This window comes from Anopheles ziemanni, chromosome X (assembly GCF_943734765.1).
Source record: "Anopheles ziemanni chromosome X, idAnoZiCoDA_A2_x.2, whole genome shotgun sequence".
NCBI lineage: Eukaryota > Metazoa > Arthropoda > Insecta > Diptera > Culicidae > Anopheles > Anopheles ziemanni.
This window is the reverse complement of record NC_080707.1, coordinates 7,668,785-7,805,144: the sequence shown is the minus strand read 5'-3', so window position 1 is coordinate 7,805,144 and position 136,360 is coordinate 7,668,785. Positions and strand designations below refer to the sequence as shown.

The window sequence follows — 136,360 nt, the reverse complement described above, 5'->3', positions numbered from 1 at the left end:
GAGAGGGAGTGCCGTTATTGGTCGCACGCTGATCGGAGCATCACACTCTCGTTTCTTCTCGCACACACACACACGCACACACACATGCGCGCGCGCGCTCTTAAACCGATCGATAATATGTTGCAGGACCGGACGGATGCGAACGATGATGATGATGATGACGATGGTGATGGTGAAACACACACGAGAGGAACATTTACCTTTTAACGACCTGCGCACAACGGAGGACTTTTGCAGGCAGAACAAAAAATGGAAGCAAACTCGTCTCGTCCCGCCCTCCCTACCCCGAATGTAGCCTCCCTTCAGGGGGAGGATTACCCTCCGGTAACGAGTGTGTGAGACAGAGAGAGATAGGGCGAGACACACACACACAAAGGACGTCCAGGGAACAGAAGCTCCATGGGAGCGAAACATAACCTCGCATTTTGTCTCGCGTTTGTCATCTCTCGGGAAAGCGAAGGGAAAAAGGGCGGTTGACGCAACCACCGGCCTTTTTCGTATCTTCTTCCTCCCATTGACATCCGACGATTGTCCCTCCTCCCCTCCCCTCCCCTCTCACCACCCGCTCACATACCAGGGGGTTATGTTTTCCCTATTTCCCGGCGAGGAGAAGAGGACGAGGCCTATGCCATCTCCCCTCGCCCTTCCATCGATTCTCTCTGTGCGTTCCCTTTGCTGATTTTTGCACACACACACGCACACACACACACTCCCACTCGCACCATCCGCCATTATTCGATTAGTGTGATTCACCGTCGTTTCCAGCCTTTGGAGATCAGGGGAGAGAGGGTGGTGTAGGGTCCTCGTGCCCTTCGAAACACGTGTGTGTGTGTGTGGAACAGTCCGCCAGTATTTGCTCTGGTCCCGTGGGGGGGGGGGGGGGGGGGAGGGGGTAGGGTTGGTGGCCATTTTGTTTGTTTAGCCAATCTCGTTTTTGCAACGAGCGCAGGACTCTTCCCGGATAATTTTGTTGTTTTCCCTGCAGTTTCCCCCTGGGGTTGCGGTTGGCAAGGGCTGTTTCGATGTCCTTTCTGAAATTTGCTTGCCCCCCTCCCCCCCCCTCTCCCTGTCAATAAAACGGCATTACCAAGGAGCGTTGTGTATCCACGAAGAAAATGTTTTGCACGGGGATAGCAAACTAAAGGAAGGAGAGGGGGAGGGAGAAAGAGAGAGAGAGAGAGAGAGGGTGTGGGTGGAAGTTTTCCATCTTGCACCAGTCATTATTTATTCCAATCTGAGTCTACTCCGACTCGAGAAAAACAAGCGGAAGAGTGTGCGCGAGAGAGAGAGAGAGAGAGCGAGAAAATCCTGCTGGCTGTTCATTTTTTGTTGTTGTTGAAGCACATAGATCATTGTGTGTGTGTGTGTGTGTGTGTGTGGGTGTATGTCTGTCCGCTGAGGAATCGATTTCTTCTTTTCCATTCCAGGGATGGTTTGTTTTCGATGTGTTGGTGGGTTGGTGGTTATCAAACCAGCGGAGATAGCGGGATGAACTCAATCTCTCCTTTCATCTACGCCACCATTTGTGGCATGAAGCTTTTCGTAAGAGGACATTGGATTGCTTGGTTGACTCCTTTAGGAAAAACAAAATCAAATTAAAAATGCTTTAAACAATCCTAATACCAATGCTCTTGGATTCATTTCAATTGTTCCCAAAAGAATTATTTCTTATTTCAATTGAGTGTCTGGCCTTCGTAAAGATGGTGGAAAGGCTCTATAGTTGGCAGGTAGCAGTAGGAGACAGCGTATGTTGTTGGGACATTTGGTGAACAAGGATGTTGCTAGCAAAGTGGTAAAGATCGGTGTCGGAAGAGTGCTTCTCCTTTTCCCAAAGAGTTGAGAACGAGATGGACGGAAATGCTGGATGACAATTGGACCGAAACAGGCTCTCTCGCGTACTCTAGATAGCGGGAGTTGCATAACCACCAACCCAGTGTTTCCTCCAAGCTCTCCGCAAGGGGAAAACAGGATACGTAGGTTTCCTGCCACGAGGATATCTTACACACACACGGGCCTACACAGATAAATAGATCGTCCCCTTCGAGGTCCCTCCTCCCCCGCTCTCTCTCTCTCTCTCTCTCAGCCCCATTCTCCATCTAACCTTTGTCAAATCATTATTTCTCTTCCGGCAGCGCTGGTTATTTACTCCACAGCAAAACTGCGGCTGCTGCTGCTGCTTCGCCATCTTGTTTTATTTAAAGTCTGCCTACCCTTCACTACAGGCGGAGGGATGTGTACAAATAACTCAATACGTTTTAAGAATCCCATGATGGAGTTTCTGCTTTGGAATTGGGTAATTCCAACTTGGAAGATTAGTTTTGCAACGAAAATCGGCGAAGTTGATACGTACGGAGTAGAGTTCTGTAATTCCGAGTCAGATTCATGAATCTGAATGATTGTTTGCATCGTTTTCGCGATTCATGAATCTTCTTTTAATAAGAGATTCATGGATCTCAACGATTCATTGATGTTATCTTCTTTTTGGTTTTGGTTGCTTTGGATTCGTAAAAGATCGATGAACGATTCATGAAGCCAAATTAAGGTTTTGAAATATTCGTCAAAGTCCCAAAATATGAATGAATCAATCCGAATGAATCTTAGGTGAAAGATTAATATAAATGAATCTCGCCTAGAGATTCATAAGGCACTAAACTAGCACTGACTGAGGTCGTGAACCAATTACTCCGTTGATCCGAGACGCGAGACGACTCTGGTTTGGTTATTTACTATCCATCTCTATCGTTTGTTACCCCAAATGTAGTCAAGGGGGACACTGTGGTTACCCAGGCAACGTACGCACGTACCAGCGCATTCAAATACATCCACACACACACACACACACACACACAAACACACACAAACAGGGAGGAAAAGGAATAATCTTTCCCCATGAATATCCTACAAACACAAAATGGCCGGCTGTTACGAAACTTGTGCGACTTCCTCCTTTCTGTTCGAGCTTGCTGGAGGATAATATCAGTTGCATCCCCCCCCGGAGTGAGAGGGAGGGAGGGAGGGCGCTCGTCCTTTGTTTGTTGTGTTCACTTTTTAACTCCGGCTCTGAACGAGGGACGTATCTTTTCTTTTTCCATTTCAAAAGCAATCTAGGGTTTTCCTCCACAGCCGTCACTAAGAAGCATACAGACACACACACACAAACACAGAGGCATTGGCGCAGCATAGAATAGAAGAAATGAAAATTCCTTTTCGTCTTTCCACTCGTCGCCCTCTCTTCTCTCCCCCCTCGGAGGAGCGGTTTCGGATCGTGGGCCGCATTTGTTTCTTCTAATTTCATTTATGCTCTTCTGCTCTCGTGGTTTCCTTTTTTGTTCCACTGTGTCTTTCGTCTGCTGCCCATCCCCTCTCGCCACACCACCACCCTTACCGCTTCCTTGTACAACCCACCCACCCGTTCCCTTCTTCTGGAAGGATAACATTTCACGTGAAGCAAAGGCGGACGCCGCCACGTTGTGTTGGGATACGGAAATCAATAAAGAGATGGTGGGTTGGGGTGTGTGTGTGTGAGGGGGGAGGGAGGGTGGAGCCAGAGGTCCTCCGCGTGTGGACGAGAAGAAAAGCCGGGACGAAACGGAACTAATCACATAATTTGATTAGAAGAGGCCCCCCCATCATGGACGGAGAGGAGAAGCAGAGTGGACGGAAAACCAAATGTAGAGACGATTCCCGGTTCCCGGTGGGGCTTTCCCGATGCGAGGATGGCCGCCCAAACATACTCACACACACACACTAAGCAAAAAATAATATTGTATTATATATAGGTTGAGCCGAGTCAAGACAAAGAGTGGCAAGATTCCTCTCGGTTTTTTTTCCTCAGAAGTACATTTTGGTTTTGCTTACTTGGAACGAACACTGAGAGCGATAGCTCTTTAATTTTACTCTAATTATTTCATTCAGAAAGCTCTCAGCTCTTGCTAATCCTAGTTCTTTATTTTAAAACAGGTTTAACAACTACTACTTTTGTTTAATTTAGAATAAGAGTTGTCAAATTCAGATTCAGATGGATGAACCTGTAAATAATTGAATCAGTGAAGCTGAATCTTTAAATGAGGGATTCATGAACCTATTCATGAAAGTACCTGATTGTTCTTTGTATGTTTTAGTCGTCAGATTCATCCATGCCTTGAGAGATTCATGAATCTTTGGTGAATTGTTAAACATTTTGAAAATTCATTAGCGTCTAAAGATTTGCAACTCCAAAGAGTTGATTCGAATGAATCTTCGGTGAATGTGAGATTTGAATAAATCTCGTTATGGGATTTATACGTTCGAGTCGACAGGATTTTTTCGGTTCAAACCAACAAATAAAAAACTCTGAAGATCCGGAGAATATGAAAAAGCTTTTTAAATGCGCAATGTGTGTGTGTGTCACCTTGAACATGATAGAAGAGAGGAGGGCGAGGGGACTTTATTATTTATGTGATCTGCAGCATATGGGGTTGGCTTCTCCGTTATCCTCCATTGCCACCGCGTTGTTGTGCGCCTTTCAATCGCATACATTACCATCTCGCGTATATAAATCTATATATATATAAACATCTTTACCGAATCATTGGGCTCATCATCCTGCTTCGCGAGCTTACCTCTCGTCTTGGTGTGGCCTCGGCCGGCTTTAATGTCAAATTCCGCCTTTCGGACGGATTTCAATGGCGAAAGGAAGTGCTCATCGTATTCGGATGGAGGCGGGCGAGAGCCTCCCCCCCCCCCCCCTCTCCGGCGAGCGAACGGATGATCCGTATACATATAAATACATATATACACACACTCTCGTCTATATGGCGGACGACGCGCACGTAGCGCGCTGTTGGCGAAATAAGAAAACCGAGTGAATCGCAATGAAAAACGCTACTCAGAGGTCGTCTCTGCAGATGACTCAGCCCTCTGCACAATCTCCATCAGCCCACCAAGGACCCGCAGCTCAGGGGAAGGTTGATGGGAGTGGGTGTTCGACGGAGAGATAGTTTTTCGTTCCATTTTGTTTTGTTTTTCTTATTCTTGTATGGGTCCGCTTTTCTTAAACTTCCAGAGAATCGGTCGTTTAAAGAGGGTGTACACCGAAGGGTGAAGGAGGGGAGTTTGAAGGGAAAAGGACGAAAACTAGCAGCTGTGGGAAGGTTTGCAGAAATTTACATACCATTCAGCTAGGGAGGGAGCTCCCCTCTCACATAATACACACACACACAGTCGCGCAAACCGAGGGGAGAAGATTTAGCCAAGAGCTGGCGAGAAGGGGTGGAGGGGGTGAGATGCGGGGCAAAGGAGGGAAAATGGAGACTTTCTGTGGTGGTCCCGACCCGTTTCCATGGCGTCCAATCAATAAGATTTTCCTCCCTCGTCCGGAATATATCGAGAAAACGAGAGAGAAAGAGAAGCAAACCTTGCAAGAAAGCACGGGGAATGGGGAGAGGGGGAGCCAAATATATGTATGTAGTTTGGGTGTGCATGTGTGTGGAGCAGAGGGGGGGGAGGAACGTGCGGGGAACCAGGTTCGTTATAGTCCAAAAAGAAAGGAAGTTTGTTAAATGGCGGAAAAATATAAAACTCCATGTGCATATGAGGGAGAAGAAGGGAACACATAGGATTGGACCTCCTACAACAACGAATCTGATCCAAGCCCTGACGCTATCCTTCACCTTTTTGCCAGAGGTATCCCATCTCCATCTGTTGTTCTTTCAGTCGTTTTTTTGCGTTTTACAACCTCTCCGCCAGGGGTTTTCCTTCCTTGTTCGGGTTCCTGCTCTCGCCGAGCCAGAGCGTGTCTTTGTGTTGGTGTCACTGGAATCGGTTGTTTCCGTTCCGGTCCGACAGGCTCCTCTCCACGCTTCGGACGCGCGAGTCCTCATCTCTTGCGGGAGATACATTTGAGGGGGAATAATAAAAACACCACGTCACTAAAACGGTATCCTGTATGTGGATGTCGGGTCGTTGTGTGGTTGGTTGTGCATGCGAACAACACCCCGTTCGCGCAGGAGACACTAGAGCCTGATACTACTTCCTGGCTGCAGAGGGGGGGGGGCAGACAGATGTGTTGCTGTGGCGTGTCTGTTTAAAAGGCACCAACAACTGTGGTCGCCGGCGTCGCCATCTTGTGTCGGCAGGTGTGCTCTCCTAGCCAGGGAGGGCTTTCGTACATATATCCTGCGAAATCAGTTAGGGTGGGTGCTGCTGTACCCTGGCAGGATGTGTGTACGGCAGCTGCGGCAGCAACAGTATAGACAGAGCTTCTCCTGGAGCCAAAGGAGCAAGGTGGAGGAGATCGATTGGGGGGGAGGGGGATAGCAACGAACGTCGTACGGTGTAGCCAATCGTGTGTGACCGTACTATCCACACACACCACCGCCAAGTCCTCCGCACTTTCCATTTTTCCTCGACGACCGAAGAGGTGTACATAGGCGGTGTGCGGTACGTGCATGTGATGAAAGAGATAAAACAGAGATGAACCGTGGTTGACGACTCTCCTTGTAAAACCTAGCCAGCAACGCGCCCGAACCACTATGAAGCCACAGCAACCAACCAACCAACAACGCAACTTGCGTTTACTTGCTTCGGAAAGGGTGCTGAAGGCTCATCGGTACACACCAGAGAGAGAGAGAGAGAGAGACTGAGACCAAGGGGTGCTGGGGCAGCAGCCCCTTTGCTTTTTTTTTTTTTGTGTAGCGAGAGGGCGAAGGACACACCGCTGTTCGGTTGTTGTAGTTGCGCGAACCTCCTCCATAACGGCGTACGGCGCGAGAGTTCATCTCGCTGTGACGCGCCGACTCTCAGCTGCTGTTGCTGCTGCTTCTAGATCATATCTCGTTTGTTCGCTTTCTCTCCCTATCGGTCTCTCTTTTTGCTCCCCCTCTCTCTCTCTCTCCTTCGCTTCGCAAGCAGCAAAGAGAGAAAGACGCGAGAGGGTGGCTCCAAGCAACCAGCCAATAATACACAGCAGCAGCAGCAGCAGCAGAGCCTGCGGACGCCGGGTTCGTTGGTTCGTTCATCCGGCAGCCTCGGTCAGTCTGCAACTTCGTGCGCTTCACGCGAGACGTGTGTGCCGGGCGCATCCACAACATCCACAGTCCCTCCCCGATCCAAGCCGAGGCATCCCACAGTATATCTCCCGCCGAGGAGGTCCCAAGGATACTCTTCAGGCGTGTGTGCGCGCGCGCACCTACTATCTGAGGATGAAGTGCTGAGGAGATTCGCATTCGCGGAGCGACGAGAAGAGATTGGTCGATGAAAAAGAAGAACGCAGCGCGAGTTGTGCCATTTTGATGTCGGTTAGTATCACCTTCCCTGCAAGCGTGCCTATCTTGTCTTCAGTGCGATTTTCTCCTTTTGCTTGGCAAGGCTTTGGCGCTGGAGAGGTTGATGAGTGTGTTAGTGATGTGATATGGTGCTGGGCTAACAGCGTGTGCGCGCGCGCGCATTTTTGGTAAATCAGTGTCAGTGATGCAAACATCTTAACATTACGGGACGGGAGATCCTTGCTCTAGGCCAAACTGAAGAACTAGTTCCTCGGTTGTGATGAAGCCGTCGTCTATCTCTTAACCTTCACGCTTCAAGCGAGGTCCTTGAAGATCCATCTGTCAATTGAATTAATCCCAGTACGAATGTGCGTTTGTATCCATGTTCTTTACGGTCCTGAGTTTTCCCCGTGTGTGTGTGTGTGTTTGTGTGAGAATCTGCACGTGTTTGGGCGTAACACAGATATGAAGAGTCAAGGTGGAGCTCTGCTGGTATGTCCTCCAAACACCGGATCTTCCAAACTACATTCAGCAAAGCCGTCCATGGGAAGAGCTTCTTCGGAAGGCGGAGATACCATCAATCAATTCAGCCTGAGGTTGGCATTTTGTCCTGACTTCCGGAATCGTTAGCTCAACTATCAAAAAAGGAGTTCACCAACTCCCAAAACACCTGCGGCGGGGTCCTATCAGTGCTTAAGATTATTTCCTTCGCCTACTGCATTGTACTGTTCCCAATCCCAGCAGACCACATCCGGGGGTCTCTCTTTCTCTCTCTTTCACTCACTATATCTCACTCGGGACTTTCCCAGGATTTTCCAGGAGACTCAAAAAGAAGGGAGCTGGGTAGGGCCTCTCGGATCTCGGCCTGTTTCCTTGCGTGTTTGTATTATGTACCTCTTGAGTTCAGGCTGTCAGTTCCCTTGCGACCGGAAGTTCGCTCTGCTTCCGTTGCCGCGGAGAGAGAGAGCGAGCGAGAGGGAGGAAGAGAAGGAGAGAAAGAGATATATGGTTCATTGCGTGACGATGATTCATTTCAATTCTAAATCCCCCCCCGCTACCCTCCGTTCCAATCCTCTGCTTCGTGGTGATCCGTGCTCAATGATATTTACCTGCGTGTTCCGGCCCGCTGTTATCTGTACTCTCGCTGCGGACAGAGACACACACACACGCACACATACGAGCGGCAGAGTTGGCCTCTTGACGTGCACATATTGGAGATTGGTTTGGCTTTTCCTTTCGAACTCAATCGACCGTGCACACAACGATAATGATGAAGGTAACGGCGGCGGTCACGGCGATGATGATGACGATGATGATGATGACAGAGACGTTTCAACGGTGTCCGTCCGTCGTCTCCCCTTCCAACGGTTTTCCAGCGTGTTTCGTGCCGGAACTCTGGTACAAACCGACGATGATGATGATGATGATGATGGTGTGCTTTTTGGATGTTTTAAGGCTTCTCTCTAGAAGACACACGAATGGAGCACGGAGGAGGGGGCGGGGAAGAGTCGAGTGGGAGGAGAAGAAGACGATGACGAGGCGGAGCTCTAGCTGTGGAGGAGGATTTAATTTTCTTAATGCGCCCCCCTCCGTACTCTCCAAGTGAGAGAAGGACAAGAGCGCCGCCATCTTGTTTCGCAAGGATGTGCAAAGGCGGGATGAAGGGACGCGCTAGGGAGAGAGAGAGAGAGAGAGGAGAGTGGTTTCGAGTAGTAGAAGCAAGAAGAGGTCGTTATCGGTTGATCGATTGCAGCAGATGAAATACCACATCATCCGTAGGGGAGAGACCCCTAGGGAGGGATGGGGGGAAGGAACACACACGCACCGGGACGGAATCACAGTCAAACATCGGGAACCAAATTATCGCCATTATCTATCATCTGAATATATCTACGTGTCCCGGTAGCTGCGGAGACGACGCCCCATTCCATATACCCATCAATTTATCATTACCTTACCATTACCCTCACCTTACGGCGGATAATTTGTATGTTTCCCCCCCTGCTCCTACCCTCCGCTAGCACATTTTCTATCTGAGGTACGTTCTCCTCCACACTCAGATCACGATGACTGATTACCATCTAAACGAAGTTCAAATTTGTATGCGCTTATCGTTATCGACTCCCGTCGTCGTCGTCATCGTCGTCGACGTCGATACTTACTGATTCGCCATGTTCTGTGGTACGTACGTAAGGCTTTTCATTTTGGTCCGCCCCAGTTCGAGTGGTGTACGATTGTCATCAGCAGCACCCGCGCGCCATCATCCTACCGGCGAAGAGATGCCGGAGACAACACCACCACCGGAGCTGAGATTCAACGCCCCCTCGGTGTTGGATGCTTGTCGTGTCTCTCGATGGCAATCGATAGGTGACCTCGTCATGTCTTTTTTTCTTACCAGAGCGTGCCTCTTCTTCTTAATCGCGCATTTTATCAGTTTCTCAAAGTAGAGCAGCAAACACAAAGGCCGATAGAGAGTAACGGCCAGCTCTCAGCGAACTCCACTCACACGTACGGGTACATCGCGTCGGAGTTCAAATCCTTTCGCCAATGATAGTACTCCAAGTCCAGAAAAGATCTGGGTGGAGAAGCGAACTCTCGAGCATGGATTTGGAAGTCTCCCCAGAAAGAGGATAGCTCTAGATCGGTCACACACGAAAGTGCTACACAGGGTGTAGAGAGTTGGCCTTGTACAGGGCCTTCGTGCGCCAATTTCATTGAACGACCAGCCTGAACCACCTCCCCTGTACTCGCTACTGTTTGCGCTTTACCGATTGTAATCTCTGTACCATTGATACAACGTACTAATCCCTGATAAGTTGTCCAGGATGTGTGGAGAGGGGATAGCGAAGCCGCGGGTGTACAGCCGAAGCCATCTACTAGGGCGTGACGAAATAGGTTCTTCTTCTTCTTCTTCTTCACTTCGGCGAGGATTTACTCCAGTACGGCTATTGAATCCAGCTTCCTGGGCCTTCGCAAGCTAACCTGGAGACATAGACCTCTAATGTTTAAGGACTGGCTACTAAAGGGACGAAATAGGTTCTTTTCGATGGTTTCAGCAATCTGAATAATTAAAGTTTTCTAAAACGCTCCTGCATGATTAGTAGAATGTAGTTCTAAATGATATTGATTTCCCCTTTCCTCCCTACTCTCCCATTCCAGCCATATCGGGTTCAAATTGTCATAGCTCCTAAGATCACGAAAACGGGAGTCAACGCAGTGGTAAACCATTAGAAGTTATCAGTGTCCGCCACTCCCGCACTGACAGCCATGGACAGCGGCAGCGGGGGCACAGTGGGGGCATCATCTGCTGTCGTCACGCCCGTCGTTGTCGTCCCGCCATCCGAACCGGAAGCGTTTGGGCTGCACCACACGATGAAGTCGGAGATGCCGGGCGGCGGGGAGTCACACAGCGAAACCGAGGAGGAGGAGGAGAACTGCTCTCAACAGCAAGAAGATGAAGAGGACGAGGAGGAGGAGGAGGTGGAAGAAGAGCGCCACAGGAAGGAGAAGCGGGGATCGTCGGAGGTATCGCAAACGGCGGACCTTTCCCCCGCTAGCGGCAACAGTGGCGGTGTAGGAGGAGGAGGAGGTGGTAGTCGTAGCAGTGTTGGTGTAGGAGGAGGAGGAGCGACAAGCAAGCAGCAGCGCGGGGACCATCTCCACCAGCTGGTGGACGACGTACTACGCCGGAAGACGCTGAACAACAACAACAACAACAACAACAACAACAACAACAATACTCTAGCCAACAATAACAATACTAGCAGTAGTAGCAACAGCAGCAAATACCAAACCAACCAAAGTCTTCAACAGCAGCGTGGTGGCGGCCGGAAGCGCTCGCTGGAGTCGATGGTGACGATACTGCAACGGCAGCAGCGGGGGGAAGCTGGTTCTGCCGCAACAATGGCGGTGGTTCCGGGGGAGCAGGAAGTGGAAGCGGCTCATCGCTATCGGGAGCAGCAAAAGAACGAGCCTGAAGAGGACGCGGAGGGGGATGACGAGGAGCATGAGCAGGAGGAGGACGACGAGGAGGCACAGAGGACGACTCCTCCGCAGCATCAGCAGCAGCAGCACTATCGGTGTCCGATCTGCGAGACAGTCTCACAGACGCAGCACGCCTTCACGGAGCACATCCGGTCGCACAACGCCGAGACATCGGAGGGTACGACCTCCAGCCAGATGACGGCTGCGGCGGCGGCGGCGACGGCGGGGGCTGCAGGAGGAGCAGCGTGCTTCAGCTGCAAGATCTGCTCGAAGGTCCTGTCGTCCGCCTCGTCGCTCGATCGCCACGTCCTGGTGCACACGGGTGAGCGGCCATTCAACTGCAAGTACTGCACGCTCACGTTCACCACCAACGGGAACATGCACCGGCATATGCGCACCCACAAGCACCCGGCGTCGAGCGGACGGGACAGCTTCGAGAGTGATGGTGGCGGCGGCGGCGGCGCCGGTGGCGGTGTCGGATCGTCGTCCGATGGCAGCGGCTCCACGCCAGCAGCAACAGGAGGAGGAGGAGGAACAGTGGCAGCCGCCAGCAACCGCCATAGCAGGAAGCGAAAGGAAAGGGAACGGGACCACCACCACCACCTGGAGCGACGGGCGGAGGAGAAGGTGGACGATGAGAACCACCACCAGGAAAGGGAGGACGCTGTGGATGAGTCGAAGGACGACTACTACTCGGCAGCAGCGGAAGGCAAGCGAAAGGCGGTGTCGGCCGCCGTCGGAGGACGGCAGCATCAACCGCGGAAGGTGCGCACGATCAACAACAACACGCTGGTGGAGGGCGAGAGCGGCGAGGGCGGCGGCCAGCGGTTCTGCTGCCCGGTGTGCGACCGGAACGACTTCCCCGGCATGCTGCAGCTCGAGCAGCACCTCGACCAGGAGCACCCGAGCATCCCGGCCAAGTGCCGGCACTGCGACTACGTGTTCGCCAGCCACAAGGCGCTGAACGCGCACCGCTGCAGCAACAACAACTACCAGAACATCACGCCCGGCTTCCGCGATCTCACCTTCGTCGACTTCTCCAGCGAGAAGTTCCCGCTGATCGCGAAGAACCTGTGCGAGCGCAGCATCCGGACGCCGGTGACGACGCCCAAGTACGAGTGCCCGCACTGCTACTTCGCCTTCCCGTGCTCCAAGACGCTGCTGATGCACTCGGCCGGGTGCCGGGCGGGGGGTGCCAAGCGCCGCAAGCGCTCCCTCAGCGACTCGGAGGCGTCGTCCGAGGTGTCGGAGGACGCGGGCCAACCCGCTGGCGACGACCGCCCGACCACGGTCCTGGCCGCCGCCGCCGACCAGCAACAGCGACGGCAGCCCGAGCAGGAGCACCAGCTTCCGGAGCTGCGGGCTACCGCCGGCGCACCGTTGCGGCGGGAGGACTTCTTCGCCAACCTGGACCTGCAGAACCGCTCGGTGGGGACGCTGTCGGAGGCACCGACCACGCCCTCGTCGCTGGACAAGTCCTTCCCGTCGCCGGTGACGCCCCTGCAGGGAGTGAAGCAGGAGCCGCTCGGGTCTCCCACTTATGGTGGCGGCGGCGGCGGCTCTCTGTACTACACACCGACCGGCGGCGGTGGTGGCATGCTAGGCACGACCACCTCGTCATCGCTGTATAGCAATCATCATCACCACCACTACAACGCGCAGCAGCACCATCAAGATGGCGGCAAAGATCTGGCCGACATTCAGTCGATCATCAATGTGGCGTCGTCGGGCGGGCTGTTCGGGCGGCAACCCCTGGACGGCGGTGGCAGCAACAGCGGGGGCGGCAGCCAGACGCCCCTCTCCGGCATGATGCTCGTCGACGCGAAGGAGCTGGACATGTACGCGCACTCGACCGGTTCGCGCGACGAGCCGGAGGAAGCGCAGGACGCGTTCACCGTCGAGTTCCGGCGCATGAAGCTGCGCGGCCAGTTCCCGTGCCGCATCTGCACGGCCGTCTTCCCGAACCTGCGCGCGCTCAAGGGCCACAACCGGACGCACGTGACGGCGGCCGGGCCGGGGCCGTACCAGTGCAACATGTGCACATACGTCGTCAGCGACAAGGCGACGCTGATCCGCCATATGCGCACGCACAACGGCGACCGGCCGTACGAGTGTGCGCTCTGCAACTACGCCTTCACCACCAAGGCCAACTGCGAGCGGCACCTGCGCAACCGGCACGGGCGCGTGACGCGCGACGAGGTGAAGCGCGCCATCATCTACCACCCGTCGGAGGACTCGTCCTGCGACGATCCGATGAAGAAGCTGCAGCTGTTCAACACCCCACCGGCCGACGGCCACTACGGGCTGGTCGTACCGTCGTCGGGCTTCGACGATTCGCGGCAGCAGCGCAGCAGCACACCGCTCAAGGACCTGCTCCTGCCATCGCTTCCCCTCGGCTACACGACGGCGGCGGCCGGCACCGGCAACAGCAACACCCTGCTCGACAACGCCGCCCTGTTCCTGCAGACACCGCCCCGGGGCGGTGGGGCGTACGATGCGACGGCGGCGGCCGCTTCCGCAGCGGTGGCGGCTAAGATACAGGTCAAGAGTTTGGAGAAGCTCAACCAGCTGACCCCGCCACAGGAGGAGGACCACGACGACGAGGACGATGAGGACCATGCTAGAGGACAGGGGGCGTTAGCACCACAACAGCATCATCAACATCATCATCATCATCATCATCGCCGCCTCATGCACCAGCGCCCCCCCACCACGTTCAATCGGCCGCCGACGAAGCGGGGTGACGTCCCGGCGGTGAAGAAAGCGCCGCTGGAGGATGACGACCTCGACGGTGGTGAGCAAGTGGAGCAGGAGCGGGAGGATGAGGAGGCGAAGGAGGAAGCGGTGGCACTCGTTGTCAATCGGCCGATCGATCTGAGCATGGACGCGCTGGATCTCAGCAAGAAGTCCTCTCGGCCGCCGCAGTCGTTGACTGCTGCTCCCAAGCCGCCAATGTCGACGGACGGCGACGAAGAGGACTACGGTGTCAATGACGATGAGGACGTGCAGGACGACGATGACGACGACGGTGAGGCGGCCGCCGGCGACGAGAACGATGGTGGTGGGATGGCGGTACGACGTCAGTTCGAACATCGTCGCGGTAGTGGCGGTGTCAACAATAAACCGTCTGCAAATGGCGACCTGCAGCGGCAGCGTCAAAGTGCCACCAATAGTCAGGACGACGAAGGGGGGAGACGGGCAATGGTGGACAGCGGCATCGGTACAGAGCAGAAACCGCTAGCCGCCGCCGCACCACCACCATCGGCACCGTCGTCTTCAGCCGCCGACCTGTCGCAGTTTCCGCTTCTGAGCGACGAAGCATTCGGTGGTGGCGCGGGCGCCAGCAAGAACTCGGCCAACCTCTTCCAGCTGCAGCTGTACCACCAGCTCTACAACCAGCTGCACTCGGCGCTTCCACCGATGCCACCGGGAGCGCCCTACCCGCTGCAGCTGGTAGCCCCCTTCCTGCAGAACTCGATGCTGGCCGGATCGGCCGCGGCCGTGTTTGGTGACCTGCTCGGCAAGGACTTCGGGCTGGGAGCGCTCGGACCGAATCTAGCCGCCGCGGCCGCTGTCGCCGCTGCCGCCTCGGCCTCCAATGCTGCCGGTGGACGCAACACCAGCCTCAACCAGCAGCAGCAACACCAGCAACAGCAGCAACAGCAGCAGCAGCAGCAACAACAAGGCCAGCATCCACTCCTGCTGAATCCGTTCTTCGCATCCCCGGAGTCGGTGGTGAATGGCGGAAAGCACCATATGGGCGGCGAACACGGTGCATCGGCAACAATGGCCACCCCACCCAAGACTCTGACCCCGTCCTCGCTATCCCCCATGTCGACACCGGTCGGAAGCGGTGGAGGAGCCGGCGGTAACGGCAGCAGCAATGGGAAGGAGACGCAACAGCAGCAACAGATCCACCGGCAACAGGCCGTGGCGGCTGCGGCGGCGGCTGCTGCTGCGGCGGCGGCGGCTGCAGCTAACTTCGGTGGCGGGGGAGGAGGCGGAGGTGGCGGTGGTGGTCCGGTGAAGATGATCATCAAGAACGGAGTGCTGATGCCGAAGCAGAAGCAGCGCCGCTACCGCACCGAGCGCCCGTTCGCCTGCGAACACTGTTCGGCCCGGTTTACCCTCCGCTCGAACATGGAGCGCCACATCAAGCAGCAGCACCCCCAGTTCTGGTCCCAGCGCCAGCGCGGTGGCCATCATCTGATGCGTCGTGGAGGCTCTAGTGGAGGAGGCAGTGGAACATCGTCGGCGGGTGGGGGCATGGTTTCGTTGGCCAACAGCACGTCGCTCGCGGCCGCGCTGCAGGGAGCCTTCGGGGGTGGTGTTGCCGGTGCTCCATCGCCACTGCAGCACCTCCCGAACGGCAACAGCGGCAGCAGCAGCCAAGCGGCGGCCGCCATCTCCGAGCAGGTGAAGTACGCGATCCTGGCTCAGCAGTCCGGCAAAGGAGGAGGGGCTGCGGGGGCCGTTTCCAGCCAGATGAACCCGTTGCTGCACAACATGATCGTCGGGGGAGGTGGTGCTGGTGCCGGCGCTGCTCAGTGGGGAGGTCATCACCACCATCCGCAGCAGCAGCGCAGCAGCGCGTCGCTGGAAGCTTCCCATAATCAGTACGGGCGTCCACCGAGCATTCCGGCCGGTCCATCACAGGGTGATGGTAGACGCCGGCCGATTCACGAGGTAACCACCACCGAGGACGAGGATGGTGCCGAGCTGGACGGCAGCGAGAATCGGCATCTGCACCACTACGGCGCCGGTACGCCTCTCATCGGTCAACGCCATCGTCGGCGTCGGCGTCGGCTGCAGCAGGACTTTCACGACGAGCAGGAGACGGCACACCAGTACCTTCGCCACCATCCGTCGTACGACTACGACGAGGAGGCAACCGAGCTGGTGAAGAACCATCTCGCTGACGCGCCCGACGATCAACACGAGCAGGAGCAGCAGCGCCACCACCACCGCCACGATGATGATGAGGAGGAGGAGGAGGAGGAGCAGGGTGGCTTGGAGCAGAAGCACCAGCTCAAGGGCGAGGGTGCGATGAGCAGCAACTACGACGACGACGAGGAGGAGGAAGAGGACGCCCAGCTCGTAATCGACGAGGAAGGCTGTGACTCGACACAACACACACCGAACGGAACCGGCTCCACCGAACCTGCCGCCGTCGACCATAGCCCCAACCGCATTCTGAAGCAACAGCTCGAGCAGAAGCAGCAGCACCACCACCATCAGCATCGTGGCGCGGACAGCAGCGAGAAGCAGCGGCAGGAGAAAACACACGAGCATCCGACGCCGGCATCCATGAGCAAGCCCAAGCGGCTCCACAACAGTGGTGGCCATGGTGGGTCCTCGAGGAAAAGCTCCTCCGGCAGCGGCAGGCACAACGAAAGCGGCGCTACTGACGAGAGTGGAAGCAACAACGATCTCGTGTCGGTGGCGAAGCTGGTCGACAACGCGACCAACAACCCGGCGCTCGAAAGCTACTTTAGGTAAGTGGATCGACTCCCGTGAGGGGAGGGGGGGAGGAGTGAAATGCGGGAGGTATATTAATCGAAGGTTCTTCTTTACACAGCAGGCCGGAGGTGCAGGTGGTTCCGCTGGCGCAGGACCACAGTGACGAGGAGGGTCTGGTCGCGTCCGGGTCCGCCTCGGAGAGCAACAACTCCGGCACGGACGACCCGAACCCGTCGGCGGTGGCGGGCGAGCAGCAGGAGAAGAAGAAGTCCGCCTACAGCCTGGCCCCGAACCGCGTCAGCTGCCCGTACTGCCAGCGCATGTTCCCGTGGTCGAGCTCGCTGCGGCGCCACATTCTCACGCACACCGGCCAGAAGCCGTTCAAGTGCTCCCAGTGCACGCTGCTCTTCACCACCAAGTCGAACTGCGACCGGCATCTGCTGCGCAAGCACGGCGACGTCCAGACGGCCACCTCGATCCCGGTGCCGATCGACGACCTGCTCGATCCGAAGCCGGAACCGATTCCGGTCGCGGTCGCGGAGGCGATGAGCAAGAAGATTGCCGACAAGGGCGTCGGCAGGCGACAATCGGTGGCGTCCACTGGACGGTCCCCACCGTCGGCCAACAAGCAGTCGGCCGACGCTGCTCCCCAGTCCGACTACACCGGCGGGTCGACCATCAAGCATGCCAAAGCCAAAGACGAGCCGACGGAGGAGCAAGCCGTCGGCAAGGAAGAGTTTCGTGACGATGCTTCCGATGGCCAAGTGGGAGCTGGTGGTGGTGGTGAGCCGGACGGAGGAGATCAGAAGCCGTCACACCACAACAGCGGTGTGCCGCAGCAGTGGAGTGTCACTGGGGACGTTACGGCGGCCAACCTTGCCGACGAGTCGGACGGAGAAGAGGAACGTTCCAAGGGAAAGGAAGGCGCCGAAGACGGCAACGATGACGCTGACGAGAATGAGGAAGAAGGTGGTGACGGTCGGCTAGGCGGACAAGTAAGCCGACAGGGGCACGATGTGAACAACGACGTGGATGCAGAAGACCACGAGATGGAAGCGGATGCGGACGATGACGACGACGACGACGAGGAGGAGGAGGAGGAGGAAGAGGAGCATGCGGCGAACCATCCCGATCTGCCGTACAAGTGCCATCTGTGCGATGTGTCCGCCGCCGACCGGATGAGCTGCCTGGAGCACATGAAGCAGGTGCACGCGCACGAGTTCGCCACGCTCGTCACGAAGGTGTCGCTCGATGCGATCATTTCGACGGAAAGCGAGGCGCAGACCGCGTCCCCGGACGACGACGAGAGCTGCAACAACGAGCCGCCGGCGGCCCCGGCGCCGCCCAAGCAGCACAACAACAACAATCCCAGCATCAGTAACAATAATGATAACAACAATGGTGGCAAGTATCCCGACTATGCCAATCGGAAGGTAGGTCTAAGGTTAGTCCTTACTACTTGCAGCGGGAGTAGCGCAGGCGGCGGGGTCCGGTGTCCATCGAAGTAGTGGACAATCCTCCGCTTCTGTGTGTGTGTGTGCGCGTGCAGTGACGGAAACTAACGGCAGCAACTTTCTTTCTGCTCTTTCTCCCCTCTCCCCCCCACCCCTCCATCCGTAGGTTATCTGCGCATTCTGTTTGCGTCGCTTCTGGTCGACGGAAGACCTGAGACGCCATATGCGCACGCACTCCGGCGAGCGGCCGTTCCAGTGCGATGTCTGCAGCCGCCGGTTCACGCTCAAGCACAGCATGCTCCGTCACCGTAAGAAGCATACCGGTGGAGGCGGCCACCTGCAGCCGCAGCAGCAGCAGCGTCGAGCGGGCAGCAATGGCACCGGAACCGGCGCTCACAAGTACGTGCACAGCAGCGCCAGCAGCAACAACAACAACAACAACAACAACAGCGGCTCCGATCTCAGCGAGGACGACGAGTACTACGAGTACTGCCAGCACCGCATCGCAACCGAGTATCGGCGGTCGTCCAGCAGTCCAGCGGTTGCTTCTACGCCTCCGGCCCAACCCTTCCGTCACCGGCACCACTTCACCGGCAAAGTTAACAACAACCACAAAACCACCAAAGGCGACGACGACAGCGAAAACGATCCCGCCAACAGCGTTGCGGAGATCCCAGCGGCGGCCCTCCGCCATGCCGGGAATCGCTACTATCACCTCTACAGCCACATCAAGGGCCAGTCGGCAGGCGGCGGTGGCGGCGTCGGTGGTGATGGCCCCAACGTTGGCCAGCAGCATCAATCGGAGCTGATCGGTGAGCTGCTCGGCATCAGCGACCAGGGTATCCTCAGCCGGGTGCTCCTGTCATCCGCCATCGAGGCAGCCAAACTGCTCGGCGTCGACAAGTGATTATTGAGGAGCAGCTAATACACACCCACACTCAGTCGCAAACTATCGCAACACAACCGACGGAGGAGGGATTAGTGCAGAGCTAACACTACCTCGTGCTGTAGCAGCAGGTCGCCGTTGGGCAGAAGGAGCGGAGGAGGAGGGAGTATCTATCGAATGTGTGCGCTACGACACTTCCGATTGCTGCCGGAGATAATAGGGTGTTTCAGAGACATTCAGCGATCCAGCGCGCAAACGCTTATATTGAATGTACCATAGTTTTTATCTACACTTACTCTACCGAAGTCGCAACGCAGGCCAAAAAGCAACCGAACCAGAAGAGGACACACAACAGGATTAAGCAATATCCTAAGTACGTCGCGTGTGTGTGTGTGTTGTAGTGTAAAATTTTTCTATTACCTATTTAACTTTTAATTTATCCTAAGCCTAAGCCAACAGGGGAGGTGGGAATGTGTGCGCCAAGTACTACGCCCCCCCTCCAAAAAAAAGTATAATCAAAACTATTTCTAGTAGACCGCGTAGACCTAAGGACTTAATAATAGCTATACAAGCACTACACTTTGTATAGCCTATTTTACTACTTGACTATTTCGGTTCGGTGTGAAGGCTACGCGATATATTGTTCCTTGCATACCTTTATTTTTTTTTCTTACTGCGTAAGCGACTGATGAGTTGGTGTAAAATTGCCTAGTTTTATCAATCGACAAACTGATTACAAACTTCTTAGACATTGTTGTAAGTTGCGGAATTTTAAGACGACCTCTCCCAAGGGCATATTTGGCTTTTTTTTTAATGTGATTCAGCGATGCAAGAAGTAAGCCATATAGAAGAATTCAACAACACTGCATGTGTGTGTTTCTGTGTGTAAGCAGCACTGTTTTTAGTTCAGTTTTTTTTTGTTTTTTCGTTAATGCACAACTACTTTATACTTTTCCTAATATTTATTTTACCAAAACACACGCGAACTCGCATCTCGCTTGGAGTATTTGGTATTTTAATTTGAATTTTTAAATTAGTTTTTAACGTCGCGTCAAGAAATGAAAAATGGATGGCATGCCTCATCGTAGGAAGGATTTGATTCGTGTAAAAAAGCTTATTAATTTTGATTTTATATTGGATTACGATGACTGAGAAGTGAACTGTCAGGTTATGCACCAGCAAAACAATTTAAAACAAGAAACATTACGCTCTAAGTGCCTACACTATACCGAATATCGTAAGTTCTCTGGAGCTAACGCTCCAACAAACGTGTGCTGCGTATAACAATATATAAATATATTTGAACTTGGTAACGGTTAAGCATATTCTAACTTTTAGCGGTGGGAAGGAAGGAAGGAGTGTAGGAGAAGAACGTCTCGGAATAGGCACTTTGACAAATTGTGCTGGCAAAGGAATTCAATTTTAAGCTCAGTAGAAAGTCTGGCCCGACAGTGCCTGCCTGGCTGGCGTGTTGGGGGTATATCTAGGAAAGCAATAGCGTAGTTACATGCGGAGGGTGGGGATGTATGGGGAAGAGAGAGGGGAGTGTACCAGAAGCAAACCGATAGCTAATCGAATACTTAACGGGAAGGATAGTGGTTTTAGATTCGAATTATTATATTATAAAATATTTCTTTTAATTACCGCCTTTTTAATCGATGGTTTTCGCAAAAATCGAATGAAGATTAGATTGTGAAGAGAAGAAGCAGCTATTAGTATCCGAAAAGGAGGAGTCGAATATATATATGAGCGAGTACTAGAGATCAGAACGAAAACGGCCAAATAGGAAAACAAAAGAGGAAGACAAGGGCAGATGGACCGGGAGTAGGAAAAGCGCATGGCAAGCGCGAGGATATGAATCTTTTCGTTGGAATTGTGGAGTGCAGTAGCGCAACGTACAGCATTCGACCAAAGTTTTTTACAGGAACCAATAGAGTAACGTATTTAGAACGTCGTCCCACGCGGGCTTGGCTGTTTTTTTTTCACATAGAGCTATAGCCGGTCACATGTCGGCGGCCTGACAACGGTGTACAGCATTTCACTGTACATGGTTTTACGTTTATCATTACGATCATAATAATTGCAATGCACTGTTCTAGGCGTAAGTCAGTCATTACACTACTTTAGCGAACGATATGAATCAAAACAGAAGAAAATGGCACGTGGGCGCTGAAGTTACATGCAGAAGAAATGGATGGAAAGAGTCAAACATAGGAGCTAGTACTTAACAATCTCAATATTCCGAGTGGAGGTTATTCTTATCTTCTGTACCCCTGATTCCAAAAGCTCAACGTTGTTGGATATTATCTTCTTCTTATTCTTGGCGAAACGACCATCTTGGTCAGCCTGCCCGTTTAGGGGTTACTAGACTTTCCCCTGGATAGTTCTCTCTACGGGGGAGGGTTCGGTCTCGATTAGGATTCGAACATGGGCCGAATTTCTAACCAGCGCTTTTTTTTGTACATGCTATATTATATATCGAAAGATATTTATAACCTCCAATGGAGGGGCTTCGGTTACCGGATTTTGTTCTGTGTTGTATTACGAGAGAAATTCAAAGATTTGTTTAAACTCTGCTTTTGTATATCTTTCTTATTTCAATCAACAATATATAACATTGCCCAAAGATGATGAGAAATGGTCGTAGATATTAACCCAGAGAGCGTAGGGCACGGGACAATTAATTCACTGTAAGTGCCATTAAAATTACGAGAAAAGAGTAAACCGATAATAAAGAAAAGAAGCATATAAGATTCAAATGAAAATTTGGGGGACCGCAGCAAAGGAATGTTGCAATAGATAGTACCCGGAAGAGGGAGAATCTGGTGAAGATAATTGCAAAGATGAAGTGTGGCCACATCACTTTGTTGAGCGTACGATGAACGGACATTTTCTTTTTCTTTTGTTCTTACCGGGCCAGGGCGCAATCGAACGATTTCTCCTTTGATTAAAATGTTACTGTCTACATCGTGAAGACAATATTGCATTGCATACAAAACGATAAAGCGGACGACAAGTGGATTGAAACGAGCAGGCAAACTAATGGAGCATGGATGTGTGTAACCTTATGACTTATGACGACGACAACGATTTATGTATTCTACTTTTTATGCCTTACTTATTGTGTTCAAAGCGATCAAATGCGTATAAAAATAAATAGGTTGATGCAATGGAGAGTGTGAGTGCAGCAAAGAAGAAAAAAGTTTGTAAGAAAAATTCGGAGCCGCCTAAAAGCATCTCAATGATGGTGATGTGTCTTAAATACATTAAAACAGAGAATACGAACACAGTCGTTTAGGAGAGAAACAGAAGTAGATCAGCAGATGTTTCAAAATAGTAAATACACTATAATTATAATATGCATGAAACTATTTATGACCCAAAACAAAAACAATAAAAATAGTCAACAGCGAAAAATGATTGTGCGTTTTCCATGATGTCCAAGCATCAATATTGAACGGGTTTTATTTGTTTTCAAAACTACTTCTTGCAATTTTTTCTTCTCCCCAAATGGCAATTTTTTAAAAAAATAACTCGCTCAAAAATCTCGTGAGAGTTCAAAAGGATATTTATAGTCCACATAATTGGTCTTTTCCTAAGAAGGCTTCGTGCTAGTTAGATAAAGTAGGTGTATCGGTGTGAACCAGTTGCATTGGATCACCGTCCTGCTCGGAAACATTAATAGTAACGTCGCTAAAACCTTGCAACAGGTCTGACAGAATGCCTTTGAACACTGGCAAGAAGCCACGCTCGGAATTGCAATGGCCCAACAGGATGAGGTTGGTGTCCTGATGCTTTGCTTCCAGATACTCGTGATGTGACATCTCGCCCGTCACGTAGAGATCTGCCTTGACGCCTTTCAGTACACTCGCTCCAGAGCCGGCGCAAACGGCAAAGGTTTGAATACGACCACTCGCGCCGGGTGCAACTCCGACCATCACATGCTCCAGCTTGGTGTGCTGTTTGATGCGTTGCACTGCTTCTTGCAGCGTGAGCTCACCCTTTACCACGCATATTCGCCCGCCACCGTAAGATGGGTTAGAGAGGTTCTCCAGGATGGGCTGAGAGCTTGCCAAAGGCAGTGCGTTCGCCAGCCAGTCGTTCACACCGTTTGTAACACTATCCCAGCTGGTGTGCGGTGAATAGACGGCGATTCCGTTCCGCAAGCAGTGATTGATGATGCGTTCCTTCCACGACTTCTGCGTGATGCGCTTCAGCGGAGCAAATATCGGTGGATGGTAGGAAATGATCAAATCAGTCGACTTTTCCATCGCTTCCTGCATGACGCGCTCCGTTAAATCGATGGTGAGCAAAATGTTGCGAATAGGACTGGAAAAGAGGCAAACGAAAAAGAAGCACAGTTAACATTGTAGCCGCATCCCGTATGCTATCAGGCACAACGCTGAAAACCAAGTTTACCGCTCTGGAAACGGTTCCACCAGCAAGCCAACGTTGTCCCATTTTTCTGCCAGACTTTCCGGTGCAAATTCGTTCAACTTGGCAACCACTGCCTGCAGGCTGGCTTGTGTGGAGGGCATTGCGCGAGACGTTAAACAACGACGGCCACTTTGAGCGATGCTACGGCCTAGACACTTCAGTGCCGGGACTTTGTGAAACATAAACCACCCGGTGTCGGAGCAAGATTTTGCCCCGGCAAATAAAGAAACGACGTTCGATGGCACTGAAAACAAAACTTTGACAGATCAACTTCCATTTGTCATAGCACGCTCGACACAGCCCTGCTTTTATGACATTTTATATATTGCAGGATATAAAACTAATAAAACATAATTAATATGTGTGTTGGTAATGAGTGTTTTACTAAAGAACAAAACTTAAAACAATTTAGTTTATGTGGAAAAAGATTTGTTGCTTGCTGAAAATGTAGTTTTCGAACGCATCTATACCAGTGAAAGGAAAACACAGCTGTTATATCCGGACCAGGTTCAGCGGAGACACGCTGTCACTTTTTTGACAGCCTTCATGGGCAGGTCTTTTCTTACACAGGGAGTAAAAAATATATTTTGTCAACGCGATTAGTCATTCATTCATTCAACGCCTCGTAGTACGTAAGGGTCAGCAAGTGATTGTGTACGGTGTCGTAGATGTTTTGTACTCTGTAAACTAGAAGCAAAAAGTGTTTGCACAGAGGCATTACCGCGACTGCATTTGAAACCAAAACTAGTTTATACGCCATGGACAGCAAGGGTCGACATGTAATCGTTTGCGACAATGGCACCGGGGTAAGTCTGCTCCCGGGGGGCCATGTTCTGCTCTGGCAACCCCCCAGTGGTTATCAGTTAACATAGATAATGTACAGTACACTCCCTTGCATTGAATGTTGGATTTGGATATATATTTTTACCATCGCACCTAATTGCAGTTCGTCAAATGCGGTTATGCCGGCAGCAACTTTCCTGCACACATTTTCCCGTCGATGGTCGGCCGGCCCATCATCCGTGCCGTGAACAAAATCGGAGACATCGAAGTGAAGGTAAATATATAGCTTATCGTGTGCTCTCTGTACGGATGACGAAGTCATAAAAGGAAACCTCTTGGGGTTGGACTTGTTCCTGTTGCCTCCCTCCCCAGCCTTGCGTTGAAGGGTGTCCTCCCGGGCGAGTTGTTCATGCAACCCATGCCCACATTGCTCTGGTGGTTGTAGCTGGGTGAGCGGAAGTTGGGATACTCATTAACGCTGTTATCTATTTCAATTTTTCCAGGATTTACACGTTGATGTAAGTCACGTTGATTGCTCATAAGTATAATTAGTCCGGACATCCAGTACGGGTTTGTCCGGAGTGCCGGGTATTTTTTGCCGTGTGTTACTGTTCCTTTACTTCCGTTTTGTGATATGTTTCATGCTCTTTTTGAACTAACACTGCGCCTAGCGACGATAACTTTTTTGCCATTTGTTTAATTTTTTCTTTAGTTGTTGTTCACTGTTTGAAAGAATTACTCACTCCTCCTACACCAAAGTACTGGATCAACTAATGCCAGAGTAAAATATCGATTAGATATGTTGCTATGTACGAACTGGCCTTCCGTAAACGAAGAACGTTTTCGAATAGTCGCACCCAATTTTAACATGTTCAGGATGATGCAGAAATGCATTGCTTATTCATTGCTCGTTCGTTCAAACACGCGCACTCACCCTCGTACCATTCCCCCGTCTCTCTTTCTCTCTCTCTACCACCGTATCCCTTCCTTTCTGTCGATTTCTTACTCATTCATATAATCATTTTACTTTTCTTCGTTCAATATTTGCGCTAAAAACCTTACACTATTCGGCATACCGTGATCGATTGCATCCCACTTACGCATCCAATATCTGATAACAAAAATTAAACCTGGCTTCATTGCGGTCACCGTGCGCTGCGGAGTTTGCACTTGCACCACCACATCACCGTCTCATCATCGCCGTCATAATTCTAATTCGCTATTGAATGGAAAATAACATCATCATGAATAACTCACTTCACTGCCTTTCCACAAACTGTACTTGTCCCCAAAACCGACCCCAAAACACAACACATTTTACATTTAAAAAAACCTCAAAACGAAACGAACCAGGAGGTCGAAGCAACCAGCACGCTGCCAGTAAGTACGAACGTTCTAGTTATATTAGCCGGACTTAACTTTTCCACCTCGGTTCCGTTATGTTTACATTTCCGAGCATCCTATTTTTTTTACTTACGAGCGATTCATGCTCGCTCAGCACGCATCGTTCATCCACTCGAAACCTCATGCTCATCCTGCCTGCGAACGCCCCGATGTTTGATATTTTCTTTGGTTTAGTTTGCTGTCTTAGATTGTTTCCGCTGTTGCTCGACTCGTAAACAGGCTAGCTCTATCTTCGCGTTTGGTTGTGTTTTCCCTCAGTTTAATCCATAGTTTTTTTTACAGTTGTTAGATGTGCTGCAATTACGCTTGATGTTGCATTATCTTTGGCAGTGATCGAATGCTACGCGAATGCTTATGCTGATGGGTGTTTTGTATGTTGTATCTCGCAGGATCTGATGGTTGGCGATGAAGCGTCGCAGTTGCGTTCGCTGCTGGAGGTGTCGTACCCGATGGAGAACGGTGTGGTGCGCAACTGGGAAGACATGTGCCACGTGTGGGACTACACGTTTGGGCCGAAGAAGATGAACATCGAGCCGACCAACACCAAGATCCTGCTCACGGAGCCGCCGATGAACCCGACAAAGAACCGGGAGAAGATGATCGAGGTGATGTTCGAGAAGTACGGCTTCGACTCGGCGTACATTGCCATCCAAGCGGTGCTGACGCTGTACGCGCAGGGCCTGATTAGTGGCGTCGTCATCGACTCCGGTGACGGTGTGACGCACATCTGCCCGGTGTATGAGGAGTTCGCGCTACCGCATCTAACCCGGCGGCTCGATATTGCCGGGCGGGATATCACGCGCTACCTGATCAAGCTGCTGCTGCTGCGTGGCTACGCGTTCAACCACTCGGCTGACTTCGAGACGGTGCGCATGATGAAGGAGAAGCTGTGCTACATTGGCTACGACATAGAGATGGAGCAGCGGCTCGCGCTCGAGACCACGGTGCTGGTAGAATCGTACACGGTAAGTTGTTGGCAACAGTTAACGTCGATGTTTTAACTGATGTCTTAATTGCGCTCTCCTTCTTCTGGGGCGTAGCTGCCGGACGGGCGCATGATAAAGGTCGGCGGCGAGCGCTTCGAAGCACCGGAGGCTCTCTTCCAGCCGCACCTGATCAATGTGGAAGGCCAGGGCATCGCGGAGCTGGTCTTCTCGACGATCCAGGCTGCCGACATCGACATGCGGTCGGAGCTGTACAAGCACATCGTACTGTCGGGCGGGTCCACCATGTACCCCGGCCTACCGAGCCGTCTCGAGCGCGAAATCAAGCAGCTCTACCTCGAGCGGGTGCTCAAGAACGACATCGACAAGCTGTCCAAGTTCAAGATCCGCATCGAGGATCCACCCCGGAGAAAAGATATGGTTTTCATCGGTAAGGGCAACCAGTTTCAAAGGAGATACTTTTCTAACACGGGCGTATCGCTCACACTCATCTCTTTCGGAATCGTGCAGGAGGCGCCGTCCTAGCTGAGGTGACCAAGGATCGCGATGCGTTCTGGATGTCCAAGGCCGAGTACCAGGAGCAGGGCCTGAACGTGCTGAAAAAGCTGAGCACACGCACTAGCAACTAAACGTGCGCATAAAATTCATCGAATGCGCAATGGGACAATATTCTTGCTGCATTTATTTTGTATCGCATTTTAGTGTTAAAGAAGTGAGCAGCACTACGCATAACGACGGTGTTCGGTGCGAAAAAATGGCCTACCCATTTCTCACTGAGAGTGTGCGAGGTTCGATTAAGTTCCATTAGGTTAACATATTCGTGTACATGTTCTAACTTTCGTGTAATTGCCGATTTAATAGTGAGGTTAAAAGTTATATTGTAAAAATGAACCATTTAGCACCTGCATAATTCCGGCACACTGGAAACTTCTACGTGCGCTAATGTTGCTTGATTTTTTTTTTGTTTCTTTCCAACCCGTATTGTACACAAGCCAAACACATTACCCACGCGGCATGTTAAATGTGTTGTTTTATTCAAAGTATTCGTTGATAATATGAGATATGTGTTTCGCATACTTTTTTTGTGTTTGCAAGTAATTTTTTTAATTAATCCCATTCGTTCGTCTTCCTGCTCATCGTTCGCATTTGGAAAGAAAGGAAGAGTATGTTATTTCTGTAAGATGTGTAGCACCTGAGTGCGCGAGACTGGAGTAGGCGAGTAGTGGAACTGATGCAAAGGTTCCCGGGGGGTTTTTTTTTGCTGGAAGCAAAACCTACGGCAACAGTAGTATAATTTCTCTATATATGTCCAAGTAAACAACCAATAAAGCTTTCGGGGACAGGAGACGAGCGAGAGAACGAGGTTGAGAGTGCGCGCAGTGTTATCCAAAGTGTTTACATTCGATTCGAAAGAGGTGGCAGCGAAGAATAATGATAAAGGAGTATTTGCCAAAAACGATAGAGAGCAACTTGATTCTTTTTTTTTTATATAAACGGGAGATGAGTTTATAAACTACTGCATGGTATGATGATGGCATGACTGCCGGTGAGGATTGTTTCAAATTGAAGAGGATACAAACGATTTCGACCGACATTGTCGTACGTCGCGGAGTTTGAGTATTAGTGTTTAGCAAAACTGTAACGAATGACATTAGAGAAACCATTTAAAAAAAAAACATTTATAAACAGAACAAATAAAATAAATCTACAACATTTCAAACCTATAATCAAACAAAACGGTGTAGTACGGGGTGGTCTGTGACATGAAGGTGGTATGTTTTCTGTGGCACTGTGGCCTGAAGCCAAAGTTTCTGGGAGGAGAGGAAGGCTAAGATGGACGGGCTGGAAGGAGGTGGGCTCCTAATGACGGCAGGCGTGCGGGACATCCTCGGGGTTCTCGCAGGTGAGCGACTCCTCGTTGAACACCTTGCCCTCGCCGCACGTAATGAGACGCGGATGGCCGTCGACGCAGGTGATCAGCCGGTGGCAATCGTTCGGGACGGCGAAGCGCGGGTACGGCCAGAAGCGGGCCGCGACCGTGCCGGACGGCACCGACTGCGGGCACTTGAAGCCGACGACGGCCTCCGGGTTGCACTGGTCGAGCAGCTGGTCGGGCCAGTTGCAGCCGTGGATGCGGTGGTCGTACACCAGCCCCGGCTCGCACAGCTCCTGGTGCACCTCGCCGAACGCGCACTTGTGGTAGCTGGTGGAGCACTCGGCCGCGTCCGGGTAGATGCCGAACAGGTACTCGCAGCCGGGCGTCGACAGCGGCGTCTGGTCGGTGGCGAACTTGCGCGCCCCGCACTCGACCGCCCAGTTGTAGTTGCAGTGGTTGTGCACCGCTGCCTTGCCGTCGAACAGCAGCCCGTTCTCGCACGTCTCCAGCGTCAGCGTGCCGTTCGTGCAGAGGAAGAACTGGTCGCAATGGTCCGGGTGCAGGTACGCCTGCTCACCGTACGGCTCCGGGCAGCTCGGGGCGGCCGCTCCGGACACTGGCCAACCGGGTTGAAGGACAAGAGAAGGGCAAAAGAAACTATTAGATAAAGCTGCATTTCAATTGGTTCAACCACCGACATGTATCTCAGACAACCTCAAACTATCTAATATCTATCCGGAATTGGAAGATTTGTTTACCGTCGAGAACACGCAAAAACAAACAAACAAAACGTTTCCAGCTGTTTTTGTTTTTCGTGTTTGCACAAATCCCCTGACGCAAACGTTGTGTGTGTGTGTTTAGCCAAATAGTAAATAGGCTTCAACGAAAATGGAGCAGAAATGAGTGTAAATTGAAAAATTGTTCAAAGTCCGTTCAAAAGCAGAGGTTGCTTGGACAAACATCACCGCGAATTTGTCGCGTCTTCATTTTTCGGCGAAAGTATTAATAAAAATCATCGTTTGCACCAAACCTTGCATGAGTTTACGCTACGTGGCGATCCCTCTATTGATTTTTTGTTTTTGTTTTTAAGCTTCTGGTTACGTTGGCATCAGCATGATTTAGAATCGCTTGCAATATTTGAAAATTTATCGTAGCCAGTGCATTTGTCAACACTAACACTAGAATCCAAACAGCGTTGATTTGAGCTTTCTTATCCGTTGAAGGTTTTTTCAGTGGTAGGCATTCCCCTCGGCGTTTCGAAAGTGTGTGGCACGTTCACAAGGATAGCCGGGATCCAGAAGCTGGCGACGAATTAGCTGGGTGAAAGGAAACTCCGATTTTGGGTTTCCTTATTTCCTCGCAGGCCGCAGCTGAACTACCCCGAAAAACTTTCGTTTATCCTTTCGCCGAAGACAAAAAATTAAAGAAAAGAAATATTTAAACAGCAAAAAAAAACGATGTGGTGCGGTTTGCCACGAAAAACGTGTTCGAAACATGTTTTTAACGGGCTAGTCGGTGACTGGTTAGCGTGTTGCCATGTGAATGTTTCTTATTCTTTTTGCAAACCTCCGTTCTGGCTCGTCAAGGCCCCCTTTTGCCGTTCTGATTAATTGCTCCCCGGGTGGTAACCAACGGAAAGCTGCTACCCGATTGTTTGGTTTTACGCTTTCCTTGTGCCAAAACTGTCTTCTCGACATCATTGCATCAGGTAAGGATAACGTTATGTAACTGGCAAGGAGTGGAATATCTTGCTGGGTCGCGGGAAAGCTAAGCCCTCCACTCCGGGGTCCGACAATTCTTAGCTTGCCGACTTTTTTGGCACCTCGATCTAGAGCTAGATACGAATACGAAGCGCAAACTCATTAAACGAAAAAAAAATAGATGAAAACAGTACGATTTTGGGCTTACAAAACGTCAACGAAACAATTAAGTAACAGAAGAAAATTAAGAAGTAATAGCTCCTTTCCTTCCTTTCGGTCGTAAAGGATTGGTTGCTGACCGTTTACATTTCGCCGCCAGCGTGCTTCCGACTTCCGAGCGAGTGGTGAGATACACGCACAACATCCGATTGGCACTCGCGACCGGATTTGATTCACCGGGGTGGCCGAAAAACGAAATCGAAAGTTTCCAATCACATTGACAAAAAGGAGGGACGTGGCGGGGCGCAAAAGAAAGGGGAGCGACAAGGGAGAAGGAGCAGGAAAGGAAAGCGTATGATGCAGCGAGGGGGGGAGAAAACAAATTCGAAGCGGATGCAAACGGCCAAATGCACATTTGTTGCCATTTCCTTCGCATGGGGTGCGAGCTGAATTGCTGCCCATTTCCACCGCCTCGCACATACACACACACGCTCACACATAGCCCGGGGAGCAACGGCCAACGGTCAGCGGCCATTTCACCCGATGCCCAATGGTGGCGAAAAAGGTGGTTTGGCAACAAGGGAACCTCATTGGGCAGCCCGTTTCCTTTGCGAACTTTGCACCGAACGAATGCACAGTAATCACAATAATGGCCCCGAGGCGGATGGCGGACGAGGAGGCGAATGGGAGGCAGGTAAAAAAGGCTCCAGCGTCGCAGCGACATTGTATTGGGCGACGGGCGAACAGGTTGCGCGAGCTCGAGCTCAAGACATAATGAAATCGAGAGCAAAGTGGAAAAATCAATCGCGGCGAAGCGTGAAAGAGATGGCAGGGCGTGCACGGGGTACACCGGGGTTGGCGATTGGTGGTGGGTGTTTCGATTTCACAACTTTTTAATTGTACAGCACTAACAACAAAGCTCTATGCCCGTCCGACCCGACACGCCGACGAGACAAACATTCGCGAAGCCGGCACGACGGAGCAGAACGGGTGGAGAAGAGAGGACGGGAGGGGTGTTTGGGGGGTTGTTCTACATCACACAACCAAGATACAACCTTTCGGAGGTCGTCCCGCCCGGTCGGCGTTGCAAAGAACAAAAAAAAACAAAAAGACTGAGAAAAAAGGGAAAGTAAATAGTGATCGCGTGAACGTGTTCGCGCTTTTTGCTTTAGTTTTGTTGATCGACTAGAGCTTTTAGTCACTTGCTGAACGTTCCATTACCCAGGCTAGGAATGGCGTCACGATCGCAATAGCAAAACCACCAAAACAACAGCTCCTGGCGACAGCTGTCAAACACGGCGCGCGAACGCGTGACACAAAACAGGAGACTACAACAGCCGGGCAGGCGACGAACCGCGCGGTTAAATAAAGCGGGTAATCCTTGAATTATTTGTTGTGCTTTGGTTTTAAAATTCCGTTTGTAGCATAATTAATTTGATGAATGAGGGGAAAAAAAATTACACTTTGTTTCCACACAATTTGTCATCGTCTGTTTCGGGGGTTTTTTTGGTTTTCTTTTCTTCTTCTGTTTTGCTGTTAACTTACCGTGTGCCACCAGCGCCAGGCCGACGATGGTCGTCGCAAACAACGCACCGAACTGCTTCATATTGCGCGCACGTTAACACCGCTTAGGACCACGACCTCGAACGATTCTTCGGTGCGAAAGCCCGCGTTTTTCTTCTTCGGTTTCGGGTTCTCTCGATTGATTGATGCAAACTCGACGCGACGTCACCGCGGTTGTGGGTGGGAAGGGACGGGACGCAAAGTAGATTTAGGCAAACAAAAACCAAACAGAAACCGGGGCCGTTTGATCGAGGAAGTCTCGTCGGTGCTGGAGCTGGGGAGACAGCGACACGATCCACTCTGTTTGCGTTGATGTGTGTGTGTGCGTGTTTGGGGGGAGGTGGTGGAAGAGAAGAGAGAAGGGAGAGAAGAAAACGTCAGCACACAGCCTGCACCAGCGGGGTTCGGAAAACTGTAACGAAAATGGGCCTCGGCTTTGGGCAGCAGCGCGCGCCCCAAAAAGTCGTACCGGTGTGGCTCGAATCCGATTAACGAATGGCAGTCGGTTGGTGCGCCGTGCCGCGGCTAAGCTCTCGCCGTGCTGCCAGCGGACAGTTGTGCCCACTCCCGGTCCACGTCCATCGCCCGACCCTCCTCCCACCTCCAGTGGCCCGCGTACGCAAACGAGGAACAAGACGAGGGACGAAGGCAGCGTGCGAAACAAAAACCAGCCACAACTGGTCCGAGCAACCGATGTCTGGACGGGCGGGCCGAAGGGGTGGTTTTCGGTTTCGTTGGCCAAAGGTTGCTGGTCCAGGGAAGGGGACGGGGGTAGTGATGCCTTGAGAGGGGTCGACACGAACGGTGAACGGGTTATCGCGGGTTTTGCGGGTGTCCAGCGAGCGAAAGAGAAGGCCATGCCGCTGGGGGGAGGCGAGAGAGAGAGAGAGAGATGGTGTAAGGGTGGATGAATGCACCCCAAACCCCTTCTACTCTCTCTCTCTCTCTCTCTCTCTCTCTCTCTCTCTCTCTCCTCTCACCCTTTCTAGCCGAAGTTTTCAATCAAACCCCATTCGCGCGACACATTAACATTTGCCTGGAGACTGTCGTTTTTCGCTTCCCATCGTGTCTGTGTGTGTTTTTTTTTGCGCACCTGGGGTGTCGTTTTTCTTCTTCAATAGTTCTAACGCCAGTAACGCTAATGCCAAGAGCAAACGCGGGCTCGCTCGATCAGGGAATAAATTAAGATTCGTTATCGCTCAGTTGGCGTTGGCCTTTTCTGGCGGTTGCTTTGCTTCCACGCTGCTCCCCTTTGCTTTGCTGGCCCGTAGAACTAGGATGCGTGGGCGGGTGCTGTCTTCCATTACGCGTTACCCGTTACAGCACGAGCCCTCACTCGGTGAGTCACGGGGTCCGCATTAGGCCAAAGGGTTTGGCGTGCGCAAAAAGGCAATGGGAGCAGGTCCTCGCCCAGCACAAAAAAAAAACACAGCTCACCGACGGGTGGGGTAGCGGCGCGAAGGGCAGAACAATTGCCACCACACTTTTACGCGGGGCCACGTAACGCTCGTAACACGGCGTGAGTGAACGGAAATCGAAAGTGAAATAATGCGTTCTCGTTCGCCTCGGCGTAATGGTGCTTACTAACGCACGCTGGAGCTACGGGTGGAGTATACGTGTGTGTGTGTATGTGTGTCTACATACGCGTGTCTTGCGTGGCCACCCTTGTGCACGTTAGCTAATCAAGCGCAGCACTACGTACATCTATTCCGGCATCTAACACTCGGTATGACACTACGATGGGAAAAAGGTCTGCTGCTGCCCTTTTCCCACTACTGGGCGGGGGGTGAAAGGGGGCTGTGATGGCCACAACGGAGTGTGTCTTGCCAAAAGTTATACATAAAGATTGCACCGGAAGGATAACGAGCACTTCTCCTGGGATGAAGTGGGCCTTTTTCTCGATCCTTTTTAGTTTTTTTATTCTTTAAATCAAGCAACGTGTTGGAAAACCCAAAATATAGAATTCAAACAATGGAGGCAAGTAGAGACCTTGATTTTTGTGAGTGTTACTCAAATTCTTTCTCATGTTAATAAATCAATATATATGTTTTTTAAATAAAGTTCACTCTCATTAGCTGTTCTAGTTGTAAACGAATCAAATCTACAGAATGCTTCTATTTGTAGCGTTAAAAATACTTGTAATAATTGTCCAATTACAATAAGACTCATAGTGAAGTTTCTACAATTAAAGGTTGCTAGTGATTTAATCATATGCATGGGGAAGGAGAGCTAGAGGAAGCTTGGATTGAATTATTGAGCACCAAAAATAACAAAAAAATTTAAACTTTACATTCGAAAGGACCAAACTTTCATTAATGGACGTTTTTAGTAAGACGATTCATTAAGTATTAGTCGGGTGTCCTTACATCAAGATGGAAAAATGGAGAAAGGCGCAGATACAGATCCACGCATCCACACATACGAATGATTCTGAACATTGTAGATAACAATTTTACCATCGACGAAAATTGCTACCGAACAATATGTAAACGGCTGCTTTTTAGTTTATTTGTTGACTATCTATTGGCATTTTTTGGTGTTTTGATGTATTTTTGATGATATTTACTAAATGTATAATATAAATCAAAAACAAAAGTGAGCGCTATAATACATTAGGCAACATTTAAAAAAATAATTCATATGTTTTGCAATAACAAATGACCCAATAAAATGACCACAAAGGTCGAAAGTAACGCAAATTTCCGTAGTAATGCATCCCGCATAACGCTCGCGTACAGCTTTAAGGTTAATTCGTGGTGTCATTATTGATTTTAAGAATAAGAAAATATTCTTCATAAATATTTATTCAGAAATAAATTCACGTTTTAAATTTTGATAAAATAAAAGTTGAGTGGGGTATAAACTCCCTTACAATTTGATCTTTTTCTATTTTACACAAAGCAAGCGGAATGAAATATAAATTAAAAACACCAAAAGATAGCCAACAGATAAACTAAAAAATCTTCAGAAATAGAAATACTTATTATATAACTATTATATAACTTATTAAAAAAAAGCGGTCAAAATTACCGCTACAAAGAATTGTCACAAGATTCCAAAGCAATGTACTTGGTTTCTAGTGTTGATGATGTTAGGAGGATTGCTCAAAATCGCGTGTTTGTTGGATGGGCCAATTATGGTCCAGTTTTGTAAATTGGTTAAGGTAAAAATAATAAAAGTAACATGTCTACCGCGCCATCCAATTATATCTAGACATATTAAATAATGTTGAATCTTCGTTGATAACATTTTTTGGTAACATCATTAAGTAACTGTAACAATATTTATGTACCATATTACTATATCTTTTATATATAGATAGGATATGTATAGCGCAAAATGGTTAGAGCTATTCCAGCGTAGCTCGTTTGATTCGACTGAGTGGGAAGGGGAACTGCTGCGGAGACAGGCGACGCAGGGCGGAGTTCGCTAGGTTTATGGGTCCTCGTAACAACTGGAGAAGTAGCACACCAACCGCACGCAAGCAAAATGCAGACCTCCCTCCAGCCTTCCCTCGCTCTGGTGAATGGTAAGCTCTTTCCACTCCATTGCCCCCTTTCCCCTCCCCCCTCGATTGTGTTTGCTTTTTTGACATTGTAGTCTTTTTTCTTTTTTTGTTGGTTCGAGCGCAGGATACGCAGCAGGAGAATGTTTCGCAACGGGACGGAGAACGACGTAATAAGGAATACCGAAGGCAAACGTGATTGAGAAAACACCCAAAAATTATCCAACAAAAAAAAAAAAAAAGCACGAGTGATGAAGGAAAGGGGGTGGGATCAAATCAGCTAGCTCGAAGAAACGCGCCTTTCGCCTTTCAACCCAACCAGAAGGACAATGTTGCTAAGTGGATCGAAGTACCATAACGCCTTTGATGTGTACTCAAAACACCTGCAAATTATCGCCCGGTTGACACGACACTGGAGTAGAGTTCAATTCAGTCTAACATAGGACCAGAAGCCTCCCTGAGGTATCCATTCTCCATGCCTTTGCTTTCCTGTACCTTCCCAACAATGGTAACGCTTTTGTTTCGGTTTTGGTTTTGTACAAAGAACTAACATTTATTGCGTATCATCCAGGTGCACACCTGCCGCTAGTTTCGATCAGCTTCTCGATCCGTCTCTGGCTGGCTGTACCAGTCCTCACTGGGGGAAAAAGAGGAAGAGAAGAACAAAGACACAACAAATCGTAGTCAGGTGGCGATTAGGAAGCGGACATTGACCGCATTGCTCACCATCCGGGCACGTTCTCCGGGTCGTCGCAGCGCTGCAGGTCCTCGTTGTAGACCGTGCCATCATCGCAGGTGCCTTGCCGCGGCTCGATGCCGTTCAGGCAGATGTAGAACCGCTGGCAGTCCTCCGGGTGCGGGTAGTTCGGGTGCGTTATGGCCTGCCCGTTCCTGTCCATCTTGGTCGCGTCCTTCGGGCACTGGAAGCCGTCGTTCAGTTTTTCTACCGAGAGAGAGAGCGTCCTGACCATGACCATGACCGCTTCAGGAGTGCAAGCGGAGTGCTTAGTTGCGGTACTTACTGTTGGCGTTGCTGCCGCAGCCCTGCCGGTTGGCCATGTCCGGCCAGACGCAGGTGCCGGTCGGCTGGTTGAAGTGTAGCCCGGCCACACACGTCATCTCCAGCTCGCGCCCGTTCACGCAGTTGAAGAAGATGTTGCAGATCGACGGATCGGGGTGCGGGAAGAACCCGTTCTGCCGGGGACACACTCCGACCGGTTTCGGTGGCTCTGCAGAAGACACAGACACAGGCACAGGTAAGTCGGAGTGCCCAGTGCACAGGGTCAAGTGCGCCGCCACTTACGTAGCTCCTTCCGGTCGCCGCAGTTGACGTTGAACACCTGGTCGCACTTGTTGACCAGCTTGCTGTCCGGGTTGAAGACGAGCCCGTCCGGGCAGAGCTTCTCCGCGACGCGCCCATCGTTGCACTCGTAGTACCGATCGCACTGGTACGGATCCTCGAACTGGCCGTCCGGTTTCGGGCAGGTGAACTCGAAGTAGTCGTCCGACTCCTCGGTGGCCGCGGCTGCAACAGGGGGTTGAGAAATGTAGCCAAGCTGTTTGCGGGGCGGTTCAGGTGGCACACTTACAGCAGAGCAACGCCACGGTCAGCACCAGGGGGAGAATCACGACCAGCGCTCGGTTGCTCATCTTGAACGTGGGCTTCCTTCTGCTGGAGGATGTTGGAGTTCTTTGGAAAATCGTCCGGAAGGCTAGACCTAACCTCTGCCTCGCTTCAGGAGTAACACGCCTCGAGATCGCTCTCCTCAGCCAGCAGCCAGACCCGGGCCCGATCCGAACGTTAGCAGCGCAAACGCTTAACTAGGCTGCGCCGATGATGAGACGAGCACTTTTTGTTTCGCTGCGTTGCGTGCCAAAGGTTGTTTACTCTCGCCCAGCCTCAATCCCTCTCGCCTGATGAGCAGCCTTCCCTATCCAACCCGACATCGGCCGAGTCTTCACACGGATCGGCCTATCAATCTGGATGGTTCCAGCAGCGAGTGCCTGCCTTCGCCTGCTTACCCAATCAGCCAGGCCTCAGTCGGACTCTCGGTCTGCGCTGGCGTGGCGACCCGGACAATTATGTAAACACGGACTGCCAACAGGGGGGGCGTTTGTTCGCGCCCCTCGAAAACTGGTTTATCACCTCCTCCGCCCCTGCTGTGCCTCGGCCACACACTGATGTGCGATGTGTTTTGTTTGCATTTGTCCCTTTTTTGCCACTGAGCAGAGTGTGCCTGGTGGGGCGGGTTCCTATCTTCATGCGCTCGCTTGCCACCTACCTTTCACTTTCATCCGAAGCCCGGCTTTCTCCGGCTTGCGTGTGTGGACAACCCATCAACGTTCAGGGACAACGAGAGCGTTATGGGTTTCGGTTTTATGTAATCGCCGCTAGCCTCCGTGGCTGTGCCTCAACTCCTTCCCAACAGCGCCATTAGGCGCTCAGCCCCCGGCTAATAACCCAACCCGATTTATTGCCAATCGAACATGAGCAAGGAGCAGCGCTACAGAGCAAGCGAGACAGCGCCGCCTAAGATCTCTTAGGAGGGCAAACACTGATCTAATGGACTTTCCTAGTCCTGGGAAGTAGGAGTACTAGAGACCAGAGGAACATACGGAGGTGACGAAAAGAGTCGGTCGGTGTTGTACCAAGCTCCAATCCTGAGTGCTGGATAGTGATATACAGTCTGCTGCGCGATCGAACGCGATCTACTTTTCCAAACCACACCAGTTTGGGTCGCTATCAGAGGCCAACCTTTGAAAATGTCATCCAAGACGCAGTAGTCGATTCCCCTTTCTCGTAGTTTCTTTGCTCTTCTCTACTCGCGACTTACAATGTTTAGTTTAATTTGTTTTATTTCCACTCATATAAAATGTTTCTGTCAGACTGCTTCCTACAAGATCAGGAATCCGTGAAGGTTCCTCGGTAATGGAAGCGATTACTTCAGTTATTCATTTACACATTCAGAACAGCTTACGATAGTAGTTATGAAAAGGAGTCAGAAAATGGATTGGAAGAGGGGGGAGGGGGGGGGGGGGTGTTTGGAGAAATCTATTGGGGGAGAAGGCATAGAGGTGGAGGTTAGGAAATTGAAGGCAATTTCAATGTTCAATCAGACAAACGAGAGAAAGGCAGCAGTTGGATGGATTTATGGCAGTTACATCTGAAAGTTCGGAAGCTAACGGAAGTGAACAGTAGCCAACGCAGAAGTGATCAAGAGTGCACGGAAATGGAAAAAAAATTGAACGGTGCACCGAGCAGAATGAACGTTGGCAGAGTACGTTATGCAAAAGCAAACGAATTCAGACAGAAGATGTCGAGAGATGATAATAGAGAAATGTGTTTACACAGGAAAGAAAAGTAAAAAACAGAAAAAAGGTAGCAATTGTGAGAAAATTAGAGAGAAAGAGAGAGGCAGAGACAGAGAAGGATAGAGATAGAGAGAAAGAGAGAAGCAAGAAATGTAAGAGTGTATACGGAAACAACAACGGCAAGGTCAATAGACTCGCTTGATTGATTGATCGCGATTGATTGATTGATGGACTGGTCGGACGTGATCAGCATCAGAGGTCTGTGGCTTTGCTGGTGGGTTGCCCGGTTAAGGCGGGCTAACGGTAACGGGAAAGTGAAGGCACAGTATCACATAGCAAAACGGTAAGGCTACCTCCTAAGAGTACCGGCTTGGGGCCTCAGTTCTTGGCGCCTTCCTCCTCCTTGTACCAGTCTTTGCTGCAAATGGGGCATTGGACAGAGAGACGGAACCATTAGATGCCGGATTTTGGAGAATGGAGTAGGCGTAGTCGGGCAGCTGCTTACCATTCCGGCACGTTCTCCGGGTCGTCGCAACGCTGCAGATCCTCGTTGTAGACCATCTTGGCATCGCACTGGCCGAGACGCGGCTCGACCCCGTTCAGGCAGTAGTAGAAGCGGGAGCAGTCGGTCGGGTGCGGGTAGTTGGGATGCGTGATCACCTGGCCGTTCTTGTCATAGCGCGTCTCCTTCGGGCACTGGAAGCCATCGTTGAGTTTCTCTGCAAAGGGCAAAGCGCATTGGATGTATGAGCGTGACGATGTTACGCTGCGCGCTCAAGCGTTACGTACTGTTGGCGTTGCTACCGCAGCCTTCGCGTGCCGCCACATCCGGCCAGACGCAGGTGCCCGACTTCTCGTCAAAGTGCAGACCACCGCTGCAGCCCATCTCGAGCTCCTCGCCGTTGATGCAGCTGTAGAAGACATTGCAGATCGACGGATCCGGGTGGCTGAAGAACCCGTTCTTGCGCGGGCAGTAGTCGGTCGTACCCTGTGGCGGCTCTGCAGGATGGAGAACGAAACGTTGTCAGCACCCGTGCGCTTAGGGACCCTTACGGGGAACTTACGCAGCTCGAACCGGTCGCCGCAGTCGACGTTGAACGGCTGGTCGCACTTGTTGATGAGCTTGATCGTCTGGTCGAACACCAGCCCGTCCGGACAGAGCTTCTCGGTGGCTACGTCGTCCTCACACACGTAGTACTTATCGCACTGGACAGGATCCTCGAACTGACCGCGGCTCTTCGGACACTTGAACGCACTCTGGGCAGCTAGATAGCGGCAGGACAGGGACATCAGCGACTCGCTACGACACAGGCACACAGCCTACTTACCCACGGAGAGCGCCGCAACCAGCAACAGCACCACCGCCGAGCGTATGCCTTTCGTTGCCGCCATCGTTTTTGGACACGGCCCAGAAAAAAGGGAATTGGGAAGGGAACGGGGCGAGGTTTGTCGATTCCGAATTCGGACTAGAGGGCCTCGACTTCCAGGACCGGACTACTATGCAAGGCTGCTGCCACCAGACGTTCCCGTAGTTACCGATAAACTACGCGATGCCGATGATGCGACTCTCACTTTTGTTACGGCTCCACGGGCGTTGCGCACGACTACCGATCCCTTTCCCACCGCCATATCACGACGCCTCCCACCCGCACCGGGCTCCCTTCCAGGCACCCTCTCCCACCACCTGCTCTCTCGCTCTTGCGCCCGCCTTTGTCACAACGAAGCCGAGGCCTCGGAAGGAAAAAGCGTACCAGTAACGCGCAGCAAGCGAGGACCCGCCGAGAAGGAGGGCAACGGTAGACGGTTTCAACAGGGGCGACGTGGGGAGAGCAACCGGATAGTAGGTAAATGTAAGCCGTGCGCCCCAACGCACAGTAGGTTCGGTCTGTTGCATTACTGGGGTTTTGAGATGAAACGAAATATCAAAACCCTATTTCCGCAATCTCGCAGTTCAAAAGTCTATTTGACAGAGAAAAAGGCGGTTGAGTCGAGTCGAGGTCCTCCAATCCAATTCCACTACAAACCATCAAAGTCTAGTTGAGATATGGTCAACATATGGTATTGCGAATTGTAGAATTCGTTTTTGGCAAACTGGTGAACTTCAGTCGTTCTGGTTTTTCTTATACGGCTTATGATATTTTGGGATTGGTTTAGAATCGCTGAAGCTTCTTTCACAGCCTTATTTATATAAAATTGGTCGGCCATTAGAACAGCAAGTGTGTTTTCAATATTTAGGGGTGATTTTTTGCTTAGCAGTGGAAATAGAGATCATAATCGAATGGAGCATCCGATTGAAGAATTATCGGTATACGTTCAACCATATTTAAACATATCACTCTAACGCTTGAGTTTTTAAGCAGATAATATTGCTCTCAGCTGGAATAGTGCTCGTGTATGTTCGCATGCTACGAAACTTACCGTATTTGGAATATTTCAAAAGTACATTTTTGCCTATTATGCCCAAGAAGTGTTTGAGGTTTATACCCTTATTAGACGAGGATTATTTCTGCCACTCGATTTTGGATAATAGTGTCAAATCGCCATTGACAGAAATATTGCTGTCAGAAAATCGGAACCGGTTCGATCGGTTCCGATTTTCTTTCGACTGGAATTTTTATGTCAAAGTGGGGATTTGTTTACTCTTTGCTCTGTTGTTTGCAACAAATTTTGTTCAATACTCTAGGTTGAACAATACGCCAAATTCAAACATGAAAATGCTCAAATAACTGCCAAACCCATTTTGTGGAACTTTATGAGAGTAAAATTTTGGACAAAGATGACACTAAAAGCCCTCGTCTAATAAGGGTGTCAAGAGGCAATTATGAAACGCAGTTATTTTATAGTTGCTGTATGCAACTTCATTATGCTGTCTAGTAAATATATATATTAAAAAAAAAACAAATAAAAAAAGGCAAAATAGCGTGTTCGTTTGAAATATAATATATTTCTCCGGCGTTTGCACGATGGGACCACTGTGCGACCGCTCCTATAGCTTTCGACCGGCGGCGGGGGTTACCGTTTTTACATTCATCTCCCTCGGGCCGACGCCGTACGCCTCCTCCTTCGCCTGGAGGCCACTCCACGATTTGCCTACGTGGCCACACTGTTGCCAAGCATGAAGCATGGGAGCACTTGGAGCTCTGGGGGGGCGCAGAAGAAGGAGTGCCGGGATATGAGATTCGGTTCCAGTGCACATATTGCGAAATATTCATCTCCGTGGCCACCGATTTTCGACACCACTCCACCTCGGGGCTACCGATACGTGTGTGTGTGTGTGTGTGTGTGTGTGTGTGCGCTAGTACGGGGGTCCCTTTTGGCAGCCTATTTCCCTGCCCAACCCACTTGCAATACCTAGTGGGTGCGACCTAGGCGCAGAAGAATTCAACAACAAGGAACCGGTCTTTCTCTCTCCCTCGCTCTCTCGGTCTGCTAAGCTCGACGTGGAGTAAGTAATCTGAACGGTGGGAGGGGGTTTGGGGGCTATGGTGCAGGAGAAGGAACCAATTTCACACGGAGGACAGTGGCGCGCTCCGAGCATAAATATATTAATTTGTATTTCGGAATGGTCCTACGTCCTGGTCGCCCCCCCCCCCCTCCGGGCGGAAAGAGACGAGGAGACGGGGGCGGGAGGTTTCAAAAACGAAAACCGTTGTGTAAGTAAAAACCCGGGCCGAACCCCGAAATGGCACCCAAGCGAATGGAACGTTGTCCCCTGGTTCACCCTCCAGGGGAGTTTCTCGCTCCTCCAAGGGACTGGAAGGCGGGGGCGAGATGGGGCCGAGGGTGGGAGTGTTCCCGTCGACAATAGGGGAAGAAAGGGCAATGCTCTTTTGTGATATTTTCTTCCTCGATCATGTAAAGTATGTTATTTCTCGCTCGATAAGGATCGCCATTTTAATGTAATTGTTTTTTTTTCAAAAAACAAGCACATCTTTTCAAAAACGTCACACAAAACGGAGGATAGGTGTCTGCAGTATCGGTAATGTTTAAAATGAATGTCATCCTCTCAGAGGATCAAGACCAAGCAAAGGAAATCGACGGTTATGAACACTTGCGCGATATTGTTTCTATGTTTCTATGTTTGTCTCTGAATCTTCCCTCAAATAGAAACACCGTTCAATTTAATCTAATCCATTTAGAACACTTACAACAAGACATCGTATTGCTATTTAATATGTCAATTCTTTTATAGTATAATGTAGCTTTCTACGTATAATGTCAGTGTAGAATATTGTAGAACGGTATTAGTACTCTTAACAATCAAACATGTGAAGAATTTGAGACAGTCGTCACCGTGTTTTATAGATCCAAAGATTTGAATTTCATTGCCTTAAAGCCATGTATCATATATCAGAACAAACAGAATATAGTAAATACAAGACAATAGGCATAAATAATATAGTGAAAAATCATCTCTACTATGATTTAAGACAAACAAGATGCTGAAAGAGAAAATAACAGCGAGCTAGTCAGTCATCAACTACCTGAGTGTGTTAGTAAACAAATATTGAAAATAATTTCAATAAAAAATCTTGCATTCCTATTGTGAAGAGAAAAACTGAAACATTCTTATTTTTTATTACACTTCTTAGAGGGTTTTAGACACTTCTATTACTATCCCGTTTGCTTTCCTCATTGACTTCATACTCTATAATCGCATGTGTAATCTTATCAATACGTAAACAAACGAACCAATAGATCATTAGATCGTGCTTTAAGTGAAAATTTATCGAAATTCTGTGGTTATTTAGTGTAGTTTTAGCATTTTCAACAAGAAACAACAAATAAAAACCTCAGCTTAAACACTTGGTTATTTTGCTGCTGGTAAACATTATAATAATCCGACATTTTCTAGCTGCTTTTCAAACATGTTGGTGTCAATAAATACAGGTCAAGCTCCGTTGTCCCCTACATTGCCTGTTTGGAGGAGTTCGGAGGGCCAGCCCCGCCCGCAGAAGTACCCGAGCAACCGTAACGCCATTGCTACCGCCGTTACGCTGTGTCGTTTTCCTGTTCCACCTTTCGTTTTTTTTTTTGTTTTTTTCGTTTTTCGTGTATTGCATTTTGCTATTGGCTTTGCCACCGCCAATCGCCATATCGGCGTGTCTGCGCCGATTCTGCACCGTGTCGTTCGGTGTTGCTGCGCCAGATAATTAGAAGACAGCGACGACAAAAGGCCACACACACGCACACAAAGGGGGAGGGGGGCAGCCAAAAGCTTCCTGGTCGTTGGAGCCTAGCTAGCCTTGGGAGGAGATGCTTCCGCAAAGAGAGGGAAAACAACGGCGTCATTGTGACGTTGGGTAAGCGACACGCAGCGCCCGATACCTGTACCTTCACCTTGCCGCGGGTGGACAGGGCCCGGCCGAGCACGATAAGCACGCCATAGGGTAGCCATGTTTGCCATTTTGTGACGGTTTTTTTTTTTTCGGCTTCGCTGTTGTTCAAAACTTTCGGGTTCCTGCCTTGCGCCAGCGTTGAAGTCTTTCGTGTTCAACTTCTTGGGCGCGCTCGATAACGATCCGGTTTCGGCTTCATTATTACCGCTGCTTTCCTGTTTCTCCCGATTTCCATCCCACCGTTTCTTCCAACATCCTCCTCCGCCCCCGCTCCATCATCACCCCATCTCACTTTTCCTTTCTTTCGCTTTCTGGTCGAACACTCTCGCTTTCGGGCCGCCTTATAATATTGCGTATCAGGTATCACCAATTTCATAATATCCTTGTCGGAGCAGCTTGTAGGTCAAATTTGCCACACCTCCTTCGTCGGGCCCCTCCCCGCCCCCGTCCCACGGGGGAAGATTGTTATTTCATCTCCCCCTGGACGATAACACACACGATGCCGGGCCCGGGGTTTTTGTTTTGTTTATTTATCGTGTGTTCCTCCGTTTATCACGCTTCGTCACCTTCCCTCCCCGCGTTTCCCCTGCCTAACCACCCTTCGCTTTGTTTAACGTACCCTCGACCGGTGTGTGTCTGTGCGTGTCCTGATCCTGTTTTATTTGTGCTATTTGTTTTCTTTTTTCGTTCGCTCGTGTCAAGGGTGACCACTTTTCGGAGGAAGGAAAAGCTGCTGATCGTAGACCATTTTTCCCGCAAGGTACAGGGAATCGTAATCGAACGCCGCAAAATATCGGATAACCTTTAGATAAGTTATCTTGATGCTCAAAGCAGCAAACGATGCGGAACTTCACCTTGGAAACTAGCCATTCGAAAACGCTTTATTTGTGGAAATAGCATTGGAAAATTAAAGGAAAAATGGAAGCGCGTTTGCGTTTGCTTTGTTTGAAAAAAATAATTCAATAATAGTTCAGCTTAACAGAACTTAACAATGGTGGTGTGAACAAATATGAAACACAGATTATCGTGTGGTTTGCAAGATGTCTGGCTTCGTATGCTTGGTACTTTGTATACTGTGGTTGTGGCTAGTTAATGTTCTTCAGGTTGTTAATTGCGTGTAATTTCACAACTTTACCTTAAAGCAACTACTTAAAAAGGTAACTCGACTACTTAAAAAGGCATTTGTTTGTTCGGAAACATGAAAATTTGCTCGCCAACTGCTTGTTTTTGCGGAACTGCGTATGTTTTTAATATATTTGTATTTTTATTTTGGGCCGGTTCGTCGCCTGGTAGCGTTGAAACGAGTCTCCCATTGCCACGTCACCCGCGTGTGAACCTGAACCGGGCGAAATTGCTTGTGTGGTTGTGTGTGTGTTTCCCTCTCATCAAGTTCGAAATGGGATCAATTCATCGAGCGCTTGCTCCAGTTTTTCCGCCAGACGAAGGTTCTTATCTTGGCGCCGAGCGTTTCGTTTCTCCCTTTCGCTGCCTCCGACGGTCTCAAGGACCGCTGACGCCAGCAGACGGCAGGTATGGCTTGCGTGAGCGCACCACCGTTTTTCCACCCCAAAGTAGAATGTCAAAATAGAGAAGGGAAACCCGATCCTCGTGTGTGCGCGTGTGTGTGTGTGTGTAAAGGGCACGGAACGTGAAGGGTTGGGCGGCTGAGTCTCGTCTTGTGTCTGATTGCACACCCGTGAGCCCCGGCTGGGCCGGGTGACGACGTTGCCTTCTAGCGGGGATGAAAGGGCTGAGTCGATGTCTGCCCCCCCAGACTTCTGCCTTTCACCAGACGGGCTGGCAATTAGTGGGCACGTTTACTGCACCTCGAGCTGGCGAGACCACCTCGTTGAGTGAAGAAAGAGGGGAGGGGGGAGGGGAGCAGGAGAAGCTTCCCCATTTCACCCCTCCGCCGTACGTTACCTGGCTTAAGACAGAACCTGTTCTGAATGTCACCCAGTCGCCACGTGATGGCTGGAATGGTCGTTCTAACCCCCAGCGACAGCGTCACATACACACACACACACACACACACACACACACACACATACACAGGCAAAGGTGTAAATCATTTTTTAACATTATTCATTTTATCATTTTAACAACAGTGGTTTTGTGTTTTTATTGTGTTTTTATTTTTCTATAACTCAATAAAAATTGAGAAAGTAGTCAAGTCGAGCGGAGGTTTCTTCTTTGCTTTTCTGTTTTTTTTCCATTTTGTTTTTCGTTAACGTAATATTTTAAAACAAAAGTACAAAAATAATGAGTCTTTTCATTTGCGTGCACCTCCCTCTCTCAGATGTGGTGCACTTTCTGCTGCCTGTCAGTTCCCCTTTTTGTTTGTTGCGCGCCCCGCGCCTTAGGAGTGTAGGACATGAAGAGATGAAGGGAACGGAGGGGGTTGTGGGATTGACGCGAGGGAAAGGGTGGTCCGATGCAGCTCCAGCTCAGTTCTTCTTCTCGTCGCTTTCCTTGTACCAATCCTCGCTACGAAAGAGGAAGAGACAAAACATTAGTCACGCGAGTCCGACTCCGGGTGCGAGTCCGGATCCGCATCCCTTACCATCCGGGTACGTTCTCGGGCGCATCGCATCGCTCCGTCTCCTCGTTGTAGACCTCGCCGACCTGGCAGCCGAGGTCACGGGGCTCGACGCCGTTCAGGCAGACGTAGAACCGCTGGCAGTCGGTCGGATGGGCGAACTTCGGGTGCGCCACCGCCTGGCCGGCCTCGTCCGTCTTCTGGTCCTTGGGGCAGGTGAATCCGTCCTTTAGTTTTTCTATGGAAAGCGTGCGTGGATGAGAAAGAGAGAGAGAGAGAGAGAGAGCGAGCGGAAGACGTTAAGGTTTTGCGGAATCACGAAGCGAAAGGATTCGGTAACTCACTGTTGGCTCCCGGATTGCATCCCTGGCGGCCGGCATCGTTGGGCCAGACGCAGGTGCCCGTGTACTCGTCGAAGTGCAGCCCGGCCGTGCAGGTGATCTCGGTGGCCTCGCCCTCGATGCAGTTGTAGAACACGTTGCAGACGGCCGGATCCGGATGGGCGAAGAATCCGTTGCGACGCGGGCACAGCGTGTTGCCCCGCGGGGGTTCTATTTCGAACGAGAACGAGCATAGAATAGAACTCAACTAACAATACTCTAGGCAAACTGATAACTTCGATTTATTTTTAAGAAACAAAATCCATTTGTTCTCATCATAAGAATAAGCTGTGCGATTCCGGTGAGTTAAAGGTAACTTTTATCACTCAGTGACATCAATTTAGGAGTGTCACATTTTTCCATGAGAACGCACTTATCACAACAACAAAAAAAAGCATTTTCCTAGCTAAACATAATGTTACATTGTTTTGTTTCTGTATCGCCATTAGAATTAATATTGAATCATGAACCTTCGCTCATATGATGTTAGGTGTGAAAAGGACATTAAAGGGCGACGAAGCTTCGTATGAGCCTTACAAAATATCATATCAAATGACGCATGTGACTCTTTGGAAATAACATGCTTCTATTCCTTTCACCTAAGATTCATTCCGATGGATTCATTAATCTGTTGGGAATCTTTACACTTTTTTGAGGCTTTCTAAACCTTAATGAATCTTTATGAATCTATCATGGATCGCTCCACCAATTTTTGGCTCGCTACTTTCCTTCACTTGATGCATCTTTGGGATTCATGAGTCTCTCATCAAAAGATTCATGAATCTCTAAAACGCAAAGAATCATTCTGGTGTATGAATCCGAATCTGAATTACACAACACTAGCCGTACCTCGTTGATAAGCATTTTTGATTGCAAAAAAAAGGACTACAGAGGAAAAGTGAGTCATGGCTCTTGCGAAATGTCATATTTATCGTTTCGTTTGAAGCTTTCGGCCCAGGAAGCAACTGTTATTCATGATTTGTAGGATGTTAAGACGCATCGTAACAATACTTACGCAGCTCGACGCGATCGCCGCAATCGACGTTGAAGGGCTGATCGCACTTGTTAATCTTCCGGATGGTCGGATCGAAGACGAGGCCGTCCGGGCAGAGGCGCTCCGTGGCCCGGCCGTCCGAGCACTCGTAGAACTTGTCGCACTGGACCGGATCCTCGTACTGGCCGTCCTTCGGCGGACACTTGAAGCTTTGCGCGTCTGCAAGAAGTGAAAGGTGAAAGAGTGAGTGCCAGGTTAAGACAATGGCGAGACGGGGGGAGGGGCAGAGCTGTGCAAATCGCACCCGCCATCGCAATTCGCAATCGATTCGCAAGCCTTGACGTAACCGAAATCGGGGCCTAACGCATGAAACGCATGCGCATATGCATGCGTTACGTCAACCAACCCGCACCTCGGCCCGCAACTGGCGTGGCGCAATCGTCGCCATCAGCGCATCGATCGGCAATTGCAAATGCGCAGCAAATCCATCAATGTCCAAACTCCCGCGCGGCCATTGTTCGGTTCGGCCTCTCGGGTTTCGCCTCCGCCATGGGTTTCGACAACAAACTTCTGCCCGCCTCATCTTCTGGCCGTCGGTGCAGACGAAGGCACGACGCAGCGAAACACCGAAACCCACGCCTCTCAGGGTCACCCGGGCCGGGGAGAACAATTGGCAAACCGCAAGGTTGCTGCCCTCGTGAAGAAACAAGTTTCCAGAACGATGCTGGCGTACGGGATGGCATCGTCTCGAGCGCTGGTGCGGAAAGCGTTCGCTGATGAATTACCAGCCAAGCCAGCCGAGCAAAAACCAAGAGTTATCAACACTTAAAATAGTAAATGACATCAAGCACGAAGACACGACCAAAAACGAATAAACTAAGCTTCCCAAAGCAGCGCAAAGTAAAAAGCAATAGTTATCAACACTTAAACTAGTAAATGACATCAAGCACGAAGACTTATAAACACAAACCAAAAACGAATAAACTAAGCTTCCCAAAGGAGCGCAAAGCAAAAGTTATAAATACCTAAAATAGTAAATGACACAAGCACTAAGACTTGTTAATAAACAAATAACGAATAAACTAAGCCTGTCAAAGGATATTTTTTAAAAGATCGTGGCCACTTAAGAGTTTCATACTTTTTCGTTTCGAGTACATTTAGCACATAAAGACTCAACCATATCAATTAGAAATTCTCGGTTTTTCAATTTGTCTACTTCGATACTGTAAATCAAAATACAAATAATAATAAATATTTGAAAATGGAAGCGCGAACTAGTTAATCAAGGCTTGGAAACGAGTTGCCAACTCAGCGGTGCTTTCTTGTTGTACGTTTTTGCGTTTTCCCTTTATTCCGGGCTAGAAAACCACCGCCTTCAACCTCCCCCCAGTCCCCCTTAATTCCGTTCCGATCGCTGGGATCTTAAAAATCACCTGGGAAAAGCCTCCTAAAAATAATTTTAAAAAACAGGTCCATCGGCGATCGGCACGATTTGTGACACACTGGCTGGGAAAGGGGGAAGGGAAGGGAAACGCAAAAAAAAAGTGCACGTTCCCCGGGAACTGCTGGCCAAGGTAAACCGGATGCAAGAGATCAACGGAGAGCAGACGAAAAGAAAAGGCACAACAACAAGCTACAGTTGCCAGCCAAAATAGAAAAGGATGAGAGAGAAAAAGAAAAACAAAGAAGAAAAGCAGAGCAAATTTGCAATTGCTTCGTTACATAATTGGCGCACAGGTTCGATTACGCAGCGGTGTTGATTCCGGTTTTTGCTTGTTATTTTTTTATTGGTTTCTTGTTTGTTTTCCTCCTCGTTTTCGGTTATATTTGGTGCCTTTTTTTTATCGAGCCGTGTGGGAAAGTTGCGGAGGGGAAAGTTGATGCGTAACGAAAGTGCAAGTGAACCAATTTTTCCGTATCGCGAGCACTCGCAAAAAAAAGAGAGAAAACCCCGAACTCGGTGCCATTGGAGCTGAAGTGGAATTGTAAAGCGGAAAGGACATTCAAATGGATTGTTTGTTAACACGTTGACTGCCAAGTGTTTTTAGTACACTTCTTTAGTACAATCTTTTTTAATCGTTCGTTTATAACATTTGTTAAACCGATGGTTTTCGAAGGCCAAGCAAAGGCCTAGCATCTCGAAGAACTTGTTTTTAATATGACTATAGTTTTTATGTTTCATTTTCATTTATTAATGAGTCAAAAACTTTTGAGAACTTTTGGGTGACATGGAACTCAACGTGTTAAAGCTGATGGCTTTTCTAGTGCCTTTGGTGTATGTTTGATAATTTTTTGAATCGATTTTGTTCCAGGACCAATTTCCCTCGCCTAGCCGGGAAATGGAAAATCTGTCGCCCCCGGGTAGCGTGCAAAACTGTACACACACAAACACACATTCACGTACACACACGCGCAAACAAGAGTCGTACTTACAGATGCACGCGGTCACGGCCGCCAGCACGGTGAGGGTGTAGCGCATCCTGTGGCTGTGCGGGAAACTGCGGAAAACCGACCGACGCTTTCCCCAAAAAAAAACGGAGGTTGAAACGGAGGCAAGTTGATTGACGCTGCGGCGAGCTGCGGGGTTTTCCGGGAGCGTGTGATAAGCCACGGGTCAGATAGCGAGGGTGCACACACAGACACACACACACACACACACGTTTGTTGGCGGAGTTTTCCTCTCGGCGTCGTAGCTCCGGACACCAGACACTTCCGAGCACTTCAATAGATTTGAATGAACTATCCAGCCGCGGTGATAATACTCTTATTTTTGATGAATCCCTCTACCGGTCCGAAACCACCCTCCCGTGGGGTGGTGAGTGTGTGCGTGAGAGGGGAGAGGGGGGAATGGAGTGGGCAGGAGGTTGCTATAGTGTGCAGGATATGATCGCGTTGGTGCTTACTCCCTCCACCGCACGGATCGGCACTTTGTTTCGTTTCGCTTTCTCATGGATCTCTCTCTCTCTCTCTCTCTCTCTCTCGCTTCTCTTTCTCTCTTTATTCTTCTCCTTCGTTCTCTCTCTCTTTCTCTTTCTATCTTTTTATTTCTTTCCCTTTCATTCTTTCTTTCTTACATTTTCTTGTGTCTTTTTACACGAGCCCAAGATCACGTAACGTTAACGTTTCGTCGGCTTTTAGTACATGTGTCTGTGGGTGTGCGTGGAGGTAATGGCCCCCGCGGCGAAGAGTTAACGGGCACGGGTGGGGGTGTTGGGGAGCCAACCCCCCCCGCGCCGGGTGTGCATCCACGCGTTCCGCCTTCATCTTTCCATGTCGGGCGGATGCGGTTCGAAGCGGACACGTCGGCGGAAATCTCCACCGTATGCACACTGTGTGTGTGTGGTTGATCGGTGACAGGCCGATCTTCACCCTCCCCCAAAATTGAACGCCTAATTGGAGCACACGTTGCATATGGCATTTATTTTGCCTTTGTCCAACCTGATCGAATGCGATGCTGCACGTACGCGCTTCCGGACTTCCGTAATCGGCAGCAACCTAACCAAGCACCCCCGCCATGTGGTGAGTGGTGTGTCTGTCTCCACACTCACCTCAACAGGCCAAACCACATCCCAGAGCTTGTGACGGAAATCGCAGGTAGATGCGCTGAAGAGAACGTAGACGCCGTACAGAGGGCCTAACACCTGCAGGAAATAGATTGGAGTACCCTCCAAAACACACACCCAGACAGAAAGGCACATACCTGCAGTCGGTTGCCAAGCCTGTCACTCAGCCCATTTAGAATGTACGAGATGCTTGCGACTGGAAACACGATGAGTCTGCCGACCGTTCACAATTCTTCCGCTCACTTCCTTGCGTCCTTTGGCATTTCAGGTCGTTCCTTTTGCCTTTTTTTTTTTTATTTGCACTTGGTTTTCACCGCTGCTGGCGATGTGCCAACGCCAGTCACCAGATCCCAGTCACCAGCCGCAATTGTTTGCCCAACTCCCGGGCGGAGGATCCATTATCGGTCCGGAGCGCACATTGTCATACGGCGAAACCAGAAACCGGCTCTTCCTCGAGGCGTGGTGGCGTGTTGTTTGCGCCGGGCAAAGATTGCTCGGACCTAAATGGCTTAACACGCGAAAGGTGCCACGCGCACGGTTGCGTCATCTGGCGGCTGGTGTCATAACGAGTGTGTGCGATGGAGCTGGCAGGAAACGGATTCTCGGACCACGGGGTTGCGCCACTTGTCGGCGACGGAAATTCTATTCTCAACAGTGGATGCAATCGCCAACGTCTGCCATGACGCCGGATTGCGGCACTCCTAAGGAGGATTATACCTTGGTATCGAGAACTACTACCTCGCGGCTATATCCGTTTGTGTTCTCCCGAAAAAAAAATACACGGAGTCCAGGGTAGAAGAACTCTTGGTCTTAGTAGCTGAGCTGGTCTTAGTCTTCGTAGCCGCTACTTCCAGAAGATTTGGCGTGAGTCTTCGCCCACCGAAATCTAAGGCTTGAGACAAAAAAAAAATAAAGTCGACTGGAGCGTTCTCGATAGATTTGGAACGAGTCCTTGTTTATTCTACTCCGAACTCACTGACGTGTGCTTTGCGGCTATAGCTAAACTTGTTGGATTAATTGGTTCGTGGTCTGTGTACGTGGAAGAATAGCGACAGCGGTGTACCTTTTGCCCGAAGTTTTCTCCTGCGACCTACATACCGCCGTTGTCGGCGTTCGTTCCTTACGTCATACGGCTCGGACAGCCGAAATAGTCTGGAATTGAGGCGTGCCGCCCATACTGAGTGTCCCGCGGGCGATGTAACGGGACCTGAGTGGTAGCCCCAATCGCCCGATGTGTACCGTTGGTCGGCGTTGATCGATTAGCTCTGCTGCTCCGTGCCAGCCGTCGCCGTCGCCATCGCGGTCGCCTTCTCGCGGCCCACGTCCGGCACGTCGTCGATGAACGTGACCGAGCGCGCCCTCTGCAGGCCGACCGTGGCCCGGGTTCCCGGAACGTCCGGACTGCCGTTAGTAACGGTGCTTTCGGTGTCGTCGCCGGTGGCCGGCCCGAGTCCGTTCACCCGAACGCCGCCGGACCCGCGGGCCGCCTGCTTCGCCAGGTACGCCTGCAGGTGCTCCATGTTGCCGTGGTCGTCGGAGAGGACGAGCTGGCGGCGCGCCCGCCCCTTCGCCACGATGCTCGCGAAGTTGTCGAGGTCGAGCGGCAGCTGGAACACACGCAGCACCTCCTTCGCCTCCCAGCTGACGCGCGGGTAGTCGGCCAGCTCCTCCCGGAAGCGCGCCCGCACCGTCTCCCGCAGCCGCGCCCGCTCCTGCCCCCCGCCGGCACCGTCCTCCACCGTACCGTGTCCTTCGGCGGATCCGGCCTGTCCCGGCGGCCCCAGCGTGCGCTGGACGCGCCGGTAGTCGTCCGGCGCCGCCGCCACGCTCTCGCCGATGGTGGCCCGCTTGCGCACGTCGTACCGGCGCCGCTCCCGCTCCGGGTGCATCTGCTTGGCGAGCAGCTCCGGGCTCAGGTGGCGCCGGGCCATCATCGTGCGGATGAGCGCACGGTAATAGCGCGAGCGCCACCGACACTCGAGCCGCCTGCTTAGGTCCACGCGCTTCTCCGCGTCCCGCAGCGCCTTCTTCTTCGCCTCCTCGAGCGCCTGCCGGCGCAGGAAGTCGTCATGCTCCTGCTTCTCCACCTCGAGCCGCTCGGCCAGCTCGCGAGCCTCCCGCTCGGCGCGCAGCCTCGCCTCGATCTGCTCGCGGTTCTGCTCGTAGTAGCGCTGCACCCAGGCCTGCTGCTCGTGCTTGCGCGCCAGCTCCGCCCGGATCAGCTGCCGGAAGCGCCGCCGTTCGCTCGGGCGCGGCTCACCGAAGGCCGCCGGGATGCTGAGCAGCCGCACGTTGCAGTTTCCGTCCGCGACTGCCAGGTGTCGCTGCACGCTGCCCCGCTGTTGTTGCTGCTGCTGCTGCTGCTGCGTGATGATTGACAGGATATTTGCGCCGAGGTTGAGTGCTACGCAGGCGGTCGACGTGTTTACTGGTTGCGTGTACAGGCGAACGGGGCAGGGGAAAGAAAAAGCAAACAAAGTCCATTATCTCCAAATCCATAGGCTCCTGAAACAAGCATATCATCGTAGCTGGCACACGATTAAACAGATAGCGCTGCATCGGTGGAGAATATATATAGATCCTGGCGATTGCTGTCCAGAAACAATTAAAATGGCGTTTACAAAGTTGACGGGGCAGAACTCCGTTGATTCAGTTCGGCTAGTACTGTTTACTGCAAGCTAAGCGGTACGGTATCCAAGAGTCAATATCTTACTGTTCATCTCCACCTAGCGAACTCTCCTCCGACGAACTGTCGAACTCAGTTCCCGCAACAGCTGGGAAACTCGTAGGAAACTGGTAGGAAACTCTTGACAGCACTAGCAAAGCCCCTCGTTCTGATGTTTAATAACTGACCACTTAGCGAACTCGGGAAACTCGAAACTCCATACAAGTTTGACAGGAGTTTCACCAGAGTTTCCTATGAGTTCGCTATGTGGAGATGAACAGTTAAAGTCACTCTATCCCAATTAATATCTTCTGCTCAATAGTGCTCACAATGCAATCTGTATGAACTAAACTGATGTCTCATAAGGTTAGGTTACACCATCTTCCTCAATAGAGATCGATTTGTAAGTAAGGTGACAGATACTAAACCAGACATATGATACTCATCTGTGACATCCCACACAGTCCTTTAAACGACAGCTCGTGCGGAGTCGTTCGGAGTGTTGAGGTTAATCTGAGGTTAATCTACCCAACTGTCGCGATACTAGCGAAAGCGACCACACGGCCATTAGTTAAATGTCTATGTGCACAAATTGTCGTGAAAATGGCTCATAGTCTGAGCTCAAGACAGTGTAATGTGTTCCCAAGTCCAATCGCTTAAGTACTGAGTACAAAGTAGAATTCGGCGTAGAACAATTATGCCAAATATGTCTAGTTTTTTCTTTTAACACGAGTCAATGTCTACCAGTTCATAGTTGTAGCTGTTGGGAAATAGAATGGACCAGTCAATAACTACTACTAGCTACTACTACAAGCATCAACTTTAGTCCTCGAGAACATCCTCATTCTCTATCTCCCACAGATTGCGAAGGTAATGCGATTCCCTTGTCGCGGTCAGGACTCAGGACATTGAAGGTTTGAAGCCGTACACATGGAGTAATGTCCAAACAGTTCAGATATTGTATTCTGAACCGTCATGGATTTCCTAGGCAAAACCCATGCGAACGTTTGACTAACGAACTCTAGGTATCCGTGGAGATGGCGTCAAGGCCTCCAGAGACCGTTGGGTCCACTCGAGGATAGCGGGAGAAAAGGAGAGTGAGAGCAAACTGATGTGGCGGGCATACTTTGCAGGTCCCAGATCTCGAAGTCGCCGTTGGCCAGCCCGACAAAGAACACGGACGGACGGTCGAGGCTCCAGGCGCAGGCGGTCACGATGGCCGGCTTGCAGCGCCAGAAGACCGGCGACTGGTGGCAGTCGGCCGTCCAGAGGGCGAGCACGGTGCCGCCGGCGGTCAGCAGCACCTCCGGCACGAAGGTGTTGCGCGCGATCGCCACCAGCGGCCCGTCGTGGACCGGCGCGAACGTGTCCAGCTCGCGGACCGGCTCCTCGTTGACGGTCGCACCCTGATCGAACTCGTACCCATCCCACTTGCCCCAGCAGAGGCCGCCCAGCAGCGTGCCGAAGACGAACGCCATGCGACATCCGGTTGCCGGTGGTTCGTCGAGCGCGAGCGCCACGATGGGCGTCTCGCAGCGGACGCGAAACGTTGGCTGCAGCACGTTGTTCAGGCAGGCCATGCCGGTCGCCCGCGTGCCGCCCTCGCCCCGCTCGCGTGCCGCACTCCCCGTGCCGATGGGTTCGCCTTCGGCGTCGCCCTTGTCCTTGTCCTCGTGTGTCTGCGACACCTGCGACACGGACTGGTCCAGGTCCCAGAGGCAGACGCTGCCGTCCAGCGCGCCCGTCAGCAGGACGCGGCCCCGCTTCTCCTCCGGCCCCTTCACGCGCAGCTGGCCTGTCGGGGCGCAGTGGTAGCTCGGCGGCAGCCAGCGGATCACGGTGATCGGTTTGCGTGCCGACCGCTCGAGGGCGCTGATGGCAACCGGGCGCACGTGCCACGGCCCCTCCGGTGTCCCTCCGGTGGCCGGCTGCGGCTGGTGGGCGCCGCCCGGAGCCGCGCGTGCGAGACGCGAGCCGGGCGTCGCATTACCCAGCAGCGCCTTGATCTCACTCCGGTACGACTGGTGTTGATGGTGATGGTGATGATGGTGGTGGTGGTGGTGGTGGTGGTGGTGGTGATTGAGCCCCGCCGCCCTGGCGTCGCGCTCCGGGGCGCGTGGACCCGCGTGCTCCAGCTGGGCGTCCGTCAGCTCCCAGATGGCCAGCTGTCCGCTGGCCAGCCCGCCCACGAGCAGCCGCTCGTCGTACGGGCAGAAGGACAGCGCCGTCACCTCGCGCGGCGAGTCGAACCACAGCTTGGGGACGAGCGACTCGTCGAAGTTCCACGCCAGCACCGGGCACTTCTCGAACACCAGCCGGTTGACGGTGTCCTCGTCGGTGCGCCCACTCGCGGCTCCCGCCGCCAGCACGCTCGGGATGTGGCGCACGTAGGCGGCCACGAACGAGCCGGCCAGCGTCGGGTGCCACTCGATGGCGGACACGTGCCGGTTGGCGCAGGTGGCCCGCTCCATGAAGCACATCGTCTCGCCGACGAGCGGCGTCTCGTACTTGGCGATCGCTTTGCGCCGCGAGATGATCGGATAGTCGTTCCGGTACATGTCGATCTGGTTGAACTCGAGCGTGTCGAGCAGCTGCACCGCGTGGTCACTGGCCTGCGTCCCGGCCCGGCCCTGCTTGTCCTGCTGCGGCGCACCACTCGACGCTGCCGGTCCGGTGCCGAGCTGGGTCGACGCGGTTGCCGTGCGCTGCTCGTGGCCGATCTCGTACAGGTACTGCGACCAGGCGTTGGTCGGGAAGGTGGGATCGGTCTGCTGGAACTTGTGCACCTTCTGCGGGCGCAGCTGCACGCCGAAGTCGATCGACTTGCGCACGATGTTGCGGAACGCGCCCTTCGGCACGAGCGCCACGTAGCCGTCCCGCGCGTCCCCCACCAGCCGCAGCCGGAAGCGGCACGAGCCGGCCCGCTGCGCCGGAAAGATGCTCTGCGACTCGACGTTCACCACGTTGGTGCGCTGCTTGGGGATGAAGTTCTCGACGTCCCGCTCGCTGTCGCGCGACTGCCAGCGGCGGGCCTTCTTCCGCATCGCGGCCGCCGCCCACAGCCGCTCCACCAGCTCGAGCCGGCGGATCAGCTCGCGCGCCTCCCGCGTCTCCCGCTGGTCGGTGAACACGGCGAACACGTTCTCCTCCTCGGTGCTCTGGTCGGCCAGGTAGCCCATCAGCACCAGCCGGCCCGGCTCCAGGTCGCGCAGCCTGTCCTTCAGCACCCGCTGCACCTTCGTCTTGCCCGGCAGGTGCTCCTCCAGCACTTCCTTCTTGATCTCCCGCCACGGGTGCTCCACGCTCACCGCGCTGCCGATCTCCATGCCCAGCTCCGCTTGCAAATCGGGACTAGAGCGGGGTAACGGTAAGCAACTTGAACAGCAACTGCCCACGACGAGCCCATGCCCCCTACCTGATCACAAGGCGCGAGCACTTCGGGAAGCTGTTCAGCTTCTGCCGCGCGTCGTTCTCCTCGAACCCGAATATCATCGACACCTCCTCGTCCTCCGAGCACTCGAACGTTTGTCGGTGTCCATCCTTTGCATCCGGCACATTGTTGCCCTTTGCGTGAGCCATCCTTTCAACCACCGCACTGGTTTTTTTCCCGCCAGCTAGAGATGAATTATTCTACAAACACAACACCACCATTCTTCTCTGGACAATGAAACTAAACATTTGGCGCGCGTAAACAAGTTGCCATGGTAACGGTGGCTTGATTGTTTCAGCCCTGCATTGTTTTCGTCGGTTTAGTTGAATGTTGGATTAAGCTACCACCACCCGATTTTCATTTAATTTCAGCCTTTCTACTTCTTGGTCGCAAAGGTGGAGGTAAAGCAAGACGTAAATCGTAACGGAAAACAAAGCTTGAAAATGCGGTGGTTTTTATTCGTTGAAATATTTCACGCGCAACTGAAACATTGCACATTGGTAGTTTCTGAAGGGCGTTGCTGATCGCAGGACGGATACAACATACGATTCGATCGTTCAGTGCACACGGTTTGCAACTAAAACCAAAATAATGTTTCGTCTGCAAAGGGGATTCCGTATGCAAATGGGATTTAAGGTTATACGGTACTGATACACGTTGCTTTTCAGCTTTAAATCGAACGGGTACACTCTACCGGCAGCATAATGTCCACGGGGAAGCAAACATCCAGGGCACTATAAACGGTGCACAGGAATTTATCGATTTACGTAGACAACCTCGGCGCATCGCAGTTCTTGCGTAGTGACGGTGCAGTGTGGACGTACGTTACGAAGAGAATACAGCCTTTTTCCCATCACAGCTCTGGTACTGAAGAGTATACATTTTAATTGCTAGCACAAGTGCGATCAATACCCGGTTCATCCCCGTAGTGACTAACCATTCGGAGCGTAAATGTTGTGAAACTCCACACCCCCCGGTCGGCCGGTGGCTTGGAAAAATATTGCGTAGAAGTGCAGCGTGGAAAGTAACCTACCCCCATACCCATACCCCTCCCCCGCCGTTACCATCCGAGCTCTTTCTCCGGAGACTGCATATTCGTCGTGCCCGTAAACCCCATCAACATTCACTGCACCTGACCTTCCATCATCCTAACGAATTGTTTCTAACATCGTCGTAGATTTGTGGCGAAATAGCCCGATTAAACAAGCCATCGGAACGATTTCCAGGCTTCTTTTCCTAGCATCGACTGCATTGTCCGTTTTGACAGCTCAGAGCGAACTGTATTTACCGTTCCTTCTGTTATAAACTGTTATACCAATCCAGTTGGATTTGGGCAGTACTATATAACGCAAAATATACTGCGAATTAAAATTTCCTTCTTGTGGTGGAAGAGAAAATGTGAGTTTTTCCTGTTGGGCCTTCACCAGTCGCTTGAAAACTAGGGGTTCTTTTTTTTTTTTTTTTGTTTTCTACACGTTTCAAACTTTTCATCGCACGCTTTCTTATGTAGTAGCTACTGCTAGTTCTATGCTGCCTTGGTAGAAACAATCGAACTGACCAGATGACGTCATGTTTCGGTCAACACCATACGCCATCCACAGTTGTTGCATTCCGTTTTTTATTCCAACGCACAAATATGGATCATACAAGAAACTAACACAGTCCATCTTCTTGCCATGTGCCGAATAGCTGTGAAAGCTGGAGAAATTAGAGCAATTTGCAAAGCTTTCAAAGATGGATCGAAAGGCGGAGTTGGAACGGAAGAAGGCCAAATTGCAGGCCCTCCGTGAGGAAAAGGATCGACGGCGCAAGGAGAAGGAGCAGAAGGATCTGGAAGAGGCAGCCGGAAAGCTGGGTCACTCGGAAACCAGCACGCGCAAGTACGTCGCCAAGCATGTCGCGGATGTGGGTGGGGGGTGGGAACAAACATTTAACTGCTTCTTTCTTCTTTCTTTCCGGTTGGTTGCAGAGATTTGGATGAGATGCTCTCATCGCTAGGTGTGGCACCGGTATCCGAAGTGCTGTCGTCTCTCTCTTCCGTTAATTCAGCCACCTCCGATCATTCCGCCACGCACACCCCCGACGCAAGTCTTCAGCCCAGCATTAATGGACAGAAGTAACCCATACCGCTTGTTATTGAGTAACATTGCTTCGGTTACACTAATGGTGCTGATTTTCTTCTTCTTCCGCTTGCAGCTATCGCAAGAAACCCGTCAACCTTTGCCTGGTGTCCGTGCAGGCTACGAACATTCCGCCAAAGGAAACGGTCGTCTACTCGAAGCAAACACAAACCAACAGTTCCGGCGGCCATGAGCGCGACGGTAAGTGTACTAGAATCCATCTTTCGGGACGCATTCTCAACCATACCACCCATCTTGTCCGGTTGGTTTCGTTCTCTTTCGCCATAGGAGGGGACGAGGGGACTAAACATTGCAATTGTCCTTGTGTAATTTGTTTCTATTCTTCGTTAGCCAGCATTAACAATGTGCATACATTGCATTACTTTGCCCCTCCCCTTCTTTTTGACCAAGGGTGACACGTCTACTGATAAACATAGCCAATACATAATAGCTGGCCGACAGCATATGCCAGCCGGACGCAAGCAAAAAGATACTTACCGAACGAGTAGCATTTTAGACAGTGTTTAGATGAATCCCTGTTTTTGCACCACCACAGACTTCCCTTGTTTCCAATGCGCCAAAGCTATAATGTTCGACCCACCCCACCTGCACTTACCTGAGGGACATGTATTGAAATAAAATAACAAATACAGTTTTTTCTTGCCATTCCTCACCTCTATCAGGATATATGGAGGATTGGTGGAGACCGCGTAAAGGTAAAGCATGATATCGATGTGTACCGAAAGCATCTATCGTATCGCGTCGTACCGAACCCTCTAGGCGGTACCGACCTAAATAATCTTAACACGAAACCAGTACAAAAAAAATACCAAAATACAAACAACTTCCGTACAAGCCATATGCTTTTCGTCCTGATTTCTCTCTCTATGCTTTTCTGGATCGCTTTTTTCTGTGTTGTTTTTTCGTTTATTTTTAGTTCCGTTTCAAGTTTCCTTGCATACCTCGGACATTGGCCTAGCTTATGTTTATGTTTTACTCTTATTTATTATATTTTGTTAGTATATTTCAAAATAGTATCATCTACGATGGACTCAATAGATCTGGCATACCTCTCCCTCCCCCATTTTCGTTCACCTTAGCTTACATAATGTTGTTCACTGTTTCGTACTGTTTCTATATGCGCGCAAAGTGTATGCAAGCGTGATCCGAATTGTACTAATTATGGTTTTTTTTCACCTACCCACCACCCCACACCACACCCACCTCGGAATTGGCACCAACACGCCGGTCGATACTGTACGCCGTGCCGCTACCGTTTCCCTTCGCTGTTGTCCGTCAAAACGCGCTACCCTGACTGCGATGCTGCAGCTCACGCAACCGACTATTACGGTGAGTAGCCCGTTTCACTCCTCTAATCTAACTTCATGCCTTCCATAGAAAGTTGTCACCAATCCGCTCCCCCCATATCTCAAACTCGCAATAATCAGAGGACTTTCATATCTTGGCTACCTTCCTACTTTTAATAGAAAAGATTTGTTGTGACGAGTAAATCAATGCTTCTGTTGGTTCGACGAATAGGTGTAAACAAGTGAACACGAACTAGTGCAAACGCAATATTTCAGCTTTCGAAACCTCCAATGAAGAAGTTTTGTTTCACTCGTAACTGCGTGAGATCTTTTTTTTATACTTCACCCTTCTCATCACTCTCGCCTTTACTTTCATTGAATCTGATCTGTTCCTTCAAATTATTTTTTATTTATTTGTACTTTTTGCAAAACCCAATCCCAATACACACACACAGACACACACACAAACAAGCCCCTCTTACTGCCTAGAAACGTGTTCATTATGATTTTTATTATCTCTTATCACCATCATCAACATATTTGGCCGACATTACTTTCTCTCTTTTACTGCAAAATGTTATTGTATTCTTACGTTTAATAATATTTGAATACTTTGATTAAATCATTATATTTTTTCGTACTTATATTATTATTGCCTCCGATGGAAGAGCCTATAGAAAACGATTTTATGCGGGATTATATTAGTTTCTCCACCCATTTGTTGTTTCTTTATTATTCCCTTTTTCTCTGTTCTGTAAACTCTATATATTTGTTCATTCCTTTGCGTTTAAACGTGTTTATTTGTTTCGGGAATTATTTTTTGTTTTAGTTCATCTTTAGTCCTAGCCAGTTTACTTTTTTTTTTGTCTTTCGCAACTCTTATCGCATCATAGTACATTAATTGCAAAACATGAACCGATGACTGTTGTTGGATCAAACTGGAACTGGTAGCAGGCGTTCGTTCGTGTATGCTGGTTTCTTCATCTTTCTGTTCTCCTTCCATCTTAGGCGAGGGAAGCAAGCATGCATGTGATGTTTCTCCCGCGCTTCCTACATACGACGACGACGAGCAATATGGTTTTTGTTCACTATGGATTTTTCATGTTTAGTTTTTTTTCTTCAATACTCTTGTTTATGTTCCTATGTTATCCCTTTTCTCTACCGATCAAAAAGAACGTAGCCACTCGGCGCAATTCTTGCTGGGTTGTTGTTCAAACATGAGAACTTCGCAGAAACTAGAAAGGGTTAGTGTTGGAACTTGCTTCCGACCATGTTCTAATGCATCACTACTTGTGTAACGCATTTATCTTCCACGATTTTCCACCCAGTTCATATTTACGTCGCGCTTTTAGTATGCCACATAATTTGGATAAAAATAAGAATAAACTAGCGCTAATAATAAAATGCAATAGACGATAAAACAACTAAATATAGTAGCGTACCAAAGGGGCTGTGGAAACCATGGTTGCAAGTGGTGTAGGATAGCCATAAGGCGTTGCATTGTATACTGGTAGTGAACCCCCCCATTATATTACACGTACACATCTGTCCTCATTTCTCGAGTATCCTATTTCTAAAGGAAGTGCATTAATGTCCGGTTCCTTCGTAATCAGCAGCAGATTTGCAATAGCATCTTATTTCACTTTCCCTTTGATCCCTTTGATTTTAATTTTTGAATGAACAACAGCTCCTCGGTGAGGTCGACATAATACTGCTCGCTAAGATGCGACAAAAAATACAAACGATGTGGCTGCGTTCTTGCTCTTTCATTTTCCTCCTAGTTCCGCACATTTTGACTTCGTGATTCCATTACATACTGCTTAAATAAAAAAAATTAAATCTTAATCAAACACAGTTTTTTTCTCACTTCAAATAATTCCCAATATGATGCTAAACGATAATTGTATTTCTCTGCCAAGTTTAGTTACGCTAAAAGCTTCATTTTTTTGATTTGTAAACCAAAGCCTTATCATTTTCTTTTATAAACCAAAAAAAAACGAAACCAAACACGATAAACAAAGTTTAAGCTAGACTTTTTTCCCATTTCAAGATGAATACAATCTTAACCCCGGTTTAGAGTGGGAGGATGAGTTTACAGGTAGGTTTTTGACATAACAAACAAATTAATTCTTTTTTTATTGCCTATTTGCAATTACCTTTCTCGTTATTTCATTAGACTCTCTCTCTCTATATGCCACATAGACGATCATATTGTTAATAGATTTTCTCCCTATTTTATTTTACATCTATGTTCGGTACTCTATTTTTTCCCAATTATACACACACTTCATGTATAACAAGTTTGTTAACGCTGCGAAACATAGTTGGCATTTCTATCCGTCTTGTGGCGCGTGGCAGGAAAATAGTGTTCATTTATTGCACAAATTAATTGTATGTAGCCTTTATTTTTTTGTTTGAAAAAATAATTATTCTCTTCGTTGAAATATCTCCGAGTTGAATGACATGCATAATACGAGTTAGATCTTTGGCTACGATTGCAAATGTATTTGTTTCCATTTTTTGTTAAAAAAACACTCCTCAATATTGGAATGGACGTTCGGTTTCGTCAAGGAATGTATGCTCCTTTCCTTTTCCTGTGGTAGATCCTCTATCAAATATGCTCTTTCTCTCTCTTTCTCTCTCTTTCTGTCCACCCCATTGCTCCACTCGTTCTGTCCCTCTATGTATGTGTCATTCGAATCATTCCGCTTTCCGGCGCTTGGGTTTTTAAAAAGTGTTGTTCAAATTAGCAATATGCCAACGTCATCCTTCATTAAAACTGCATCCATTCATTTCGTGTCCAGTCCATTCCACTTCCTTTTTCCCTTCCATGTACTTCCTACGTGTTCCCTCTTTCATTCGTAACTGGCTTGACACGTTAAGACAAAGTAGTTTGTAACGGGGCATTGAGGTTATTTTATGGAGCCTTACTGTCGTCTATCTGTATCTAATGAGTAATATACTAACAAGTTTACTGTGGCGACCTGCGGTAAACACTAACACCCTTGGGATGTTGCCAAGTCTAGGGGAAGTGTTTTTCGGTAACAGTGTTTTCTGTTGGTTACTTTACCTTCTCGCTACCATTTTCGCCGCGATTTTTCTATCTACTTCTATCAATCGATACACACTACTTCCTTGTTAGTGTTGCCTTATGTTTGTATGTGATAAGGGTCCTGGCTACTTCTTCTTTGCCGCTACTTCTGTTCTCTCTCCCCACTGCTTTGGGTTGCACCCCATTGTCAGCTCAACGGAACGGAAGGAAATGTTTGTTGCACCATACTTATTTGGTACATTGTGTATCCTTTTTTCGTCTCTCTTTCTCTCCCTTCTCTCTATCGTCGGCTGCATTACTCCTTCAAGTTATCTCTTCTTCTCTCTATCGCTCTGTCCTTTCTCTTTTCTTATAAAGTCATGCAAAAATGGGTGGAGAAATAGACTAGCTCTAAGATCGGAAAACCAAAAACAAATGAAGAGTTCTGAACGTGACAAACGTCTGCGATGTTCAATTTATTAATTTTTCTCAATGCCAAACACCAAAGTGTTCGTCTCATGCATAAACTCTAGCGAAAATTGATCCCATGTATTACTTCTATTACGCCGACAGATACTACTAATACTCACCACCTCGACCCCCCACAGCCTCTGTCCATTCTACGCTTTCCAACATACGCCTCCAACCTTGATTATCACACCTTGTTAACCACTTCCAAATTCTGCTCGTTAGAATATCGTTTCCTTCTCCTTTAACTGGCTGCCATACCAAACGCTGTAAACGCGTAAGGACCTGTTAGCAGATTCTTGTGTAAAAAACAACTCTTTCAAATCCCCTGCTAATTTAGCTTTATTATCTGAAACCTATGCGCGATGACGAGAGGTTGATCTAGTTGTCACTCCAGCACACAGAAACATACATACATACTTACACCCACAAACTCACACACAACACACACCGTTTTCTCAACAACGGAGATGGCTTGACATCCTTTCGATGGATCACCACTTTGGCAGGGGTTTCTTGTTAAAATGTATTTGCAAAGCGCAATATTTGAACTGCCAATTAACAGATTTTGAAAGATTGCTCGAAATCCAATTTTCTTAACATTCATCATTCCTTATTCTTTCCCATCTTCTTTGCTCATACCACTTATTTTCCCCCCCGCTATCCCCTTCAATGCTCTGTCTATCTTTCTATCTCTCTATCTTTCTCTACTATCCTTCCACTGTGCCTTTTATATGCCTTAAAGTCATGTTTCAAATTTTTGCTTCTTTAATTAATCGCTACTATTCTCCTTAGTACGGCGTCGTAACCTAAGTTTGTACATATATAATCTTTTCCTCTCCTATTGCGTTAAAAGTGTGGCAGCTAATTATCCATTAGAGCGATACTGTACGAGCGTTTGTGTGTGTGTATGCGCGCGAGAGAGCGAGCCGGAAGTAGAGACGGAGAATGATGGAGAAAGAGAGATATTGACATATCAATTTAGAATGCATAAATGTAGTTTCGCATTTTCTAGTTTGCGTATGCTTTCCCACTTTTGTTTTTCTTTCTTTTACCATCTATTTTTAACTTAATTTCTACACAGCATATATTATATTATTTTATGATTAAGTTTGCGTGACGCAGAAAATACTAGAACAGAAACAGTTTTACTCATACAGTGCTTACTTTTGGGGACGGTCAAGGTGACGATGAGGAAAGCTCCCTCACCCATATCGACCATGGGTTTCACTCGAAGCTGCCACCCGGCATCCTACCCCACGGGTTGCCAACGGTGAAGGAGGTGGCACCTGCCATCACACCGCAGGAGCAGAAGAAGGAGGACTCAAAGGAAGGTAAGAACGACGCAGGAATGGACCGCGAGTTTCGGGGAGTAACCACAATCTACTGGTGTCGTTCTTTTCCCACAGTGAAAGAGCTTTCCGCCGAGCAGAAGCAAATGATCATCCTCTCCGAGGACTTCCAGCGGTTCATCCTGAAGGCGGGTAAGGTGATGGAGCGGGCGCTGTCCGAGACGGTCGATATTTACACGGACTATATTGGCGGCGGCGAGACGGATGATATTAAGTGAGTTAGCACGTGCCAGGGCGAGTGTAAAGGAAGGTGGTTAGTAATCTGATTTTGTTGGATCTTCTTTCAGCGATGAAAAGTCACATGCCCGCCTGTCGCTGAATCGAACGTTCTACTGCGATCGCTGGTCAAAGAACCGATGCGTGACATCGTTCGACTGGTCAACGCACTTTCCGGAGCTGCTGGTCGCCTCGTACCACAGCAACGAGGAGTCGCCAAACGAGCCGGACGGCGTGGTGGTTGTATGGAATACCAAGTTCAAGAAGCAAACCCCCGAAGAGGTGTTCCACTGCCAGAGCGCCGTCATGTCGACCTGCTTCGCTAAGTTTCACCCGAACCTGATCCTCGGCGGAACCTACTCTGGCCAGATCGTACTCTGGGACAACCGGGTGCAGAAGCGCACGCCCATCCAGCGTACGCCGCTTAGCGCAAATGCTCACACAGTACGTCATCGTGTACACTCCCCCATAGCTCATTTTCTAACATGTTGTTTGTCATGTCCGTTTTTCCAGCAACCGGTCTACTGTCTCTCGATGGTCGGAACGCAAAACGCGCACAACGTCATCTCGATCAGCTCAGACGGCAAGCTGTGCTCATGGAGCCTGGATATGCTGTCGCAGCCGCAAGACGTACTGGAACTGCAGCACCGGCAGTCGAAGGCCATCTCCGTCACTTGCATGGCGTTCCCGCACAACGAGGTGAACAACTTCGTACTTGGTAGTGAGGACGGGTACGTGTACTCGGCCAGCCGGCACGGCAACCGATCCGGCATCGGCGAAACGTACGAGAAGCACCTCGGACCGGTGACCGGCATCTCGGCGCACCACAACCAGTCGTCGCCCGACTTCGGCCACCTGTTCCTCACCTCGTCGATCGATTGGACGATCAAACTGTGGAGCCTGAAGGACAACAAGCCGCTATACTCGTTCGAGGACAACTCCGACTATGTGATGGACGTGGCCTGGTCCCCCATCCATCCGGCGCTGTTCGCCGGCGTGGACGGTAGCGGCCGGCTCGATCTGTGGAACCTCAACCAGGACACGGAGGTGCCTACCGCGTCTATCGTGGTGGACGGGCAGCCGGCGCTGAACCGCGTCTCGTGGACGCCGTCCGGCCTGCACGTGACGGTTGGCGACGAAGCGGGCCGCATCTACGTATACGACGTGGCGGACAACCTCGCTAATCCGCGCATGGACGAGTGGAATAAGCTAAACGCCGTGCTGTACGAGCTGAAAATGAACCAGACGGACGAATTCGACGAGATGGACAAGAAATCGCCGATTCCGCAGAATCCGACCTCGCTCACGTCGCTCGCCGGATCACCACTCATATGAAACTCGATGCTGCGACCACACGCCGTGCCGGCCGCCGGCGTATGATCATCTGTCCAACGCGCCGCGCCATTCCATGCTGATATCAACGTTGAGGCGTACGTTGCCCTACCAAGCCTGCCAACGCAGGATTAGGAAATGAAAACGCGAGTGTTCGGTCGTGAGAGAGGGGGTGGCAGGAATTAAGAAAAGTGTAAAAACCTAATACGCATATACAGTTAGAACCCTAATTTATTAATTTTACAGCAAGCTAAGTGCTATCCACGTACACTATAAGGAAAAAAGTCTAGTAAGCCCTTACCGGGCAGGCATATGGCCGAAGACAGTCGGTACGAATGAGAAAAGTTAAATTACAGTAAATTATAAGCTAAAACATATTATGCATTGTTGAAGTATAAACTAAACTTGAGCAGCCATTCGAGCGGCAATCATCGTTTGGAAAAACACGCTGATACACGCTGATTATATATTTTGCATTGTAAACCCAACCTACGCTAACTGCTGCAAACTAACTGATAATGTAAAAGAACGAATCAAAACATCATGAAAAAAATAAAACATAATTTTTTCGTTTACTGTAACCAATGAATGAAGTGTTCTTCCTTATTATAAGTGTTCCTCGGTGGTGACATCACTCGATTCCATTTGCAGCAAAAAGATGCTGCAGTCAAGAAACTCCGATTGACTCATGCTCAACGGCTTTCACCAACTAAGGTGCGTGGGGCGACGTAAATTTGCGATCGTCGTCATCCTTCGGGTAGGGAGTGACGCAATGCTTTGCTAAAGCCAGTTATGTGGTATTTAGATGATTTAAACGAATTTGATGACGGCGCACGACCACCAGACTGTCGTCCATCACGGAAACTGTGATCAACGACCCGGGGGAGGGTACGGCTGAAGCATAAACATTGCGAACGAAATAAAAGGGTCAGCAAGAAGATGTATGTGGGTTGATTAAGTGCAAACGTTCATTTGCCGAGGCGTGCAGTGCTGCGTGCTGCGTGTGTTGCCCCTTCCATGCATGTTGAGCGAATGTTTACACTAAAGATGTTTGCCGCGAACTACAAAAAAAATACAATAATGTAAGAAGAACATAAATAGTCAATGCAATGGCAAGGTGGAGTTTAGCTACATGCTTAAGATCAATCAAGCATGCACCGCACAAAAGAAACGATTATTGGACAAAGAAACAAACAAACCAAGAGATTCCCCGAAGAAAAAAAACCCTATAGAACCATAGCGCTCCATCAAGCAGACGTACAGTCGATCCTTCCTGATGTGGAGTCGATACGGCCGGGCCATTCCCGACGCTTTTTTTCCACTTTTTTCTCCGAATGTTAGAATGACAATATGCATATTAATACTTAGAAGAAGAAGATGATGATTAATTTCTCGATACGTTTCAAAATTACATCCAAAAGGATATATTGTGCTGAAAAGGCTGACTCAATCACCAGGGATCACTCAGGATTCGCAATCAAACTTACAAATTGATTTTGAACTGCTGTATTTGGTAGTACTAACATAAAATGGAACCAACACAAGCAGCCAAACCACGTATTTGACATACTTTTATGATTATTTTCATGCGTTTCACGCAGAGAAGACAGGAAGCTGCTAAAGCCGTTCTAAATAAAAGTTAAAACGGTAAAAGAGTAAATGAGGCCCCGGCCGCCATGTTTTCGATCGTGGCTACACCTCTTGTGGACGTTTAAACTGAATGTATGCAATTGGTGATACATTAATTTGTTAAATTCAACCTACGAGTATTTGAACCGTAGTGTGTACCGTTAATTTCGGCTACGCAATCAACCTAGGGGTGCGGTATGAGGGGGGCCCACGGGCCCCCCTTATTTCTCAAAACTATAACAAACTCTCTTTTTCGGTAGACCTAGCGCAGTCCGCTCGCTTCGCTCGCTGCGGGCGCGCCGCCGTTTCCAAATCATTTCTTCGGCTAAACTCATTGTTTCATGCTGTCCACCATGTGTGGTATAGTTTACTCACTAGTAACTTAACATGTAAAAGTATATTAACCCGCATTCAACCTCCACTGGGTGATTAGTTTAAACAGTTATGTTCTTTTAAGCGAACCGTTAGCGTTCAAAAATTCGAAACGAATGCATGTGTCGCGCTTTGCATAGCTTCAGGCGCTTAATGTGAACCAGCAGGAAGAGGAGAATCTAGCCCGGGGCCTCATTTACTCTTTTACCGTTAAAACATTTTCAATGCTATCGATTTCAAAAACGGGCGTCGCAATCAGAAATATTACAGTTTGGTGTAGTTCGCAAAGAATAGCAATGGAACACCGAGCATCACGGAAAACGTACGCAAAGGACAGCCATCAACAGCAGCCATCGGAGCAAGATCTCGCGTGTGTCCCTGATTAGCTGAAAATAAAAACCACGTCCAGTGGATGCCACAGTGATGCAGGCTCGACTGTAAACCACTGCCCGCATCGTGCTCGCGTTCAACCTCCTGGTAAACATTACTCACCGCCAGCGAGTAAGAGGTGCGGGTCGGCGAATGGTGCCGTACACACGATGATAACAGAATGAAATAGCACACCGGCGAGAGTAAGAAGGGGAACGGGCCTAACGTTTGTATACGCGGCACTGCTGTTGAAGCACCGTCGCCTCGGTAAGCTGCTGTCAGTCGAGTGCGGTCACCGTATACGTTCGGTCAGTTGTAAGGCGCGTGACAAAGAGAGTTGGCAAGCAGCAGAGGCAGCAGCAGCAGCAACGGCAGCGGCAACAAAAGCAGAACAGGCATCTTGCGGCGCCGGAGAATAAACCCCGCGAGATCGCGTTTCGTAAACAAACAAATCCGAATCCGTTCACCCGCGGCTTCGCAGTCCATTTTGAGTCCGGGTAGGTTGCCGCTTGACGTTGAAGTGTTCAATGGTGAACGTGTCCTTCGTAGGTTCATAGTGCGGACATTTAAAATAGTACACAGCGTGTCGGCTGTGCCCTCGCCTGAGTGATGTGTTAGTTTCTATTGTTCCGGTTTGTGCAAGTGGATAGAATTGGCCCAGCGCAAATTAGCTAGCGGTAAATTGTCAACCATGGTTGGTTAAGGAACCGAATTTCTCCTACGACGAAGATTGTGTTCTTTTATTGGGTACGCCAGTTTTTCTTCACTCAACCCCCGGAAAAGCGTGTGTGCGTGCGTGTCGTTTGGTGTGTGCGGTGCAATCCGATCCCCTCGCTTTTCCAGGCGCAGATGCACAAGCAACGCGCGCATTTGCGTCGACCGTGTGCGTGTATGTAGTATGTGTGTGAAAAGCGAGAGTGCATTTAGGGCCGCCGTTGTTTAATGGTTCTTCAGGCTGGGGTTGCGGAGGAAAACAAGGGGGAATGTCCAACCGCACGCGTTTCCGATGGTCGGCAAACACAATCCCGGTCGGCTCGATGGATTTATTTTTAGATAAATTACCTCCAGTTTATTTTTTTTCCCTTCTGCCCAAACACTGCTTTTGAATGATGTTTTTCATGTACTCCTCGATTTTATTTGTTTTTTGTTTTGTTTTAAATTGCAGCGGCCATGTAGGCTCCCAATGTGCGCCTCTATGGTTCGATCGTAATCCGGGCTTACTTGGTGTGGCTTGGGGTGGTTTTAGTTTTGAATTTCATTTGAATTTCTACGCACCCCCCAGCAGTGTGTGCGATAACGCACACCCTATCACTGCGGTGGCCGCACCGCCCGGAAAAAAGGAAATATATAGCAAACTTCCATGGGCGCCCATTACTTTGCCTGCTGGGTGGAAATGGTCCCCTTCAAATGCACTTTCGAACCGCTATCTCTCCCGCAACGAACATCATATCCCACCGCGGCGGTATGTATGTGTTTCTTTTAATGTCTTTCTTTTTGGTGTGTTTTTTTTCGTTCGCGTTCCGCTGATAAGTGCCGACTCTGCAGATTCGGCCCGCATCGGGTGATAAGAGACTAGAGGGAGAGAAAGTGAGACGAGGGAAATGGAAGAAATAGGCCCCAGGGGAAGCACGTAAAGTGCGATAAAAAGGGCAGACAGGAAACGTGCGTTGTTCGGTCTTCTTTACCACGGGGTGCTATGCAATGAGCGATGGTGAAACTCCCTTTCGGAACTCCATTCGGCTATGGGCTCATTCAAAAGACAACCCGCCATCCAGGAGGATGTGCAACGGTGATCTTCTTCCGCGCGGCCGAACCTATCTATCAACCCCGAGAGGTCACAGTGGAGGTCCAGCTCAACCAATCAAATCTGCTATCGTGGCAAACATTCCGGATGGAATCATCAATCAACGCGACGCACAAACAGACCTCATTTACATTGTTTAGCCCTTTACATTTTGTCCATTACAGCTTCCGATAAACGCCTTTGAGCTTTTGAAGCAAATTGCTTACGAATTGAACCGTTTGATCATTTCCTTTTGCTACTTAAAGGTGCTTGTGTTAAAGAATGTTTCTGTCAAAGGTTAAAAAGTAGACCCCTTGGTGATAGAATGTATGGAACAAGAGCAAGGCATTAACATAAGCAGATGATCACCCAGACAAATACCTACAAGCAACAACAGTTGAGCTTTGTATACCATTCCGGATGGACAGCTTTTGAATGAGGTTAATTGCTAGTGAAACCTTGTGCGAGGGCCCTGCTATTGGTTGCACGAACCAGTCCTCCTGGATGGTGCAAACTGATGCCAGTGCTACATATCGCCACGGTTGCACAGATCGTTGGAGCTGCTGGGTCTCCGAAGGTACTGCGAGCCTCGAAAATACAAACACGCACCCACACGGCCACGAACCCAACGTCTGTTGCACGAGGCATAAATTAAACTGGGAATCGCGGGCCCGTGGCAAGGCCAGCTTGCTCATTGCATATTCAAATCGAAGCTCAGATACACTCCCTGCTTTGATTGGCCATCATAGAACGCGATAGAACGCAACCATTGCGCTAACCTTCCCCTCCAGCTCCTGCCACGACTATTACATACCGGTTGGATGGTCTAAATTACATTCACCAAAACACCGTGCCCCGTGGAGCTCGCCGGAAAGGCAAACTGAGAGGACGGTGATGTCATCGATGGAAACAAACCTCCCTCCAGTCGGTGTGAGCTGCTGTTTTTTTTCTAGCGATGGTCGATGGCTCGAGGCCCTCAACGAGATAAGAAGGACATTTGTTGGCGGCCGTCCAGTTTTATATCGCAGACTTGAACTCGCGTGCGGAAATAGGAATAACTGCCAGTTTGTACTGCCAGCATCCATTTCCCGCCAAGCACCCACCCGCCCCACCTCGCGAATCATGGCGAACAGGTGAACGGAGTGGAGGTTACCATTCGGCAGCTCACTTCAATATCGGATAATGATGCTTAATTCCATGATTCAATTGTCTGCCCTCTGTTCGGCGTAATCGGTCGCAATGCGCACGATGGGGGGGATGGTGAGAGGTGTATAGATGCACTGCGGTTTGCGGGACCTTGGAGTGGAGATTTAACTTGTTTTTGTCGGTTAGGTCTGCTCGCTTCGTCATCGTTCTTTGGTTGAATCATCTACAGTAATGCGAGGCAATATGCATCCCTTAGGCGAAAACTATTTCGGTTCTCTGACATATTTTCTATCATCAAACAGAATAACAAATCAAACGTTGCTAACAGCAATATTTTCAAGATCAATCTTTTCTATCCACAAACGCAAATTGCAGCGCAATATGGCTCGATTTTTCGAGCAGAACGCATCGCTTTCATAATTATTCAACTAGCTCTCTTAACCAAGTTTTACATTTTTTTTCCGAATCTATAAACCGAAAAGAGGTTTGCCCATTCTCACACAATGAATCCTCATCATATAATTTATTATAAATTCAAAGTAATCATTTGTGAGTCATGAGAGCAGAATATGTACAATCTTGAGTTTTATAAGAGTATTTTATCCTCAAGCACGTCGCCGGTGCTTGCTGTCCCATAAGCATCTTAAAAGAAAACCTGAATACAACTATATTATATTAAATTCTTTTCCGTATCGTTCCGTTTCGGTTTGAGTTTGTTTGATTCGTATTTCTTTGTTGGTGTTATTGAGTGAATGAATTTCACTTGTACACGTATATTCGGTTGCTTCAGATATTTTTGCGTTGCATAATTCAGCCTGTTAGATACCGGTGCATTTTACCCAGCCCGTGCATCTTGCCCCGCTTCGCCTCCTAGTGCGGTTTCGCGTTCTCACGGACTCCGACGGGATGGGTGGTGGAATTGAATAGATTGCGTCACGCCGGAAAAGCACCGTATGGCGCGCGCCAGCAACTTAATGACGGAGGGTTATTTTCATCTCCAATAAAAAAATCCAAACGAGCGAACCCAACGCAACAACCTGCATCAAATCCCTGCTCCGGTCGGTTGCGTGTTTGGGTGCCCGGGTGTTAGATTTTTGCAGTAATTTATTCCATTTCAATTTTTGTGTGTGTAGAAATGTCTTTACCTATTCTTCGGCACCCCCAAACCAGGCTCTTTGTTTGGTTTACAGTTTTGTTTTCTGTTTTGTGTTGATTAAACAAAAAAGGTTTCCAAAGTCACTCAATCTCGCTTTTTGTGAGATTTCGCTTCCGCTGAAACGCGTTTCACTCAATTAAACTTCGCTTCACAAAGCGGGAAGACTGACGCGATGGTGGTGACGCAAGTGTCAGGCATGTCGTTGTCTTTGGTATTAATGTGTTTTCCTTTCCTGTCCTAGGCCTATGCTGAATGAATGATCGATCAAGTAACCGCTCCGCTGAGCAATAGACAGTTATAGTGCGGGGTATTCCCAGCAGATACCGATGAGTCATCCGACCGCTTGATGCTCATCAGCATGACGCGCGTCAACCCGTGCCTATTTCCCTCCCAAAGGAAGGGTGGCATGATGTAGTCACGTCACAGTATGGTACAACGTGTCAATTCCAGAACCGGACACGCTATCGTATTACATGTGATAAGAGCAATAAAACGGGAGCGTCCGCCACGCCTGTTGGGCGTCCGTCTTCGCGGTCGAATCGTTTCGAAAATATCATCGATTGCGGCGAAAAAGGGCAGCAATCTCAAATGTCAAACAAGTTGCTAACGGCACCCGCTCAACTCAGCACTTAAAGCAGCACCATCAACTCGCTGGTTGGATATGCCGCTTTAGCGATTGCTTTGGGGGAAAATTAGGGTCACAGCGGAGTGGGACGATGTAGACAAATTGCAGATCTTCACCAACAATGTTCCCGCCATACCAAACTCCATCGTTGCTTCGACGTCGGTTGTTGGTCCACTTTATGGCTTGTATCGATTTTCCACCAATGGAAGGCAGTCCGTTTACCCAGCGTAGAACTACACTACGGTCAGGTTCTATAAGACAACCACGATTAAAACAAAAACTGGCAAAATTGTTCTTCAATTCATTTTTTTTAGTTCATAACACTTATGTCTTTAAGACAATATGTATCGTTTGTTATAGATTCCATTCCTTTATATACCTTGGAAAGTTTGATTTGGCATGCTTCCAATGAACTGAACTACGAAAGATTGTTAAATGGTTTCACTTCATGTTGAAATCGACTCTTCAAACTCACATATTGTGAGACTTGCCGTTTTCGTAAACCGATGAGGTAATTTTTAGTCAGAATTTAAGCATAATTCAAGCCCAGACAATCAATAGATAATACGATAATATTTTTCGATGTAACGTCTTTGATTAGCCAAGATGATTTACATGGCTCCCCAGTTTAGTTATATCAATTTTTTAATTTTTTAACCAGTTTCACCATCTTTATGGAAGGCCTGACGTTCATCCGTTACTCTTGCTTTATTTTTTTCCATAGGACTTTGCAAGTTCTAGGCAAACGTTATGAAACTTCGGATAGTTAAGTACGACTTTATTTTATTGACACAAATTATCTTTTGAATCCGGTCATCTGCTGCTCTGTCCGGCTGGTCTTATACTTGTCCCTATCAAGCTTAAATCTTCTGCCTTCTTGAATGTCTTCTACGATTCTATAATGTACCATAACACCGGAATGAAAATAAACTAACAATACATGGGTTTTGTAACAAACGTGCAGAGTTCAAACGGTCTTAAAGCAACTGGACACAGTGTATGACTCCCAGGGAGCAGCGCTTCCGCCCCCCTCTTCAACAAACCTCCGTCGTTGCGAACCCCAAACAGCGAAAATAAACAAACGCAATCTGCTCAACCTCCCTTTTCCAAACGTCTATTGCGGTGCCTAATGGGAGTTCCAGGCTTTTGCGTAGCACTGCAACGGATAGCCGCGACTGGTTTAATGGAGGAGAAGTTGCACGATGTCCTTGACTGCCCGTATTTTGTACCCTTTGCTTACCAAACGCTACTTTCGGTCCCCATTTTGGAAGTGAGGACGACGTCCGCCCAAGTCGGGAGGAGGGGGTTTGGAGTCGTGCGTGACTAGGACAGATAAATAACGTGCTCGAGCGAGCTCCCCGAGAAGTTGCTAGACTATGCCTAGAACTTTATATAGGACAGATGGCTGAGGAGTTGTTGGAGTTTCGTTTCGTTGAACTTCGGCAAGATGTGTTTGGCGGTTTCGGTTTGGCGTGGATCTTTAATGATTTCTCAATGTTTTTTTGTTTCTTTTTAGTGTTGCTGTAAGGAAACAGATACCCGATATAGATAAAGCCGGGACGGGGGGGAGGTTGAGACTGTAGAAAAGAAAGTATTGAGAACCAGCACACGCGTCACCATGCTGTCCCCTAAGGTTATACGAGCCCCGGGTGCTCCACCGCCACCTCCACCACCCAAACCGGAGAAGCCTCCGGGTCGAATCACGCAGGATGACGATGGTGGTGGAGGCGGCGTCACAAACAACAACTCGGTGGCACCAAACGGGCACGGTGCGACAGTTCCATCGCGGATACCGGACGAGGAGCAAGTCGTGATGACACCGCTCGGCAAGACGAACACCTCCACCGTGCTGCTGGTCGAGCGGAAGCTCATCGAAGCGGTCGGCGAGCGGACACACGTTGCCGGCGGTGACCACAGGGGCATCATCATCAACAAAACCACCGAAGGTGAGCGTCCCGAACAACAACAAAAAAATAAACGGCCTTCTACGGCGGGTTTTCTCTTACTATTCCGTTTGCTTCCACTCGCTTCCGCTAGAGCCGTCCAGCCGCCAGCGCGATCCCGCCCAGCTAAGTCTGGAGTTTCGCGTGTTTCTCGTCAGCGCCAACACCGGGCAGCACTCGCAGGAATCGCGCCGTATCAAGTTCTGGTTCCGGCCGTGGCTTACCTCCGACGACGTGCAGGCGCAGGTGGCGCAGGACTTTTTCCGCGAGCTGGTCAGCCCGAAGGAGTTCCCCCGAGGTGAGCACACGCCTCAAAAGGGCATTTTCTCGTTCTCGGCAACCAATCAACATCAACATTCGTCATTCTCCACAGACTACGTAGGGTTCATCAAGAAGATCATGAAGCTGCTGCAGAAGGGCTACAACGAGATACAGGCCGTCGAGATCGAGCTGCGAATACTGGAGCAAACGTCAGCGCCTCCGTCGCGACCGTGTAAGTTCCCGTTTCCTGATCCCCGTTTTACCCTCTTTATTACATCTACCTTACAGTGCCGCGGGCTGGGGCTTGGAAGCCAAAGCTGTAGACGGGAGCGATTTTGTTTTATCACGACTGACTCCCATCCTTCTCTTCAACGAGCATCGAATATGATCCTTTCTATTGCCTTTTTCTCTTCTTGCGTATATGTGTCACCCAACGCCGCCTTTTAGCACGACCCGGGCATGTGATTATTTGCTACGGCAACTGTCATAAACGCGCTCCGAACAGTAACGACGGTGGCGATCATAAAACTCACCCTGGTGGTGGTGGTGGTGGTGGTGATGGTATTCATAATGGGCAGGTTGGAGTCGGTGGTGGCAGCATTCACGTTACCCCTATCAAACAGCAGCACACGGAGCGGGACGAGGACGGTGAAGGTAGCGTGGTCGTTAGCGGCGAAGCACTAATGAAACGCCTCTGGGTCGATATGTACAATCGCGAGCTTATCAAGGCCACGCCGTAACCCCGGCTGTTTAACCCGCTAACACTTAAAAAAGACAAATGAACCCCGTCCTGCGATGTCGCCGCCGCCGCCGTCGTTTTGCGATTTTGTGTTTGTTTTATGTTCGTCTGCTCGTATTGTTTTTCGTATTAGTCGCGTCCGAGTTAAGTCTTGTTTCCGAGATGTTTGTTTGTTTCGCTAATTTTTACCAAACTCACCGATTTGTGTTGCGTGCCTTATGGTTACCATTGAGCGTACAGGTCTTTTTATTTGATCGGTGTCAAGAGGTGGTAGACCATAAACTGCATGTGGAAGCTGCCGTTAGTATGGAACGGACACGAATGTGTAAATCAGAATGGTTCTGTTTTCTTGTGTTCGACTTTGTTTTTTGTTTTAGCTTTTGTTTGTTTGTTTTTTTTTTTTACTTTTATTCGCTTGCGCCTCGACATCTTGTGATGCAAACTGTGAGAAAAAAAGTATTGTTCGTTCCGCTTCGCAACACTAACACACCGTATTCGACATGGGGCGCAGATGACGAAATAAAAAGACCATTTGAATGTTTGCAAAAGCGATGATGCTAACCATTGTGTATAAAGTTGTAGCGGGCTCGTGCCGTGACGGAGAAGGTGTCCTTGATAGGACACCCGAAGCACATTCCTTCTCGCGCATCCGAAACAATTTATGTTAGGTCGATTCCGTTTGTATAGCGTTTGTTTTGCCTGACTCACTTTAATTTCGTTTTAACATGCGTAGAATTAACATCCACTGACATATGTACGCTAACGCGAACTTTTTTTTGTTTCTTCCTGCCCTTTCTTTTTTCGCCCACCGCGCACGTGTAGTGTCGTTCGAGGATGAGCAGTTCGAGGTGGTACCGCTAACGCCGGAAAAGATCCTGGAGCTGATCGAGCAGGCCTACCCCAACCCAATCACGCCGGATGATCTAGCCAAGTAAGTTTGGGGCTTGCTCCCGACGTTTGATTTACACGCAGCATGACGTTTGTTTCTATTCCAACACGCGCGTTTTAGGGACCACGGCTGGGAGGAGGAGGAGGTGATGGCCATCATGCTGGTGCTAAAAGAACGGGGGCTCATTAAATCGATGGAGTACAACTCATACACGCGCATTCACCATGACGATCAGGCGATCAAAATCGTCAAGCAGATGCCGACGATCGCTTCCAACAAGCAGCCCACGATTGCCATCATTACCGCGCAGTACTGCGAGAAGCTGGCGGTCGACGCGATGCTGGAGAACAAGGAAACCTTCGTGCGGTACACGACCGTAGGTGAGGCTTGAGCTCCGGTTTCAGTTCCGCCACCAGCAGCAGTGGTCTTAGGAACGGCTTCGCGAATGGACCCCTCTTCTCCCGGGATGTGCCAAATCTTTCCTAATCTCTCCCCCCTCTCCACCCACTCCTAACCGGGACGACCTACAGTTCCATAACATCATCTCTTCATTACTTTAATTTCTTTTCTTTTCTAATTTTTAAAAAAAAAACCCTCCACCCCGTAACTACCCGTGTGTCAGGTACTAGTCCCGATAAGCCTCTAGGTACTGATTCGACCGAGCGAACGCGGCGGCGAAAAAATCGGTTCGGTAAGGCCCCGCCCGTCACAAGCCGCCAGGAGCGGCCACCGGTTAGCGGTTGTCGGGTTTGCTTTTGTGCCGTCCCCATCTCCATCGTTGACTCGTGCCACAGACATCCTCACTCACGCCATCGCCAATAGTCACACGTTGTTCCGTCCGACGCACGACACGCACGGCGCGCGTCTATTTAGCAACTCCCGTTTGATGCTGACCTTAAATCTGATCATCTTCTTGAAAGTCCACACGCATGTTGTAAAGGAACTTGAACCGTATCGAATAAGATAAATCGAACAACAACAACAACAACGAAATTAACATTTTCATCTCAAAATCACAGGCAGTGTGATTTCCGATTTGTGTGGTCTTCTTTGTGATTTCTTCTTTGTTATCTAACGGAACCGTTCCTTACTCCGCTAGAAGAACGTTGAATGTTTTTATTATTTTCTTGGTTGGAGCTAAGATTTGGAAGCTGACAGCAAGTTTTCAGCAGCTTATCAGATGATAAAGTTACATAAAAATGGATTTTTTTTATAAAATTTAACATTTTATCGTTGAATTTTGATCAACATATAAATTTTTAATTTATTGTACTGCTCATTACGTGTTGTACTTGAAATTATTCCTGTACCCAAATTATTTTCAAATATCTTAGTTTTTCTGGCGTCCTACTCTCTGAGTATCTAAAATAACTCAGCTTCGATAAGCTTTTAAAATTTGCGAGCCTTTAGCTCGTTATGGGTAAGACAATTGTATTCTTTAAATGTAGCTATTTTGGATGCAAAGTAAACGAGTTATTGTCGTTGGATTTTGGACGAGACTCACGACGCTTGAAATGTTTTGGAACGATCAATAATACAAATATGATAAAAAAAAGTCTAACAAAAAGTACAAGAGAAAGTCACCTGGTATCGAGCAACTCGTTCAACACTTTTAATCTTCATTTTGAGAAAACAAAACTTGAGATGGGTTTTTTGTATGTAGTACTAAAATTGTATTACGGGCCGGATGAAATTTGTTGGCGGGTTGGACTTTGCCGACCCCTGTTGTAAACGGTCAGTTTGGATCTTTACAGTTTTACTTACTTCCTGTACGATCTCTGGTTGATTGTAAGCGTCGCCTGTTTGCTTTCGTGTTATTTCGCTGCTTGAAATTTATTTTATACTCGAGCTTTCATCTGTTGACCCGAGTGGTGTCCTTTTCGTTCAGCCGTTCAGCGTTTATTTTACTTGATGTGACTTGACCGAAGCAGTCAACGAATATATGAATATTGCTCTGGGCTGAATCGAGTTCCTTTACATCATGCTTTTCACATTTCTCCATTACCATTAGAGATTAGTCTAGCTGATGCACAGTGAAATGTCGTTTAAATAGGCGCTTTTTGAAAGGATTTAAGGTGTTGGTCCGATGGTGCTGGTATGCTTCTATTCACCTTCTCCCAACCACCCTACACACACATTTCTATTATCATTGGTGGATGGATTAGCTAGGGAAGGGTTTAAATCGTGGTCCTGTAATATGTTCTTGTCCATTCCTTGTTTTGTCCTTCATTGATGTGTTTATCCAAGTGTGTGTGTGTATGTGTTTCTAAATAACCGAGCAGTTTCCGGGTGAGCGTATTATAACTCGCGGCCATTTATCTTTTCTCTCCCAATTGCGTCACGCAGGCGAATCGAATGTGTACACGCTGGGCAACATTGGGGCACATCGGATCGTCAGTACGAAGCTGCCGTCGGTCGGGAGTACGCGGGAGGCGATGACGGCGGCGGGGAACACGACGACGCGCCTGCTGGGCACCTTCCAGAAGGTGGACCACGTGTTCATTGTCGGCGTGGCTGGCGGCATTCCACACTACACCGACTACCGGCGGCACGTGCGGCTGGGGGACGTGGTGATAGCGGCGGCGGCGGTGGCGCCGGTGCCAGACGCTACCACCCAGAAGCCCTACTGCTACGTCTACAGTGGGCCGGGCGAGGTGAAGCGCTACTATCCGCTCGACGATGGACTGCAGGCGATCGCGCGCACGCTCGCACACAACGACGACGGCAAGCGGCCGTGGGTGCGGTACGTGCAGGAAGGTCTGCAGCAGCTCGGCGGTGGCCACGGGGAGAGCAACCACCAGCACGACTTTGCCCGCCCGGCGCCCAACACCGACAAGCTGTACATGAACATCGGCAACCGGAACGTGATCGAGGTGGCGCACCCGGTGGCCACGCCGTCGCCGGACGACCCGGACGGCAACGACGGCACGGACGGGGTGCCCACCACGCGCCTGCACGCCGGTCCCATCGGCTCCGGCCACGAGCTGGTGCGCTCCGATAGCGCCCGCACCGAGTACGCCCAGGCCTACAACCTGCTCGCCACCGACGTCGAGATGAACTCGGTGCTCGACAGCATCGTCGGCAACTGCCGCGACAGCTTCATCCTGGTGAAGGGCATCGCCGACTACAAGGACGGCACCACGTCGCGCAAGTGGCAGAACTACGCGTCACTGGCCGCCGCCGCCGTCATGAAGACGATCGTGTGCGCAATGGACGCACCGACCAACGTTTAGGGACGCGACCACCGAGTTCCAGGTTGATTAGAACAAAGCTAGAAACACCGTGCCCTTCTCTAGTCCAGATGGGGAGGGTGTGCGTGTGGACGGCGGGGGAGCTAGCAAGCTCTCTCGCACCATCAACTTATAACCAAATCTGTATGTAGCACACGAAACGGGGGGGGCAACACCAGAACCGCTAAATCGTATCTCCATGCCATAAATGTTTGCCTCAGTGTCAGTGTCAACAAGCTTACCATTTTATATTCAACGGTAATACGGTAGACACGGTACAATTCAATCAAGTAATGGGAATACCGTAATGTAAAGAGTTGTTGCAAACTTCTAGTCGATTATCCCGCAACGATTCCGGGTATCTTGTATATCGACGAAACAAAAAAAACATGAGAATATACAATACTTTTAATTGAAACTAAAAAACAAAAAAAACAATACTGTTCCTGTGTATTTATGCGTACACCGTGTTATAAAACCAATTTCACATTACCTATGAATAAATGTGTACGAATTCCTTAACAAAAATAGTGTATGCAATTGCTGTCCACCGTTAGTACACTTTTCCCTTCCAATCTCTTATTCATCCGGCGGGAGGACACAAACACTTGTTGACATAGAGGCGAACGTTTGTTTTTTTTTTTTGGATGCTTGTGCAAATGTGTGATGATCGCCGATGTTCAGACATTTTGTCGGCAACGGGAATCAACCTACCGACAACCGGTCGAGCAAATGCTGTAACTTAGTTTAATCTTCTCACGCACCGGAAATGTGTACGCACTACCAACGGAATGAAGTAATAAAGAATTTATTCAATTATCAAGTGTTAGATTAGTTGTTTTGTGTCATATGCTCTATTTACGCGTTCGTTATATATTCATTTTCGTTATCATTTTGTTGAGTTATGAAATTTGTAGTGACTGTACACATAATTGGTCTGGCTGGGGCAGATTAGACGAAAGCGAATGGGATAAGTTAAAAGGGCAGTGGGGAAAGAAAAGTTGGCCGAGAACGGCATCGAGAGGGAGGGGGGGGGGGGGGGGGGGCTTTACTGGGGTGGCTGGCCGTACACGTAGCCGTAGCTGCTTTGCGGGGGAGGGCCCTGCGGTCCGGGTGGCGGCATCTGCGTGCTGGGAGGTCGTTGTGGATACTGCGGGTAGCCGGTCTGGGCGGGCGGGTACTGGCCCTGCGGAACCGGGAGTGGCGCGTAGGCCGACTGCTGATGGTACGGCGGATGCGGCGGGTAAACGCCCGGTCCGCCCGGCCCACCCGGTTGCTGCTGCTGCTGCTGCTGTTGCTGAGGAACGACGTTACCGGCAGCGTTGGCCCCGGCTTGCTGCTGCTGTTGGTAGCCGGCGCCGGGCGGTTGGCCGTGCTGCTGCTGCTGTTGCGCCGTCGGTGAGGAGTTGTATGATCCGGCGCCACCCGGCGGTACGGAACCGGCGCCGGCGGAAATACCGCCCACCGGTGCCACCGTCGGGTAGGCGGACGTGGTTGTAGGTGGCATACTGGCGGAGGCGGGACCAGCGCCGGTGGCGTTTGGTACGCCTGGCTGCTGGTGACCCGGGTAGGCCGCGCCCTGTTGTCCACCTGCTCCGGCTGCACCCGATTGGCTGGCACCGGCACCGACGCTGGTCGGAATGACGTTGGCCGTATTCGGTGGACCGCCACCGTGTGGACCGGCCTGTCCTGCGCCGGGGTACCCGGTCGGGTAGTGGGGCTGCTGCGACATGCCGTAACCGGTGGATTGGTTGTTCGCGACCGGATAACCGCCGACCTGGTTCTGCGGTGCTGGACCACCCGGCTGACCGTAGGGACCGTTGGGACCACCGCCGGCGACGGAACCAGCTGCAGCCGCACTCGTCGGGTATCCCGGGTATCCGTGCGGCGGTGGGGGTGCACCGGGGCCGCCCTGCGGCGGATACTGCACCTGCGGCGGTTGTCCCGGCGGACCGTAGCCAACGTGTGGCTGTGCGTTTGGTGTACCGGGTGGCATCGCCTGCTGGTAGCCGACCACCTGCTGTGCACCTCCTCCTTGCATCTGGCCTGGGTGCTGCTGGCCGGCCGCTCCCGGGTACGGCGACCCTTGCACCGGTGCCGAGCCTGCGCTGGCCGGCGGAACGCCTCCGTGGTGCCCGTAGCCTTGCGGTGAGCCGGCATTGGGCGGCCCGTAGCCCTGCACTTGGCTCGGTGGACCGCCGTATGGCGTGTAGCCGGTCTGGGCCCCGTACTGGTTGGGCGGAGGGTAGCCCGGGTAGTGCGAGTGCTGCACGTTGTATGACGCACGTTGCGGATAGCCGGATGTTTGCGGTGGCAATGGTTGACTCGCTGGCTGCTGCTGTTGTTGTTGTTGTTGTTGCTGTTGCTGCTGTTGCTGCTGCTGTTGTTGTTGTTGCTGCTGCTGTTGCTGCTGCTGGTGTTGCTGCTGTTGAGCTCCGGGTGGCATTGCTGCGCGAATCGCACCGCCGGGGCCGGCATTCTGCTGATTACCGTGTACCTGCTGCTGCTGCTGCTGCTGCTGAGTGGGCGCGTTCGAGGAGGGTGGCATGGGTCCGCCGCCGGTTCGGTAGCCACCAACAACACCCTGCTGATTTACGCCCGCATTACCCATCTGGCCACCACCGGGGCTTTGTCCGACACCCGGACCGATGCCTGCGTGCGACTGTTGCACTGGGCCTCCCTGCTGGCCCACCTGCGATGGCATGCCGGCGTTCTGATTCGGCCCGAGCCCAACATGCTGTCCGGGCATCCCTGACGGTACCGTCGAAACAACACCGTTACTGGCGAGAGACTGCTGTTGCTGTTGCTGGTGCTGCATCTGCTGTTGCTGTTGCATTTGCTGCTGTTGCTGTGGTTGCCCGCCAGGGGGTGCACCCGGTGACGGATAGCCTGGCATTCCCGGCTGTCCTGGCGCCTGGCCCATCATGTTGTTGTCGTGCGGTGTTGCCGGAGGCGGGGGTTGCTGTTGCTGCTGAGGTCCATGCATCGAATGCTGCATTACATGTGGTGGCTATAATATCGGTAGTATTTGTATTAACGATAGTTTAACCATCACACCGGCGCAACCAGGAGCCAAACTAAACTTCTTTAACATAACCATAAGGTTACGACGACTGCTTTTACGGCAGGTTTGGAGTTGTTCGTGCTACCGCGTGTGACGTTACGGGCGTTAACTCACTTACCGGTAGTAGAGCCGCGATGTTTTGCTGAGGATCGGCAAGGGTTGCCAGGTAGACCAAGTTCCGGTGGAGAGCAACCTGGAAGCTGATGCTTTCGTTCATCTTGCCCAGCAGCTGGTAGTCTTGTATCGTCTGTATCAGGCCCACGTTTTCATCGAGTATCTTCTGGATGTGCATCGGGCTCGGTGGTGGACCTTGGCCGCGGTTCATCGGGCTTGGCATGCCACCCCGACCTCCGCCGGGGTTTGGCGGCTGCTGTGGTGGCTGTGAAAACATTACAAATTGTACCATTGGGCGACCGGAATAGTGCTAAACCACCAATTTACTGTACTCTACCAACCTGTTGCGAGTAGGACAGCGACATCTTCTAGCTGTATTCCAGTTTCGGCTTTTCCTGTGCTCGAGTTGTATTGGATAGTTCTCACTGACCCCCAGCCAAGCAAAGGTTCCGCTGTGCTGCTAGTCCAGTACCCGCTAATTGCCACTGCCGATGGAAAAAACGTTTAGCAAACCCACTGGCCACACTGGCCTGACGGATGCGGCGTTACAAGCGGCGTTCAATTCACCAAAAAAGAGCACTATTTTTTCCGGAACAATCACATAGCTGCCGTTTTTACCTTCGTTTTATGAGCGCGTTACCCCGTCGGCTGTGCTGCCAGTGGCAAGTGACGCCTGTAGTTTTAATTGACAGCTTCTCGCACTGCTTGGCAACACTTGCATCCCACACGGCGTTTATGCGTACGGATTATAACCTGCAATCTGTCAAACGGGATTTCGAACAGTTCATAGTGCGACCGCCGTTGCTGAATCCATCGCAACAATTTATGATTTACTTGCTTGCTTGAGAATTGAAATATTTAATTTAAAATAGCCAATCCATTCACATAACAAGCACATATGGTTTTTTAATCAGTCTAATATTCATCGAAACTGTCGTTTTCTTTTTGTTTTGTTTTTTTTATGCATCGCTGGGGATTTCGCAAAAACAACAACATTTCAAACTTGACAGCTTACGGATGCTTACGTCATAAAAACTCATTCATGCATCAAAAGATTGTGAATAAGCAAACGATAACGTGTTGGGTTTTTCGACAAGTTTTGCTTAAGCGATAATAAGGGGAAAAAGTTAAGGTCAATCGCACCCAAATGGGTGACAGAATAGTGTAGTTTAGCTACTTATTACGCAGTCAACAGCAGTCGAACGTAAACTAGGTCACCGTAGTCGTTTTGTGTGGGGACGCAAAATAGCAACTTTCCAGCGGGCTCCAAATCTCGAGTGTAATCTCGCTGGTTCCATCCTCCCAGTCTCTCTCTCTCTCTCTCTTTCTCTTTCTCTCCCTTTTTCGCTGCACCTACCCGTTTCGTAAAAACCCTTCGCACAGCGCACTCGACCCAAAGCGTCTGGGTCATCTGTTGTCCCCGACGATAATCTACTACTTCCGGTAGCTTGACCGCCCTCCTTCCCCCTTCCCCCACCGTCTCAGCAGGCGAAGTTAGTTAAACCCTGCGTTGCAAGTGACAAACCCTTCCATCCGAAGGGGCAATGGCGGAAATGGAGTACGAAAGCGTGGTGCTGGTGAAGCAGGAGGTGTTTGTGTACAAAATCCCACCACGGCAGAGCAACCGTAGCTACCGGGCCGCCGACTGGAACCTGGCCGAGCCGATCTGGACCGGGCGCCTGCGGATGGTGGCGAAGGGCAAGTCGCTGTGCGTGAAACTGGAGGACAAAACTTCCGGCACACTGTTCGCCAACTGCCCAATCGAGAGCTATCCGGGTGTTGCCATCGAGGCGGTGTCGGACAGCTCGCGCTACTTTGTGCTGCGGATACAGGACGACAATGGGCGCACGGCGTCCATCGGGCTCGGGTTTGGCGATCGGTCGGACTCGTTCGACATGAATGTCGCCTTGCAGGACCACTTCAAGTGGGTGAAGAACGAGGAAAAGATCGAGAAGGAGAAGGTGGAGCCGAAGCAACAGTTGGATCTCGGGTTCAAGGAAGGGGAGACCATCAAAATCAACATGAAAATCACGGTACGGTTCTGCGTATATAACAAATCAACGACGTTTTAATTGTGTTCCCTCTTTCCTACCACAGAAAAAGGACGGCTCGGAGGCATCGTCGCGGCTCAGCAGTAAGAAAACGGGTGCCGGGGGATTACTACCTCCTCCACCGGGTGGTAACAAGATTAGCCTCCCACAGGCGGGCTCACCCGCACACCAACCAGCGGCGGCGGCGGCGGTGGCGTCGGCGGCCGGTGGACAAACGGAATGGGGCGAGTTTACTTCCGCAGGGTAAGCCGCAGCACAATCACCATACAACCTATGGCTAAGATGTTACGCCCCCCAAACACTGCTCGAGCAGGCTTCTCCTAAATGCACCCCTTCTCTTATCATTTTTCTTCCCGCAGGCTGCACAATGCCAACAGTGAGCCGGCCGCACAGACTGCAACTCCCAGCAAAGCGAATGCCAACTGGGTGCAGTTTTAAAGCGAAGCGAAAAGCAAACCACAGTGTAATAAAACAACACCGAACGGTTGAAACCGATGCTGTGCAGCGCTAAACCGAATAACCGTAGGACGGGGACGAATTTAGTTTGTTAGATACACTCACACCCCGCACCCCCGCATTCACATACACATACATACATTCACACACACACACACTCACACTAGCCACTGCAAACGCATTCGAAGTACGATAAGTTTTTATCAACCGTAGTGCATAGCATCCCCTCGGTTAACTCTATTATGAAAGTAACGAAATATTATCTGATATTCGCAAATATCTACTTACATCGGTCATATCTGTAAGCCTAGCATCCTTTCTAGGAGTGTTATCGATGTGCGTTAGTTTAATGGTAAATTGCAAAGTTTGCGCTATTTACACAATACAAGGAGAGGAGAAAAAAAAATTAAAGTTGGTCGGAAAATCATGCAATTGCAACAAAATGAAACGGAGAAAAAGCTTGGAGCTTGGAAAAGCGAACATATGAAAAGCACTTTGTACGTGCGTATGTGTGTGTGAGTGTGTGTATCAGTACTAGCAAAAACTATCATACTTCTTTAGGACATTTCGGTTATCGTGGAACTCAATAGTGGATTATATATACAAACACATATATGAATATATACATATATACATGAATATATATATACTGGCAATATGATAATGGTACACACATAAAGCTTAGGAAATAGAAGACTTCAGTAGATCATTGTTTGGCAGTAGAAGTTCCGACGAGTTGCTGAGAGTATGTATACCGAACTGGAAAAGGCGTACACATGAGATGACTGCAACAATTGCAGAAAATCAATACTTATGTTGATATATGAACTAAACGAGACCATAATGAAAAGAGCGTAGGAAAATAGGGTAATGTAGTTGCAAAGGGGGAACGGTCCTTCCCTTGTGTGTACGTGTGGCGTAGTGAGCAAAGAAAATCCCCCAAAAAAAAAACCAGACCTGGAAAATCAAGGGTCGGATGGGGGAGGCAAACAAAATTGGGTCCAACCAACTTGCCCCAGCCCACTGCTACGGACCGCTTGGATTTGGAATCGATACTTTAACCCCACATATAGATATATGCGTTACATTGTAAAAGCTAGCGAAGATTAGATCTGTAGCAACCCGCACGGTTGTTAAGGACAAATAAGGAAGGCAAACACTGTACGTGTGAAGGATCGCTGGTGCGACGCAGGTGTTCGGGAAAATGAATTTATTTTCAAATTAAAGAACTGCTGTGTGTAAACACGCGGACAGCGCAAGCTTCGGAGGACGAAAACGGTGTCGACGCAAGTCACGATTAACTAATCGGGTAGTTGAAACTCACTAGGCTTTTCGCAGAGAAAGCGCATGTTTGCGCAAATGTTTTCTTTTCGCATGTTTTTATCTTCTTTATTTTGGGTGGCTCCATTCTCCGTGGAGAGAAGTCGCGGTTTCTTGGGGGTTTGTTAGGCCCCTAGTATTTATCTCGAAATCGGCAATTAGAGAAACCAGATGCGTGGATCGGATTGTGATCCGAGCACCCATGCTTTGAATTGCATCGGTTAAGATTTTCGAATGCATTTCCTACCGGCGTATGCAAGTCAGTGTGCTGCACCAGCTGCACTTTCTGATCCCCTTTTTCCCCCTTGTGCATACGACAGTGGACGGCATTACGGCAGTGATTCAGGCATTCCTAAGCATTTTGTTTGTATCGTTTTTTTTTTTGCTAAATCTGTTCCTTTGACCTTCGTTTGTTTATTTGTATGTTTTTTTTTGTTTTTTTTTTTTAAATAACTAGATCGTAAGTTAAAGCACGTGCTCCCAAAGCAAACACGCTAGGGGCACCGGTATTGGCACACCTCGAAAATGTAGGTGGGTCGTTGTTACGTTTTCGCGGTTTCGTTGAGAACAGACTTTAAATCTCGATTTTACACTTACTCTCGCTTAATCGTGCAGACCTCTACCACAAACCCGAGCGCGGGGCACGCCTAGCCCAAAACTTACGAAGCGGGAACGGGAAACAAAAAACTAGGAAAAGGAAATGGCCCCAAATAAATAGAATAAAAAAAACAACAACAAAAAACAATGCAATGTATAGTTTGAAACACCATCGTTTTAATCCGTCATCGTTGTGTACCGGTTTCGTTTAAGGTAGGAAAGCTGTTGAAATTCACTGTATCATTTTTCCTCTCCGTCAGGCATGCATGAAATGCATTAAGAAAATATAAATGTTTATGGAAGGAGGAGTGGAATGAATTATGAAATAATAATTATAAATTACAATTTTAAAAGTATTTTAAACTAACGCACGGTTGACAATTCCGTGAGTTTCCTTCGCTTTTCCGGAACGGCGCACAACGCGTGTGCGTGTATTCTTTTTAACCGTTGAAAGAATTTCTCATTTGGATAATACTTTTTTTTCTTATTATTACTCTTATTTTAGGCGACTTTGACTAAAGTTAATAAATGAAACTTAAGCAAACACCGGTGTGTTCTTCTTTCTAGCTATATCAAGAAAAAGGGAAAGGGGGTTTTGATTCCGGTGGAGGATTGCACCATTGCCGAACGCGGTAGAGTTTGCCGAAACGACGAGCGTGGGGGGAAGGGACTCTCACGTCAGCCCCCCCTGCCCCCAGCCTCTGCCACTCTAGGGTTTTTTACTCTTGCTAAACCAGCTGACCCGTCGCCCCGGTGAGGTGTTCTGAAAATTATGAAAATCGAAACGGTATGATGTTGCTGTTGCCAATGGTTGTTGGGGGAGCTTTTTTTCAGTTAAGGTTTTCTCATGCAGGTGGTAGCATTTTATCGCTTATGCTGATTTTCGACAATTGACTACTATTTACACTAAAGCTACCCGGCTATGATTATCGACGAAAAGGAGGGGGTTGGGTAAGGAAATTAACTACGAAGTATGTGATCGCGTAACGCTTACTTTATTTTCCGTTTTTATATTGCTACTGAAAATACTCTGTTTTACTCTTGCTTTCGCACTCTGTTTCCGGCATGCCGGAAAAGGCTATAGTAAAAATTATAAAAAACTATTCGGTGCTACTTCCGAGAGCAACCTACTTTAAAAAAAAAATGGACGAAATGACACTATGGCGGGGTACAAAAACTTGACGCGCATCAATTTCACATGAGTACAACAACTTTCCCTATATTACAGCTTTGCTTTGAACAAGTGTATCTCAGAACAAATAATATCGAACAAATAGTAAGGGTAATTATCGTTTTCATAGTAATCCTAATGCTAACGGCGATTCCTACAGGTTTTGAAACAATATCCTTAACTTAAACAAAACATAATATCCGCCACACGCAACACACAACTCGCAACACTTGACATATACACATATTAAAAAAGCAACACTTCGGTACCAGGAAGCGAACATCCCGATAGTGTACTCAGAAAAGTCGTCGTCCCTGTGTCATGGTGCGTTCTGTTGGTCGTCATCGTAGTCGTACAGCCGTCGTCCGGCGTGGGGGAGATGAACGAGAACTCCTCCTTCTCCTCCTCGTCCTCCTCCGCCGAGCCAGGACACTCGACGATGGAGTGCTGCGTAGTGCTGAACCTGGTGGCAACACCGTCATCGTGGTAGCGTCGTGTCAAGGGTGATTTGTCGGGCCAGTGCACTGTCGGTTGGGGTTTGCCTCCACTGCCACCTGGGCAGTGGAGGCTGGTTGCGCAGCGGAAAACTTTCTATCCTGTGCCGCAGATCCAGCAGCCGATTGCGCTGATCGCACCGAAGCTGACACGGCACCGAAAATACGACCCACCACACCTGACTTTGCGTCTTCGTCGGCGGTTACAAAGCCACGGGCACGGTTCAGGTCGACAACAGACCGAGCGCTGCTGCTGCCGTACAGATACTCTTTTTGAATGGCGTATCGCTTCACCGCGCCGGATCGTGTGGAAAGCGACAGGCACTTCGTCATTTATAGGGCCCTTTGTTATTCGAAAATGGGAGAAAAATGCTATAATAGTAGCGGAAAGAAAGAGAGAGAAAGAGAACGAAAGTGAACCGGATACCGTGGTAAAAGAAGCCCGTTCACGATAACGTATCCGCAAACGGACCGCACCTGTTCGGGGGCCTGAGTTTATTCTAGGTGCGTGGTTAAAGTTGGTATTCACCAAAAGCAAATCGTTCAAATTGGCAAAAAGGAAAAAGTGTAGGACCACTGTTCAGGGTCCTCAATTTTACCTCATCAGCTTCTGATCCTTTACTAACACCAATCACAGTTTGTTGCCAGCTGTTCATTTGGGAGATCACTAACGTTTGCGTTAAAAAATTAGACAAATTTTAATGACTTGTTATGCAAAAAACAAAATGTTGTGAGACACTTCGTTTTCACCGAACGCGGTTGATGTGGATCTTCTTGTGTTCTGTTCACTAATGGACAGAGGTTACAAATTAATTTGGTAGCCTGGTACCTGCCACGGCTCGAAAAAGAAAAACGGTGTAGTTATTCCGTTTCCTGGGCCAGAATACCTCTTAAACTTACGCCAAATAGTTAAGAAAACCTTAGAAAAGCTAAACATTATTGCATTTGAACAATCGCAACATCGTAAACATCATAGATGTTGTAACTTATTTGAAGCTAGCTAGTGCACGTTACAATAAATATAAAATGTGTTGGAGAATCTGAATTCCCAAAGAAGGCCATATGGTGGCTTACAATCAGCGGGAAGGGAATGCAAAAGTAGCTGTTCTATTTTCACTGTTTGTCTCTAAAATATTACTAGTCGAAGAAATATCGACAACTCTTAAACGCAGGATCGATTCTAACAATGTTAAGGCTCAAACGGAGCTGCAGCAAAACATGCCAATATAAAAAAAAATCGGCGAATTACCGTAAGACCTAACTGACCGTAGGAATCATTTTTTTAAAGTACTAAAATGATGTAATATTTCAATAAAATTTACTTCATTTCATTATCGTGCGTACTTGTTTTTTTCCTATCGTTGAGGATATTTTGTCCATTTTTTAATGTAAACTGTAGACAAAGAGCTGCTTATTGATGTGATTTCTCTCTCTCTCTCTCTCCACCAAACGTTTATAAAATACTTGGTAGTTGCATATCCCGTGGGGTTCGTGGCTCTGTATCGCATCGTCGAGGTCGGGAAAGGTATCGATTCGTCAATTTTTGAAGTTCGGATCAGTTGCGGCGGCGGTTTACGGTTGAACAGAAAGAGATGAGACCACCGGATTGGTTTCTAGGATGGACCGTCCACCGGAGAAACCGACGGACTCGGGGCGGTTCATGAACGATGGACTTTGCTGTGCTTCAGGCTACTGAATGCAAATGTTCTCTCAAGTGTGCAGCCGCGGTGTGCGTGTGTGCAAGTGTGCCGCGGATCGGATCGTGACTGTTACTAGATGTAGTACGGGAAAAAAGTTTTCTTATTTACCTCGTCTCGCTGGAAGTTGCTAAGCAAACTCGATGAGCTGAGCATCTGCTTAAACTTGCCGGGCGTCTTGGTGCGCCCAGTACGGCCTTGATCGCTGGAGGCTAGGGCCCCCCGCGAGCCGCTTGCATCTTCCGCCGCACCAGCATTCACGTTCGCATCCTGCAGGGCCTCCTTGTACTGGATCTCGAGGTTTGCACCGGGCAGCACGCCGCCCAGTGAAAGCCGGCCAGCCTTTTTGCTCGGTGTCGGCGGCCCGGGCCGCTTGTACGAGGTGATGCCGGTGACCTTGCGGCGCGTGATCAGCCCGGTGGAGCTGTCGTCGAACGCGGATGAAACGTTTTCCTGCGCAAGTAGCAGTAGTAGCATCAGTATCAGTAAGTAAAGTTTGCCAGTCTCTTCCACTTACGCGAGTATCGTCCGCAGGCAGATCGAATTCGGGCTCGAGTGCGGTGTAGGTCGTGCGCAGGTGCGGCAGCCGCATCGAGTTGCGACGCATCAGCTCCGATCTGCGGTTCATCCCACCAAACCCGCCGTCGCTCGACGTCGGCGAAGTGCAACGGCCGTTTTGCAGATCCGCCAGGTACATGTTGTTGAACAACTCACCCTCCTCATCCTCCATCTTGAGATTACATCCTGTGGTGACGCACAAAAAGCAAACCGGACCAAAATATAAAACTGCGCTCGTCAAATATCGTCAGATTTGAGACACTTACGCAGCCTGACGTTGGTCGGCGGTGGCAACAGCTGGGACTTCCGCTCGCTCCGAGTCTCCTCCATCGTTTTCAGCTTCGTCTGGAGCAGCTGATTTTCCTTCCGGTTCTGCAGGTCACGTTCGTTCATCTCCGCCACCTGCTTCTGCAGCGTTGCGCAACGGAATTCCAGGTTTTCCATCTGGATACAGAAAAACACCGCCCAATGAACATGGTTCCACGGGAAGAAGTATGTTTCGGTGCCACTACTTACCCGCTGCTTGTAGCTTTGCTCCAGCGAAACGAGCAGCTCCTGTCGTTCACGTTCCAGCCTCACTAATTTCTCCTTGTGGATATTCTTCTGCAAGCAAATACGGTCATTCAAAACATGCATGTTTAATATAAAAATATATCATAACAAATTGACCAGACTACTCTAGTTTAACAAAAGTTGAGTCAAATCAAATGTAGAGATACTCTCCCTACAACAACGGATTGAACAAGCGGTCTCGTAAAAAAACCCTACTACGCGTTTGGTTCAACTTACAGTACACTGCGTTGCCGACAAAAATGTAACAATTATTGTCATCAACTTACGCTACACTGCATTGCAATTGTCTGAGAACGATTCTGCAAGGAAGAACAGCTTTCATTTGGGGAGCCAACGGTCTTTACGACAAAGAATAAGGAATAAGAAACAATTCTGTACCGTGGCTTCTGTACTGTACAGGGTTCTGTACGCGTGATAATAAAATAAAGCCAACAACATACAACATCGAGTTCTTGTTTGCATCGACACTTAACAACAAAATCTTAAAAAATATGCCACCCCTAGCACAAATCAAGGAAGGATGTTAAAATCAATTACGTTATTGCGTTAAAATTTGTCAACAAAACAAAAAGAAAAATAACAAGATTTTATTTGAACTGTACAAATAACATAAATATCAATTCGTAGATAAAAATACTTTACAATTTAGAAACAAAAACCCTGATAGATGAAAAGTAACCTAACAGTTTGAAGTTATTTCTTTTTTTTTTTCTAGAGTTGATTGGCGACAGCTGAAGTTTTAGTTTATTACTTCTAGCTGTAATAAAAGCAATTTACAGTCTGAAGAACTAAGTTTATTACGGTCCGTACGGTTCCTGCTCTTTGTGCTATCGATCATTGGCCTGTCAGCCTTCGCGCATCGGAAAGACTTTGCTAGCGGTTCGTAGAATCGTTTCTGACACTACTAAAAGGAGGGACAATTGCTTTTAACTTCCAGCTTAAAGTGGCTGGTAATGGCGTAGATCGAGATGACAAGCATCGCTAGCGGGCTCATCCATTTCCGAACGGTGGCTAGAGCACCGTCTCGGCCCGACGGCTGGAATAAAGAAAGAGGTGTTTGGTGCCGGGTAAGTAGACATGTTCGTATCGTACTACCCATGCTTGCAAATGTGCGTAAACGAAATGATTGGATGACTTCTATATCGTATGGCGAATGTACAAGTCATGTATACCCAACGTGCAAAAAAAAAGAACCAATTCAAAACCACCTATATTGACCATGCAGTTAAACGATGTCCTTTGCAAACCATTACTGTGACCTTTAAAGACGATTGCTTGTGAGGAGGCGGGGTATGCTGGTAGAAAGAAAAAAATCTGACCACTTACCATGTGCTCTTTCATTCGTTCCATCTTGTCCTCGACTACGATTCGCGCTTCGCGGATCTTCTCCTCGTAACTCTTCCTCACATTGTCCAGCTTCTCCAGCGCGGCGGACACTTCCTTCTCCCGAGCTACGCGACTCTCCTCCAACTGCGTTCGAGCCAGGTATAGCTTGCCGGCAAGAATTTCACAGTCCTTGCACGATTTCTGCTGCTTCTCCTCGAGTGTTTGATGGAGCTGCCGCAGCTGCGCGTCCTTTTCCTGCTCAATGGCGCCCTTCTTTTTAAGGTCCTCGTTGAGCGACACTATCGCTTCATTCTGTGCCGAAACTTGCTTCAGCAGTTTGACGCACTGCGACTCTGAATTGTCCGCCTTGTTCTTCATCATTTCAAGCTGGGTGGAAAGTTCTTCCGATTTTTCGTACAGCTCGTCGCGCTTGTTGCACACTTCACCGTGTTCTTTATACAGGTTTTGCAACTGAGCAGTAAGGCTGCTAACGATACCATATTGATGTTCAAGTGTGTCCGTTAACTGCTGCTTCGCAGCTTCCGCATCCTCCAAGCACTTCAGCATCTTGTCTTGGTCGCACTGGCCAGCTTCTTGTTGTTTCTCCAGAGCTTGCTCTAACTGTTTCTTGCTCACAACCGTTTCCGCCAACGATTTCTGCAGTTCTGCAACTTTAGTATTCAACTCCGTTTGCACGCATTTGTAATCTTCCAGTTTCTTTTCCACCTGTTTGATGGTTTCATCCTTTTCCACCAACGATTTCTGCAGTTCTGCAACATTAGCATTCAAGTCCGTTTGCACGCGCTCGTGATTTTGTTGTTGATCATCCAGAACTTGTTCCAGTTGCTTCTTGCTCTCGATAGATTCCAACAATGATTTCTGCAGCTCTGAAACCTTAGAATTCAACTCAGCTTGGACGCGCTTGTGATCTTGTTGTTGGTTGTCCAGAGCTTGTTCCAGCTGTATTTTGCTCTCAACTGTTTCCGCCAACGTTTTCTGCAGTTCTGCTACCTTAGCATTCAACTCCGTTTGCACGAGCTCATGACTTTGTTGCTGATCATCCAGAGCTTTTTCTAGCAGCTTCTTGCTCTCAACCGTTTCCGCCAACGTTTTCTGCAGTTCTGCAACCTTAGCGTCCATCTCGGTTTGGACGCGCTTACGAACTTCCTCCTGCTTCTCCAGAGCTTGTTCCAGCTGTTTCTTGCTCTCAACCGTTTCCGCCAACGATTTCTGAAGTTCTGCAGCTTTAGTATTCATTTCCGTTTGCACGCATTTGTAATCTTCCAGTTTCTTTTCCACCTGTTTGACGGTTTCATCCTTTTCCGCCAACGATTTCTGCAGTCCTGCAACATTAGCATTCAGCTCCGTTTGCACACGCTTGTGATCTGCTTGCATCTTTTCTAGAATTTGCTCCAGTTGCTTCTTGCTCTCGATAGATTCCGCCAACGATTTCTGCAGCTCTGAAACCTTAGTATTCAGCTCAGTTTGGACGCGCTTGTGATCTTGTTGCTGGTTGTCCAAAGCTTGTTCCAGCTGTTTCTTGGTCTCAACCGTTTCCGCCAACGATTTCTGAAGTTCTGCAACTTTAGTATTCATCTCCGTTTGCACGCATTTGTAATCTTCCAGTTTCTTTTCCACCTGTTTGATGTTTTCATCCTTTTCAACCAACGATTTTTGCAGTTCTGCAACATTAGCATTCAACTCCGTTTGCACGCGCTCGTGATTTTGTTGCTGATCATCCAGAGCTTGTTCTAGCAGCTTCTTGCCCTCAACCGTTTCCGCCAACGTTATCTGTAGTTCTGCAACCTTAGCATCCATCTCAGTTTGGACGCACTTACGAACTTCCTCCTGCTTCTCCAAAGCTTTTTCCAGCTGTATTTTGCTCTCAACCGTTTCCGCCAACGATTTCTGAAGTTCTGCAGCTTTAGTATTCATCTCCGTTTGCACGCGCTCATGGTTTTGTTGCTGATCATAAAGAGCTTGTTCCAGCAGCTTCTTGCCCTCAACTGTTTCCGCCAACGATTTCTGCAGCTCTGCAACATTAGCATTCAACTCCGTTTGCACGAGCTCATGACTTTGTTGCTGATCATCCAGAGCTTTTTCTAGCAGCTTCTTGCTCTCAACCGTGTCCGCCAACGATTTCTGCAGTTCTGCAACCTTAGCGTCCATCTCGGTTTGAACGCGCTTACGAACTTCCTCCTGCTTCTCCAGAGCTTGTTCCAGCTGTTTCTTGCTCTCAACCGTTTTCGCCAACGATTTCTGAAGTTCTGCAGCTTTAGTATTCATCTCCGTTTGCACGCATTTGTAATCTTCCAGTTTCTTTTCCACCTGTTTGACGGTTTCATCCTTTTCCGCCAACGATTTCTGCAGTCCTGCAACATTAGCATTCAGCTCCGTTTGCACGCGCTCGTGATTTTGTTGCTGATCATCCAGAGCTTGTTTCAGTTGCTTCTTGCTCTCGATAGATTCCAACAACGATTTCTGCAGCTCTGAAACCTTAGTATCCAACTCAGCTTGAACGCGCTTGTGATCTTGTTGTTGGATGTCCAGAGCTTGTTCCAGCTGTTTTTTGCTCTCAACCGTTTCCGCCAACGTTATCTGCAGTTCTGCAACCTTAGCGTCCATCTCGGTTTGGACGCGCTTACGAACTTCCTGCTGCTTCTCCAGAGCTTGTTCTAGCAGCTTCTTGCCCTCAACCGTTTCCGCCAATGTTTTCTGCAGTTCGGCAACCTTAGCATCCATCTCGGTTTGGACGCGCTGAAGTTCTGCAGCTTTAGTATTCATCTCCGTTTGCACGCGCTCATGGTTTTGTTGCTGATCATCCAGAGCTTGTTCCAGCAGCTTCTTGCCCTCAACTGTTTCCGCCAACGATTTCTGCAGTTCTGCAACATTAGCATTCAACTCCGTTTGCACGAGCTCATGACTTTGTTGCTGATCATAAAGAGCTTGTTCCAGCAGCTTCTTGCCCTCAACTGTTTCCGCCAACGATTTCTGCAGCTCTGCAACATTAGCATTCAACTCCGTTTGCACGAGCTCATGACTTTGTTGCTGATCATCCAGAGCTTTTTCTAGCAGCTTCTTGCTCTCAACCGTGTCCGCCAACGTTTTCTGCAGTTCTGCAACCTTAGCGTCCATCTCTGTTTGGACGCGCTTACGAACTGCCTCCTGCTTCTCCAAAGCTTTTTCCAGCTGTATTTTGCTCTCAACCGTTTCCGCCAACGATTTCTGCAGTTCTGCAACATTAGTATTCATTTCCTTTTGCACGCATTTGTAATCTTCCAGTTTCTTTTCCACCTGTTTGACGGTTTCATCCTTTTCAACCAACGATTTCTGCAGTCCTGCGACATTAGCATTCATCTCCGTTTGCAAACGCGTGTGATCTGCCTGCATCTTTTCTAGAATTTGCTCCAGTTGCTTCTTGCTCTCGATAGATTCCACCAACGATTTCTGCAGCTCTGAAACCTTAGTATTCAGCTCAGTTTGGACGCTCTTGTGATCTACTTGCAGCTTTTCTAAAAATTCCCCCAGTTGTTTCTTGCTCTCGACAGTTTCCGAAAACGTTTTCTGCAGTTCTGCAAGCTTAACATTAATTTCCGCTTTGTCCCGCTGCAGCTCGAGTAGCTTTGATTTGTTGTCAGCGATCACGAGATTTGTATTCTCTTTGTGCTGTTTTATCTCCATCATGTGTTTTTCAATCTGTTTCATTAGTTTTTCGTTCTCTATCTCCTGCTCCCTCAGCTTGACCTCTACTACTGTGGAGGCAAGATTTTCCGGTTCTAAGCAGCGGTTTTCATCCAATAAAGAGCGTTCGCTGAAGTTATCGAAATATTCAAATGAACTTTCCAATGGTTCAGCTAAGCGTTCCGAACAAGCCAACCGGGATTCGCGAATGAACCGGCGCAAGTCGTTGATCACCTCCGCCTGACTTTCGTTGATTTCACCCTGCCTAGACAGCTCCTTATTCAACGATGCTATCGTGCTTTCAAGACACTGGATGTCTCGCTTCAGCTGCATGTTGTTTGTTTTCACCGCCGAAAGTTGTTCCAATTCCATACAGGCGTTTTCCTTTGCCTTGTTTATTTCATCCTGGAGCAATTCGATTAATTCATTATTTTTCTCTAGCTTTTTACGGCATAGTTCATGTTGACGATCATTGGCATCCACTCGCTCGTTCGAGCAGCTATGCGTTTCGCACTGTTGTTCCGTAAGCTGCATTATTTTTATCTTCATCAATAATCTTTGTTTATCTTCGTTCAGCTTCTGGATTCTCTGCACGAGCTGTTCGTTTTGCTTTTCAAGAGTCCCATTTTCTGACCGGGCAGAATCCAGAAGATTTGTTAGATTCTTCAGCTTCCATTCTAGTGAGATGTTTTTAGGTGTCTGTGGGGACGGTATTTTATTCTCTAACTTATTCGCAGGAGTGCTGCTGAAGATTTGGGCACCACTAGAACTCGCTATTTTTGATTCCGAATGCTGCTCAAGTTTGTTACGCGTCGAGTTGGTGGCGTTGGAGAATGCTGTATTCAGGAAGCATCGATCGATTTGTATTTTATGGTTGAAATCGACCAGAAAAGAGTCCAGAAACATTTTCACACTGCGTTGGTAGGCGTCGCTGAAAGTTTTGCAAACGTTGTGGAAGTATTCAATCGGCAAGCGGACACACGAGAAGTACAGCATCAGAGAAAAAACATAAACGTTGTCACAATCCGGAATCTCGTTGAATTCGTTGAGTTTGAGCTCGAAATGTGGGAAGTTGACGCGTAGAAACTCGATGATATTAGTCTCCCGAAGCTGATTCGTTTCAACGATCTTCTTTCTGAAGGCTTCGAAAACCGAACCCAGTCGAACTGTATCGCCTGTGCTGTGAAGGTTAGAACATTTCACCTGCGAAGGATAAAGGAATCCAGTTACATGAGCAAACGAACAGAAGATTTCAATGTGATCACAACGTTGCTGTAGCTCTGTTTTTACCCATTCTAAAACAACGCGACGCCAATCGTCATTGGTCTGGTTTGTATGTTGCGTTTCTGCCATTGTGTAGCTATTATTCTTTTCGTGATCTGCTTTACAAACTATGGGAAATAATTACACGATCACAAACGACTACGAGGCCACTAGAACAATCACTCAACAGCATTCGGAGCTGGCAAAGTTTGAGCATCAAAACTATCAGAACGCCATGACATCGCTTTACGGTTAGCTCACGATCACTGGCGGTTACAATTAACTGTCAAACTTCATATTTTACATTTTTAACCAAGGTGATTACTACCCAGGTGGGCTCATTCCGAACAAATCGCCTTGGTTTAATTTGAAAAATCTCGCTTGGTGATTTCGAGGAGTTCTGCTAAAATATTCTGCAGTTTTGTATGGGGCTGAAGCAAAAACTGCTCAAACACGTTCTACTTTTCAGCCTTTATTCAGTGTTCAAAAATAAATGTTTGACACTTGGATATTAAACACCGCGGCATTCATCGTTGGGCAACCTGGAGCCAGTGCACCTTGGGTGCACACTTTTTCCAATGCAGCAGGTGCGGTAGTTCGTGGGGTTGCAGTGGGCCCGGTAGCGGGCTACGGTACAGGGGTAAATGTCAAGCATCGTGTCTGCGGTAGTGGCGTCATAGCGTTTGTGAAATTTACCTGGTAGCTACCGCCGACTGGTCGACTGGTTAACCGATTTCGTAAAAGGTAAAATAACGCCTAGTTAAAATATGTTTGGCGTGACTTTTGTGTGCAGTTCAAGTGCCCGCAGTCCTCGAGCGGGCAATTTATTCGGTCCCTCTGAACACGGATCAATATTAAAACGTAGGGATACACACGCGCGAGTCATGGGAAAGTTTTCACAGACCTTCTTCTATCAAACCACCCTGCGACCGGCGAACCCGCCCAAACGCCTGCTTTGCTGGACGGGAAAAACAAAGCGTGTGCATCATGCAATTCGACCCCCTGCAAAACGTTTTTTAAACGTCCCACTATCCACAATTGTACTATCAACGTGCAGAGTTGCTTGGCAACAAAACAAAGGAGGTGATGCGCGAAAAATATGTACCAGGCGTCATCAGTGTTGTTTGTGCGTGTGCCTGGACGCAGCGTAAATACCTGCGAGTTTACCGATATATTTAAACAAATCTTTTACGTGCGCACATGACGCATGAAAAAGTCTGGTATGAACAACAAGGGATATTCTAGTTAAATGCAGGGTAGCATTTGAAGCAACCAGTTGGTGTTCCCCATTTACCCTTCGCGAGCTGGAACAGCTGTAGCTAACTTAACGGATTTTCCTTCATTGCAGAAAGTACCTGCAGACGGTAGCACCGGTAACTTCTGCCGCCTGTGCCATCCATCGGCAGTGTCAATCGTCTCCGCTCGCTGCTCGAGGGAACCCGCCTTCGTACGACATTTGAACCGACAACCAACGCATCCGATATAAATAGTCTTTTTCGGTAAGTTTCGAGCGAACTTCCTGTAGTTATTTGATGTGTTTGTTTTTGCCGCTCGCAAACGTGCAGTTGCAGTTTTACCAGTGTGCATTGAACTCGAGGTTGATTCGAACGTGCGATTGCGGTAGAAGCTCACTTGCCTTAAGATAAGCTTACGTAAATTCGTACAGCTTCGAATGTACCGCGTCGGTTCTGCCACAGATTCGCTAGCGGCAAACCATGGATAACCTGCGACGTATAATTAACCTTTCCAGTAGCCTCGTGAACAACAGCGGTGCAACAGTCGATCAGCCGGCGGACGATAGCGACACGAACGGTGCGGTAATCGACGACACCGCCACCGGTACGGTTGTTGGCTCCTCGTTCGTAGCGACTCACGCGGCACCGTCCCCGGTAGCCGGTGGAAGGAAGCAAACGGAACAGCGATCGGATACGGCCGAGGAGGACACCACCCGGCAGGAGCGACGCCAGCACGAACCTTCGACACTGTGCCGCAGGACCAAGATGTCCGGGACAACTGGCAAGCGAAAGGAAATCTACAAATATCTGGCCCCATGGCCACTGTACTCGATGAATTGGTCCGTGCGGCCGGACAAGCGCTTCCGGCTCGCCCTAGGCAGCTTCGTCGAGGAGTACAACAACAAGGTGCAGATCATCAGCCTGGATGAGGAGACGAGCGAGTTCAGCGCGAAAAGGTAACTATTGGTCGGAGTTTGGTTTCGATTTTCTGTTAGCATAAATTCCCAGCAACGAGTAAATATGTTGATTCATTAAACACAATTAATGAACCTGTTTAATAAACATAACAGTAAAGCTGTTCATCAAATGCAATCCAACATAAGCCCTGCTTGAAATAATAGAAAAATATGATTAATTCGGGTTTACGATTTTATGTACCCTAAGCAAGTCTAATGTTGATGTACCCTTAGCATGTGGTAGGTACACACGCATTAATGTGTTTTACCCTTTGGTTTTTGCAGCACTTTCGACCACCCTTATCCAACGACCAAGATTATGTGGATTCCCGATTCGAAGGGAGTATTTCCGGACCTTTTGGCAACGAGCGGTGATTACCTACGCCTGTGGCGCGCTGGTGAACCCGATACCAGGCTCGAGTGCGTGCTAAATAACAATAAAAACAGCGACTTCTGTGCCCCGTTAACGTCGTTTGACTGGAACGAAGTGGATCTGAACCTGGTCGGCACCTCGTCAATCGACACAACCTGCACGATTTGGGGTCTGGAAACGGGCCAGCCACTCGGACGTGTCAATCTGGTGTCGGGCCACGTCAAAACGCAGCTGATTGCGCACGACAAAGAAGTGTACGACATCGCATTTTCGCGTGCCGGTGGCGGTCGGGACATGTTCGCCTCGGTCGGTGCTGACGGCAGCGTGCGCATGTTTGATCTGCGCCACCTGGAGCACTCGACCATCATTTATGAGGACCCGGCGCACACGCCTCTGTTGCGGCTCGCCTGGAACAAGCAGGATCCGAACTACCTGGCCACCGTTGCGATGGACAGCTGCGAGGTGATCATACTCGATGTGCGTGTGCCCTGTACGCCTGTCGCCCGGCTCAGCAATCATCGGGCGTGCGTGAACGGGATCGCCTGGGCGCCGCACAGCTCCTGCCACATCTGTACGGCCGGTGACGACCACCAGGCGCTCATCTGGGACATCCAGCAGATGCCCCGACCGATCGAAGACCCGATCCTCGCCTACACTGCCGCCGAGGGCGAAGTCAACCAGATACAGTGGGGCGCAACCCAGCCGGACTGGATCGCCATCTGCTACAAGACGGCCTGCGAGATTCTCCGCGTGTAAAGCCTCCATTCCTCTGCCTACCCCTCAGCGAGAGGGTAAGTATCTGATGCCATCCCAAACTGGCATCGATTTGGATGACGAGGAGACTTTCCTCCCGCACAGACTGGTTTTTCTAGCAGATTTGCACTAACAGAAGATTAACTCACATCTCCTTGCATCCTTTGTAGAGCGCTTTATTTTGTTAATGAGATTTATCGATTGATATATTTTTCCACTTTAGTTAAGCTAAAAAAGTCACTTAACACTTCGTTGACGGGGGCTTGTTCTCCAAACGCTGCGCTGGGCTTTAAACCACCGTTTTCATTAGGTTTTTTAAAAAATCTTCTACAAATTATGCAAAGGTATGCAAGTGCAGACAAAGATTTTCGTCCCCCGTTAACATAGTGTTAAAGACAATTGAAATGATTGCAAACTTTCGCAGAACTGTGTTTGTAAATTTGGCATTAGGCTCTGCAACATTTAGGTTTATACAACAGAACTAGCGTCAGGGAACATTTAACTCAACCATAAGGATTGAAAATTACTATCTACTTCGTCTTGGCGATCAATGACGGTCGATAGTCATTACCCATACCCATTAACAAGACTAGTGTTTTTCTGAATTGCATAAATTGAACCTAACATGAGTTATCGTTTGAGGAAGTCTAACGTTTGATGGGCCCTTACCATCGTTAAAAAGTGTTAAAGTATACACTATACTGTAGACAATTTTGAATTTTTCTGAGCAACATATTGTAAAGCAGTGCAAATGTGCGGACGTAATATTTGCTTCTAATTTGAGTTTATTTAAAATAAAACTTTTCTTTCATAGAATAATTTATACATTCTACACTCACACACTGATAATAAATTGGGTCCGGAATATCTGTAATTTGCATAAAACTTTCACTGAGTCACCATGGATTTTCCGTGGCTTGTGAGAAGAGTTAAGCCAGACATGCTGAAGTGAAATCGATTCCAACCGCTTGTTTTCCTCTCAAAAGGATTGCGATTTCTCGGAATATGCACATGCCCGGTTTTAGTTTATCTGTAGATTTTTGAGTTATTTATATCTTATTTTAATGTTCTGCGTGAAATGTAACTGCCCGTCTCCAATTTGCCCAAGTTATTTATACTTTATTTTAATTCCTACGTAACATGTAACTATATCTAGTCTACTGCTTTACCATAGCACATTTTTCTGCTGTACAGCATCCAAGCTTTTGCAGTTTGTTGCTGCTTTGTAAACGTTACTGACCCCATGTGCAGATATACCTCGCTCGATAAGCGGTGTACCACTCACATTTTAAAATAATGAAGCTGTTACGTGTAAAGTTGTAAAAGCGAAGCTTTTGTAGTGAGATTAATGCCATTTTGATCCTGGTAAACGGTCGTCGTTGGCTTATTTGCAGTAAATGTTACTCAAAAATTCAGAAAAACCAATCCGTACTTGAGTGTGGTATATCTGTATATTCTGCATGATGCACTTACAACGAATGCACCATTACAAACATTACTTATAATTGGCTCTATGTTATCTGCTAAGGTACCGGGTCAAATATCCATTTACCATCCGTCTTATTGAGCAACCAGATTCCTGTTTGTTTTAGTTATAATTTTCGTTTTAAGTTATGAAAAGAGATTTTACAGTCAAAGTTCTTTCGGTTTTGGTTTCCGCGTAATAAAATCAGCAAAATACGGCGCTATCAGGGGGTAGGGGGGAAACGAGTTTAATGTAGCATAGGCGTCAAACGATTATGGAAACGACTGGAAAGGAATGGCTTTGGAACTACAACCACAAAAATTTACAAAAGAAAATACTTCAAGACGCGCAATAAAACCGTAATGCATAGACGAAATAAGGGGAAAAACTAATCTTAAGCAAAAAAGTATGCATTAAAAATATGATCAATTTACGATAAGAATAAAGGTTTTCTCGATATACACATTAACATATTTAAATGGTGCCGGTCGTTGGCATTTTTCACATTGGGTTCACATGGCAAGTATTATAGTTTCCATTGCGATTTTGCGGTTTTCTGTGATAAGTTTACCACATGTTTCCTTCTCTTTCTTCATGCCATGCGCGATGCGCAGCCGTTTATTCCACAGCATCCTTGTCCTAATGGGTTTTGGTTAAGATGCTGATAAGTACTCCCACATATCAGGGCGATAGCAAGAATGTGGCCCCTCTACATGGCCACAGTGTCGTTCTCACGCCTCTACTGCGACCAAAATGCATGACTACGCCGAAACGCCAGGAGGGTGCATATATCCTAGCCGTAATTTTTAACAAGATAAATGTGTGCAGCTGTGGAATGAAGGGCAGAAGGTACGAGAGGTTAATGATGCTTCATCCTCATACAAGACCATAGAATGGTACAAACGCTACCGTACCCTCTATCGGATAATCTAATAAATAATGCTAAAACAAACACCCTGACACCGCCAACAAGTCGGTGATACACTGTTTTCAGGGCCAATTCGTCGGTATCAAGCTGTTTTTTGTTGGTAGTAGGCAGTCAATTGCACGCGCACGGTTTTTGTTTGGCATCGTTAGGAAACACTTTGGGCTTGTTAAGTTTAACTTTGCCATTATCGGTAGCAACATTGACGCGACAACAACGCGACCTTTTCTCGTCGCGTCAATGTTGCTACCGATAATGGCAAAGTTAAACTTAACAAGCCCAAAGTGTTTCCTAACGATGCCAAACAAAAACCGTGCGCGTGCAATTGACTGCCTACTACCAACAAAAAACAGCTTGATACCGACGAATTGGCCCTGAAAACAGTGTAAGCTACGAGTATGGGATCGTATGAGTTTGGTAGAGACAATGTAGACATGACGGTGTGAGCGGGAACACCAGAAAGGTCAGCGTAGGACAATCAGCCAAAAGATAATTCAATCTTTACTGATCCGGTAAAGGACCGAAATGTGCTTGCCTGTTTCTCGGGCGTAAGCGTGCACCAAGTTTAGATCAAGCTCCATCACAATGCAACAGGGGTTTTGAACCAAATTTCGCTGAGTAGCGTTTGCTTGGCGAGATATCAGCGTTGATCCATAGGCAAATGTTCGGCGTCAGGGCAAGATAACAGAGACTGCCGGGGGACAGTGCGCACGGGACCAGCAAACCGGGTACGATGTACATCCCGGCAGCTTCCGCTCTCTGTCGTTCTACCGAGGTGCATCCCGTCAGCCTGCGCATGAGCAAATTGTCGAACCGATCTCAAGCCGCGACTCAACCTGCGCGGTGCAGGGTCAACACTAAACGCACTCGGTTGTACCAAGTCTCCTATCTGTGGACATTTCGCGTATTTCACGCGATTTAGAAGCGTTCAACGTTTTTGAAATTCTTTAAAAAAATCTCTAATTTTATTGGATGGACGATTTCAGGTTGAAACCTTTTGAAGTCGTATTTACTAGCTTACTTAATGCTAATAAATGCGTAATTGGCTGGAATAAATAATTTGTATTGAAAATAGAATTATTTAATGGTATATGTATATAAAACAAATTAATCTTAGTTGTAATTGAATAGCTGTGGTGGCATCAGTGTTGAGCGATACACGAAAGAGGAGATAAGTCATCCCACACGACCAACAATCACTTGCTGTCGCGTTAAATTAAAATGAAAAAAAAACAAAGATAGGGAAAATGGCTTGTTGGAACGAACGCTGCATATCTGCCGCGATGAGATAACAACGAGTTCGTACAGACAGAGATCCAGATCGGAACGGTTCATAAAACGGGCTACTTTGTCCGGCACCGCGAACAGTTGCTTGTTGGTGTCGATACGCGGCGGAACAGGATTAACGTTCCGCTTACTCGATTGTGAAAAATAGGAAAGTGCCTCGGTGTCAACTGTTGAATACAAAACGCCCTTGTTAATCAATCGGCGGTGCTCGTGCAACCTTTTCTGTCAACCTCCGACGGTCAGCAATCAATTTTAAACCGGTGCTTCATTCTACCATCATGTGTGAGGCCGACGCGGAGTGCACCAAAAAGTTCCAGGAGTGGGAGAGCAACGAGGAAATTCAAATATTTCGTGAATATTTGCGCATTCCGACGGTGCATCCGAATGTAAACTACGGTAAGTGAAAGCAGCCCGACCTTTCGCTAAGACCGGGCAGTCGGGAGCAGTTAAAAACCAGTTTTTTTCAATAAGGTCATCCCCGTTGACTGTGATCATTTTCCGTGATTGTGACTTATTTTTCTTATTTAAATAATGATCTAGCATCTGAAATCATATTAGTTTTATTTTCACCCTATTCACACTTTATTTTCACTCTCGGCCAAACTTTGCCCTGGTATGGCAGCCGGTCTGTTCGCATTGGAATTCCATTCTAATTGTTTCTTTTTCCAGATGAGTGCGTTGCCTTCCTGAAGCGACAAGCGGCATCGCTCGATCTGCCGGTACGCGTGATCGAGGTGAACCCCGGCAAGCCGATCGTCATCATCACCTGGGAAGGTACGGAGCCGGAGGAGAAATCGATCATTCTTAACTCGCACACGGACGTAGTGCCGGTGTATGAGGAGCGCTGGCAGCATCCACCGTTCGCGGCGGAAATGGATCACCAGGGACGGATCTATGCACGGGGCGCCCAGGACATGAAGTGTGTCGGTATGCAGTTTCTCGCCGCCATCCGGGCGTTGCGCCGGGACGGAGTGCGCCTGAAGCGCACCATCCACGCCACGTTCGTGCCGGACGAGGAGATCGGTGGCAAGCTCGGCATGATGGAGTGGGTGCACAAGGAGTCGTTCCGCGAGCTGAACGCTGGCTTTTCGATCGACGAGGGCATCGCTGGCGAAGGTGAAGTGTATCCGCTGTTCTACGGCGAGCGTAGTGTTTGGCGTGAGTATGAAATAGTGAACTGCAAAGTCAGCCAAGGCAGAGGGTAGCTGACACTGCTCTCCGTTTTTATTTCCCTTAGATGTGTATTTCAACTTCTCTGGAACGCCGGGTCACGGTTCACTGCTGCTTAAAGGCACCGCTGGCCAAAAGGCACATTACATCATCGATAAGCTGATGAGTTTCCGCGAGAACGAAGTGAAACGGTTGGAAAACAATCCGGAATTTACCATCGGTGACGTAACGACGGTTAACATTACGATAATGAAGGTAAATTGGCTGAAGCATTTCCCGTGTGGGACGCTTGTTGTACATGCTGTACCAATGGGTTAATCGCCGCTTGTATTTCTCAGGGTGGCGTGCAGGAAAACGTCGTCCCGCCGGAGCTGTCGGTCTGCTTCGACATACGTCTGGCGGTGGACGTAAACCACCTGGAGTTCGAGAACCAGCTGCTCGACTGGTGCCGTGAAGCGGGCGGTGGCATCGAACTGGAGTACGACCAAAAGTGTCCGTACGTGAAGCCGACCAAACTCGACAGCTCCAACATCTACTGGGTGGCGTTTAAGGATGCGCTGGACGAGCTGGGTCTCAAGGTGAAGCCGCAGATCTTTCCGGGCGGCACCGACAGCCGCTACATTCGCGGCATCGGTATTCCCGCGATCGGCTTTTCGCCGATGAACAATACGCCGGTGCTGCTGCACGATCACGACGAGTTCCTTAGGGCCGACACGTATCTGGAAGGCATCCGAATCTACCGCAAGATCATTGCAAACGTTGCAAACGCCTAAGCTTTAACTGAGCGATTCTTCTCGGCAGAAATAAATCCAATATCAGCAATCAACCTACACCTAATTCGATTTATGGAGACGGAAAGGAAACCAGCAAATTGTAGATTGTATTACTTTAAAACCACACTTTTCACATACCTTGAAATGTCGAGACAAAATCGCTGCCATAGGAAGCATGAGATTTTCGATATAAAACTGCATTTCATACATGTTGTTTCACCTACTGCATGCGTACCAATGCAATTGAGTAGTTTAAGCTTTTTAACAATTGATTCATGTTCTCTTTCGATGGTTTTATACACAATTCACAATTCATTTTTATAAGCAGATTGTGAGAAATTGTGCCATTAATTTTCTCCGTAAAGAGCGAAAGAACTTAGTTAATGTTTTACTATAAAATAAATAATAATGGGTTGTATGAAAAGAAAAAAATTAAATAACATTCAATTACTTACAGTATAGGAATTTTTATCTGCTCAGAAGATTCATTTAGCACCCATTCTGTGCTTCCTAGTATCCGTTTCCTGTTGGGGTGTGTTATTTATTAAATATTTTTCGATTAACTGCCATTTGTTTAAACATGAGAGATCTCTACTTGATAAACTATGGCTCTAGGTCTTCGATTTTTGTTTTACTCATGTTTTCACAAAACGGCAGATACTTTTACCAATGTTGTTTTTAAAGTCAGATTTAAAAACTGTATCCAGGCCATTTAAACTTGTAACCTCAAATGACGACTAAAACAGCAACCGGCACAAAATAAAAACAAGAATTGGTTGTCAAAATATTGTGGACCGATTTTGTTACGTTTGCGTTTTGTCAAGCTGGTTTCGGCACGTGTAAACAACAATCTTGTAGTTATAGCTAGGTTTGATTAAAATAGTTTCTCTATAATGTAACATGTAAAGCATATAGCGTTTTTAATCGTTCACAGATGGTTTGTCATCCTTTAAAACACTAAATATCATGAGCAATTAGCCAAGTGGCTAAGTTAAGGCGACTCACATTCAACGAAAGCAACAAATTCGGAAGAAACTACTGCAGATTGGTTGGTAAACATTCTTAACTGATACCAGCATATCAGAAGGTCATGGAAAGTACAGAAAAGCTAGGAAAGAAGTCAGCACCCGATACAGACCAATCACCGGACGGAGAGGTACCTTTCTCAGAAATGGGATGTAAAAAATTGAAGCTGACCACGAACGACGAACCGGTAAGGTGTAAATTTTTCGTACTGCGGAAGAAGCGGCTCTGCAAAATGACCGTCGGCCACGGAAAGGAATTCTGTGGTGAACATGAGCCCGTCCAAGCCCCCTCGGAAGCGGATAACGGCATCAGCTCTGATCGTATACCGTGTCCGTTGGACCCGAAGCACACGGTTTCGGTAACAAAACTAGAGAAACATTTGAAGATTTGTAACGCTCGACCGGCGGCTGAGAAGTTGCCGTACATTGTCACCGGCATCAACGGTGGTTCCGAGGGCGAAGAACAGCAACACCCGGGTAGTTCAGCGCTGCAGAAAAAATTAACTGACATACCGACTAGCCAACTATTGGCTCTTGTAGCAAAAATTAACTCAATCTACAGCGCCAGCGTTGGCAGTATACAGGAATTTTCACCTCGCCATCCCATTTTGGAGCAGGAGCTCGCCACGGACCATTACGGGCCGCAAACCTTAAAGCACCTTACCCAATCGTCGGCCCTGCTCGGCCTGATGGAGCACTTCAACTTCCTGCAAAATGGTACCGTTTTTGTGGAATTCGGTGCCGGTAAAGGTCAGGTTTCGTACTGGCTGGCACGAATAATCGAGCAGCAGCTGAGTAGCTGCAAGGTGTTGCTAATCGATCGTGCCTCGCACCGTCACAAGAAGGACAACAAAATCGAAGACCGCGACATTGTGCAGCGGGTGCGGGCAGACATTGCGGATCTAGTGCTGGAGCAGCTCGATCTACCGGATACGACCAAGCAGTTGGTCGGCATTGGGAAACATCTCTGCGGCAGCGCAACGGATCTAGCGCTTCGGTGTCTCGTAAACTACAGGAAAAAGGTAAAAACTGTGACCACCGCTAAAGGCTGTCTGTTTGCGCTCTGTTGCCATCACCGGTGCGAGTGGAAAAGCTTTGTGGGGAAACGGTTCCTGTTGGCCAACGGAATCGGTCCCGAGGAGTTTGAGTGCATTGTACGCATGGTTAGTTGGGCCGTATGTGGCACGGGACGGAGCCGTGAACGGAAGGCCGAAACGGAAATGTCCGAAGCTGACGGTAAAGAAGATCGATGTGGTCTGACTAGAGTGCAGCGCGAAGAAATCGGTAGAAAATGTAAGCGTATTTTGGATATCGCACGTATCGAATACATGGAGAAAAGTGGATACGATGCCCACTTGAAGCATTACGTGAATACGGATATAACTTTAGAAAACGTGAGCCTTGTTTGCATTGAGAAAACAGGCCAGCAAACAACACTCCCTTCTGAATAATTTGTTGCGAAAGTTACCCTGATTTCGTGTCGGAGTAACAAGAAAATCTTTATGGGATGTTGTGAGTTGTTTTAGCATTAACACAAATGTTTTATATTTAAAACCGACGAACGAAATGCAATAAAAATGAATTATTTAAATAGTCGAGATTGTATCCACGTTTAGTGAACAGTTTTGTATTTCAAATTGATAATTGTCTTCACAATTGATCTGGCATGTTAATTTTAGCCCAGATATTCTGTTCCCTTTTATTGTAGCACTTTTTGTAGATACCAGTACAAAATTGCAACAATCATTTAGCATAATTAAATACGAAAAAGCTAAATTACACATGTTTCATTTAAAATGCACTTAAACTTAACTCGCTTTACATTTACACGTTAATAACATTCTTTTCACAAAATTCAACAAATTTGTGTCTGTGTGTGTGTGTGAAGATTCCTGTATCTTTTAATGAAAAAATATGTTAACCTTTTTTGTTGTTTTTGGATTATTTCGCGTTACTCTTATCGTTTTGCTTTAATGGCATAGTAGTAACTGTATATCTTTTTCCTGGAAATTAAGATGTTTTTATTTAAGGTACAGTTGCACAATTTTTAATGTGGAAATATATCCATGTTATTCGTCGATTCGCCTGGCATTAAACAACTATGTCTAATTAAAAAAAAATAACCTGCTTCTGTAAGAACCACGTCTGTTCATTGCTGTCCATTCAGAGGCGCGCATCCTTCAACGTTATTGTTAAAGTCACGTTAACAGCTATATCACGCAGACGAGAAGTTTCACATAGGTTTGGCTTTGAATAGAAAAGCAAATAGAAAGAATTGAGCAACAGCTCGATCAATCATACGATGCAGTTTAAACTGTAAATTTTTCTCTTCTATTGATTTCTTTGTTTCGTGAAGAACTATTACGAGGCAGCAAGGTGGTACTTTTCAAACTGAAACCAGCAACCCTGAAGACAACAACATGTCTTTACTACAACGCATATGCCACTGGTTTGTATACTATGTTGATAATTTATTCACCTCGTTACAATATTCAACTTGATGAACGATGGGTAGCAATGGCAAGCAGGTGGAAACGTAAATGAAGTGAGAAAAAGTGATAAGCTATTTATATTAAAACCACTTTTTAAAACATCCTCACCTGCTTGTTTCGTTATATGCAACAACAGAATATAGCAGTAAGAAAAAAGGGTATGTAACAAAATAAAATGAAGTGAACTGTAGCTGGAAAACTGAAAATAACTTTAACCATTGCACTCGTCTTTATCAACGACGCGTCCCTTACGATTCAACATTACTCTATATGGAATTCATATCTCGGCTCGTAGGCATATCCTGGGCACATTCGGTGGCATAATTGGCGGTAATGTTCGTAAGCATCCGGTTGACCACCTCCCGCAGCAGATGCGGCTTGCAATGCTCCTCCAGCCACGGTATAACGCCGGAGGTCAGCTCGGCAAAGTCGTTCATTGGCAGCTGCTCGAACGTGAGGAACATCTCGTCCATGATAGCTTTGAACACCTGGAATTTGATGTCATCGCTGAGTCGGGCTTCTGTTCGGCCGGGCGACGTTTGCTGGTGCTGCAGCATGTTTTCGTAGTTCTTCTGTATGATTCGCAGCGCCATAACTTCCTTTTGCAGCGAGGCACGCTCCTCTTCTAGCTTTTTTTTATTCTGCAACAGATAGCCGATGTAGTCGATCGATTTCTGCAACACGGACGCTTTGCTCAGCTTGTAGCCGGAGGCGTCCGTCTGCTGACAGGTTGGCACCAGCTCCTGCAGGGAGTCGTACCCTTTCTTTATGGCATCGCGTCGCTTTTGCTCGGCTTGCGTGTGTGCCTCCCGACGACGCTCCTTGTAGCTCATCGTGCTACTCTTGTTGTCCCCAGAGTCCTCCTCGTCCTCTGCATGGGTTACAGCAATTGTTTACTTTAAATATTCACAACATCTTCCCCCAATCGAAACGATGGGGCTAGTATACGTGCCTGTGTTGTGCGCGGATGAAGTCGGCGTGTGAATGCTGCCAGCGCTGGAGCAACGCGAATGCATACTGCGATCCTTTTCCGGTGGACTCGAAGGCTCCATCTTCATATCCATTTCGTACTTGATACCTGCAGGAAAAAATGTGCATGTTTATTTGACGAAATAAAACTACCCCTGACGTATGACGTATCTCCGGTACATCGGATGGTTACACTCACTATCGTTCATTGGTGTAAAGTTCCCGTCTGTCCAATAGATTCAACGCTAATCGTTCCACAACGCACACGTCTCGGTGGGCTTTTATCAGCACGTAACAATTCCAGCACTACTATAACAGGTGGACGGAAACACTACATTGATTGCTGGCTGCTAACGGTGATTATAGCGCTAGCTCCACCAACTGATAACAACCCCCTTGCAGACTAACAGAACGTACCCAGCTGAAAGGAGATGAGACGGATGTTTTGATATTGGGGTGATCTGGCAACGGCTAGACAACCGAAAGAATCAATCTGCACTGGGGGTCTGCAAGTGGACCCCCTGAAGAATCACCTGGGCTTGCAGAAGGACCAATATATCAGGAAAAACACCACCAAAACACCGGGATATTCGGCCCAGTCGGTGGCAAGACCAATAGGCACACTGTCACCGAGCACACGGAGCTTCCCAAAACGAATGAATGAATGGTGGAACGAATAGTAAACAAGAGAAAATATCTTTGTTATGGAATTGTGTTCACGTTCACTGTCACAAATCGCTGTTCTTCGCATTCCTACTTCGTTGCTTCGGAACAGAATGCAGGTTGTCTGTGCTAAGATTATTTGCACTTCTAGGAATATTACCCTTCCCCAGGACTGCTCATGCATACGCCTAAAAATGTAAATTAATAATAAAAAATGCTTAATTTTCCATTCGTAAAGCCGTCTTTTGTGAATCCCTTTTACCTTAGAAAGATGCGTGTTTAATATACCGTTGATGTTTCATCAGATTTTTAAATAATTCATCCAGCCAAATGTGAGCCTCCCAGGAGGGTTGAATTGAGTAAAAGCGTAAAACGTATTAGCAACAGCAGGAGTTGGAAAACAACACTAGGGAAGACGATGTTCAAACATTTTCATTCATTCATTCCAAATGAAATAATTCTATGAAATTACGAGCTATACAAACCATTGAAGAAGAAGGAAGGAAGTGGAATGGATGACGGAAATGGTCACTCATTTATCAATTATTAAATGTGACGTCAGAGAACAGGCACCCACTGGATAGAATGCCACAGTTGATCGATCAACAATGGATTTCTCTTGTTGGCTAATGGTCATTATATGTTTCTTTAATTGTTTAAAAAGGGAACAATTTAAACTATTCCAACTAATACAAATTCTCCTTCCACAACAGCGCGTTATAGTCCTTTTTTCCAAATTTTCCATGGTTATTTATGAATCTCTGGTTTCTAGAGTGGATAAGATTTTTGAAAAGTCTATCTTTTTGTCGATCATGTAAATACTCTACCGATATTAGAGAGGGCTTAAAGAAGGGGGTTTATTGGGTCTATTCACAATGTAAGTTTATTGGTGGCTGGTAAAATTCAAACCACGGAAATGCACGGGTGAAAATGAAAACACAAAAGCACTTCTTTACAATAGTTTTTGTGTAACGGGGCGTCCAGAATACAGCGCGACGGTGCAGTCTAGAAAGCGTGTAAAATTAAACATTTTGTATCAGCTCCTGTTTGATGATTTGGCAGATAGCATCGACACATTGCAGCAGCTTACCGCACCAAGTTGGATTACCTATAGTTATACAAGCTTTATTGGACTAACATATCATACCCTAAAGTGAACCTACAGGAGCAGCTGTTTGACAGGCTTGGTTTTGGCCGCGGCATGGCCCACTGTCCCACTGCCACAGTTCTCCAGGGATGCGCTGGGTGACTCCTCTGGAGTCTACCGGTCAACTACCGGTTCAACGCCCTTTGGGCATGAACTTTCCATATAATTCCCCTGGAATTCAATGTCAAATTTTCCCGATTCGCGATGGTGGACCTGCCAAACAGTCGACACTCACTCCAGTGTCGTGAACGACGTAGTGCGCGATGGTTCATGAATGAAGCGTCACAAGCGCACCCTAGCAAACGCTCAATTCACAAAGAGCTGGCAGTTGTAGCGAATATACATACGTAGCGAGATTCGGTCGTACCGTGGACGACGTAGTGTTAATGAAAAGTAAAAACGCAATATTCTTTTTTCTGTTAACTATGCTCCAGTAGAGGGAGCGAACCGTCGAGCGATCGCACGCAGTGAAGCTAGATAAACAAACCATAAAAAAATGGCGTCTTCGGACCCAACAAAATCATTGTTTACAACGCAAACGGAAAAACCGAACCATTATACGTGAGTAGTTAGTGGCGTCTTCTTCCTTGCCCCCGTGGGGTGGTGGTGGTAGTGATGGTTGTTGGGGGAGGGGGAGTTGGTGCGGGGGCAAGCTAATGGCGGACAAGCGCCGCGGCGTACCTGCGGGTGTCACCTGTATTCCCGCCGTCCTCCCCCTCCCTCTCGCCAACCTCGACCACCCGTGGCCGGTGGCTCGTGTGGCCGCGAGCCACACATACGGCACACGCCACCCGCCAGCGCCAGCAGCGTCCCCTTACTGAAAATGGTTCTCTTGTGTGTGTGTTTTTCTGTCTTTCTGGCTCCGGTGTTCCGGCCTGCTGGCGGTGGTGCAGCTATCTGAAGGAGTTCCGCGTCGAACAGTGCCCCTCGTTCCTGCAGCACAAATGCAATCAACATCGGCCGTTCGTGTGCTTCAACTGGCACTTTATGAACCAGCGCCGCCGCCGTCCCGTACGCAGACGGGACGGTTCGTTCAACTACAGTGCCGATAACTACTGCCCGAAGTACGACGAAACGACCGGAATATGCCCGGACGGGGACGAGTAAGTAATGCGCGCGGGGAGAAAATCGGAAACGCTGGCGATCCATGGGACAAGTGCGTCGTCGTCACATTAAACGCCAGCTCCTGGCTCGCTGGCCAAAGGTGCGCCCTCCGACCTTCGCGGGCCGAGGGGAACGGAGGCGTTGAGGCACGTGTGGCTGTCCCATCCCTTACCGCCTACCCCGCTATCCACTCTCCAGCATCCATTCGTTGCGTCGTAAAATGCAAGAAAAACATATCCCCCCAGCTGTGTGCGTGTACGTCCGCGTATGTGTGTTTGTGTCCCTCCGTGACCTTTAGCTGGGTCCATACCGTACACCATCCCCTGCCTCTCCTAGCTTCTAGCGATTTGCTAAAACGTCATTACAAATTGTGTGCTTGAAAACAAAACAAAGCCAACCAGCCTGCGCTTTCGTCAAAACAGCATTTCGGATGCCAAAAATGCCTGCTCCAGGTTGAAAGCTGGCATTTATGCTACTCGTGCTAACTTTTTGCGCTGATAAGCCCAATCGGTCCGTTCTTTCTCGAGACAACTGTAAAATTCATAGCTTTCTTCACTAACTTGTATTGTGCGTATTGCAAGCCTTCCCCCCCCATCCACCTCCCCACACCCGTGGTCGAGCCCCTTACGGGCATTGTTGCTTTGTTCTTTTGCTGCGACGCTGCGGCGCAAGCTTGCTTATGCTTCCACCCCCCGACCCTTCTCCCTTTTCCGCGCACCGCTGCTGTTACGTTAGAAAAGAAAATGCTACATTATGGCAGTGTACGGTTGTGTACGTTCACCTTTTCCACACTTTCCTCCATTCAGGGAGGGAGCGTGCGTGCAATTGCACACACAAACACACGCGCACACTCGGGCGAGCGGAAATGGCGAAAACGGGATGTTTTTATTTTGATAACAACGTCGCCATATCGGGCCAATACGCCTGGTGCAAATGCACTTGCATTAGCCCGTCGAGTCAAATCCGGCGCTGTCCCATCTTGCACAAATTGCACATTGTTCCTCCCGCCCCTTGTTGCTTCCGGTTTCCATTCCGCCTGGGCCGGATCGGCCAGTTCGATGGTGCATTGTTTTGGTTGATCTCTACAAGGGAACGACGATTGGGATGTCGATGACGATGTCGATGTTGCCCTCTTCACATATCGGCGGGGATTACCCATTTTCCGACACACACACGCGCGGCTGCATGTGTTGGTGTGGGCCGCGCGTCCGCTTGCGCCATCTTGGTTTATTTATTTTATACTGCTAGAGTTTTCTTTTGTTTTGGCCCGTTTTTCTTCCCATTTGTTTTGCGTTCTGTGCATCTGTGCGAAATGCATCTGCACACTCGATGCGTGTCGGTGTGGAGGCATGCTCATGTTCATTCATATATAAACATAGTTAAATGATATAATATATATATGTAATATGTATCAAACAGCATAGTATGTTTGCGTGTTTGTGTGTGTGCTCGGAACAAAGGTGAAACAAAGTAAATTGCTTGGAAGGTGCGCCTGCGCGTATTCGTGTGGCAAAATGATTGCAATTTATCTCCCTCTCTCTCTTTATCTTTTTTTCTCTCTCTCTCTCCCTCTCTGTGTCGCTTTCTTAATGTTGAGATGTGGATGTATGAAAGAGAAAGAGCTTCAGCAGATCGTTGCCTCTCGGCAAGGTGTTGCGTACATTTTTCGGCTGCTCACAAGAAGACAAATAAAACGCCAACGTGAACGCCTTACAATGGACTTTTACAACAAATGGGAATTCCTCGTAGTAGTACTCCGCTTAACGCTTTTGTTTACTGCCTTTTAAACTTTTACGACATTCGTCGCCATGAGGAGGGAGGGGGGGGGGGGGGGGGGGGGCAAATCTTGACCACAGACCATAAAACTGCACAAACAAACGCTCCCGGGATCGGCTGATCTCGCACGCACGACGCGCTGCGTTGGGACGACGACGATTTTTACTTCAAATCTTTTTTGTTTTCGAACTCGTAAGCTTCAAACTAATGTGGAAACGTATCCCATCCACTAACGTCATCATTGCGCTATTGGTGGATTTAAAATTTGCCAATCAAAGCAAACGAAACACATGCCGTGAGTCGCTTTTGTATGCACATCTGTTTACACTTTGTGCAGTCGGTCTCACATGAAAAGCGTGACCGACGTTTGAAGTAGGACTAGCGTTTGTTGTTTCTCCTTTTGCCAGCTCAGATTGCTGTGCACGAAATGTTGTGCCAAAAGGTAAAATCAAAAAGAAGTTTTCAGTTGCATTTTCTATTTTCCTTTTTTGCTGGTTTAATCCAAGAAAGCCGCATTCATTGACCAAAGGTTTTGAACATTGTTCATCATTAGTTGATGAATGTTGAAGAATTGAAAATAAAATGACCGTTTGCTGCAGATGCATAAAAGAAAATAAAACAAATTTGTTTTTGAAAAATAGTGTGGTTTTTTAAACCTAACCCTTAAGTGTATATAAATTGTGCGAGGAAAAAGGATGTTACCTTCAGTACCGACTATTGCGTGTGACAAAAGAAGGGCGCAAACTTTAATCAACCCAGCTCAAAATGGTATTTTTTGTGTGACGTTCACTTATCATCAAGAAAAGCCGTTCAAAAACAACCCAATCGTTAAAGCAAACGATTAAAATACCAAATGCAAAACCAGTTGCCTGGCTGCCCGGGAGAGAGATTGCTGCCGCTCAAAAGGTCAAGTTTTATGACAATATTTCGCCCGTTTTCAGCTTCCAGCGCAGCATGAATAATCATTTCCCGCCGTCGATCACAGACGATCAGAATAAAATTATCAGTGATCGTGTTTGCACATTTGTGGTGGGGGCATTGAGGCAGTAAAAAATAAATGCGTTAACTTGCGGATCGATTGAGCAAAACCTCCACCAAGGATGGGTATATTTGATGGTAGTTATACATCTTGCCAGAATGATAACATATGTTTGGAAGTAAATCTTTTCTTTATCGGTCACGCTGTTTATTGATTAATACAGTACCATAAATTTGTTCCTTCCTTCCGTTTCTATTTTGCTTACATGTTTTCCTACAGTAAACGTTGAATGATTGCATCTTATCTCAGGTTCTGCATTCCGCACGAAGCTGGCTTGCGAACTCGACCTTTAAAGTCTCTTGCCGCTGGAGACAATCTTGTTTGCTCGTCATTCGAACGAAGCTCATCGGACCGGTCTAAATCTATCAGCCACTTCCACAGAACCGGCAATCAAAAACCGTTCGGTGCTTCGGTTGCATTTTCGCGTCCAATGACCGTCCAATGCTACTTGAACGCGCTTGTAAAACGAAAACAAAATTCATCTCACGAGCGAGGGTAGAAAAATAAAATCCCATAGGAGTTGTGACGATGAACCGGCCACACGGGTTGCTGCACACAAGTTGGCGGACTATAATGCGTTTCAGCTGTGGCGTCTGCATTTGAGATTCCATTCGCCGTCGTGGGTGATGTTGTTGCTGGGGGGGCGGGTGCGTTATTAATTTGTAACGCAGCATCATCGAAACGGCCAGCATGACGATGCATTTGCAAGCATATGGTTCGCATCGGGGGGCCTCGCTGAAAAATATAGACCCAATGAAATTATTGATGCCTGTTGAAAATATTCCTTTCATGAAATTATGTTACGGGAGGGTTTGTTATTATTTTTGCAATGTTTTCCACTTTCACATGCAGACAATATTTATTAAAATACCGCTATTAAAAACAATCCATATGTTCTCGAAGTCCTGCCTTCACGACCAGTGGAAATAACTTTTGGTATAACCGAAGTTCACTGTTAAAACTAAACGCCCCACAAAGACATTCAAAGCCAGCAAAACGTGCCCGCCCGCTTCGTCAAACAAGTTTGCGAGAAAAGTGCATCACCCGCCCTCTGGTGCTAACAATCAAATGCAACTCTTTCTTATGCAGAAGCATCATTCAAAAAACAAAAAAAGAAGGTCACCACCAACCACCAACCAGCACGTGTTTCATCCCAGCAATCAAACTCTCAAACGTCACTGCGTCCATCCGTATTGCAGTTTGTCGTTGGAGAAAAGAATCAACAATCAACCCCCGGCTGCCTCCCGTAACGAATACCGTCGCCAGAATGCCCATTTCCACCGACATTCCGACACGTGGCACGTGTGAAAAGAAGGGCCAGCAACCAGTGGAGTGCTGGTCGAAGTGCGGGGTAGAAAAAAATGGCCTTTCTTGACCGTTGACCGGGTCTTAGGGTGTATTGCGACGGCGGTTTTTGATGTTACCACCGTGTGAAACGTTACTTCAAGGTTAGATAGTGACCGTGTGTTGGAAAACAAGGATAACGAGTTGACTGAATGTTACATTTTCACGGCAGTTGTCCTAGAAGAGCTAGAGGGCGTGTGGAGAGAGCGAGAGAGAGAGAGAGAGAGAGAGAGAGTTCTAAGCTTCACGCATTTGGTTTTCCTTATTTTTTTTGTTTCAGCTGCCCCTTTCTGCACCGCACCGCTGGTGACACGGAGCGGCGGTACCATCTGCGTTACTACAAGACGTGCATGTGCGTGCACGACACGGATACGCGTGGGTACTGCGTGAAGAATGGGCACCACTGCGCGTTCGCGCACGGCATCCACGACCAGCGGCCGCCGGTGTACGACATCAAGGAGCTGGAGGCGCTGCAGAACGCGGAGGTGACGGGCGAGGGGCTGAACGGGCCGAACGTGCTCGACAAGGAGCGCAACCTGATGAACGAGGACCCGAAGTGGCAGGACACGAACTACGTGCTGGCGCACTACAAGACGGAACCGTGCAAGCGTCCGCCGCGGCTGTGCCGGCAGGGCTACGCCTGCCCGCAGTTCCACAACAGCAAGGACAAGCGGCGCAGCCCGCGGAAGTACAAGTACCGGTACGGAGAGGGGGAGTCGTTGCTGGTCGTCGACACTTCACGCCTTCTGACACACCGTTTTCCGTTTTATTCTTCCCCGCAGCTCGACCCCGTGCCCGAACGTCAAGCACGGCGAGGAGTGGGGCGAGCCGGCCAACTGTGAGGCCGGCGAAAACTGCCAGTACTGCCACACGCGCACGGAGCAACAGTTCCACCCGGAGATCTACAAGTCGACCAAGTGCAACGACGTCCAGCAGGCCGGCTACTGTCCGCGCTCGGTGTTTTGCGCCTTCGCGCACGTAGAGCGTAAGTATCCGGTCAAACGAATAGCACCCGTAAAACCATTTCAATCGCGAAACATTCACAACAAGTTGTAGAAATGAGTTGGACGATAAACATCGCTCTTACAGCGTGATCGCTTTTACATCAATAAGTATTTCTCTTCTAAACAACAAGGTTTTTAATTTTTCCTCTGTTCATAATGCTCTTCTTTGTAGGCGTTGTTAGCAACTTCAACCTATCTCGGCGTCAATGATTTTATTGTTCGCTTCATGCTAATATATCAACATTCTGATTATCTGCGCATTCTGAGTAACAGCGTTGGAAAGATTTTGTTTATATATATTTTATTATGATATTCTTTATGATTGCGATTGCGTTTGTCGATCATAACAATTACGTCAATGCTGAATTAAATGCGGTAATCATGAGGTAGATTATTTTGATCAAAACAAGACCACGCAGGAAGACAGGCTCCTCCATTATGTTAGTGGACGAAATCATTTTTATTTTACTTTGTTTTCCTTCCTTACATATCCGAGAATGTGTTTGAATAGACTTCTTCTACCGCTTCCATGTTTTTTTTTAAACAGGAAACAACATTCTTGTATCGAAGAAAAGCTTGCTGAAGTCCTTTACTGGTAGAATTATTTAACGCGCTCAGTTTTTTCATAGTTTCAAACATGTTGTTTTAGCAAGGAAATATGTTAGCTTTAAAAGCGAAGAGGAAATCGAACGGCAAATAATATTTACCTTTATTGCTCTTTCCATAGCGTATCTACCGGAGGACATCAGTCGCGAGCTTGACTCGCTTGCCCTGAGCGACATGTTGTCCTCGGTGCTTCCGTCGGGCGACGGTGGTGGAAGTAACGGTGGTGCAGGTGCGGGCGGTGCCGGGACTTCCGGTGGCAGTGTGGGTGGCTCGGGCGTCGTCGGACCACCGCCGGGCGTACTCGGTGGGCTGGGGCCCAGCGCAAACTCCACCGGCGGTCCGATCGGAAGCGGTGTGGTCGGTAGCAAAAAGGAGAACCACGAGCTAGGGGTGAGTTTCTAGGAATGGTGGAATGGGGGGCAGCGGACCACCCGGAGGACGGTCTCGAGCTTAACCCGCGCAGAATCTTTCGTACTTCCAGCTGCTGCAGAACGGCAGCGCCGAGAGCAGCGAATCGGCCAGCACCAGCAGTCTCGGTTCGAACCACAGCTCGCACAACAAGGCACCCGGTTCGCAGCTGCAGCACCAAAAGGCGAACGCCAACCTGCTCGGCAATGGTCACGGTAGCGGCGGTGGCAATCCGCTTTGCGGGCTCGGCCTGCTAAGCAACGGCGGTCCAAACGGCGGAAGCAATGGCAGCGGAGCGGGAGGTGGCGCCGGCGGCGGCGGTAGCTCTTTGCTGTCCAATCTTGACTTCAATTCGGACCTTCCGAAACAGGTGCGTTTGACAGTGATTATTGTTTCTGCAAAAGAACACTTTTGCTTCACATTTGAATCACACTTTTATTGTGATTTAAGATAAAATGACCACATGTGTAAACAAACTGCTTTTCCGCCACTTTTCCCAGATGGTAGCTATCGACAATGATCCCACGCTCAACCCGATGGAGCGTGAGCAGCGCAAGCGAATGTGTCTCACGTTTAACCTACGTAATATAGGCTCACCTCTAGATACCATGTGTAAGTTTCAGTCTGTTTGCAGTCAGAAGCAGGTTAGATCATATTAATATGACGGTTTTTTTTCTCGCTCGGCAGACGATTTGGGCCGGCGTGATAACCTACACGGGCTGGAAAATCCAATGTCCGGTCTGACCTCGGCCGGGTTGCTAGCTAGCAGCTCGGCACCGGTCAACATTCCCGGTTCACCGATGGGCAATTCCATCTCTGGTAAGCAGAAGGGTTTGGGTCGGGAGTGTTGGGCACCGAACACTTGCCCGCGGCACAGACCATTCACCGATTCGCTCGCTTCTTGCTGCCACTGTGTTTACAGGCATTCTCCAGGGCACGTCCGCACCGGTTAACATTCCTGGCAGCTCTCTAGGTCACAACTTCAGTCCGTCGTCGCACTCGAATTTATTCGGCCTGAACGATCCATTCGGCACGCATCACATCGGCAGCGGCTCGGCGCCGAAGCTGAGCAGCAACTCCTACGGGCACAATCACACCGATAATCTCTTCTTCCAACCGCACATAATATCGCCGGTGCTCGGCGACGGGCTGTCCGCCAGCCCGGAAATCAGGTAAGTTCTAAGGAGCGAAGCAGCAGCCTGTTCCCTTTCTGCTTTGCTTGCGCGCCCCTTTGGCAACGCCTCCTCCCCCCGTACACTCACACACACACTACTACGACCTCGACCTGGCTTTTGCTTTGCAGACGAATGCCTGATTTGAATCCACTGAATAGTGAGCTAAGTAGTACCACAACTAATATGCTGTTCGCTGACAGTCAACACCACCAGTCGCAACAGCCTCAGCAGCAGCAGCAGCAGCAACAACAGCAGCAGCAGCAACAGCAGCAACAGCAGCAACAGCAGCAACAACAACAGCAACAGCAGCAGCAACAACAGCAGCAACATCAAGTACAACAGCAGCAGCAGGCGCAACAGTTGCAGCACCAGCTGCAGCATCAGGCATCGATGGCTGTTGCCGCCGTCAAGTCGATGACGCCAAACCAGTACGCGATATCGCCGATGATAGCGGACGGCATCAATCGCATGCGGGAAGAGATGAACAAGACGGCCCAACAGCAGCAGATGCTCAACTGGGAGGAGCATGTCCTACAGGCGACGAACGCCTGCGAAGCCTGGAAGGCGCAGATGGAGGAGAGCAATCGCAAGGTAAAACGCACATTGAACTCATCCCGTTCTAACGTAGGCCGGTAATGATGGTCGCTAACGTGCCACGTTTCCTTTACAGACGGTGATTGCTGAGCAGCAGCGGGACGAAGCGCTGTCGCATGTGAAGGCGTTGAAAGAAAAGGTGGAACAGCTTACCTTATCCGGTACCACCAACTACCGGTCGAGCGATCTGCGTGGCATGTCGCTGCCCAAGTTGAAAAGCATTCAGGTAAGAGATTAGATTGATCACTATTTGCTGCAGGGCTTCGGTTGTTGCAGTGAAAAGGTTTGTTGCCCTGTCGTTTTTGTTTTCGTTCGTTTGTAAATGTTCCAATTTATCGTAATAATTGAAAAATTGTTACATAAGCAGAAGGCCTACTTTACTTACCAGCGCTCTAACATACCTTTTCTATTTTAGGCCAAGTTGCGGGCGGAAATCGAGGAAGTAGAGAAAGTATTATACCAAGCGACGGCCAACAAGTGCATGAAGTGCGAGGAGAACAATCGTTCCGTCACGCTGGTACCCTGCAACCACTACGTTGTGTGCGACTCGTGTGCATCGACCCAGCGTGAATGTCCTTACTGTCAGACGCCGGTCACGTCACAGGCGTAGGTAGTTGCGAACAGTATCGGAGTGCTACTGATGGAGCTGCGGTCCCGTACCACCACCTCATACGCGAGACAAGTGACACGGGGCCAACACGCGGCTGGCGCACCTACCGTCTGGTGACTAAAAAATTGTGAAAAAAAACAACCCTACCGCAACGTGGCACTCTACGCATCGAGCAGAGGTAGCGTTGAAGGCACATGCTAGGGATTAGGATTTTAATGTCAAACGTACTATACTACCCAATAATTTCTAAGAACATTCTACTTTTATAATGTCCTGTGACTAGCGCTCTTGAGGTTGCTTTTGTACGCGCCAGTTCAAATTTATTGTATTCTGTTTTTCTACAAACTTTCCCTTTCGGCACAGAAGTCCGGATAACATTACGCTGTACTACGTTTAACACTCAACATAGCGACGAAAGTTTATACCTTTTTTTTTTACTGTCTGTGTGATTCCAACACAACAGCGCATGCTTGTAGCGATCGCGGGGGGGAGATACAAATAAGGTTTAAATGGTGATTTAAACAATTTTAACGTGTACAAAACCTTGTACAATGCCGTTTTCGTCAAATGTAAATTATTTATTTCACAAACGAAGGTATGCTACGCCTTCTTCTTCGTTGCCGTAACGTCCGTCTTCGGTCTAATGCCTACCGATTATCTAAGTTTACTTGAGTTTTCCCTTTGCGTCCGGCATCGATCTATGTAAGATAGTTTCAAATTTTTTTAAATTTTAACATATTTAATTCATGTGATGTGTTTTGTTTCGTAATGTCGTAATGTAACTTTCTCGTGGTTGTGTATGTAACACAAAAAGTAAACAATCTTTGAAAACAGCGAAAAAATGGGGAATTGACTAAATTTAAAAAATTGGTTTTGTCTTTTGAGGTGTCAAGATGATTCCTAGATATTAAAAACGATCTAAACTCTGCGTCGATATGTTGAGTGTCCAGCATGACGAGTCATTCTCTAATACAAATGGTGAGCTTGGATCAACCTAATCCATTTGCAATCCGGTCGTTTTGGAGATTTCGTAATCAAGTCTTGTTTGTTTTTTATTTGATGAACCTTTTCATCAATTTTAATTTGTGTTTGCGACTGCATCGCAGATCAAATTAGTTGAGTTGTGTTTAAATTGAGTTGAAGCGTACCGTAAAGCGTACGGTAAACGAAGCGTAATCGCTGGTCTCTCGTGTATCGGGCCAAGCGATATCTGTGTTTTGTTTATGTTTTTTTTGACCAGATTACACATGCGATTATAGGGTATGAAAGCCAAAATAATGTTGGACAGATTGAGCAGCGGAATTACACGATTACGGTAGCGATTACACTTCGTTTCCCGTACCCGTAAGACATGCGTAATGCGTAAGACACGGTGTACAGCGATTCCGTAAATCTAATTTAAATGTAATTTATGCATTATTAAATAGGCAATGGTTTTTTCTGCTCTGCATTCGTGCGCCGCTTGCTTTCTCGTAACGAAAAATCACGTAATTTCTGCCAGTACATGTATGTGTCCATGTAAACTATGAAAACATTTCTTCTTTTTCTCAAAACTGCATAACGGTCACTAGTTAAGGATTTCTTAAACAATCTGGAAGCGAGTTTGTGTACGACGATGGCGCACGATTTTGAATAAGTTCGGCAGGTAATGAAGGGCGTCTGGTTCGAATATTGTTACGCTTGGTGTTGTATTCATTGTGATATGCACATATTGAACTTACCAGTAACATGGAAGAGCATTAGCGACTTTTAAATACGACCCCGCATCGGAAATAACATATTAGTTGCAAGCGATCCTCGAGCGCCACTAATAACAACGCTTCCCACACATCCGTTACTTAATCAAAAGGAAGGCAGAGTTGAAAACGGGGGAGGCGTAGAAAGCAATTTACAGTTTGAAGCATTTATGAAGAGAATAGGATGTATTTAGTACGGAAATTACGATTATTGTTTTACCACTTCTTTTATCTTGTGTTTTTAATTCACAATCCCCTTTTCATAAGGCAGAAGGATTGCTTCTTCTCTAATGCAATTTAAACATAACGATCGCTAAGATAAAATCGACTGGCTGTAATGGATGTGTGAGTTTCGTCTGTTGCGATGCTCCCGGTGTTGACTGTAAACAGAAGGATAGTTAAATCCATAGTGTTACTACTGAAACAAGGCTTCGATTAAGTGTACAGACTATTTCGGCAAAGACGTCAGAGCGACAAAAAGATAAAATTATATACACACACATATTCCAGTGTGTTACTTTTTAAGACTCAGATAGAGAAGGATGGTTTTATTTATTTGCTGAGTTTATGCTTGTAGATTGAATCAACATTTCAACAACACACCCATCAACAATGTGAGTAATTTATTTGATTCGAAACCGCTTTTTGCATGCGCTTATTCTTATGTTGAGTATAGCGTACCGGGATATAGCGTGATGCCTGTCTGCTTTTCTAGTTTCATCCGTCATAATTGACGATGACAACGCAGCACAACGAGTTTGTAGGCTGAGAAGTTCTAGTATGGTTCATCGGAGTCGCGCCCGGATCTTTTGAAGATTTCCCTGACGTTAAACAAAAAGAAAAGTAAGGTCATCAATTGGTGGTTTGTGGTTATTTTTTTACATCACATCACATAAGTAGAAACGTGAAGCATACGCCACTTCAGATCGATGCGCGGTAACAAATTGCAATTAAGGGTTCAACAATATGCTGTGTAAGGCAAATGAAAGGTGTATTGTTTTATGTTTAAAGACAAAGGACGTTATTTTACCCTCTTTATAACTGTCCTGATATCACAAATGTAAAACGTAAAATTAACAAGACAGGCAAAAATTAACCATGGGAAACGAGGCCCGGAAGCGACGACCAAATATAATCGTGGCGAAGCTGGAGGTAAAAGAGAAAACAATATTTACGGTATGCGATGTCAAACAATCACATTTATACTATTCGGTGTGCGGTATTGCGAACAGATCGTTGCGGTACTTTCTTGCCCGGAGAGCCTGCACATTTCCAGGAGATGTTTGCAAACACTATCTAGTAACGTTCAACATTTCCGATTGGTTTTAGCAGTTTACCGACATTATATGTTCGCTAACGACATGATATGTAGGATGGGAAGCCAGGCCAGCCTTCGGCACAAGCATTTCGCGCAACGCTTTTGGGTAGTGTTTTTGCACATCCATTCCTTTTGATACTTTAAAAACTCATCTCTATCGATTGCACACTTTTACCGACAATATACGCACAGGCCATTTCGTTTGCAAATTTAAAACACACCGGAGCGAGGGAAAAGCGGAAAACTAGCATACGAACGCCGTGATTTATTTTATCACAAAATTTCTTTTTCACTGAATCAAGAATAGTCTTTACCGGACTGATGTTGAGTTAGCTAAACCGGAGATCCTAAAGTTAGGGAAGTTTTTATTTAAAAGCATACCCCAGCATCGACCAGGGGGTGAAGAAATACTGCTTACCAGCAGCTACTAGCGTGTGCTGCCTTGTCAAGCTATCGCAATACAATAAACTGAGCTGTAGTTTGCCTGAGCCGCCTCCTTAAATTGCAATAAAACAACATGTACAAATGGTTGGCATTGCCACGAAACAAACACAACCGACGAATGATTCCGACGCATCTTCAGCATGGTTGCCTTACCGAGTACAGCTTTGCAGCTCAGTAGGGACCGATAGGCAAAAGACAAACGCTAGAGCATTAATTTAACGTAATAATATTTAAAACTTTTATAACGCCTGAAACCTATCCCGGCATAATACTTTTGGGTACACTATGACGATATGACTTTCGGGTACAATAAATTTAGCAAGTTGTGAGTTGACAAGCTGGCCGAGTTTAATAGAATACCACCAAAGCAGACAGATCAGTAAGGTGTGGTGACGTAAAATAATGATTGAAGAACAAAAAACAAAAAATGGTAAACGTAGGATGGCATTAGAACATGGTTTAAATAAATATTTAATTAACGTTCGCGACGGCACATGGGTACATACAACAACCTACATGGCTTGTAAAGTCATCGTGTGCATAGATAGGACGATATAGCCAAGAAGCAACTGCAAACTTGAGTGGTCGAATGAGAGCGAATCGTCTGTGCAAAAACAGTACGAAGCAGTAGAAAATGAAAAATAACACTAAAACCTAATGAGACACGCGCGGTTCCAGTCAAACAAGGGTAGTACAAGCTAACCCCGAGAGTGATGATTTACTTTCCGCGTTCCGGTATTGTGTAGGTTAGAGACAGTAACATCAGCAGTACACATATATATATATATATTCATACATTAAATTAAAAGAGAAGGAGCAAATCAAACACACATTTACATTATCCCAACACGCCCAAATAACAATCGTACGCGGTACAGAGCGCAAATTTAAAACAGAACACCGAAAGCAAGCGTAGTAGACGTTTTGAGACAACAGGTACGTACGGTAGAGAAACAAGTAAAATAAAAACCGCAGAGTCACGGGCAGGCAAATTGTTCTAAACTAAACAATAGTAATATCGCACTACAATTATGGTAAAGTTAACACAGGAGGAATACAAGCGTAGAAGAAACAATCGGTGCACAGAACGTTGACGTTTTTTTCGTAAAATCAAAGTAAAATTATTCGAAATCATGTATCACCGTAGGTAATGGTCACCTAAACCAGGTTAAAATAATGTTTTCCAATGCGTGACGAGTCTACTCCATTTCTAATACGAGAATGTGTTTGTAAAGGGACATATTAAGTTAACCTTTACTTCTCCCTTCACTTGCGTTTCTGTGTCCTGCAGCCGGGCCGTTTATACTTCCTAACATGTTTTCATGATCCAAAACTGGCTGGTCAGCTGGGGAAGGAATTTTACAACATTGTCAGCCAGACACCGTCTCACTTCTCACGCCAAAGCCGGTTTGCACAGTTTAACAACTTGGCTGCAAGTTTACATGGATTGTGCGTTTTTATAGCTACTGTGCACTCGTGTGTCGCTGTGCATTTGTGTGGCGTTGCGTAACAACAGTTACGCAGAGAGACACACCGGTAGACCGAACCGTATAATACGCATGCATCGATCAAATATCATACATACTATCAAAATGATATCCAAACTCCATAAGATAACCGCAATCCGACGCGAGCCAGAATGGCGGAAAGGAATAATTAAAAGCGTATATTTTCGATAACCTTTTTACCAAGCAACTATATCTATGCGTGTGTGCATTACTGGAACGAACGGCTCGTTTTAGGTTGGGGAAAAAGCAATCCTGTACCGGGAAGGGTAAAACATACATCACGTCATACACAATGGTTGCGATAGACACGCTGATTACGTTTTGGGTTTTTGCTCATAAACCTTTTACCAGTCCGTATGGAGAAGAAAGTCGATTTCTTTTTCCCCATCCTAAACGGTGAAACATTAACTATAGTATGTATATTAACTCTAAGTATTGCCGACCTTCACACGGGGAAAGCGGAAGGAAAAACAACAATGAAAGTATGATACAATGAATACACTAATGTGAAGAAAAAAAATCGTTAAATAGACGACACGGAGGGGGTAGAATACGGAAATATTAGATTGTGAGATGTAGAGAGAGCTCATCTCAAACTAAAGTATATATATACACATATAATAAAAGAAATTCTATATTAGACACGCAATGAGAAGCACATATAATATCTAGTAAAGGCTGCCTTAGCCGCTACCTAAAGGACCTCCCGTACGCTGTACCAATTAAAGGCGCCTGAGTTGGTGTCCTGTAGTTTCCGTTGGTTTTAATGTTTCCATTTATGTTTTATTCTCCTAAGGCACCTGTCAGTCAGTGCAGTCTTGATAGCATCGGTTTGTTTGGTTTTCTTTCCTTTTTTAGCTTCCTGTTATGGTCCAGGGCGAGGATGTTGTTTGCTTTTGCTTTCTACCAATCGGTTCCTTTTGGAGATATGTTTCGCCTCTACATCGCTTTCGATGTATCAGTAGAATGTGTATCCTAGAGCGCTTCTCTGCAGCCTACTGTTGTTTCTCTGTGCGCACCTCTTTAACCGGTACTGTCTCCAGCAGCCGAACGAACGTAGAGCCTCCTGTGCCATTAAAAGACGGGCCGTAGTTAATTACCAGAAAGCCAGATGGGTGCACCACGGGACTGTTTAGACTGTGTAATGTGCGTGAAGTGTGTGTGTGTGTGTGCGCGCGCGTGTGTGTGTGTTTTTTGGCTCCTGCTCACCGTACCGAGGACGTGGTGAAATTACTTTGAAAACGAATTATTAAACAATATATATATATAGATATACACATATACAAAAAAAGGAAAGGAAAGGACCTAGGGCACACTCCAGCTACGAGGGCAAGCTCGTAACGCTAGCCAACAGAGCAAATCCATAGGATATATTTTCTGCGAACTTTACCCACCCCAGCCCACCTCCGGCTGCCCCGCCACCATAAAAGAGGGGGGGCGTAGTTTTCCTGCCCAGAACTAACCGCGCGAGTCGAACCCATCATCCTGTTGGTAGCTCGAAATCGTTTCCTCAGCTGACGAATGAGTTGCGCGAGATGGCGAACACGCCGAAAAGCAGGAATCAGTCAGTTCCGGAGCGAAACGTAGTAGAAAACACCTGTGCTAAACTATACAACCCATTTGAACCGACCCCGATAGGACAACCTATTGCACCTAAAAGCAAAATAAAAGAAAAACAAATCTTCCCACCGTTTGTGAACTTAAGGCAAAGCAAATCATGAAACATTGTGGATACTTAAGGTGAAACAAGATAAACCAGCAAGAAAACTACATAAAAGAAACGATAGGTACACTAGGAAACTTTAAGAACGGCATCGCGACGCGGTCACGGTAGCGCAGGCCAACCAAGTCATCCACACTTCTCGTACGAAGCAAAGCTAATCAAACCTTTTTTTCCAGAAACCTAGACAGCACATGCACCGCACATGAGGAAAAGCAAAAGCAAAGCTCTCGTGAACCCATTTAAAAAAAACAGCATCCTTAAATTCCGGGTTGGAAGACATAATTCGAAAGATGGTTTTCATTTCAGTTCTCCGTTGCTTTAAAATTCGTTTAAATTGGAAACGCATTGCGATACGGAAAGATACATTTGGGGTCTCGAGAGATAATAAGGTGCGGAAACATTTTTTAATGGCGGTGGAGAATAATTAAAAAAAAAAGAACATTTGATTAGATATATTGTAAACTGTTGATCATGTTACAAGTTATGCAGAACACACAACAAAACAAACAAAAACAAACAAAACAAAATGAAACAACGAGCATTTTCGAATTGGTGTGGCGTTAATTGATTATTTAAGAAGAAGAGGAACAAGGGCAAACAGAAGTATTATGGTAATGCCGAGCTAGATACGTATCTAATAATATCGATTGTGTCTACCTATACTGTTTTGACATCCCTTTTGCAGGCTTATGTGACCAGTTTAGATTAGAATTTTTGCAATTCTGTTATTGTCTCTCTAGCTCTCTCTCTCTCTTCCTCTCGCCGCCAAAACTGGTGTCGCGATTCTTTCTTTCCTTCTTTACCCTCAGTCGCTTCTTTTATAATCCTGCGAGGGTTTAAAAATTCCAACCCAGCACACCCACACGCGTTATAATCAAATAGCATCTATTCATATTGCAGTGGCTGCCAGGAGAGAGCCGAGAGATAATAAATTAATCAATTAACTAATCGTGATTTGAAAACAAATTCGAAGCATTATATCGCCAGCAGACAGGCTTACTTACTGTGTTTAATGATGCAATTGCGTAGTCGTTGTTATAAATTAAAAACTAGACATGCTCGTTTGCCGAAGGGTGAAAGCATTAGAACGGAAGGGTTTGATGTAATGGAGGAGGATAAAATACGGAGCTGCAGAAGACGATAGAAAAAAAAAACAACAAATATAGATAGATAGGAACAGGAACAGATGAAAACAAAAGGAGAAGTATGAAAGCAGAAGATAAAGTAAATTTATCTTTCGAAAACAATAAAAGTGGAAGCAGAAAAGGATCCAATCACACAAAAATGAAAAAAAAACACGAGATAATAATGTCTTTCCTATCTATTTTTCTACCGAGACTGTTTTCTGCAACCTCCGTATCCGTTTGCCGTGTAACAAGAAGCAAAAATGAGTCCGAGAACGAGATATATCAGGCTCTCGGATATAGTATTCGGAGTTGCGTAGGATGCGTTCGGCATGGGGCAGTAGATACAAACACACCTTAGGCTGGTAACTGAATCAATAGCATCGCTCGTCTCTTGCTATTCCCTACTCCACCTCACATCAACCACAATTTACTTACTTACCCTGACTTTATAATGAACAAAAATGAGCGAAGCGCAAAAGAAGCATGATACAAACAATAACCAGCAAAAAAAAACCCAGCATTGACTAAAAGTGCACAGAGATCAAAGGCAAAACATAAAATCAACAAAAAATACAAAGATTAATCAATTATATTATTATTATTCTATTAAATGTATTGTATTATATTTGAATCAATGAACATTACGAAACAACAATCAAGACGGGAGGATGAATCCAGTTATAATAAGAAGAAAGCTATTATCAATTGATCATTATCTGTAAACGATTTACGCACGGCGCAACGAAGGTGGGCGAATGTTGCAGAACTGGTGTAGGGACGAGTATTGCCGGATGCTTAGGTTTAAAGGGAAGTAACCGGAAGTGGGGACGCAAAGACGCGTTTACTCGAGTGGTGCCCTTGCATACTTTTAGACAAATTTTCCGATCACACAAGCATACCTAGGAGTTTTCAAATTAAATATGATGAACCGGTTGAGCGAAACGATGGCGGTGTGCATTTACTAGATGGCCGTTAGGTTTTGATGTTCGACAATTTTCTCACGCGGATCTTGGTTGTCACGTTCGCTTTGGAGCATCCCCGAGTACAATGATGAAAGTACAATGTTAGCTGTTTCTATTTACCGTATTCATATTTGCCCAATGTTATTTCCAAACCCTTTTTTTGTACATCTGGAAAGCTGCTTTCGTTTTTTATCTGATTGCGTCGAGACTGCAAACAGGAGTCTTATATAACAGCAAACCTCTACTTTTTCGAAGTTTGGCAAACAGAAGCAATAGATAAAGAGCTTTTTGACTTATGCAGCGTAATTTCCTAGTCGAACAGTGACCCTTATTTGTAGAAACTATTAGTTATTTTGGCTGTAGTGTTTCAAATACATTTCTTAAATTTATTTACACTACCCCTACGATATAGACGCCGCGGTCTAAGTACTGTTTTTTTAGTTTAAGTTTGCTCCCTCGTAGAGTGATGGATGAGAAAAAAAAGGTAGTCAAACATAGGGTATCTAGGAAAGAGAATATGAATTGCAAATGATGCACCGGAAATGGAACACAAGCAAAACAAATGTGAGCATGTTATAGCGAACATGATCCAAATCAACCGCAAAGCACACCTAAGCATCACAATATTCTGCAGTAGTGCGCAGCAAGCAAAACGCGAAAGAGATACTCAGCAGTCACTGACAACTATAGTACTATTTTTTGGCAATATTTACATAGAACTGGGGCAGAATGACAGTATTCGTAGATGTTGTATTAGCGTCAACAACATGGGTATGGCACGAGAAGGCACAAATTTCAACACAAACACACGCTACTTACTAACAAATTTGCAAGCTTAGTGTTCCCCCGCTTGGAAAATACTAAAGCACGGCAAAATGCGAATGTTCCAACCTTTATAGCTAGGGTTTAACAGTGTCGATCCAGTGGGCAGCGCTGGAGAAGCTTTTGGGCCCGACCCATCCTTGGTTTGAACTAGCCTCCCTCTCGGCGCACACAGGTCCTCAACTTCTCTACTTGTACAAAGCGACCAGATTAGCAACAAATTGAGCCGAAACGAACGACGGTGATGGTACCGCACTGCGAGGCTATAGCCAACAGACTTTGAATTGAGCGGAGACAGCAGACAACATGACATTCGTAGCTATACACTACAATATAACGTTTAGAAAACACAAACAGAGATAGGCACACCGAGAATAAAACAGGATTCATTATCAAGCACCGAAGCGTGGACACCGGTCAGGAGCCAATAGGATGTGATTTCTAAAGAATGTGGCGAGAGCGTAGGATCAACGATGGAAACCCTGGACTTATGGCATTTGCGGGACAGAAAGTATTTGTATGTGTGTGAGTGGGTGTGTGCGTGTAAGTATGTGTATGAACGTATGCGTGCGTTGTTCCAGTTTAGTTTTGCGCCCGCACTAGCGCGCGAATACAATCAGTTATCTCAGTTATCAAAGCAAGGTAAATTCAAATTATTGTGGGTAAAGTGTGCGGAAAAATATAGAATAGCAAGCAGTAGGATGAATAAAAATGAAAAGTGAAAATAAAAATCGGTGGAAGGCGTTAGGACAAAATGTCATAATTTTTGAAAGTAATATAACAAATTGAATGGAAGATAAAAATGAACGGTAGCAAGTATGCCAGCAGGAGATATTCTCAGGACAACTGGATGTCACACTAAAGAAGTTTTTCCTTGCATGCGGGGTTAGGTGTTTGGTTTGTTCCACCAATTTTATTTTGATTGTGGTTTTCTACTTTTCATCTTCCCGATCGGCTCTTAACAAACGTTCTATTTAAACAGTTACGTTGATCGAGCAACCACGAGTGTGACATGCTTTTCGACTTGTCGCACCAACATTTTTGAGGCATTTAAGCATCCTAAGTAGACCTTTTGCGTCCGGATGTGTGTAAGCGTGGACTTGGATTGGATATATCGTTAAAACCAGAAGCAAGAGATGATGGCAGGAAAGAAAGGTGATCGGTAGGAGGAAATTCTGGGAGAAAATGGAAAACAAAATGCGTAGGGAGAAGAAATGGAGTTCAAATAAAGGTTATAAAAAAAAACACATACAATACAAAAGATAGAGGGAGACAGAAAGAGAAAATTATGAATACATGTTGAACCAAAATTGAGAAAATGAATTCGATCTGCATGTAATTTAAAGAATACTTAAAGGAAGAAGAAAACTAAAAAAAAATTAAAATAATATTAAAACTATGAATCATAGGAAACATTACAAATAAATCGAGAAATAAACATATATTATTATACATAAAGCATATACAAATATATATACACTCACACATCGTTATGTGTATCTATACACATACTTCATATGAAACAATTATTACTGCATCAGATGGAAATATATAGGAACTTTACTCAAAAAAAACTTGGTAGACATGAAGGTAGCAAGCAGGGGACGATTAACTAGAGCAACTGCTTACTCAACAAACGAATATATAAAATTAAAACCCCTACTAAACGTAGCTATGACGATATAAAAGAGAAAAAAAAGCAACAAACGCTATCAGTTTCAACGCGGTCAGAACACACCTAAAGAAGGTTGAAAGTGCGAAGAGGATAGTATTTTGTCTGTGTACGGTAAGAAACAAAACACAACAAACACAAAAGAGCGGTACGAGAAGGGAAAACGATCAAATTTGAACTGGCAGTAGTGAAACGAAAGTT

The 136,360-nt window shown here is 48.1% G+C and overlaps 18 protein-coding genes across 21 annotated transcripts; 9 read left to right on the top strand and 9 right to left on the bottom strand.

The window, feature by feature from the left end:
• Positions 1–10,511: 10,511 nt before the first annotated feature.
• LOC131290687 (uncharacterized) lies at positions 10,512–19,049 on the top strand. Its single transcript, XM_058319850.1, has 8 exons — positions 10,512–14,828; positions 14,904–16,127; positions 16,212–16,723; positions 16,807–17,683; positions 17,780–18,121; positions 18,309–18,628; positions 18,677–18,721; positions 18,782–19,049. The coding sequence occupies exons 1-8, from the start codon at positions 10,512–10,514 to the stop codon at positions 19,047–19,049; spliced, it is 7,905 nt and encodes a 2,634-aa protein (XP_058175833.1).
• A 3,507-nt stretch (positions 19,050–22,556) lies between these two features.
• Positions 22,557–23,679, bottom strand: LOC131290870 (NIF3-like protein 1). The gene is made up of 2 exons (XM_058320055.1): positions 23,448–23,679; positions 22,557–23,357 (listed from the first exon to the last, which is right to left on the bottom strand). Exons 1-2 carry the CDS (start codon positions 23,645–23,647, stop codon positions 22,640–22,642), a joined length of 918 nt encoding a protein of 305 aa, XP_058176038.1. The 5' UTR covers positions 23,648–23,679; the 3' UTR covers positions 22,557–22,639.
• A 426-nt stretch (positions 23,680–24,105) lies between these two features.
• On the top strand, positions 24,106–27,349 carry LOC131291438 (actin-related protein 2). Of its 2 annotated transcripts, XM_058320649.1 has the most exons (6): positions 24,106–24,271; positions 24,412–24,522; positions 24,752–24,766; positions 26,042–26,617; positions 26,693–27,026; positions 27,107–27,349. In XM_058320649.1, the coding sequence occupies exons 1-6, from the start codon at positions 24,224–24,226 to the stop codon at positions 27,223–27,225; spliced, it is 1,203 nt and encodes a 400-aa protein (XP_058176632.1). In that variant the 5' UTR covers positions 24,106–24,223; the 3' UTR covers positions 27,226–27,349. The 2 variants fall into 2 exon arrangements, with proteins under 2 accessions (XP_058176632.1, XP_058176631.1); XM_058320648.1 differs by lacking the exon at positions 24,752–24,766.
• A 1,107-nt stretch (positions 27,350–28,456) lies between these two features.
• LOC131290811 (protein obstructor-E) lies at positions 28,457–31,937 on the bottom strand. The gene is made up of 2 exons (XM_058319988.1): positions 31,877–31,937; positions 28,457–29,088 (listed from the first exon to the last, which is right to left on the bottom strand). Exons 1-2 carry the CDS (start codon positions 31,935–31,937, stop codon positions 28,457–28,459), a joined length of 693 nt encoding a protein of 230 aa, XP_058175971.1.
• Positions 31,938–35,984: 4,047 nt separating this feature from the next.
• Positions 35,985–37,049, bottom strand: LOC131290686 (protein obstructor-E-like). Its single transcript, XM_058319849.1, has 5 exons — positions 36,989–37,049; positions 36,703–36,924; positions 36,422–36,628; positions 36,126–36,342; positions 35,985–36,036 (listed from the first exon to the last, which is right to left on the bottom strand). Exons 1-5 carry the CDS (start codon positions 37,047–37,049, stop codon positions 35,985–35,987), a joined length of 759 nt encoding a protein of 252 aa, XP_058175832.1.
• A 2,040-nt stretch (positions 37,050–39,089) lies between these two features.
• LOC131290685 (protein obstructor-E-like) lies at positions 39,090–40,103 on the bottom strand. Its single transcript, XM_058319848.1, has 5 exons — positions 40,044–40,103; positions 39,776–39,968; positions 39,501–39,710; positions 39,217–39,430; positions 39,090–39,129 (listed from the first exon to the last, which is right to left on the bottom strand). Exons 1-5 carry the CDS (start codon positions 40,101–40,103, stop codon positions 39,090–39,092), a joined length of 717 nt encoding a protein of 238 aa, XP_058175831.1.
• Positions 40,104–46,497: 6,394 nt separating this feature from the next.
• On the bottom strand, positions 46,498–50,442 carry LOC131291448 (protein obstructor-E-like). The gene is made up of 5 exons (XM_058320661.1): positions 50,397–50,442; positions 47,985–48,182; positions 46,934–47,140; positions 46,614–46,827; positions 46,498–46,537 (listed from the first exon to the last, which is right to left on the bottom strand). Exons 1-5 carry the CDS (start codon positions 50,440–50,442, stop codon positions 46,498–46,500), a joined length of 705 nt encoding a protein of 234 aa, XP_058176644.1.
• A 2,343-nt stretch (positions 50,443–52,785) lies between these two features.
• On the bottom strand, positions 52,786–57,770 carry LOC131290684 (dynein axonemal intermediate chain 3-like). The gene is made up of 3 exons (XM_058319847.1): positions 57,607–57,770; positions 55,318–57,542; positions 52,786–53,954 (listed from the first exon to the last, which is right to left on the bottom strand). Exons 1-3 carry the CDS (start codon positions 57,768–57,770, stop codon positions 52,786–52,788), a joined length of 3,558 nt encoding a protein of 1,185 aa, XP_058175830.1.
• Positions 57,771–58,423: 653 nt separating this feature from the next.
• Positions 58,424–67,785, top strand: LOC131290490 (cytoplasmic dynein 1 intermediate chain). Its single transcript, XM_058319639.1, has 11 exons — positions 58,424–58,485; positions 59,311–59,501; positions 59,591–59,737; positions 59,818–59,942; positions 60,425–60,457; positions 61,071–61,091; positions 63,099–63,146; positions 65,732–65,881; positions 65,957–66,113; positions 66,187–66,559; positions 66,629–67,785. Exons 2-11 carry the CDS (start codon positions 59,356–59,358, stop codon positions 67,448–67,450), a joined length of 2,022 nt encoding a protein of 673 aa, XP_058175622.1. The 5' UTR covers positions 58,424–58,485; positions 59,311–59,355; the 3' UTR covers positions 67,451–67,785.
• Positions 67,786–70,192: 2,407 nt separating this feature from the next.
• On the top strand, positions 70,193–81,592 carry LOC131291370 (uncharacterized). Its single transcript, XM_058320569.1, has 9 exons — positions 70,193–70,314; positions 76,044–76,473; positions 76,565–76,768; positions 76,844–76,963; positions 77,179–77,385; positions 78,293–78,401; positions 78,480–78,739; positions 78,982–79,050; positions 80,706–81,592. Exons 2-9 carry the CDS (start codon positions 76,146–76,148, stop codon positions 81,590–81,592), a joined length of 2,184 nt encoding a protein of 727 aa, XP_058176552.1. The 5' UTR covers positions 70,193–70,314; positions 76,044–76,145.
• A 1,034-nt stretch (positions 81,593–82,626) lies between these two features.
• On the bottom strand, positions 82,627–85,403 carry LOC131291369 (trithorax group protein osa-like). The gene is made up of 4 exons (XM_058320568.1): positions 85,100–85,403; positions 84,772–85,032; positions 84,080–84,599; positions 82,627–84,022 (listed from the first exon to the last, which is right to left on the bottom strand). Exons 1-4 carry the CDS (start codon positions 85,130–85,132, stop codon positions 82,638–82,640), a joined length of 2,199 nt encoding a protein of 732 aa, XP_058176551.1. The 5' UTR covers positions 85,133–85,403; the 3' UTR covers positions 82,627–82,637.
• Positions 85,404–86,311: 908 nt separating this feature from the next.
• On the top strand, positions 86,312–88,206 carry LOC131290717 (NECAP-like protein CG9132). Its single transcript, XM_058319884.1, has 3 exons — positions 86,312–86,800; positions 86,865–87,061; positions 87,178–88,206. Exons 1-3 carry the CDS (start codon positions 86,312–86,314, stop codon positions 87,254–87,256), a joined length of 765 nt encoding a protein of 254 aa, XP_058175867.1. The 3' UTR covers positions 87,257–88,206.
• Positions 88,207–89,863: 1,657 nt separating this feature from the next.
• LOC131290683 (adventurous-gliding motility protein Z-like) lies at positions 89,864–100,044 on the bottom strand. The gene is made up of 8 exons (XM_058319846.1): positions 99,982–100,044; positions 96,724–99,894; positions 95,011–96,648; positions 93,628–93,714; positions 93,378–93,555; positions 93,071–93,297; positions 92,665–93,006; positions 89,864–89,954 (listed from the first exon to the last, which is right to left on the bottom strand). The coding sequence occupies exons 1-8, from the start codon at positions 100,042–100,044 to the stop codon at positions 89,901–89,903; spliced, it is 5,760 nt and encodes a 1,919-aa protein (XP_058175829.1). The 3' UTR covers positions 89,864–89,900.
• A 1,303-nt stretch (positions 100,045–101,347) lies between these two features.
• On the top strand, positions 101,348–103,377 carry LOC131290836 (DDB1- and CUL4-associated factor 7). Of its 2 annotated transcripts, none has more exons than XM_058320019.1 (3): positions 101,348–101,453; positions 101,708–102,145; positions 102,431–103,377. In XM_058320019.1, exons 2-3 carry the CDS (start codon positions 101,955–101,957, stop codon positions 103,272–103,274), a joined length of 1,035 nt encoding a protein of 344 aa, XP_058176002.1. In that variant the 5' UTR covers positions 101,348–101,453; positions 101,708–101,954; the 3' UTR covers positions 103,275–103,377. The 2 variants fall into 2 exon arrangements, with proteins under 2 accessions (XP_058176002.1, XP_058176001.1); XM_058320018.1 differs by having other exon boundaries at positions 101,350–101,453; positions 101,705–102,145.
• A 1,407-nt stretch (positions 103,378–104,784) lies between these two features.
• LOC131290912 (aminoacylase-1B-like) lies at positions 104,785–108,984 on the top strand. 2 transcript variants are annotated; one of them, XM_058320100.1, is made up of 5 exons: positions 104,785–104,799; positions 107,269–107,344; positions 107,618–108,106; positions 108,186–108,373; positions 108,457–108,984. In XM_058320100.1, exons 1-5 carry the CDS (start codon positions 104,785–104,787, stop codon positions 108,889–108,891), a joined length of 1,203 nt encoding a protein of 400 aa, XP_058176083.1. In that variant the 3' UTR covers positions 108,892–108,984. The 2 variants fall into 2 exon arrangements, with proteins under 2 accessions (XP_058176083.1, XP_058176082.1); XM_058320099.1 differs by lacking the exon at positions 104,785–104,799 and having other exon boundaries at positions 107,134–107,344.
• A 793-nt stretch (positions 108,985–109,777) lies between these two features.
• LOC131290911 (tRNA:m(4)X modification enzyme TRM13 homolog) lies at positions 109,778–111,415 on the top strand. The gene has a single exon (XM_058320098.1). The coding sequence runs from the start codon at positions 109,982–109,984 to the stop codon at positions 111,365–111,367; it is 1,386 nt and encodes a 461-aa protein (XP_058176081.1). The 5' UTR covers positions 109,778–109,981; the 3' UTR covers positions 111,368–111,415.
• A 1,069-nt stretch (positions 111,416–112,484) lies between these two features.
• LOC131290914 (max-like protein X) lies at positions 112,485–113,586 on the bottom strand. Its single transcript, XM_058320101.1, has 3 exons — positions 113,577–113,586; positions 113,361–113,486; positions 112,485–113,279 (listed from the first exon to the last, which is right to left on the bottom strand). The coding sequence occupies exons 1-3, from the start codon at positions 113,584–113,586 to the stop codon at positions 112,675–112,677; spliced, it is 741 nt and encodes a 246-aa protein (XP_058176084.1). The 3' UTR covers positions 112,485–112,674.
• A 1,984-nt stretch (positions 113,587–115,570) lies between these two features.
• On the top strand, positions 115,571–124,978 carry LOC131290375 (RING finger protein unkempt homolog). Its single transcript, XM_058319526.1, has 13 exons — positions 115,571–115,748; positions 116,081–116,290; positions 120,731–121,150; positions 121,233–121,435; positions 122,182–122,450; positions 122,524–122,838; positions 122,969–123,080; positions 123,156–123,287; positions 123,391–123,640; positions 123,772–123,994; positions 124,145–124,234; positions 124,314–124,463; positions 124,653–124,978. The coding sequence occupies exons 1-13, from the start codon at positions 115,684–115,686 to the stop codon at positions 124,845–124,847; spliced, it is 2,634 nt and encodes an 877-aa protein (XP_058175509.1). The 5' UTR covers positions 115,571–115,683; the 3' UTR covers positions 124,848–124,978.
• Positions 124,979–136,360: the final 11,382 nt, after the last annotated feature.

Excerpts from the sequence above, each read along its gene's own strand:
- LOC131290685 (XM_058319848.1), bottom strand. The coding sequence starts at position 40,103 with ATGGCGGCAACGAAAGGCATACGCTCGGCGGTGGTGCTGTTGCTGGTT. Across the intron at positions 39,711-39,775 it reads CGGCGACCGGTTCGAGCTGC|AGCCGCCACAGGGTACGACC; the intron begins GTAAGTTCCCCG and ends TCCATCCTGCAG. Across the intron at positions 39,431-39,500 it reads CTGCGGTAGCAACGCCAACA|AGAAACTCAACGATGGCTTC; the intron begins GTACGTAACGCT and ends TGCCCTTTGCAG.
- LOC131290686 (XM_058319849.1), bottom strand. The coding sequence starts at position 37,049 with ATGAGCAACCGAGCGCTGGTCGTGATTCTCCCCCTGGTGCTGACCGTG. Across the intron at positions 36,925-36,988 it reads GACCGTGGCGTTGCTCTGCT|CCGCGGCCACCGAGGAGTCG; the intron begins GTAAGTGTGCCA and ends CCCCTGTTGCAG. Across the intron at positions 36,629-36,702 it reads CGGCGACCGGAAGGAGCTAC|AGCCACCGAAACCGGTCGGA; the intron begins GTAAGTGGCGGC and ends TGTCTTCTGCAG.
- LOC131291370 (XM_058320569.1), top strand. The coding sequence starts at position 76,146 with ATGCTGTCCCCTAAGGTTATACGAGCCCCGGGTGCTCCACCGCCACCT. Across the intron at positions 76,769-76,843 it reads CCCGAAGGAGTTCCCCCGAG|ACTACGTAGGGTTCATCAAG; the intron begins GTGAGCACACGC and ends CATTCTCCACAG. Across the intron at positions 78,402-78,479 it reads ACGCCGGATGATCTAGCCAA|GGACCACGGCTGGGAGGAGG; the intron begins GTAAGTTTGGGG and ends CGCGCGTTTTAG.
- LOC131291438 (XM_058320649.1), top strand. The coding sequence starts at position 24,224 with ATGGACAGCAAGGGTCGACATGTAATCGTTTGCGACAATGGCACCGGG. Across the intron at positions 26,618-26,692 it reads TGCTGGTAGAATCGTACACG|CTGCCGGACGGGCGCATGAT; the intron begins GTAAGTTGTTGG and ends TCTGGGGCGTAG. Across the intron at positions 27,027-27,106 it reads AAAAGATATGGTTTTCATCG|GAGGCGCCGTCCTAGCTGAG; the intron begins GTAAGGGCAACC and ends GGAATCGTGCAG.
- LOC131290684 (XM_058319847.1), bottom strand. The coding sequence starts at position 57,770 with ATGGCTCACGCAAAGGGCAACAATGTGCCGGATGCAAAGGATGGACAC. Across the intron at positions 57,543-57,606 it reads TGCTCGCGCCTTGTGATCAG|TCCCGATTTGCAAGCGGAGC; the intron begins GTAGGGGGCATG and ends ACCCCGCTCTAG. Across the intron at positions 53,955-55,317 it reads CGAGATCTGGGACCTGCAAA|TAAACACGTCGACCGCCTGC; the intron begins GTATGCCCGCCA and ends ACACGCAACCAG.
- LOC131290490 (XM_058319639.1), top strand. The coding sequence starts at position 59,356 with ATGGATCGAAAGGCGGAGTTGGAACGGAAGAAGGCCAAATTGCAGGCC. Across the intron at positions 61,092-63,098 it reads TCACGCAACCGACTATTACG|ATGAATACAATCTTAACCCC; the intron begins GTGAGTAGCCCG and ends TCCCATTTCAAG. Across the intron at positions 66,114-66,186 it reads GGCGAGACGGATGATATTAA|CGATGAAAAGTCACATGCCC; the intron begins GTGAGTTAGCAC and ends ATCTTCTTTCAG.
- LOC131290717 (XM_058319884.1), top strand. The coding sequence starts at position 86,312 with ATGGCGGAAATGGAGTACGAAAGCGTGGTGCTGGTGAAGCAGGAGGTG. Across the intron at positions 86,801-86,864 it reads AAATCAACATGAAAATCACG|AAAAAGGACGGCTCGGAGGC; the intron begins GTACGGTTCTGC and ends TTCCTACCACAG. Across the intron at positions 87,062-87,177 it reads GGCGAGTTTACTTCCGCAGG|GCTGCACAATGCCAACAGTG; the intron begins GTAAGCCGCAGC and ends TTCTTCCCGCAG.
- LOC131291448 (XM_058320661.1), bottom strand. The coding sequence starts at position 50,442 with ATGCGCTACACCCTCACCGTGCTGGCGGCCGTGACCGCGTGCATCT. Across the intron at positions 48,183-50,396 it reads GGCCGTGACCGCGTGCATCT|ACGCGCAAAGCTTCAAGTGT; the intron begins GTAAGTACGACT and ends CACTTCTTGCAG. Across the intron at positions 46,538-46,613 it reads CCCGAGAACGTACCCGGATG|CGAGGATTGGTACAAGGAAA; the intron begins GTAAGGGATGCG and ends CCTCTTTCGTAG.
- LOC131290836 (XM_058320019.1), top strand. The coding sequence starts at position 101,955 with ATGTCCGGGACAACTGGCAAGCGAAAGGAAATCTACAAATATCTGGCC. Across the intron at positions 102,146-102,430 it reads AGCGAGTTCAGCGCGAAAAG|CACTTTCGACCACCCTTATC; the intron begins GTAACTATTGGT and ends TGGTTTTTGCAG.
- LOC131290811 (XM_058319988.1), bottom strand. The coding sequence starts at position 31,937 with ATGAAGCAGTTCGGTGCGTTGTTTGCGACGACCATCGTCGGCCTGGCG. Across the intron at positions 29,089-31,876 it reads CCTGGCGCTGGTGGCACACG|TGTCCGGAGCGGCCGCCCCG; the intron begins GTAAGTTAACAG and ends CCGGTTGGCCAG.
- LOC131290914 (XM_058320101.1), bottom strand. Across the intron at positions 113,280-113,360 it reads TTCATCCGCGCACAACACAG|AGGACGAGGAGGACTCTGGG; the intron begins GCACGTATACTA and ends TAACCCATGCAG.
- LOC131290911 (XM_058320098.1), top strand. The coding sequence starts at position 109,982 with ATGGAAAGTACAGAAAAGCTAGGAAAGAAGTCAGCACCCGATACAGAC.
- LOC131290687 (XM_058319850.1), top strand. The coding sequence starts at position 10,512 with ATGGACAGCGGCAGCGGGGGCACAGTGGGGGCATCATCTGCTGTCGTC. Across the intron at positions 16,128-16,211 it reads ACGAGGAGGCAACCGAGCTG|GAGGAGGAGGAGGAGGAGCA; the intron begins GTGAAGAACCAT and ends GATGATGATGAG. Across the intron at positions 16,724-16,806 it reads GCGCTCGAAAGCTACTTTAG|CAGGCCGGAGGTGCAGGTGG; the intron begins GTAAGTGGATCG and ends TTCTTTACACAG.
- LOC131291369 (XM_058320568.1), bottom strand. The coding sequence starts at position 85,132 with ATGTCGCTGTCCTACTCGCAACAGGTTGGTAGA. Across the intron at positions 84,600-84,771 it reads ACATCGCGGCTCTACTACCG|CCACCACATGTAATGCAGCA; the intron begins GTAAGTGAGTTA and ends CCGATATTATAG. Across the intron at positions 84,023-84,079 it reads GCAGCAGCAGCAGGTACACG|CTCAACAGCAGCAACACCAG; the intron begins GTAATCAGCAGA and ends TGCCACCCGGAG.
- LOC131290683 (XM_058319846.1), bottom strand. The coding sequence starts at position 100,044 with ATGGCAGAAACGCAACATACAAACCAGACCAATGACGATTGGCGTCGC. Across the intron at positions 96,649-96,723 it reads AGCAACAAAATCACGAGCGC|GTGGAAAAGAAACTGGAAGA; the intron begins GTGCAAACGGAG and ends AACATCAAACAG. Across the intron at positions 89,955-92,664 it reads GCAACTTCCAGCGAGACGAG|AACACCTCACCGGGGCGACG; the intron begins GTAAATAAGAAA and ends CATAATTTTCAG.
- LOC131290912 (XM_058320099.1), top strand. The coding sequence starts at position 107,227 with ATGTGTGAGGCCGACGCGGAGTGCACCAAAAAGTTCCAGGAGTGGGAG. Across the intron at positions 107,345-107,617 it reads GCATCCGAATGTAAACTACG|ATGAGTGCGTTGCCTTCCTG; the intron begins GTAAGTGAAAGC and ends TTCTTTTTCCAG. Across the intron at positions 108,107-108,185 it reads CGGCGAGCGTAGTGTTTGGC|ATGTGTATTTCAACTTCTCT; the intron begins GTGAGTATGAAA and ends TATTTCCCTTAG.
- LOC131290375 (XM_058319526.1), top strand. The coding sequence starts at position 115,684 with ATGGCGTCTTCGGACCCAACAAAATCATTGTTTACAACGCAAACGGAA. Across the intron at positions 121,436-122,181 it reads CGCCTTCGCGCACGTAGAGC|CGTATCTACCGGAGGACATC; the intron begins GTAAGTATCCGG and ends CTCTTTCCATAG. Across the intron at positions 123,995-124,144 it reads AAGTACAACAGCAGCAGCAG|CAGCAGATGCTCAACTGGGA; the intron begins GCGCAACAGTTG and ends ACGGCCCAACAG.
- LOC131290870 (XM_058320055.1), bottom strand. The coding sequence starts at position 23,647 with ATGTTTCACAAAGTCCCGGCACTGAAGTGTCTAGGCCGTAGCATCGCT. Across the intron at positions 23,358-23,447 it reads GTGGAACCGTTTCCAGAGCG|TCCTATTCGCAACATTTTGC; the intron begins GTAAACTTGGTT and ends CCTCTTTTCCAG.